The sequence below is a fragment of the Lissotriton vulgaris genome, chromosome 8 (genome assembly GCF_964263255.1).
Source record: "Lissotriton vulgaris chromosome 8, aLisVul1.2, whole genome shotgun sequence".
Classification (NCBI taxonomy): Eukaryota; Metazoa; Chordata; class Amphibia; order Caudata; family Salamandridae; genus Lissotriton; species Lissotriton vulgaris.
Window position 1 is genome coordinate 264,951,280 of NC_141696.1, and position 144,179 is coordinate 265,095,458.

A 144,179-nucleotide genomic window follows, 5' to 3' on the forward strand; every position below is an offset into this window, starting at 1 on the left:
GCTAGCCGGGCTGATGAGAGGTGTTACCTCGAAACCGGTCCGGTCCTCGGATGCTTGATTCCGTTCTGGGAAGGACATGGCTTTTGTAGTTCGGACTGGACTGTTCCCATCGGGCAACAGGGTCAGAGCTGATTTGCATATCGCCATTGTCTAACCCAGGGTGGTGTGGAGTGCAAAAAAACGATGGATTTGGGCCCAGATCTTTTGACTGGGGGAGTGTGTGACATTGATCCACATTCAGTCCATCACTTGTTGTTTTTGCAATTGCCGCCCTAAGTGCGCTGGGGATGCCCAGACGTGGGTCCCAGGCACTCCACACCACTTGGAGTCAAGCTAGCCGGGCTGATGAGAGGTGTTACCTCGAAACCGGTCCGGTCCTCGGATGCTTGATTCCGTTCTGGGAAGGACATGGCTTTTGTAGTTCGGACTGGACTGTTCCCATCAGGCAACAGGGTCAGAGCTGATTTGCATATCGCCATTGTCTAACCCAGGGTGGTGTGGAGTGCAAAAAAACGATGGATTTGAGCCCAGATCTTTTGACTGGGGGAGTGTGTGACATTGATCCACATTCAGTCCATCACTTGTTGTTTTTGCAATTGCCGCCCTAAGTGCGCTGGGGATGCCCAGACGTCGGTCTCAGGCACTCCACACCACTTGGAGTCAAGCTAGCCGGGCTGATGAGAGGTGTTACCTCGAAACCGGTCCGGTCCTCGGATGCTTGATTCCGTTCTGGGAAGGACATGGCTTTTGTAGTTCGGACTGGACTGTTCCCATCGGGCAACAGGGTCAGAGCTGATTTGCATATCGCCATTGTCTAACCCAGGGTGGTGTGGAGTGCAAAAAAACGATGGATTTGGGCCCAGATCTTTTGACTGGGGGAGTGTGTGACATTGATCCACATTCAGTCCATCACTTGTTGTTTTTGCAATTGCCGCCCTAAGTGCGCTGGGGATGCCCAGACGTGGGTCCCAGGCACTCCACACCACTTGGAGTCAAGCTAGCCGGGCTGATGAGAGGTGTTACCTCGAAACCGGTCCGGTCCTCGGATGCTTGATTCCGTTCTGGGAAGGACATGGCTTTTGTAGTTCGGACTGGACTGTTCCCATCGGGCAACAGGGTCAGAGCTGATTTGCATATCACCATTGTCTAACCCAGGGTGGTGTGGAGTGCAAAAAAACGATGGATTTGGGCCCAGATCTTTTGACTGGGGGAGTGTGTGACATTGATCCACATTCAGTCCATCACTTGTTGTTTTTGCAATTGCTGTCACTGTCTCCCTTCTTAATTAAAAAAAAACACATCGTACATGGGGTACAGTGCATACATCCCATGATCGCAGGGGTAGGCACCGTACCCCTGCGATCATGGGTTGTACGGAACGTACGGTGTGTATGTGTTTGTGTGCTTTTCCATAAAACTCACCTTACCTGACGTGGACCGTACGAATCACATCCTCATACCCCGGTCCGGTTTGTACTCGTCGGGTCGTACTGCATGTGTACGAGTCGTACGGTTCACTGTTTCAGCCTTGCAATACGTACGGATCGCGATGATTCGGACGGATTCACGGAATACGGATCGTACTAAGTGACTCGGAGGGACGGGTATGATTCGTACGGAGAGGGCTCCGGATACAAATCGTACAGACAGGTTTTTTTCCCGAATCGGAATCGACCCCCAAATGTATAGTTGATTGATTAGACGTGTTATCGCAAGGGCAGAGCTGTAGATCATTTGACCAGTTGTTAACACTTGGGAAACTTATCTGGTGGTGGAATATATTTAGCCTGAAACGCGTTAAGACAAATCTGTGCTGGACATTAAGAACATTAAAAAGGTAAGGTTGCATTGTAGAAGTGGTCAAAACCATTTAGTTATGTTGAACAGTAGTAAGTTTGGCCAGTCCCACACACAATCTGAGATCCTCCAATAAATGTAAACACTCAGGGGGTCATTAGGATGGCGGGCAGACTTTTCCTGCCCGCCATCTTCCCAGGGATTGGGACCGCCCACCATAAGGGCGGGGGTCTCGTGGGGGGAATTAGGATGCACCCGCCACAGTGGCTGGCACATCCTGCAATGTTATTATAATCCATGGCATGCATTTGCATATAGAAAGCGGCAGGCAAATCTGTGCTGGACATTAAGAACATTAAAAAGGTAAGGTTGCATTGTAGAAGTGGTCAAAACCATTTAGTTATGTTGAACAGTAGTAAGTTTGGCCAGTCCCACACACAATCTGAGATCCTCCAATAAATGTAAACACTCAGGGGGTCATTAGGATGGCGGGCAGACTTTTCCTGCCCGCCATCTTCCCAGGGATTGGGACCGCCCACCATAAGGGCGGGGGTCTCGTGGGGGGAATTAGGATGCACCCGCCACAGTGGCTGGCACATCCTGCAATGTTATTAATCCATGGCATGCATTTGCATATAGAAAGCGGCAGGCACCGCGTGGTGCCTGCTGCATTGTGTATGCAAATGCAGGGGGGTACCACAGGTATCCCCCATGTGCACCCCCACCTCGCCTTCACCATGAAGGCCCGCAGGTGGCCCATAAAGTAAAGACTGCCTGCCTTTCCGTGGCACCATTGCCGCCACAGAAAGGCATCTCCCAAAGCCCATCCTAATATGGCTGGCGGTGTCTGATAGACACCGCCACCACATAAACCCTTTTCCGCCCCGGCTGCAAGGTGACCTCGGCTGAAAAGCGGCGGACGGTGTTTCTGTCCGCTGCGGTCCCCCACCATAGTAATATGACAGGAGGGAAAAGGAGGCGGGCGGGCAAGGATGTCGGGCAGATCGCAACAGCCCGCATGGCGGTGGTGATCGGCCCAACATTCTAATGGGCTCCTCTGTCTTTAGTACTTTTCTCGAGATGTTTGTCAAAGATTCAGGTTGATCATAACATTCAGGACGTCCAATATCTGACATGAAATTCTTAATGTCCCTTAGCTTTTGCTAGTAGATTTCCACTCACTGTGAGGCTCGCATAGTTCCAGTGGGTCTGTGCGGGCTGAGTGTGAGGAGGATTGATTGCTGCGACTACAATTCCCCTTGGGCCTGTGCCCACACCCACCTTCCCAGCCATCCAAAACAGCCTACCTTTGACTCAGCTTTCCTGGGAGTGAGTGGAAAAGTAATGGCAAGATGTTTGACGCCGGTGCATGTTGTTTGGAGCACAAGGCTTTGGTGTGAGTTTGTGAGAAGTATGTACATGGTTAAAGTTTTGTGAATTTTCACTTTATTTGAAAGGTATATTTGTTATCAATCTGACATACGTATCACATATTCTTTGAAAATAGTCTATTTTCTATGTTAATGTTGTCATTTGTTTAACTGTATCCTTTACTGTAATGTCTCTAGGGGTGTAATTGGTAACTTTATTCGAATGTGCATTGAGTACCTACCAGTCTCTGGTGCTTCTGCGAGTCCATAGATGCTCTCCGGTAGAAGGATGGTATGCACCTTCTCCTCCCAGAAAGTGAAGTGGACAAGTTGTGCAGGAGTGCCACCACCAGTCTGCTGGCTTTAGGCCTATTCCCTGCCCAGCAGTTTCTTGACCCTCCTTCGCACATCGTAGTACCTGTTCCTTAAATCATCCATTGTGCAAATGCAAGGTGCTTGAGCCTTTACCTTGTTGACTATCCTCTCCCACATCCTATTTCTCTGGGACTGGGAGGGTTGTTGGACTTGGTTCCCAAATAACTGTGGCTCAACTCTAACAATTTCATCTACATGTACTTCCAACTCCTTATATGTAAACCGTGGCTGTTTCCTTTTGGCCATGGTGAGGGTGAAGTTGAAGGTGAGGGTGAGTGTGAATGTAAAAAGAGTGTGTGTCTGTGAGAATTTGTATAAAATAAAGTCTGTGCAAGTTGTGTGGTGTGTGATGTGTGAGTGTGTGAGGCAGAGAGGCAGAGTGCAGGGAATGTGTGGTGGACTTACACAGTCTGTCTTTACTCCAGATTAGCCAAGTTGCTTGGTAAATGTGACTTAGTGTTGCATTGCCATTGTGTTATCTTGTATGATGCAAGTGCAATGCAGCACTATGATAAATCCGGACCAATATGTAGAGCAAAATCTCTATGAGAAAATATAGACCCCATTTCAAATACTTGTTTAGTAACTTATTTGAGTGAGTAAGTATTGAGGCTGTCACTGTTTTGATTTATTCTGTATGTTACAAATGGATCTTTGCACAATTGTCAAAAGCATAAGAATAGTTACCTTAGGTGCCTCAAAACAGAATGCATTTCAGGCAGACCAATTGATAAAAAATACAGTGGACAACTCTCAGCAATATTTTCTGGGAAAATGTATGACTTTAAGGATATGACCTACAATCATAGACGTCAATTAGTAGTCGCTAGGGGTCATATCTATGACCCTAGGCCGCCCGCTGCAACCCCTGCCACTTTGTGAGGCCCCTGGCTGTTTGACAGCCTTCGCAAGCACTATGGTAGAATAAAATCAGCAGCAGTGTTAGTAGCGCTTAATTGCACTGCTGTGTTGAAGCTCTGCCTACAGAGACATCATGATGGCCTGCAAGCTGGACCTGGGTGGGGGATAGAACTTGTCCCAGTTGTTTCTTTGGTGACCCCGGGCTGGGCAAGCCAGCACAGGCCTGGATTTGATAGATTGTATGTATTTGCTGTGGGCCGGGACCAGGAAGCTGACCGAATGAACACTAAGCATGCACAGCATTGGTATTGGATATGTACCACTGTGTTTTAGGGACTGCCCACCACATCCCCAGGCCGTCAAAATGGTAACGTGTGAAAGTAATACCCATGATGACGGCCCTGCCAAAATGAAGGGCCTGCCCCCATGTAGCAGTAAAAGCTGCTGACGTGACGCATCCTTGGGGTCAAGCCGGATCAGTGCCTGCTGCATGGGTGCTGGGTGTCAACACTCCTCAGTGACTGAGAAGAATCAATGCAAGTTCATGACCGGGCCATGAGTGACTTGCTCCAATTAATTGTCACTTTCTGACTGAGCTGGACCGTCAGACCTCTGGCGGGCCGGAGGGCAGGTGAGGTTGTGTGAGAGTGAGACTGACTCAGTCGTCACATCAACTCTACTACAGTCTCAACTCTCTGACTCCCCCTGTGGTGGTGCCGGTTGTTGTGACTCCTGTGAGCTGCAGGCCTGCTCATCACGAACTCCTACGGTCGTCTTGCCACCGCGCCCCCTTGGCTAGGAAGATTGATGCTGCTCTTCTAAGGGCTCAGTTGGCGGGCTCGCACCTGACCTTAGTAAGTGCCCTTCACGACAATGTCACCACATTTCCGAGTTGGATTAGTGGTGCTGTCTCTGCCCTATTGGCCCCTGGTCCCTGTAAGTTGGGGAGAGAAACCCCCTCGAAGCCTTGGTTTACCTCGGAGTTGAGGGACCTCAAACACTCCTGCAAGGCTTTGGAAAGAGCATGGAGGGCCAGTAGCTACTGTCCTATGGCCAAACTGGTGCTTAGAGCCAAACAGAAATTGTATTACCTAGCCATCTCCTCGGCTAAAAGATTTCATTTTGCTGCTCGCATTGATAGGGCGAACAACAACGCGAAGGAAATCTTTGCCATTGTTCAGAGTTTTGTGGCGCCCAGAGCGCAGGATGTAGCTGCTACCCCCTCAGCCATTTGGCAAACACTCTGTCTAATCATTTTAGTGAGAAGATCAGGGATATTCAAGTCTCCTTCCCTAAAAATCCGGTGACGTCCCTGCCCATGCGAGGGTGTAGGCTAGAGAAGGACTTGGTTCACTCATTCTTTGCCTTTAGCTCTATCGATCTTTTGGCCTCCCGCAGAATCCTTGGAAAACTGAAATCTGGCTCCCCCAAAGGCCCCTGCGCGGCTCGACTCGTGGCTGAATTAGCCGACACGGTCAATCCGGAGGGTAATCTTTTGATTAACCAGTCGCTTCGCGAGGCGTATGTCCCGCATGTTTGGAAGCAGACACTCCTACTCCCCTTGCTCAAGAAGCCCACCCTGGATTGATCGCTCTCTGCCAATTACAGACCCATTTCTTTGCTGCCTAGTTTGGCCAAGGTCTGCGAAAAGGCGGTCACCTTGCAGCTTACTAACTTTGTGGCGAAGGCGGGCACGCTGCATCCTGCGCAATCGGGGTTTCGAGCCGCTAATAGCACGGAGTTGGCACTGTTAGAGTTGGTGGAGGCTATCAGGGACTGCTTGGATGCCGGCGGGAGAGCAGCTCTAGTGATGCTGGATCTTTCGGCGGCATTTAATATGGTCCCCCACTCTCTCCTCCTCGAGCGGCTGGATGCTATCGGTATTGCGGGCTCAGCCTAGAGCTGGCTTCGATCCTTTCTTGAGGATAGATCTCAGCAGGTCTGGCTGCCGCCATTTGCCTCGTCTCCATCCCCTCTCTAGACTTGTGTCCTGCAGGGCTCTTCGCTTAGCCCCCTTTTGTTTAACATCGATGTGTCTCCAATGGTTTTCCTCGCGGAGTCACTGGGGGCTAAGGTGATGGCCTATGCGGATGACACGCAGCTATTGTTCACCTGGAGAAGGGGCGAGGATTCAGTCAGTTCGGCTCAGTGTTGTCTCTCTGCTGTGTTTTATTGGCTGGCCAACGGGCAGCTCAAGTTTAACGAGGAGAAATCGGAGATGCTCCTGTTTAGAGCGTTTTCTGCGGATTTCAGAGCCAGACTGTGGCCTCCGGACTTTCCGCCCCCTCAATCTGACAAAGGTCTTGCAAAAAATTTGGGGGTCTGGTTTGAGGAAAATTTGAATTTTGCGATGCATGTCAAAAAACTTACTGGGACATGTGTTGGCATACTAAGAACGCTGCACAAATTTCTCCCCCTCCTGCCTGCAGAGGCTAAAGAAACGGTGGTCCGGGCGCTGATTCTTTCCAGGCTAGACTATTCCAACGCGCTTCTAGTGGGTTGTCCGGGCTATCAGATAAAAAAACTAAAGGTAGCCCAAAACGCGGCGGCGAGGCTCCTGCTGGGTTTTTCCTCCAGGCAGGGTATGCGGGTCTATTTCCGGCACCTTCACTGGCTCCCAGTTGAGGCCTGCTTGAAATTCAAAATGCTGGCCGTTGTTCAACGGGCCTTGTATGGACAGGGCCAACTCTATCTTCAGAAGCGCTTTGCTTTCTATACTCCATCTAGGCATTTGCCGTCATCGGATCAACTCCTCATACAGAATCTGCGGTTTCTGCGTCACAGCCTGGGGGGTTGCTCTTTCACTCGCAAAGCTGGCCTTGCCTGGAATGAGCTTCCCCTTGCGCTTAGGAGGGTTTCGGACCTGGTAGTCTTTAAGAAGAAATTGAAAACACTTTTGTTCTGACCCCTTTCCTTAGCCGGGCGGTGGGGGATTCAGTGTAGCAGTGCCGGGACACTTTGAGTAGCTGTGCGCTTTAGAAAAACAGTATAACATAACATACAGTATTACATACCAGGCCCTGTGTAAACGTCTAAAAGAAGAAGCATGTAAAGAAAAGTTAGATTATCTGTCATTGGTGTTGAAACAAGATTTTCTAATGCTCTGCAAAACTTCTGAAAATATTGTTAAAGAGCATACATTGCGGGTCCAACCCTTCTAGCAGTCTGGTTATCAATTAGGTAATGTGAATAACTCATTAATTGCTATTGTTTCATGTCAAACACTGCATCCGCTTAGCCACACAACTATTAGTGAGTGCTGATAGATGTGCCAAATAGACATTATCTGTTTTGAACACCACCAAGGCCGTAATCGGAAGATGGGCGAGTGCTTCGCTGAGAGGCTGGAAGGGTGAGGGGCAGGTTTTGTTAGAGGAGGCCAATTTTGTAGCAGTGCAGCAGTTTTAAATGCACTGCAAAGTTCCTTGTAAATTCTGCAGTTTTTGGGCAACAATAAAATTGTCAAGTTAACTCTGGTGATTTGTTAATATACCTGCTGGAAAGAGACAGGAGTTTTGTCAAGTGGCAGTTTTCACTTATCTGAGGTAGCGGAGAGGGTTGATATGACTGCTACAAAGAATGTGTACCCTGCATATTATAGAAAAACATTTTATGTGTATAGCTTAGTGGGTTACTGCTTTCTTTTATCACAGAGATGCTGTTGTTACTATGCAGTTCATAAGTTAAATTCATAATGTAGCACAGTGAGCTATGAACTACCATCTAGGAGCTGCATGTAAGCTGCATGGTACTGGTTACACAGGTTATGTTTTTCCCAGTGTTTCTATCGTGATTTTGGTAAGAAAGGTTTGTTTGGCTAAAAATCAATTCTTATTAATAAAGTCAACTCTAACCACTGTTTTATGTTCTTAATCCTGAGCTTGTGCTTCTCCAGACCAAGCACTCTTAAAAAGTGCCTACCAGTATGAATGACATGTAAATCCTACACCTTCTACTCTCCTTTGCCTTGTACAACATATTCTATATATTGATTTACACACATATGATTCATTGTCTCTGTATGTGTGTGTGATACATTTTGAAAATGTGGAACTTTTTGCTTCAGGTGCAGTGATTAATGGAGACATTTTTAAATGCGGACTGTAACATCTGCATTTGTAAAGCAAGCTTTCATGCTTTTGGGCAATCTGGCAATTAGATAAGATGTTTGTTGCTGCTAAGGTATGCTACTGCAAAACAAGCATATTATTGACCAACACAAATCGTGTACCAGTGAAGTGCATGTTTTCTGTATAAGAAATTAATGATAGTAAACCAGGGAAGGTTCAATGGCTCCTCTTCCATGTCATGGAAAGGAAGGATGCTGGGAGAACTTGACCTGCATTAAATACCATTTTTATCTACGTTCCATGGCTGAGAATTAATTAAATGGTACTCTTTGTTTCTAAAGCAAATTATAAAATTAATTTATTCTGAACATTGTAGGCCCATCAACCTTCCCATTTCATTTGTTATTTGATATTGATAATAGCTGATTTCAACTTTACTAGCGTATTTTCCATTGCTGTACACTATGTTATAGGTTCCTAATCAATGCTATATTATCTTGATTGTATATGTGAAAATACTACCCGAAACAATCTATGTAGCTGCATTTTCAATAGTATTTGAAGTATGTTTGTTTGTAGGGTACTTCTTTTGTATCTGTAGAGATTTGTTAGTCTCTGTGTCTGATGTAAGTAACCAACCATTAGATGCATCAATTCTTGTGATAGCAGCAAGACAAAGGTCAGGTAATGTCATTTCCTTTGATTTCATGGGGACCAAAAGGTCACTTCATAAAATAGGAAAGAATATGTGTTATTTAGTGTTCAGGCAGGCAAATGCTTTACTATTAATCAAAGCCCTACCACTGTTGGCAACCAACTCTCCAAAATGTTGAAAAAAAAATACTGGTGTGACACAGATGGCCAACCAAAGATGTTAGAAATTGTTGGTACTTCTAGATACGATCCACCTGTTAGATTTGTTTACACACCAACTCAAAGGATGTGATAAGCCGTTCTCAAGAGACAATTTCCCCTTAGTGACTGGTGACAATGTTTTAGGTTTTTTTTAAGCTGACAGTGGTATATGGCACAGGTAACTACCTAATACTACAAAAGTTTTGTGTAACTTTCTTTAGGTGCATCCCATCTTTTTTTTGAAAAAATTGGTACCTCTAAAAAAAAAAAGTGGTTGCTTTATTTGAAAGCAATCATAGACATGGTGGTCTGCTGACATAAGCAGGCCTGAAAGTAAGGGGATGATTGCAACCACATTTACCCCCTGACATATTACCATGGCGAGGGTTAACGTGGCGTACGGAAAGTCTGTCCGCCACTATTCCGCCAGTCGGCACTCATCACGATTGCCGGCTGGGTGGAACTCGGGCATAATATGGTGGCGGTTCCTGGAAGGCACCACCATCCACATTATGATGCCTGGTGGTTAAGGTCTTTCCATGGCGGCGATGCCGCCATGGAAAGTGTGGCGGGAATTGCTTTGGGGGCCCGTTGCGGGCCCCTGTGGGGGGGGGGGGGCTTCACTTGCGGGGTACTTTGCCATGCACAAGGTCGCAGTTACCGCGCGGTGCTTACCACCTTGTGCATGGCAATGCTCAGTATGCCTCTTTGGCATTGGGGTGGGTGCTGCTTACAGCAGCACCCACAGCAATGCTGGAGATGCGGGATGCGACCACCAGGGTGGTGGTCGCATCTTAATTGGCAGTGCGGGACTGCCGCACCGCTGGTGGCAGGTCCCAGCACCTCTTAATGAGGCTCTAAGTGTTTAAGGGGAGGTGTAAAAATTACGAATGAAGATTTTGTCACCAATGGTGTTTTTTCTAACTAATTTCTTGCTTTTTTATTTGATCAGTTTCTTTTGAAAAACTTTGGGGGTGTCTAAACACATTACTCCCTGCGAAAATCCGAATTTTGTCTACTTTGCAGTAATATCTAGCTTTCCGGGTTCACCAATGGGTTACACACCTGTTTCAGTAGTTGAAGCCACATACATTTTAAAACATAGTCTACTTCCTAGAAAAATGCAAAAGTGTGATCATGTTTTCGCATGTTACTGAATGCGGGGAAGATGGTGAACACACCATAACAAATTATTTGTTGTATTACCTTTTTAGAAAAAATAAACATATGCTTTCTTTCACAGTAAATGTTTTATTTTTCAACCTGTGAAAACACCATTTGGTTATATTTTAGCTATATTCTTAGCTTCCTCCATGAGAATCCACAAATCATGGGTATCTTTAAAATTCTTTAGATATGAGGATAAAGGACACAAATTTGGCCTGGGTACCTTATGTGTTATGAGAGAAAACCTATTAAGGCCTTATGGATGTTGAAGCATATGATATTGCAGAGCAGTTCAATTCTTCCCATGGACAGTATTTCGTGGTAAGCACAGATGTAGACCTAACAAATTATATATGCACTAGACAAATGCATTTTACACCAAAAATCATTAATTTGTTCAAGAAAAATGAATACGTATCATATAAAATAATGACCACATCCAGTGTCTTTTAGCTGTAATGCCAGGAACTTTTCTAATCATGTCTGCAGAAATATGGGAGCAGATTTACAAGAAAGTGATGCATTTGTAGAGATGAGTCACTTTCCCTGCGCCACCCTAAGAAACCCCTGTGCCACCATGGATGCGCTATATTTACAATACAGCGCACTATGGCGCAAGGATTGACAGATGCGTTAGAAATTCTCACGCATCTGTTGGCGCAAAAGTCACGCATTACTGGAGTCGTATCGCAAGCACGACGCAAGGCTAGCAGTGCATGGGGAGGCCATCCTCATTGTGCTGCGTCACTCCTTACGCCTGCTCCAAACAGGTGTATCGGTTTGATGCAGTGGCGTCCCGGAAGTGGCGCAGTGAAATGTGTAGATTTCACTGCGTCACTTCTATGAGGCTTTTTTGCGTTGGAACACCCACCCTGCATACATTATACCTGAAGCAGGTATAATGTGATGCAGGGCTTTACAACGTGACACGTCTTCTTGACTTTGTTAAATGTTATTATGATAGCAGTCTGTTATTTTTTCAGAAAAGTGAATTGGGAAGGCTTTCTTTAAGAAGCAATCCGGGCATGGTTGATGACTGTCCATCGCTATACGGCTCAGATGAGATTTTCTTACAGGCGCCCAGCAATGACAAACGCTGAGACAGTTTCAATCGCAGAGTTGTCTGGCGAAGTGATCATTTATAATGTACATGCTGACAGAAAAATGTGAAAAGTTCTCTCGAAGATGTGAGCACGTTGGCACCAACTAAAATGAGATAGATGACCAACATAAAGACACACAAACGTGTGAACTAATAATGAAAGGTTTTCTATGATGTTCTGAAACAATTCACCGCCAGTCAGCAATACGTGTTTTGAAGTTGGGTCCTTTAGACAAACAAATCCATTTGTCAGCTTTGAAGTACTATAGCCGAGAGAACAGTGCAGAAAGAGACACAAGTCGTACCTAGGTTTATTGGCATGGCTGTAAATGTAACTGCATGGTTTAGCAGGCTTCTGTGTGCAGGGACATCTTAGGGATTTTGGGGGCATTGGCCAAACGTACTTTAAGGGCCCCTGTTCTGAACATCTTTGGATTTCTGATCCAATTTCAGCTCTTTCAAGGTCTCTTTGGCCAGGTAACTGACAGTGCATAGGCACACTCATCCAAATTCCAAATGTATTTGCATCTAATATCCGTTGTTTTTAATATTGTAATACAAATATTGTAATTCAGCAGCAGCTTACTAAAATAACTGCAAATGATCGCAGTGATACCCAACAATTTCTCATATCTGAGGTTTGTTTTGATCTAAAAAAAAACATTTTTTATGGCTGTCGCATGAAACATATTGAAAACAATTTATTTAAGAATTGTATAAAGTCATCGGGGTAAGGATCTAAGCAGAACAGTGCTGGCTCTATCAGGGGGCTCCCTGAAATGCTGGGCCAGAGCCCACTTTGCCCATGCATTAAAACATCTCTGTCTGTGTCATCTGCAGATTATGACCATCGCAAAATGTGCATATTGCATAGGTATGATTCACGGGTGCCAAAGTGGCATAACAACTTTCAGTCCTGTTGTCCCGAATATGGAAGTCTCACACACTTGCCTATTAGACTCCTGCAAATAGACTTCCTCCCCGATTGTCAATAAGACTTTTCAAACTGTTTAGATGTGATTTTTTTTTAACAAAGTTGACCTGGTCAAACTTGAAAATTACTGTAATCGTTTTTTGTTTTCTTTAGCAATTCTTATTCTTTACTGATCACTGACATGACTACAGTCTAAAATGTATCTAGTTATTTGATAGTAGTTCAGACAAGCGGAATACATTATCAGGCTCATCACGATGGCGGGCGGAAAGCCTCCGTGGACAGCGTCTCAGACTCAGGACCCACTGACTGGTTTTGGACCACTGGATTACGATGGGACCGATTACTGTTTGGTCGGATTCCAATTGTTTCCTATGGGAGCTTGTGTTACGCACAAGAACCGGCCAAAACACTGGCTCTTAGGGGGAATAGGGGTGTGTCTGTAAAACCATGCACCCTTTCCCAGGCTGCCCATGGTGCCTACCACACAATGCAGGGTTTTACAGGAAAATTCAATAGGTATCTCTTTGGCCACCAACCATAGGCCTCAGGGGGCCTACCAAAGCCCCCCAAAGTCACTTTTCATCTGCCTTTCAGGAAAGCCGGCGCAGAACGACTGTTCGAAACCGACATAGTAATCTTGAATGCAGATACGCCATCTATAGGAGTTATGGTGCGGTTCCAACCAACCAGTCAGTCAAAACTGAGTCAGAATGACCAGATGGTTTACGTTCTGACCCCGAACGATTAATTGGGCAGTCAGAATGTAAACCAACTGAGTCGTGGGCAGGGCCACAACGCATTCGAAAAGCTTCTGACAGTCAGGCAGAGTCTTGTTGCCCAACATAGTAATAAGCCTCTAAATTGTTATTTCTTACTGAGGGCTCCACCAGCAGCTATGCAGTGTTTGGAGGGCGGTAACACTGCACTGTACCTGGCTATATCATTTGCAGGGCATTAAAGCTCACTACCCTTTGGTCCCAAAGTAATGGTGGAAAACACGTGTAAATCAGTGCTGCTGACTGATTTCCCATGCCAACCGATAATTACACTCTTTTAAATCAAAGGAGCAATGTATCCAGGTTTGACAACAAGGATAACTCCCTGAAGCTGGCATGGTATTACTGCTTGCAGTAGTGACGCTGTTCTCATTATAACTTTGGGTAGAAATAGTATGGAGGACACTCATAAGAAGACCTTGTATGTGTTCTTTTGTCAATCATGGTGATCCAGATATTTGTTAATAAACATGGCACCATACACACTCTGATGCATGACTCTACATATCCATAATGCTGTAACAGTGGTACTTTCTACTCTTGTTTTCTTACAAAATAAAATTAATTCCATCACTACTTATGAAATACTCAGTGTTACACCTAATCTTTTCTTGCAGCAAACCTGTTCAATCAGTAAATGTTCCCGCCAATTGGTGTTGCCAAAAAAACAGACATTATATAAATACCAGTCCAAGTGGCTCCCTGTTTAGCCTGTAGCATCGTTCCACCCATATGATACAATGTTGAGTTAGTTCAAATATCTCTGCTGGTTGGAGGGGTTTTATGAGGTGCCCTATCAGGGGAACAACAATAACAAACAGGTGGGTGGAGGGTCCTAGGGAATATTTAACAACCACACATTTACTACCCCCTACACATAATATGAAATAGAAAAAGAGTACCTGTGGGTCTACAATAAATCTATGTTTCAAAGATGACTTAGTGTCTACTGCAGATGTATTAGTAGAGCACACAACAGGATATCCCACTGTATGGGAAGATATCCATCAGTTACTCTTCCTATGCCGCCCTATTCATCATTTGAACCACTTCCCAAAGTGGAGAATCTTTGTTGTTGCCACCTCAGTTGTTATGAATGGGAGTGGCTGGTACTATAACGTGTGGGGCAAAAAGGACTGATATTAGTAACTGAAAGCAGTGCATGAAAAAGATGTGAAAAAGAAAAAGTGCTCTATTAAAATTGGAGAGTGAACGCAAACAACTTTATTCTGGTGCCGTCCACTTCCAATATTAAAAACAAATCAGTGCAAAAAAGTCAGTAGGTTCAACAAATAGCTACTGACCAGATGTATTGGTCGACATGTTTCTGCGGGTGTTTATAGATCCACAAGGTATCTACCGCTTCATCAGGACCTATGTATCTTGCTACTGCTTAGAAAGAAAATACAATAAAGTTGATACAGATATCAATTGTTCACTCCTGGTAGTCCTCCTATATGTGCAGGGGATTGCCAGGTACGCAAGTCATCAAGACACAGACAACATAGACAAAAACACATACAAAAACAAAAATAGAATAACAGTACTATAATTAGTATAAGTCATCTATTATCATGAACTTCGTTCAAGTTAATAGCTCACAGGCTGGGGTCGATTCACCCTTTTACCATGCCCTCTAGCTCACCTAAGGTTCAACAGGAACGTGCTTCTCCTCACCTGGTAACAGCTCAGGAAGATAGTGCACCGCTCTAAAATGTAGAAAAGATAAGTATATAGAGTCATAATTTCAAGACCCTCGCGAGAGCCAGACAGGAAAGCACTCCAATTTATACACAGATATGTTAGTCTATGGGTCTTCCATTCATGGTTCTTACATGCTAGCCCTCTTACACTCCATCATCATATCGCATTAATATATTGTCTCATTAGCTTCATCACTTTCGCGATCTCATCGAGTGTCATGAGATGCTCATTTATGCCCTGTTTGATCTATGTGAACTATCGACAATGTTTGTGCTTTGTCGCTAGTTCTACTATAAAGCGTGGGCATTTCTGTCTCGAGTTGTTATTGTTAACTCTTGTAATATTTCCAAATATATATTTTGTTAATTAATCCTCATATATCAGGGGAACCTCCTGGGCCCAACTCAGCGGAAGTAGGTTTCCCATAGGTAATTTTTTTAGCAGCATTGGAGATACAGCAATAACTTCCTCTCCAGCGGTGCCTTATCATAGATCATTAAAATGCTAATGTAATTTTTTGCTTATATATTCAGGTATGGTGTGGGAAGGAAGAGAAAATAAATTTGCAGGGAGCATGCCTCCATGCTTTTGTGTTCCCGCCTGGTTGATTAAGCCAAGCATTGTCATCTGCTGTCAGGTGTACCCAACAGATGTAGTACACCACTCCAAATAAACAGTAGTAAAGTGTTGCCAAATAGATCAAACAGAATTCACTTACAATAAAAAAAACTTAAAAAGCTGAAGAAAGACATCACCAATTTTAACAGACAAATAGTCTATCTGTACCTAAGATCATTTTTCTGTAACATCACGGATTAAGAGATCGTTATCAGATGATCGAGGGAGCATATCCTCCCTTTCTGTGTAAATCATCTTAAAATTGCAGCACGGAGAGAGATTCTTAAGCTGATTCTTCTACCATCTGGAACACTGTTCTACTAAGAATAAAGATAACATTACATCCTGTTCCGACGGGGTCAGGGTGAGGTCCAAAGTCAGGAGTCTACTGATAATTGACTTGATTAGTGATGGGTAGAGTATTATCGCGGATTCACAATTTGCAAACATGTTGCATGTCTCCAGGTAGACGTATAGTCTTAAAATGTGGTTTGTGTTCAGAATCTGATGAAGTTTAGATGTGAAAGCATCCTTTGATGTCAATATATTATGCACTCCTACTCCACAGGTCAAGTTTTTTTAAGCAGTGTATTTGTTTTCTGAATTTTTTGAACAGTGTCTCCATCCACCTGTTTCATCAATATTGTCCGAATTGTAAATAGCTTTATTTTTAAAGATGTAAATACATTTTGACTACCAAGTTATAGAAATAGTGACTAGGTGTATCCTTGCCCCAGTTGTGTTTAAGGACTGTTTTGTGGACAATGACAACAATGAACTTAAGAAGAAACAAAGAATGGGTCAGATATATACACAATGGGCCTGATTCACAAAGGTAAAGTTAGACGAAAGTCTAACTTTACGACTTTCAGTATTCACAAAGGAAATGTACTACTCGTAAATGCCCCATGTGAATACTGAAAGTCATAACGTTCGACTTTGGGTATTCACAAAGGGCATTTACGAGTAATAAATGTCCTTTGTGAATACCGAAAGTCGTAAAGATAGGCTTATGTCTAATTTTGCCTTTGTGAATCAGACCCAATATTTTCTGAAATGTCATAGATCGGAAGAGTTAATCAATGTGTTTCACAACTCACTAAATGCACATTTCCTTAACTACATTTACATAAGTAAAATAAGACATAAAATCAGGATTTTTTAATTACTGATTTTAAATGGAAAGACCACCTTGATTGCATTTTTTACGCATCATAGTCCAAAAGGAGACTGATTAGAACACTTTCTGTACTTAACATCTGGGACTCAAAAGTCTGCATAAATCACTATCCTTTAGCAATTGTTTCATAATTTGCAGAAACTGTTCTAAAAAAGTAAAATTTTCCCATACCTTATGCAATGATGTAGTGGAACATAGATATCCAAGGAAAGTGGTGAAACATGGCAGGTAATGTGCATGGCCCAATGAATGGAAAACTTTGTATGAAAAAAGAACTAAAGCTGCATCTCCTCTAATTGTGTGGGTCAGCCTATTTGAGCATAAATGTAGGTCTTCACCCGGTCAAGATTTCTACCTTTGCACTAAGGGCCTTATTACAAGTATTGGGGTCCATAGGTCCGTCGTACACGCGGTGGCTGGCCCACCTGCAGTATTACTAGTTGGGTGGTTGGACCGCCACACGACTGATGTGTGTGCCAGAGATCCAGGATCGAGCAGTGTTAGAGCACTAGTTAGGGAGCTGCAATATGCTAGTGCTGCCATTGTGGCACTGCCAAGCATATTATCAGTTACCTCCACCTCCCCTTACATGCCGATGAGCCTGCCATGAAAAGGGTGGTGAAGAGGCACCAAATGGGCCCTAAACAAGGCCCCCGGGCCATTCCTGTGCTTGGGGGTGTATGTATGGGACACATTTTGAGACCCCTGGAATTGAACCCCTATTTCTACGTGGGGTGGCATGCATGCCACTCAATTTAGGAACGTGCTGCTGGTACTGTCACGGTGGTGGGCTTCTACAAGATCGCTACCGCACCACCCGCTCAGCCACAATCAAACTTGTAATCTGGCAGGTAGGGGCACCACAGCTTTGGTGGTCCCTAGCACTTCAGGAAAAAGGAGGTTTCAGCTTTCTGTGTCCCTGTAGCAACATAAGAAGGTCTACTAATGAGCCCTTCGAGTCCACTTCTTAATCTTGGGAACAAGTGAGAGGAGGTACAGCACTTCCAGTATCCACACAGGTTGCACATAGCTGGCCAGTCTTCATCTGTTCTTCTGCAGGTCCAGAAATGTTCTGATGAGCTGTGAGTAAAGTGCTGACTTTATAGGGCCCAATTCCCAGAACTAACTTAAGACAAAATCCTAAACTTACTACTTTTGGTATTCACAGAATGCATTTAGTAGTAATAAAGTTAGGATTTTATCTTAAGTTTGACTTAAGACAAACAAGACAAACTTAAGACAGATTTGAGACAGACTTAAGACAAACTTAAGACAAACTTAAGACAGACTTCAGACAGACTTAAGATAGGATTTTATCTTAAGTTTGAAGTCAGACTTAAGTTTGTCTTAAGTTTGTCTTACGTCTGTCTTAAGTCTGTCTTTAGTCTGTCTTAAGTAAAAAATAAGACAAAATCCTAACTTTACTACTACTAAATGCCTTCTGTGAATACCAAAAGTAGTAAGTTTAGGATTTTGTCTCAAGTTAGTTCTGTGAATGGGCCCCTTAGGAACTACCCATGCACTATGAATTCACCCAGACACTAGCCATGCGCGTTTTAACTCACTCAGGCTCTACCCATGCACTCATCCATTCACTCGGGCACTATCCATGCTTTCATCCATTCACTCAGGTAGTACTCACAGGTTCACTAATAGAATATCGACCCCCAAAATATCACCATACACAAATATCGAGTGATAAATATCGATGTCAAAAATATCGAAATCCTATATTTATAATGGTAGGTATAAAAATATCAAAACAATATCAATGTAAAAAGTACAGTTGTACAAAATATTGATTTTAATATATATATAAAAAATTATATTACGTACATTAAATAATAAAAGTAATTTTAAAAAAATAATGTAGATTTATTACATATTAACAAATATGACAAATACATTTAATTCAAAAATTTACACATAACTATATAAAATGTAATATATATATATATATATATTGACTTTAAAATAATTAATAAACTATTACTTTTAGTTCATTTTATAAAATTGTGAATGTATAAAAATTTACAAATAAATATATATATTTATATACATACCCTTATAACATAAAATCTAATATAAATACATTATATTATAGATCAAAACATTAAACTATTTAAAACTCTTTGAACTTAAATTTTCGACTCCAGTGAGTGCAACAGTAGGGAAAGTGTTGAATCGCGATGGGGTAAAAATTACTATTCCCACTCCACTGAGTGCAACAGTAGGGAAAGTGTAGGATAGCGGGGAGGTGAAAATAACTATTCCCACTCCAGTGAGTGCAACATTAGGGAATCACTATTCCCACTAGAGTCAGTTCAAAATTAAAAACAAACAAAATATCAACATCAACACAAAAGATTTTAAAAAACAAAAAATAAAACATATATCAAAATATAAAAAATATTACAAAAGATAGAAACATATTATAATAGAAATACAAATACCTACAAAGATTATATTACAAAAATGTAAAAATAATTTACAAATAACTCTTTTTAAATCGAAATTATTTATAAACAAAAGCATTAAATATTAGATAAATGTAATCTTTTTTTATTTCCTACCCTATAACACAACACAATTCACAACACACATCTAAATTTAAAATAAATGTGCCTCCATAATTAATATAACTAATTATCAATTAAAGAAATAATATTAATTAAAAAACAAATTAAAACAGATAAAAATGAATTTCCTCTCCAAACATTACCCCTTTAAAACCAAAACCCACACACAAAATAGAAATAAACAATTACCCTAATTAATTATCAATTGATGAATTAATATTAATTATTATCTAATTATTAATTATTTAAACATAAATTACTTTTCCGCCTCTACCCCAATGAACACAACAACCCACACCAAAAAAATCATTACAAAATTTCCATATTTAATTTTAAATTAATATCAATTAACAACAACTTATTAATTAATTTAAAAGAAATTACTTCCCGCCCTTTACCACCACAAACCCCACAACTCACATCTAAAAATTCATTACACAATCGGCATATTTAAAATGTAATTAATTAATTAAAAATAAACATTTTTTTTGTTGTTGTCCTCATCCCACCAATAATCTTCTGCAGATCGTGAAAAGCTGTCATTTTCCAACTGGGCGCCCTTCGGCTAACTGCACTTGCTTAGGTTGTTCCGACTGGCCCCATTTGATGAGGATTTGGTGTAATCATAGGACCGCGGGCAGAGAGCCAGTTTGCTATATTATTCTCAGGTCTCTGCCCCAGCTCATAAGGGGATACCAGATGTTCATCGAGCTTTCCCTGGTACCATCCTGATCTAAGCGGGCCATAGCAAATGCAGCTTTAAGCCAGTCCTCGCTCTTCGGAGGCTGTGGGTCTTTCCACTTCATACAGATCTCTCTACGGGCAAGTAACACCAAGCATAGCAACAATCAATCTGTGATAGATTCAGACTGAACAGACCATCATTACCAAAAAACACTAATGCAAAGTTAACCTCAATGTTCACTTTAAAAATGCCACAGAGTATGTCTCCGACCCTCTTCCAAAAGGTTCATAATTCGGAGCATTCAAAAAAAGATATGGATGTCAATAGTGTTGGGAGTCATACACCTGGGGCATTTTGGGGTTGGGAGTGGGGAAAACTTGGCTATCTTGGCTGGTGTATAGTAGAGTCTGTTAATGATTCTTCTTTAGGCTGGCCGGTTTAATACATTTGTAGAGTAATTTCAGAGAAGGCTCAAACAGATCAACAATGTTGAGCTTGAAGGGGGATTGATTCCAAACCGAAGATTGCGGTGAGAGTTCCAGGTCTTCTGTGTCTAAAATCTTATTTTAACAAATAGAAATTTCTTTCTTTTTTGGGTGCACTGATTGAAGGAAGTGCTCCATATCCAAATCACCGCTTATGTCTCCCTTTTCTGCGTCAAACCAAGATACGAGTTGTAAGTACTTAAACCTGGAGAAACCAGTACCGATCTTGGCCCTTAATAACTCCCACGGATGGATTCCTTCTGCATCTAACAAATCAGACCAAATGGCAAGTCCTGCTCTCTTAATTGGTACATCCAAATTATCCTTAAGACATAGTGGTGTCCCGGGGGAATCCGATATAGCCTAAATAATTACCAATTGATTGATTCATATTAATCATCAACTAATTATTAATTATTTTAACATAAATTACTTTCCACCCTCTACCCCAATAAACACTACGACCCACACCAAAAAGCCATTACACAATTTCCATATTTAATTTTAAATTAATATCAATTAACAACAACTAATTAATTAATTTAAAAGACTTTACTTCCCACCCTTTACCACTACAAACCCCACAACTCACATCTGAAATAATTACACAATCGGCATATTTAAAATGTAATTAATTAATTAATAACAATTAATAATTAATTATTTATAAATTGCTTCCCAAAATTAACACAATGCAATTGGAATTAAAAAAATTAAAGTACTTCCCACCCTATTCCCCTATAAACACCATCCACTCATAAAAAAAGACACAATTAACATAACTACCAATTAATTAATTAATTAATAATATTTAACAACCAGATAATAAATACTTAATAATAAATTAATTCCCACAATTAACACTACAAAATATAAATTAAATAAATATTAATACATTAAAAAGAATAATAAGGGGTCGATTCCGATTAGGGATAAAAAACCGTCGTACGTTTCGTATTCATAGGTGTTCCAGTAGGAATTAAAAAAGAACATCTGAATTGCTTAGTACGATCCAAATCACGAAAATACGTCCGAATATCAGCGAACCGTATGAACCACAATCGAAGACCCGTACGAAATGTCATCGGAACCCAAAACGTACGAATTGTAAACATGCCGTACTAACAAGTACGATCCAGACCAGGGACCAAGTACGCGATTTGTACAGGCAAACGTAGACGTGCATGAAGCATGATTCGTACGGAAAACATTGCGTATAAGTGAGCCGTACCAACATATACAAACCGCACACCCCTCAATCAAGCGTACACAAACCCCCCCGCGGAAAAGGACCGTAACAGCCAGCAGCTCCAACAAATACGATCCGCACATCACTCAAGAAAGCATACGCGAACATTCCAAAAATGTCCCTTATGAGGCAGCAACAACAACAAAAACAAACTGCACACCCCCCACTAATAAAGCGCACACTAACCCCGAAACCAGCACAAGGAGGGTGCAAACGAGTCGCACAACACCACAAAACTTGTCTCCTGTGTACACACCATAGGAAAACTATGTCCTGGCCACATCCAAACAGGCAAACAGAGGGCCCAAGTCACACCCACCCCTTATAAAACACCCACCAAAAATCCTAAAAAAGCCACACCCACAAATGGACCAATAAAAGGGCCCACACATACAACCCATCATCCTTTGCAACTTTCCTATTTGCGCAAAGACACTGATAGCACACCAACAACTGCAGCCATACACCTTCACACATACACCCTATCTCATTCACACACACACCACCCCCTACACAATCAGACCCACACACCCTCATCCATACACACCATCACCGCCTCAATCACATACACCCCACACCATGACCACACCAAAGAATCCAAAGTTCACCAACCCAGAGATGGAGAGTTGAGCCACAGCTGTTTGGTCCATTGGTCAGACAGACCAGCATAGCTGAAAAAACACGCCTGTGGGAGAAGATCGTTGATAAGGCCAATGCTGTTGCAGCCATCAGGCGCACCAGGAAGGATTGCCAGGCCAGGTGGTACGATCTGCGGAGGATGGTCAAGCGCAAGATGGATGAGGACTACGCCAACGCTCATTACACTAGAGGTGGTGGTCCCCGCAGACCTGCACAATACCATCCCTGGGAGGAGAAAGTCATGGAAAGTCATGGCCCTGCTACCACCAGTGGGAGTACACGGAATCGAAGGAGCCGTGGAGCCTTATGAGTATATAAACAACTCATGTTACATGGGGGGACTACCAGCAGGGCCTAACTGTATGGGGTGGGTGGCCATGACTCCCATCAGTGCCTAACAGTATGGGGTGTGTGGCCATGACTCCCAGCAGTGCCTAACAGTATGTGGGTGGTGTTGCCATGACTCCCAGCAGTGCCTAACAGTACTGGTGGCCATGACTCCCAGCAGTGCCTAACAGTATGGGGGGTGGGGGGGGTGGCCATTACTCCCAGCAGTGCCTAAAAGTATGGGGGTGGTGTGGGGGTGTGTGGCTATAATTCCCAGCAGTGCCTAACAGTATGGGGGTGGGGGTGTGTGGCCATGACTCCCAGCAGTGCCTAACAGTATGGGGTGTGTTGCCATGGCTCCCAGCAGTGCCTAGCAGCATGGGGGTGGTGTGGGGGTGTGGCCATGACTCCCAGAAGTGCCTAATAGTATGGGGGTGGTGTGGGGGGGTGTTTCCATGACTCCCAGCAGTGCCTAACAGTATGGGGGGTGGCCATGACTCCCAGCAGTGCCTGACAGTTTGGGGGGGTGGGGGGTGTGGCCATGACTCCCAGCAGTGCCTAAAAGTATGGGGGTGGTGTGTGGCCATGACTCCCAGCTGTGCCTAACAGTATGGGCGGTGGGGTTGTGTGGCCATGACTCCCAGCAGTGCCTAACAGTATGGGGTGAGTTGCCATGACTCCCAGCAGTGCCTAACAGTATGGGGGTGGTGTGGGGGGGTGGCCATGACTCCCAGCAGTGCCTAACAGTATGGGGTGGTGTGGGGGGTGTTGCCATGACTCCCAGCAGTGCCTAACAGTATGGGCGGGGGTGGCCATGACTCCCATCAGTGCCTAACATTATGGGGTGTGTGGCCATGACTCCCAGCAGTGCCTAACAGTATTGGGGTGGTGTGGGGGTGTATGGCCATGACTCCCAGCAGTGCCTAACAGTATGGGGTGTGGCCATGACTCCCAGCAGTGCCTAACAGTATGGGGTGTGTGTTGCCATGACCCCCAGCAGTGCCATGGGGGTGGTGTGGGGGTGTTGCCATGACTCCCAGCAGTGCCTAACAGTATGGGGTGTGGGGGGGGGTGGCCATGACTCCCAGTAGTGCCTAACAGTATGGGTGTGGTGTGGGGGGTGTGGCCATGACTCCCAGCAGTGCCTAACAGTATGGGGGTGGGGGGTGTGGCCATGACTCCCAGCAGTGCCTAACAGAATGGAGGTGGTGTGGGGGGGGTGTTGCCATGACTCCCAGCAGAGCCTAACAGTATTGGGGGTGGTGGGGTGGTGTGGCCATGACACCCAGCAGTGCCTAACAGTATGGGGGGTGGGGGTGTGTGGCCATGACTCCCAGCAGTGCCTAACAGTATGGGAGGGGTGGCCATGAGTCCCAGCAGTGCCTAACAGAATGGGGGTCGTGTGGGGGGGTGTTGCCATGACTCCCAGCAGTGCTTACCAGTATTGGGGGGTGGGGGGTGGCCATGACTCCCAGCAGTGCCTAACAGTATGGGGTGTGTTGCCATGACTCCCATCAGTGCCTAACAGTATGGGAGTGGTGTGGGGGTGTGTTGATATGGCTCCCATCAGTGCCTAACAGTATGGGGTGTGTTGCCGTGACTCCCATCAGTGCCTAACAGTATGGGAGTGGTGTGGGTGTGTGTTGATATGGCTCCCAGCAGTGCCTAACAGTATGAGGAGTGTGGAGGGGTGTGGCCATGACTCACAGCAGTGCCTAACAGTATGGGGGGGGGTGTGGCTATGACTCCCAGCAGTGCCTAACAGAATGGAGGTGGTGTGGGGGGGTGTTGCCATGACTCCCAGCAGTGCCTAATAGTATGGGGCGTGTGGCCATGACTCCCAGCAGTGCCTAACAGTATTGGGGTGGTGTAGGGCTGTGTGGCCATGACTCCCAGCAGTGCCTAACAGTATGGGGTGTTGGGGGTGAGTGGCCATGACTCCCAGCAGTGCCTAACAGTATGGGGGTGTGGCCATGACTCCCAGCATGTCCTAACAGTATGGGGGGTGGGGGGGTGGCCATGACTCCCAGCAGTGCCTAACAGTATGGGGTGTGTTGCCATGACTCCCAGCAGTGCCTAACAGTATTGGGGTGGTGTGGGGCTGTGTGGCCATGACTCCCAGCAGTGCCTAACAGTATGGGGGGACGGGGTGAGTGGCCATGACTCCCAGCAGTGCCTAACAGTATGGGGGGGTGTGGCCATGACTCCCAGCATGTCCTAACAGTATGGGGGGTGGCCATGACTCCCAGCAGTGCCTAACAGTATGGGGTGTGTTGCCATAACTCCCAGCAGTGCCTAACAGTATGGGGGTGGTGTGGGGGTGTGTGGCCATGACTCCCAGCAGTGCCTAACAGTATGGGGGTGGTGTGGGGGGGTGTGGCCATGACTCCCAGCAGTGCCTACCAGTATGGTGGTTGGTGCAAGGGGAGTGCCAGAAGGCTGCAAGGGGGAGGTTGAGAGGGTGCAAGGTGTAGGGTAGGAGGCTGCACTCAACCCATATGGCCCAGGTACATGCACATGCACCATGCTCAAAGGACAGGGATTGTGAAATTACTGACAAGATAGCTGACACTGGGCCCTGGTGTAGGCAGGACAAGGACCTCCTGTGACCAGTGCAAGCACTAACACCAGGACAAGGTTAGATATCTTGCACAGGAACTCACAACCACTTTCATGGCAGCATGCTTCATGGGGGGACAGATACACCACGAAGGACGCCTACTTGCAAATCACACTCAAACTACTAGCATGGCGTGTGACACACACCCCTTACAGGAACGGAGCCCCTGGGGACAGGCAATGGAGTGCACCACTGTCACAATCGTCATGTAACACAACATAAAAAATACTGATCTGATGTCGCATCCAAGCAAAAAAAGCACAGTGCTGAATCACAAGTTCATTGTGCCACTCACACAATGCTGTTGCCACAGCTTTGGGACGCTGTGGATGCACTCAAGTAGCACCATGGAACTGGGTATTGACAAGGTAATGCATCTTGGAGAAGTGCCACGTTCTAAAGCCCTCTGCCAGAAGTAGGTGTACTGGTCCTGGGGGGTTGGCAGTGGGTGGCCGTCACGGCACAGCAACACCTCTCAAAAGTTGCTGAATGAAATCCGCAAAATTCCATTCAGTCTCCATCATAAACATGCTGCATTACAACCCTGTGCATGCTTGAACCAGGCATTAGGATTGACGCTGCATTGTGCAGATTGGGCCACACAGAGCACAGCTGGATCTGTGTGGTGCTGGCGACACAAGCCGCAGCAATGGCTGTGCCAGTCATCGTAAACAGTACCCAACATGACAAGCACCCCTGAACACATGTCAATCTCATCCCACAACATACCCATACATAGGTGAACAATTACAACAATCCAAAGCAGGTGGAACAGTGCTAACGACAATGGATATCAAAATTGGATGTTGCATGATAGTGCATTAACAGTGTTTGTCTCGCACACCCACATGGGAACATGTGGAAACTACCCCCAACCAGGGGGGAGATGGATCCCAGTCCCAGGATCAGCACGGCCCTGACCCCACTGACAGTGATGCCTCTCAACACACTGTGGATGACCCCAACCAACCTGGCCCCTCTGGTTCCCAAACCCGTGCAGCAGCTGGAACAGATTCATCGGAGCCCTGCCCATAATTCACAACAGAGCCAGTCTGACAATGAGGGCCAAGGTTCGCCGGGCACCCACGAGGTGGCAGATGACACCACCACTGCCAGCACTCTTGGGTCCCGTCGATCTGATGTGCCCGCAAACTCAGGCCGGGCTCATGTGGCCAGGGGTGGTGGGAGTGGCGCAAGGTGGAGGCAAGAACCTGACCAGCCAGCTGCAGGGCCCAGTATGTCAGAACTCAGAGACATCATGGATGTATACCAGCGGAACACCAGGGAGTTCAGCCTGGTAGTGGAGGCCCTCAACAAAATGACAAATCAGCAGGCCCAGCTACATGCCAGTCAAGAACAACACCAGGGACGGAAGGAGGCAGGACTGGATGAGCTCATGACGGTGCATAGGGAATTTAACCAATCACTCCGTCTGATCGCTGCCAACATGCAGCACCCTTCCTGTGTCACAAGGCCAGAAACATCTAGGCAAAGACCAACAACAGGCACAGGGAGGGAGGAGGAGAAATTGTCAGAAGGAGCATCCCATGCATCATCAAGGCCTGCACGTGAGGGTCCACCAAGGAAGGTGGGTCGTCCACGGACAAGACGTTGAGAGGCATAGGGCCATGCACAACTCCCAGGTCACCTGGTCTGGCATCTTGCCTTCGTGTGCAAGAGCATCACCTTATTGACTTTCTGACTCTCCCACATGGACTTGCTGGTTGCAGTGTGCCCAATGATGCCAAGCACTGTGGCCCTGTCTCTGTTGACTCAACCTGTAAGGCATCAAATCTCCAGCTGTGAACTTTGGATTCCCCTCCTTTTTATACAGTACCTACTCACTTTTCATGCACAAGATCAGAAAATAAATGTAAATAACATAATACGCAGTGGTCGAGACATTTTGTACCCAGATGCAAAAACATATGTGTGGGGACATGGAAAAAGTGCCAGAGTATTGAACAAACTGCAGCCATCCACATACTGGGATCTGAGTCCGGTTGAGGACACACATAGGTCACAATATTCCAACAACTACATACATGGATAGCAATACACACCTGTGATGGTTACAAAATGCAGAAGGGGGGGTTGGCTTGCAATACTGCAATTACAGACAGGTACAGAAGAGTCACTTGGAGGTGTACAGATCATGGGTAATATGTAGGTGTCCACGGAGGGAGTACCAGGATCTGTGTTCAGAGGTATGAGAACTCTCAGCCACATGCAGTTGTATTATGGATGTCATGAATGGTGCCCAGGCCAGGCACGGACTGTGGGCAACATGGTGTTGGATGGTAGACGTCCACATTAGTGTATTGGCCTGGACCTGTGGAGTGCCTACTGAGTGTGGCTGAGGATTATGAAGGTGAACCTGCAGTTGACTGTGGGACTATTGAAGGTATCTCAGGTGGACGGTCATGTGGCAGTAGCAGGAAATATTGAGGATGAGGTGTGTGCATGCACCCTGGAGTTGCACAAGTACTCCTGGAGTCTGGTACTTGTACCTGTGTAGAGGTTCTTGCTGTAGTTGGTCTGGCTGGTGTCGTTGACGGTGACCAGGCTGAACACCACCTCCTCAACAGACATCGCCAGAGCAATCCCAGAAGGCCATAAGATCTCCCGCACAAAACGCACCAACAGAGTGGGAGGAGGAATCGCCATCATCCACATGAACACTCCCAGAAGCACTACCAACACCAACAACACACTCCACACCGCCTAGCACATGCCCTTACGGATCCACACTGACGCCAACAACACCCTCAGAGGAACACTCATCGACAGACCACCTGGACCACGACCACAATCCATCTACTCCATCCCTGACCTCATCAGCACGCACGCCCTCGGCTACACGGATTACATCCTCCTTGGGGACATGAACTTCCAGCTTGAGAACAACAAGAACGCAAACTCCACTGCCATGATCGACAACCTCGTCAACCTCGGATTAAAACTACTCATGACAAAATCCACCCACACCGCTAGACACACACAGGACCCCATCTTCTTGGCAACTCAACACGTCTCCTTCAACCACACCACCGAACACCACTGGACAGACCACAGATGCCTCCACTTCATCTTCAGTAAACCCACCACACCACCCCGCACACAGTACTTGCCACGCCGCTGATGCTGCAAGGCCACCGTGGACTAACTGACCGTCACCATCGCCCTGGGACCACCCGCCGACCACACCTACTCCGACTCTGCTGCCATCAACCTCAAACAGTGGATAAACAACTGCGCAGACACCCTCGCCACACTCAAGGCCTCCGCCACCTATCACAACAACAAGATAGCCGCATGGTTCACCAAAGACCTCAGGACCTCCAAGTACACCTGTTGGAACGAAGCTGTAGAGGAGCTGGCTCCGCAACCAAACACCATACAGCTACACCACACACAAGAGCGCCACATGCAGACACCACCAACTCATCAGGACCGCCAACAGGACAGCCTAGACAGCAATGCACACAACAGCAAACAGCACATCAACATCGTGATTGAACACAACTCCCACCTACAACACCAATGACATAGCACCATCACAAGACCTGTGTGACTCACTGTCCACCTTCTGACACCGTAAGATCATCTACATCCACAACAGCTTCCACTCCGCTATCCCCACACACAAACGAGTCCACCCCCCCTTAGACCAACACCCACAAAAATAACCTGACCGCCCGGTACTACATCAGCGACGAAGACACCATCAGGACCATGGACTCCATCCACTCCGGATCCCCATCTGACACATGGCTTCTCAACATTTTCAACAAATCCAGCCAAGCCAGCACACCTCTTCTTCCAAAAAACAATCCACATCTCCTTCGAGACAGCTACCTTCAGTGGGAGCTGGGAGAATGCTGAGCTCAACGTCTTAGTGAATATACAAAAAGCGGACCACAAATACCTCAAGAACTTCAGGGCCTTCTCCCTTTCACAGAAAACGTCACATAGAATATCGTCAACAGACTGGTGACCCGCTACCTCGAAGACAACAACATCATGGGACCACCCCAGTCTGGATTCCGCTGCAGCCACAGAACAGACACCGCCCTCATCACCGCCAACACCGACATCAGCATCCTCATGGACAAAGGAGAAACAGCCGCCCTCATCCTTCTGGACCTATCACCAGCCTTCCACACGGTCTGTCAAGACACCCTAACAGCACGCATCCATGACGCCGGAATCCTAGAGATTGCCCTGGCCTGGGCCATATCCTTCCTCTCCTGCAGGGCCCAGAGTGTCTGCCTCCCACTCTTCCATTCCAAGACCACTGAGACCATCTGCAGCGTCCCACGGGGATCATCCCTCAGCCCGACGTTGACCAATATCCACATGGCACCACTCACCCATGTTGCACTACAACATAGCCTCAACATCATCTCCTACGCAAATTACACGCAGCTGATCATATCCCTCACCAAAGAACCACACACTGCCAAAGGAAACCTCCACAGAGGAATGAAGGCCATTGCCAAATGGATGAAGGACAGCAGGCTGAAGCACAATTCTTACTAAATGGAGGACCTTATCCACGGCCCCACCACCTCAGCCTGTGATGACTCCTGTTGGCCAACATCGCTAGGAACTGCCCCAAAACCCACCAACCACGCATGCAACCTGTTGGTCATCCTCAAATCCTCCCTCACCATGAACAAGCAGGACAACGCCATCTCATCTTCCTGCTTCAACACCCTCTGAATGCACCGCAGGATCTTGTAATGGATCACCTCAAACACGTGAGAAACAGTCATCTGGGCTCTCTCCACGAGCTCACTGGATTACAGGAATGCCCCCTATGCAGCTACAACAACCAAACACATGAGACGGCTGCAACGCATCCAGAACGCCTCGTCACGTATGACCTTCGATTTCCCTAACCCGGCCACATCACACCACACCTGAGAGGCCTGCACTGGCTCCCTGTCAAGAACAGGATCACCTCCAGACTCATCATCCACGCACACAAAGCTCCTAACCACGCCGGACCAGCACACCATAACAACCAACTCAACTTCTACACACCCACCCGCAGCCTCCGCTCTACAAACCTCGCACTTGCCAGTGACAGATCCTCCTCCTACCTTGCCTCAAAGACCTGGAACACACTCCCTACATGGCTACAACTGACCCAGGACCTGCTGGCCTTCAGAAGACTTCACCAAACCTGGATTATTGATCTGTAGCAGCCCCCCAAGCGCATTGAGACCCTCACGGGTAGGTAGGACGCTCAAAAATTGAATAGATTGATTGTTTGATAGATGGCTTAGCCAAATTGTGTGTGTAGGATTGGAGAGCTGTAGATGATAGTTACAATGACGGTAGTCAGGCTGTTGGTGTGATACCGGATGTGCAAATGTTTGACAATGCGGAGTGTGTCCTTGGTGTTGTAAGTGACTCTGAGGGTGTACCTCGTTAAGTTGGACCAATCATAATCCTGGTTTTGGTGTGTGGTCCCTGTGGATTTTGGACTATCTGTCTGTGATGGCTATGTAGAAGTGGTGTTCTGATGTTGCGTACTACCACTTTACAGTAATGAAGGCGATGTGTGGTGCTGTTGTGTTGATGAGGTAACACAGTACAATGTGGTGCTGCTGGAAATTGTGTGTGTGCTGTACGAGGCCCATAACCTGGTTGTACAAAGAAGCACTGTTATGTGGGGCTGCATCGTGTTGCCAGTATGAGTTGCACACACAGGATGAGAAGCTGTCATGGGTGTGTTTGTGGTAGCGTGAAACCAGGTGGATGATTGTCTGGTGTTCACTGTGTGGAGGGTGGCTGGAGCAAGAGTCTGTTGTGTCACATGAGTCAGGAAATGAGCTGAGCATCTTGCAGTGTGCTTGTTTCCGGTGCTGACGGACATGCCTTTGTCATGGAGGTTGTGCAACAGTGGCACAGACAAGCTGCGGCATGCTTTAAGAATAGATGGATGGAGGAGTATCTTGAAGGCGAGTGTGGTGCAGGATCTGGCCACTCGGTGCTGCATTGTGGCTGGGGATGCAGCAGCAGGAATGAGTGAACACATGACGGCAGAAGGGGTGTGACAACATGCTAAACAAGCCCACAAATCCAGGGATTCTAGCAGGGCACAAAGTGACATGTGTATGTGAAGGCTGGAGTGTCTGGTCACCCATGGCTGACCGCGAGCTAAATGTGTGAACAGTCGCCAAAGATCATGGGCCTGTGTTTGTGATTTCACACACAATGGCAACCCGTGGTATCCGCAATGTGTCAGGGTCAATGCTACCACACATTGATGCATTCACCAAAGTCATTACTCAACTACAGATGTCAAGAAAGGTGAGTGTCTTGTCATGGGAGTGGCGCAACATGAAATTTGAGACATGGTCATTTGACATGTATGTATGGGCCTACAACATGCGCATGAACAGTTTCAACACATTTAAAAACCATACCAACAATTAACTGCCTGTTTTGAATCCTTACCCAAACTGACATTTCCACATGTCCGTGCAGGGACCGCAGATTCATCCATTGTTGCTATCATCAAGAGGAATTGCAGGAGGACCAAGATGACACGAACAGACAACTGGCAGGGCAACCTGGAAAGGACAGGCACACAAGGGGTCACGTACATATATTAATTCAGACATGGTCATGTACAAAACACTAACAATGTAGTACACTTGAACATTCAAAGTTCACTCATTGCACTCATGTGTGTGGCATGACATCTGCACTTGTGTGACAATGCACCACAAACATCAAAGTGACATTGTAGACAGTCTGCTGGACACACAGTAAGCTACACATGTCACTCTATGGTAGTAGCATGAACACTATTTTACAGGTACTCACCGTTATGAGAAGAAGTTGCGTATGACCTGACTCCGGATATCATCATCATCCTCCTCATCGCTAGCATCCTGGCCAAGGCCTTCATCCTCAACGGGTGGATGTTCCTCAAAATCAGGATCCAGGATGAGTGGCACGTCCTTCTCCACTGCCATGTTGTGCAACATGCAGCACAGAATGAAGATGTTACGAACCTTTAGCGGGGCGTATGGTAGGGATCCGCCTGTCTTGTCGAGACACCTGAACAGGCTCTTCAGGAGTCCAAACGTACGCTCTATTACACGCCGGGTCTGCCCGTGTGCATTATTGTACCGCTGGTCTGCAGCAGTTCTGGGGTTGGGTAGTGGAGTCATGAGCCACGGCATGTTTGGATATCTGGCGTCTCCTACAACAATACATCATGGCAATGAGTGTGTAATGAGAAGCCGTGAGAGAGAAAAATTACATTGAGACATACATGAGAAACAGTGTTTACCCACCAACAAGACATGCCCGATGGTTGCGCAGCTGCAGCATCATCTGTGGTACCCTGCTCCGCCTCATGATGAATGCATCGTGGCACGATCCTGGAAAATGTGCACAAACATGGGAAATCATCATGTTAGCAAGATGCACCACCAGGGCATTTATGGAGTGACAATGTTTCCTGTTGCGGAAGGCCTGCTCCTGAGCCTGTGGTGGCACCAGTCCAACATGTGTCCCATCAATGGACCCAATTACATGTGGCATGTGTCCCATGGCATAGAATTCACCCTTGACATCGGTCAACTCTTCTGGAGTAGGGAACTTAATGAATTCATCAATGTGCTCCAACATAGCAGCTAAGACATCACGTAGTACACGGCTGAACATGGTCTGGGACATCCCCCCCACATCAGCTATGGTGAATTGGAACGTACCTGTGGCAAAGAAATGTAGGGCTGCCATCACCTTTACCTTGGGTGTCAGCGCAGTTGGATACCTGTGTCGCGGTTGGATATGTGGTTCCAGCCTGTCCGTCAACTTCTGAATCAACTCTCGAGTGAATCTGTAGCGGCGGATGCAATCACGCTCCCTCATGGCATCCAAGTCAGGCAACGGCCTTGGCAGAGGGGGTGCCCTGCATGACATGTTTGGGGAGAAAGGTGTACAACTATCAGCAAACAACAATTACGATGTACATAGCACAATCAACACTGCTTCAACACATAAAATGACAAATGATTCTGCTGTGGGCTATACATCATGGACATTTATGCCAGCTAGTTGGCACTCCTACAACAAAACTGATTCACCTGTTGTCTGTGAAACGGACATGACATGCACACAAATGTTCAGCTGGGCTGGTCTGAGTTAGCAGAACAATGTATCACGTCAGTGACACACGTCACGTGACCTGCATGAGAAGGTTGTCAACACATCCAGACAGCTGACTGCAAGGAACACACCCACGTCACATGTGCTATATATTTAAAATTTCTGTGATATTGTGCCTGAGTTGTTCATTTGAGTGTGACATCCCAGTGTTCATGTGAATAACAACAGGTTCATGATGTTACTCATGTGACAAGTTTCAAGGTAATGTGAACCACATAGTGGCCCATCACAAATGTCATGTCTCCACAGCCCATCACACATCAACTGTGCCACTAGATCACATGCCCTCTGCTATATAACTGTGTGCCACACCTAGGGCCTGCTCATGTAAGTATGCCACGCCAACACATACATGGACATCCTCATAATGAACCCACACCCACATCCCTGCCATGTGTTTTCCTGTTATCAATATAGTAATGGTGCCATGCGTGAGCTTGTTGAACGCACTGTACACATTCACTCACTAGAGCGTGTTAAAAGCCCAGTACCTAAATAGTATGTGCGTGTGTACGGGTCGTTTCACTATTGCATTCGAGCCATACGCGAGCAGAACATACCCCAATAGTACGTGCGTGTGTACGGGCCGTTTCACTATTGCATTCGAGCCATACGCGAGCAGAGCGTACCCCAATAGTACGTGCGTGTGTATGGGTCGTTTCACTATTGCATTGTAGCCATACGCGAGCAGAGCGTACCCCAATAGTACGTGCGTATGTATGGGTCATTTCACTATTGCATTCGAGCCATACGCGAGCAGAGCGTAGCCCAATAGTATGTTCATGTTTACGGGTCGTTTCACTATTGCATTCGAGCCATACGCGAGCAGAGCGTACCCCAATAGTACGTGCGTGTGTACGGGTCGTTTCACTATTGTATTCGAGCCATACGCGAGCAGAGCGTACCCAAATAGTACGTGCGTGTGTACGGGTCATTTCACTATTGCATTCGAGCTATACGCGAGCAGAGCCTACCCCAATAGTACATGCGTGTGTACAGGTCGTTTCACTATTGCATTCGAGCCATACGCGAGCAGAGCGTACCCCAATAGTACGTGTGTGTGTACGGGTCGTTTCACTATTGCATTCGAGCCATACACGAGCAGAGCGTACCCCAATAGTACGTGCGTGTGTACGGGTCGTTTCACTATTGCATTCGAGCCATACGTGAGGGAGCGTACCCAGTCATTGCATGTGTGTGTGTGTGCGGGACGTTTCACTATTGAATAAGTTGCATTCACGACGGAAAACGCACCATACTTGTGTGGGGATTCCAGAAAATACATAGAGAACATCTAGGGGATGAGTAGAATGCCCAGAATGCAGGCTAGTTGTCAAGGACATAGAGATTTGAGTGTGTTCTACAGGTGTTCAGGAAAATTCAGTTGGGCTAAACTATACAATGTTGCAAAATTTGTTGTGGTGCTCAAGCTCAGTTTTTAAACCATGCAAATGTGTGTCATGGCCTTATGTGTAATGGGATTGGATGAAACCTAGGATGCAAACTAATCTGGCCCAACACACTGTACTCCTTGGACTGACAGCCCCTCAGCAGCACTAATTTAAGGCTGCATGTGGCTGTGAGAGGGCACTTGCCTGCACAACATTGGAGTGGACAACACTGCTGCTGTCTCTGCATTCCCTGGACCCTGATTTTGCTGAGCATGGAGAGGGCACCTGCATTCTGTGAGGAGGAGAACAAGGCCTTGCTGGATGCCCTCCTGCCAAACTACAGCAAGCTGTATGGGAGACCAGGGGAGCAGGTTAGTGATGACTGCACTACCTTGGACTGTGCACCTGTTGTGTGTGTGACAATACAGCCATTGTGTATTTATGGAACTGAAATGCAATGTTGTTTGGAGTGAGTGCCGGGTGTGTACATTGTGGTATCTCCCATGCAGTGGATGATGTGGTGAACCTTGCATGTTTTTGTGGCATGATTTTTCTGAGGTGTAACAGTGTTCCCCCAAGAGTGACAGATGAATGTACTCACTGTTGATGATTGTTATTCATGACCTGTGTGGATGTTGGACAAATGCATGCTTTGAAGTCATGGACATTGAAGAGTGTGAATGTTCTTTGTCACCTGGCTAATTGTGTATGTGATGTTTAGCAACACTGATTCATGACGTGTGCCATAGCTGTACCCATCTGATGTGAAAAGTATGCAGTGCCGTGTGCATGACTTGGACAGTTAGCATGAGGCCTGTGTCACATCTTCCTAAAGTGTGACATGTGCAAAGTGATGTTGTATACACTGTTGACAATGACAAGCAAATGATCTGTGACAGGGTGTGCATGTGTGGTCTGCTGAGGGTTCTTAGGTGTAGTGGGATATGTGACAGCATGTCACGTGCTGTCCAACACCCTGAAGTAGCATATCTTGTTCAGTGTGTGCCATGCTCAGTTAGTGAATTGCAGCCCTTATGGCATCTGTAGCCTTTCAAAGGCATGTAGTGCATTGGTGTTTGCTCACAGGCCACATTCACATGGACAATGATGCAAGTACGGTCAGCATTCTATGCCCTGTTGTCATCGTCAATGTGGTGCAAGTGTGTGTCTTTGGGACATGGACCAGGTGTACTGATGTTGTTTCACTTTATCTTCCTAACAGGTATCTGCCTATGAGAAGGGGGAGATCTGGATAAACATAGCACGGGCTGTCAGGAGTGAGGGGGGCCCTCGCTGGAGGATCCGCATTATCAGGAAGAGGTGGCAGGACATCCGGTGCTGGACCCGCCATATCGCCCGGGTCCAGCTGAAGCTTGAAGCTCCACGCCGGCATGGCGGCACCCGTCACCCCACCCCCCACATGCTCCGGGTCCTGGAAGTGGTTTTCCAAGACCTCCATAGACAGTTGCAGGAGGGACAGAAGCAAGGAGGGGGTAGGTACATGTCTGTTTGTTGTCATGTGTGTCACCTGCTACCTGCAGTGCTCCGAGCCTGGTAACACTCCCACAGTTGGGGTGGTGTGGTCAGACAGGCACTGTATGCATTGTCATTTCAATGCCCCATATTCAGCAGATGCTCTTTTACATCCCTTCCCCTCCTCCAAATTTGACCCCTGCTTTGGGTCTTTCTTTTTTGCGCATGTCCTCCTAGGGTGCATATTGCTTATCACATCATCATGTTGGAGGGAGGTCTGTGACACGTGTTGGTACCTTACCTGTTGCACGACCTGTGCACTGTGTTTGCCCTTCATGATATTTTGGCACTGATCATGAGTCTCAACATGGAGTTCAGCACGGGTCTGCCTCAGTGGCCTTTGTCCCTGGTATACTTTGTAGTTCTCATGTGTTAGCTACATGTGCACACTGCCCATGTATACAAAATTAGGCTTGTGCATACTCACACTGGGCAGTGCGTGTGTGCATATTCACAAGAAATTTTGCCGGTTGTTTGGAACTACTATTGATGGGCAGCCACACAATGTGACCTTGGCTTACTTGATATGGCTGCCCAGTTATTGATACCCAGGTTATGAGTTTTCAGTACTTGAGCTGTATCACTCACATTGACAAAGTGATTGGGGTGTTGTGCATGGAAGGTGTGATGGGCCTGCCTCTTTGGCCTTGTTAGTGGTGTGCTGTGTATGTTATTTCTGATGTGAACTTGTCACTATGCACTTAGCCTGTGCTGCTGGACAATGCAGTCATTGTTGGATTTACAGGCGATGTTTTTGGCTTCCAGAGATTCAGCAATTGCACAGAGTTAGTGGTTGCGCGACCCATTTCCCTCCCTTGGACTGACCACCTACTCGTGCCTCTCACCTGGACTACATTTACGACACTCCCTCCTAGTCCCACCATAAGGAATGCTAGAATCTGGGCCAGACTACCAGTAGAATCTTGGTCTAGTAGACTTGCAGTTACCCAGCCCTCCTACAATGAGGACCCAGGGGTGGCCAATCAGGATTACGAAGAATGGATTACTCAATCCATCGAGGCCACCCTCCCCATTTGTAAAGCGACATTAAAACGCTCCCAAAAAACCGCTCCTTGGTACTCAGAGGTCCTTAGGGAAAAAAAACGCCACTGTAGGAAATTAGAAAGACGGTGGCGGATGGGCTACTCACCGGATGAGAAAACCCAATATAGAGAGGCAATTAAATCCTACAAGGTTGAGGTTAAAACTGCCCAGTCAATGTATTTCTCGGAACAAATCAAAGGAAAATTTTCAAATAGTGAAAAATTTCACTAAACTTCCTTCCCCTAGCACACATCCGGGTAAAACTACAGTGCACTGCAATAACTTGGCAGAATTCTTCCATCATAAAGTCAACCAAATGTACTCATCCTTTCTTCCCATTCCACCAGTAGCCTCAGCCCAGGGACAGATAAACTTTGGGAATATTTTGTCTCAGGCCCGATAACTCTGGATCATTTTCCACTGTTAGACCTCGAAACTCTGGAAGTAATAGCCCGCAAAGTAAAATCTGAGTCTCCATGTGATCCAGCACCCCCAGAAGTTATGATGATGGCATCTCAGGTCGTTCTACCTACCATCATGAACCTCCTGAATGCCTCCATTACCTCTGGCACCGTCCCTCCTGCCTGGAAGCGGACCATGGTCCGTGCCCTGCTAAAAAAAAACAATCTGGACCCCGGTGACTTTAGCAGTTACCGTCCGATTTCTTTACTCCCCTGGGTGAGCAAAATTCTCGAGAGATACATCAATAGCCATCTGGCGGAGTTTCTCGAGAATAACCAGCTGTTAGATGCCACCCAGACTGGTTTTCGACCGAGACATGGGACGGAAACCGCCATGCTGGCAGTCACCGAGGAAACCAGAAAGATCCTGGATCAAGGGGGATCAGTGGCAGTGATCCTCCTTGATCTAAGCGCGGCATTCGATACGGTCAGCCACGACACCTTGCTAAACCGTCTCTCGAATGTTGAACTAGCAGGAGTAGCATGGCTATGGCTCAAATCTTTTTTGAGCAATAGGTCCTTCCAAATTTTTGACGGAGATACGGTGTCCACGAGTAGGCCACTGAGGTGTGGAATCCCACAGGGGTCTTCCTTAAGCCCTGCGCTTTTTAACATCTACATGAGACCACTGGCTGAGGTGGTTGGCCCGTTTGGTATCAAAATCATCTCTTACACGGATGACACTCAGCTGTTGGTCTCCTTGGTGCAGGGGGATGGTCCCTCAGCCTCAGGTGAGCTGACGAAATGCCTGGAGGAGGTAAAGGGATGGATGACTTCCTCCTCCCTTAAACTTAACGGGGACAAAACAGAGCTAATGCTCCTGGGTTCCTCTGACCCTACCTTCTTCAACTCCCTGTGGCCCCCATGCCTTGGCACCCCCCCGACCCCCAAGGACAATATAAAGAGCCTAGGGGTCTGGCTGGACAAAGCTCTATCTTTTAATACCCAGGCCACAAAACTCTCGGCTACCTGCTTTGGTCTCCTGAGGGTGTTGAGGAAAGTTCTACCCCTCCTGCCTGTGGAGGCAAAGCAGGTGGCCATTCAGGGCCTGATTCAGTCCCGTCTGGACTTCAGTAATGTTCTCTATCTCGGGGCCCCTGAATACACACTGCGTAAGCTACAGATAGTGAAAAACTGCGCGGCACACGCTCTACTTGAGCTGCCGCGAAGACAGTCAGCCAAACCGGGACTGCATAGCCTACACTGGCTTCCAGTGCGAGAAAGAATTGTCTTTAAGGCTATGTGTATATCCCACCAAGCCTTTTGGGACACAGGACTGGCTATCATCCGGGATCTAATTACACAGTATCATCCTAGCAGAAACCTTCGTTCTAGCCAGGCATTTATGGCGACTGTCCCTAGAATAAAAAAGGCAGGAGCAGGCGGCAGGATGTTCACTCTTAATGCCGCAAAGCTATGGAATTCACTCCCCCTGCAACTTAGGTCCAACCCCAACCTCTCCTCCTTTCGGAAACAGCTTAAAACCTTTCTTTTTAAAAGCTTCACTGTAACTCTCTAGTTCTTTCTGTCTGTTAAGCAATTCATACCTGCTGCTAGCGCTTGGACGCCTCAGGGCAGCAATCGCGCTTTACAAATATACGTTTCATTTCATTTCATTTCAGAGAGGATTGTTCAACATCGTTTATTGCTACATGCATGGATTGGTGGTGCAACACAGTTTTTTCTTGGTATGCACACTACAATATTCACATTTCCCATGTGGTTGCGAGTGTGTCAAGAATGCATAATTGTTTTTCACATTCATAATTGTAGGCACATTAGCTTGGTCTTTTTCTGGAATTTAGACATGTGTGCCACTTCAATTGACAGCCAGTGTGTGTTCTGTGCTAGCAACTGTATGGTGTGGTGATAGTTGCCCCTGTGAGGAGTGTCACTACAGTGTGTGGTGATGGAGGGAGCCTCTGTACCAATCATATACTCACACCCAGTCAACAGGTCAGGGTTTTATCCATCACCTCTCTGTTGCCCACGCTGCCCCCCAAGTTCAAACATGGTCATGTGCAAATCTGTCTGTCCATGTGCCTCATGGGAACAGTCCAGCCATAATTGTCAAGCCATGCCTTCCCTGGACGGGGAACAAGGTTCCTGGAACCACTTTCTGGCATTACAGCGATCTTCAGCCATGCTTGTTTGTATACACATCTGTGTTTCACACAGGCCTGGCTGTAGACACCTTTGATGCCAGTGAGAGGTGATGGAAAACTTGTTTTAGGTCAAGGAATGGCATCACATGGCAGTTCGGGCAGGACTATTCCCATGTGGCACAGGGTCAAACAGATTTGAACATGACCATGTCTGGACTTAGGTGGCAGAATGGGCAACTGAACAGTGATTGATCAACACCTATCCTGTTGACAGGCAATGGCTCATCATTGTGACTCTCATACAAGTTGTGGCCTTGTCTGTTACTTATATCTTTGTATACAATGAGCGTTGTGTCTATTACAATTGCGCATTACTAGACTTATATATGTGCAGAGTTATGTCGCATGTGACTCATGATGCATGCCATGATTAGAAATGTCCCCAAATGATTTGTTGCTGATATGTCTGATGTGTACAGGTGACTGATATATTTTTCATTTTCTCCTTGCCAATAGCATCATCACCACAATCTGGAGGAGACACAGGCACAGACCGGACAGAGTGACGCAGCAACAGTGCCACCAGCTTTGATGAGTCGAGGGAGGCAGGGGCACAGAGGGTGAGGGGAGTCAGGCGGCCGGACCTCATGAGCACGACACACCCATACCATGCGGAAGGCTCGGATTCCGACTCCCAGGAGGAGGGGGAATATGCAGCTATAGCATCTACAACAACTATGCCTGTCCCCTCCTCCTCCGGAATTATCTCCACCCTTCCCGTTGTTAGGGTCCCTAGGGTCCGTGCGTCCCCCCGTGTCTCCTTTGTCCCCAGCACCGCAGCCCCTGCTTCCCATGCTGCCCTCAGTGCTGAGTCTGTGGACCTGCTCCGGCAGATCCAAGTTGGTCAGACATAAATGCTGACTGTCCTCCATGGCCCAACACACATCATGACACAGTTGTTGTCATACATGGAGGGCATGTCATCAGCCATGTCTAGCCAAAGTCGGAGTTTGGCAGCCATAGAGTCTTCACTGATGGCAGCACTGTCCCTCCTGCAGCGTCAGCCCCCCCCCACTATTTCAGACCCATCCACAGCACCCTCTCCCACACCTGTCCAACTTACACGCAGACGCCACAGGTCAGATACCATAACAGACACACCCAGCACACCCACACGGCAGTCGAAACGCAAATCTCCGCACACCCAATCTCAAGGGGGATGTAGGCACACCCACAGGGAGAGCGGACAGATGTCACACACGCATCCACAGACACACTACACCTGACTCACAGCCCTCTACCTCCACCCCATTGTATCCCCGGGTTCAGGTAGTAGTTTGTCTGAACTGGCAGCAGTGTGCAGCGCTGAATATTTGTCATCCTTTTGCGCTGCACCGGACACTGTGGAGGAATCCACCCCACCTGCCCTTCCCTCTCCTGTCCCTGCGGTGCCCGACAATAACCCCAATGATGTCCCCCATGTGTCCACAGACATCTGATCTCCATGTGCAGGCAAGTTTGGGTGTGACAACATCCACAACGCCACCACTGTTGAGGACATTTATTTGGACTGGCCATTGGCCTTCTGTGAGCCTGGCCTCATTATTTTCGTATTTTTGATTGTGGCGCTGAATAAAGCTTTTCATTTTTCATTCTGAACTTTTGCATTTCAGGAAATTGCTTTGACTGCTGTGTGCCTACGAGTTAGTGTAATGTTCATATTTGGGTATTGTAGCATATGCCTATTTCCTGATGGTAATGAGGTGGACCATGGTATGTTTGTGCTATCCCAATGTTGCAGCAAACTATCTAAATTGATGTGTCTGCAGTTTGCATGCAGACATTGTCCCAAAGAGTGTCCCTTCCTCAGTGACACATGTGATGTTCACTACGGACAGTTACAAAATTGTTGTGATGACGTTTCTGTTGATTCCCTATAGATTTGTACCTTCCCTTCGGCAATGGCCATGCCTGCTCACAAATGAATTCAGATAATTGGTCAGTGCTATCCATGCTACTCACTGTGCTTGGGTTTGTAGTATGTAGTAATGCCTTAGGGAGACCATCATACTTTATCAGACTATGCATGACAATGTTATCAGCCTTGACGTTATGATTCAGATTGTACATTTTTAATCTTTGGACACACAAAATACATTTTGTTTCTTTGTATCTAGGGGATTTCTACCCTGTTACATCCATGAGGGAGTACATGTTGCAACACCTGGACATTCACATCATGTCCAGGATGTACATGACACTTTATTAGTCCATTTGTGCTTCATCTGTTTGGTGGTCTGTTACATGACTACACACTATTGAGTCATGATGGAGGGGTGTGTGCCAGCGAACTAGACGGGTGGATATACATGTGGGATCTGACAATACACCCACATGTGGTTTGTCACCCAGTGTGTGACAGGATACCATTCTCCATGGAGTAGGTCACTGCTGTGTGTGATGTGTTGATATGCAACTATCATGAGTGTTCCCAGTTAGGGATGTACACATACAAGCATGTACTTGATGTATGATGTTGGACATGCACACCCCTATGACTGAGCAGTGCTGGGAGTCCTGTGCACCCACCCCCTATACTGTTGGGCACTGCTGGGCACTGCTGGGAGTCCTCTGTACCCACCCCTATACTGTTGGGCACTGCTGAGACTCCTATGCACCCACCCCCTATACTGTTGGGCACAGCTGGGCACTGCTGGGAGTCCTGTGCATCCACCCATATACTGTTGGGCACTGCTGGGTGTCCTGTGCACCCACCCCCCATACTGTTGGGCACTTCTGGGAGTCCTCTGCACCCACGCCTATACTGTTGGGCACTGCTGGGCACTGCTGGGAGTCCTGTGCACCCACCCCCTATACTGTTGGGCACTGCTGGGAGTCCTGTGCACCCACCCCCTATACACTTGGGCACTGCTCTGAGTCCTGTGCACCCACCCATATACTGTTGGGCACTGCTGGGAGTCCTCTGCACCCACCCCCTATACTGTTGGGCACTGCTGGGAGTCCTCAGCACCCACCCCCTATACTGTTGGGCACTGCTGGGAGTCCTGGGCACCCATCCCCAATACTGCTGGGCACTGCTGGGAGTACTCTGCACCCACCCCCTATACTGCTGGGCACTGCTGGGAGTCCTCTGCACCCACCCTCTATACTGTTGGGTATTGATGGGCACTGCCGGGCACTGCTGGGAGCCCTCTGCACCCACCCCCTATACTGTTGGGCACTGCTGGGAGTCCTCTGCACCCATCCTCTATACTATTGGGCACTGCTGGGCACTGCTTGGAGTCCTCTGCACCCACCCCCTATACTGTTGGGCACTGCTGGGAGTCCTCTGCACCCACCCCCTATACTGTTGGCCACTGCTGGGAGTCCTCTGCTCCCACCCCCTATACTGTTGGGCACTGCTGGGAGTCCTGGGCACCCACCCCCAATACTGCTGGGCACTGCTGGGAATACTCTGCACACACCCCCTATACTGCTGGGCACTGCTGGGAGTCCTCTGCACCCACCCTCTATACTGTTGGGTATTGATGGGCACTGCTGGGCACTGCTGGGAGCCCTCTGCACCCACCCCCTATACTGTTGGGCACTGCTGGGAGTCCTCTGCACCAATCCTCTATACTATTGGGCACTGCTGGGCACTGCTTGGAGTCCTCTGCACCCACCCCCTATACTGTTGGGCACCTCATTTAAGAATGTGCTGTTTCCGGAGGCGCAGCGGACGGGCGCAGCGGGCGCGCCGGCGGTGCGCCGAAGGCGCGCCAAAGGCAAGCCCGTCTGCGCCCGTCCGCGACCTGACGGGACCAGGGGCCACAACCCCTGCCCCCCACACCATCCAGGTCAGGACATACAGCTCATCCGCCATAAAAAAGATAAGACCTCCTATTATGGCGCAATGCCTGCACTCCTTCCCTCCAGCCGACCTCCCTATTCAATGCCCTGGCTGCAAACACTCCTTTGACACCAGCGAGGCACCAGCCACGCCACAGGACTACCAGATGTACCTGTTAAACTGCCGATCTCTTCCTCGGCATAGCATACAGATATGCCTACTCCTAGAGAATCACAACCCGGATGCCATCTTCTTGACGGAGACATGGCTCACGCCCCATTCAGAGCCAGACATAGTCACCGCCCTTCCCCCTGGGTTCCAAATCCATAGAATGGACCGGACCAAGGGAAGAGGGGGAGGCCTGGCTATCATTCTAAAAGAGAAATACTGCTGCCGCATTTCGACCGAAGCTATTCCCGAATGCGAAAGCATTGCATTCAGAATAGACTTCTCTGCGAACAGCTCCCTTTCTGGTACCCTGATATACCGCCCCCCAGATTCAGGAAAACTGTTCATTAGGTCTCTACCAGATATCATCGCGAATCGGCTTCTAACCCCGGCTAACTATACAGTTCTAGGAGATTTTAACTTCCACTTTAACTCCCCCACAGACCTTGTTGCTAGGGAATTAACAGAGGACCTGGCAGCTCTGCAACTGACTCAGTTGGTTAGGTCCCCCACCCATGAAAAGGGAAACCTGCTCGACCCAATCTTTAGTAACTGCACCGGATTAACGGTCGGGCAACCCACTCGCCTCCCATGGACAGATCATTTCCTCATCCCATTCACCTGGTCTACCATCAAACCTCCCTCACTGCCTCCCCGTCCTATAACTAGGAGGAATTGGAAAAAACTTTCCATAGAGCCCTGGACAATTATCCTTGAAGACTCCCGTCCACCTCCCTGTACAAACCCCAACCAAGCAAATAACAACTATGAGGGTTGGATCAGGAAATCACTGGACACGATCCTTCCTCTACGGAAATCCGCTCCCAAGAGATTACACAAGTCTGCTCCCTGGTTTTCAGAATCCCTGACCTGAAACGCCTCTGCAGGAAAAAGAGAGAGCCTGGAGAATAGATTTCCTTCCAGAAAACAAAAAACACTACAAAGAGGCTATTAAGGCCTACAGAAATGGGGTGAGAACAGCTCAGTCCGCCTACTTTGCAGACCAAATAATGGCAGCAAAATCAAAACCCAAGGAGATCTTCCATCTGGTCAAAAAATGCATTACTGTCAATACTGCCCCCCCAGTCCCGAAATCACTAGAGCAATGCAATGAACTTGCAGACTTTTTTCACAATAAAGTCACGCAGATGTATTCTGCTTTCCCGGTAACAGCAAACAATTCAACTAATCAAAGCCCCCTGAATAATTCCCCCCTGCAAGGACAACCTATGCTGGATCATTTTTCCCCACTAAACCTGGAGACACTGCAACAACTGGCAGTTCAAGTCAAATCTGGGTCTCCCCTCGACCCTGCCCCACCAGAAATACTGCTCCAGGCAGGCCAAGCCATCTTTCCAGTGGTGCTAGAGCTCCTTAACTCATCCATCTCCTCCTGCACAGTACCAACCGGGTGGAAGAGAGCCATGGTACGGGCTCTGCTAAAGAAACCCACCCTCAATCCAGAAGATCACTCTAGCTACCGTCCAATTTCATTACTCGCCTGGGTAAGTAAGGTGCTAGAGAAACACATAAATACCCAGTTGACACAATTTCTGGAAAGCCATGCACTCCTGGATCTATCCCAGACAGGTTTCAGGCTAAAACATGGTACTGAAACTGCTTTGCTGGCAGTCGTCGAAGAGTCTCGAAGGATACTGGATCAAGGGGGATCAGTGGCAGTGATCCTCCTTGATCTAAGTGCAGCCTTCGACACGGTCAGCCATGCCATTCTGCTGAACCGTCCGCATAACATCGGTGTCGGAGGCGACGCTCTAAAATGGCTGGAATCATTCCTGCATAACAGATCCTTCCAGATCTTCGATGGGGACATAACATCAGTCAGAAAACCCCTAGACTGTGGAGTACCACAGGGCTCCTCTCTGAGCCCTGTGCTCTTCAATGTTTATATGAAACCATTGGCTGGGCTCGTCGAACCATCAGGCAAAAAAATTGTATCATATGCCGACGATACCCAGCTAGTGGTTTCACTGACGCAGGAAAGCACCGGCCACACCTCAGGAAACCTGATGAACTGCCTAGAGGATATAAAAAAGTGGATGACAGGCTCTTCATTAAAGCTGAATGGAGACAAAACGGAGCTCATGCTCATGCTCTTAGGCACTGCTTCACCCACTTTACTCCCCTCCATGTGGCCTGGATGTTTGGGCACACCTCCCATCCCCAAAGAGAGTGTAAAAAGCCTGGGAGTATGGCTGGATAAAAACCTTTCCTTCTCCACCCAGGCCACTAAACTCTCCGCCATCTGTTTTGGCTTACTTGGAACACTAAGGAAGGTCCTCCCCCTCCTCCCAATGGAAGCAAAACAAGTGGCAGTTCAGGGCCTGATCCAGTCCCGGCTGGACTCAAATAACGCTCTGTATGTGGGGGCCCCAGAGCTGTCCATGCGAAAACTGCAGGTCGTCCAAAACTGCGCAGCCCGCACGTTGCTGCAGATTCCGAGGACGCAGTCTGCAAAACCCGCCCTGGTCGCCCTTCACTGGCTCCCAGTAAAGCAGAAAGTGGCATTTAAGGCACTATGCATCGCCCATCGAGCTTTCTGGGGGTCCGGTCCAAGGATCCTCAACAAACTGGTTACTCAATACCATCCTAACAGAAACCTCCGATCTACGGAAGCCTTTCTAGCCGTAGTCCCAAGAGTGCGGAGAGCCAGGACAGGAGGAAGGATGTTCTCCTTAAACGCCGCGAAGATGTGGAACACACTCCTGCTGCAAATCAGGTCCAATCCCAACTTACTCTCATTCCGAAAGCAGCTGAAAACTCACTTGTTTGCTAGATCCACCTAAGCTCGTTTCCATCACTCATCAGTTCTGTTTTTTATGCCTTAGCGCTTGGACGCCCATTGGGCAGCAATCGCGCTTTACAAATCACAATACAATACATACTGCTGGGAGTCCTCTGCACCCACCCCCTATACTGTTGGCCACTGCTGGGAGTCCTCTGCTCCCACCCCCTATACTGTTGGGCACTGCTGGGAGTCCTCTGCGCCTACCCCCTATACTGTTGGGCACTGCTGGGAGTCCTGTGCACCCACCGCCTATACTGTTGGACACTGCTGGGAGTCCTCTGCACCCACCCCCTATACTGTTGGCCACTGCTGGGAGTCCTCTGCTATCACCCCCTATACTGTTGGGCACTGCTGGGAGTCCTCTGCACCTACCCCCTATACTGTTGGGCACTGCTGGGAGTCCTCTGCTCCCACCCCCTATACTGTTGGGCACTGCTGGGAGTCCTCTGCACCCACCCCCTATACTGTTGGGCACTGCTGGGCACTGCTGGGAGTCCTCTGCACCCACCCCCTATACTGTTGGGCACTGCTGGGCACTGCTGGGAGTCCTGTACACCCACCCTCTATACTGTTGGGCACTGCTGGGAGTCCTCTGCACCCACCCCTATACTGTTGGGCACTGCTGGGAGTCCTCTGCACCCACCCGCTATACTGTTGGGCACTGCTGGGCACAGCTATGAGTCCTCTGCACCCATCCCCTATACTGTTGGGAACTGCTGGGAGTCCTCTGCACCCACCCCCTATACTGTTGGGCACTGCTGGGAGTCCTGTGCACCCACCCCCTTTACTGTTGGGCACTGCTGGGCACTGCTGGGAGTCCTCTGCACCCACCCCTATACTGTTGGGCACTGCTGGGAGTCCTCTGCACTCACCCCGTATACTGTTGGGCACTGCTTGGAGTCCTCTGCACCCACCCCCTATACTGTTGGGCACTGCTGGGCACTGCTGGGAGTCCTATGCACCCACCCCCTATACTGTTGGGCACTGATGGGCACTGCTGGGAGTCCTCTGCACCCACCCCTATACTGTTGGGCACTGCTGGGAGTCCTCTGCAATCACCCCTATACTGTTGGGCACTACTGGGAGTCCTCTGCACCCACCCCCTATACTGTTGAGCACTGCTGGGAGTCCTGTGCACCCACCCCCTATACTGTTGTGCACTGCTGGGCACTGCTGGGAGTCCTGTGCACCCACCCCACATACTGTTGGGCACTGCTGGGCACTACTGGGAGTCCTCTGCACCCACCCCCTGTACTGTTGGGCACTGCTGGGGGTCTTTACCACCCACCACTCATATGTGACGCACCGTACCCGACATTTCAGACGTGTGTGCGGCACATATCACTATTGCAATAGTGATATGCGCTAGCGTGTGGCGCACCATACCCCGACATTTCAGATGTGTGTGCGGCACATGTCACTATTGCAATAGTGAGATGCGCTAGGGTGTGGTGCACCTTACCCCGACGTTAATGGCGTATGTCTGGCACGTATTTCTGTAGCAATGGTGATATGCGCTAGCGTGTGGCGGACCGTACAGGTATACTTCCGTTGTTGCGATACATTGTTCTCACCGTCTGCGCCATCATCAGTTTCTATATACAAGGTTGTAGGCGTACAGGGCTGGGATGACACGCTCGAGGGGGTTCATGTCGTGTATGTCGCGTACCGGGGTGCAGTTCGGGCCGGACTTCGGTTTTACGGCTATTTACAGCTCTTGTAGCAAAAGGGCCGTACGGAGTGCCGTCAACACAGATCGCACTTCCTGGTCCGGAAATGGCTGCCTATTTACGTATGGACATAGCGCACAGTGTCACCCGGAGACAATCCGTATGTACTTTGAATTTGTATGGTGTTTGGTACGAGTCGTACGGAGTGGCGCTTTGGGTTGGAATCGTACTTGCTCATACGTACGGGGACGTTATAGGTGTACGAATCGTACGGGAAAAACGCTCCGTACAGCTAATCGGAGCGCTTTTTCCCGAATCAGAATCAACCCCTAAATGTATTATAATTAAATTACTTTCCACCCTATTACCTTATCAGCACATAACACACTCCTAAAAAAATGACACAATTAACATAACTACCAATTCATTAATTATAAATAATTAACAACCAATTATTAGCTTAGGGCTATTAGATGTCTCCACTTTTGTCTGCTCCACGATATTTCCAACTCAATATTCTGTCTGTACGCCATTTCACTAGTCAGAGGGTAGGGGGTGACTTCTAGACACTCCATACCAATTAGAAAACAATTCCCAGTTCTGAGGCTACTCCAACATGGCATGAATGTTTCTGTCACTGAAGGGAGTGTGTGTGCCATCCAGGGGATTATTTCAGGAAATAAAAAGTCCCCTTCTCCTCAGCTACACTAAGCTGGTTCTGGCATCAGCTCACCCTCCCATTGGACTCGTGCGAAACTGGTTACAGTGGGCCTGTAGTACAAAAGTACACTGTTCCCCAGATCTCCCTTTAACATCAATATGAATGAGCAAGCCTCAACCTGACCCCTGTCAAATGAATGATGTTTCTGATTTCTCCCCAGCTGCCCTTCTTCAGCTGTTATGTGTCACATACTTCATCTTCAAGATGTTTTTTGAAAAGGCCTGAGCCATTGATCTGACAGGTAGCAGTTTCACATGTCATTAAGGGGAAGCACTGACTGGGTCATCATGCTAATTTAGCCCACTGAGAGCTTAGACAGACAAAGGCTAACTTTTTAGAGGTCATTTTACCTAAATATTTATTACAAACTGACTTCACCATTGGCATGGATTTTCAATAAACTTTAAAATTAGTGTTTGAATTATTCCACTAGCTTGTCTCAAACCATAGATGGGATTATAATTAAATTTTTCTCATAGGAAATACACAGCCTTTTTCAGTGAAAATAGGTGTTGGAATCTTTTCACAGTTGGTACATGGCAACATTAAACTCTAGGCATCCTACCATTTGTGGCTACACGAATATTCAGTGGTGACTTATTTAACATTTACAAGTAGGATTCTTTTGTGTCAAAAAAGGGTTATTTCGACAAGTTGCCTGAATGCATTTATCCTTTGCCAGCCTTGTGGATGGCAGGGCACACGTGCTGCAGTCCACAGGTGATATTGAACGTTTCCATACCATTGGTGTATTTCCTGGACCATCTACAATGCTTTACTCGAAAGGCAAATATGTCAATGATTAGTTAGTTAGAGCATATGCAATAGGGACTGGCCAGCAGTGCCCCAGTGTGAGTTAAAAAGCCAGCAACATCAGTCTAAAACATACAATAGGGGTAATGATACAAAAAGAGGCATGTTTTTATACCAGACAGCTCATATACAATTGTTTTACATCCCACACATTTACACAAGTATACATATTAATTACCATACACAATTAAACTACCTGTGGCACAGGGAAATGAAGCATCAGGTCAGAATCAAACATATTTTACTCAAATAAATCTAAATAAGAACTGAATTATCTGGAACACTAAATGATCAACTATGCCACTGGACTAAAAGTCTATTTTAGAGCTGGGTGGCAACTAAGCCCACACCAAACGTGTGTAAGCTGCCTCAACCAAGCTCTCGGTTTCCCTGCACATTTAGAAGTGGGGCAACCTGCTGTGTTTTCCTAAGCAGAGTGTGAGGGCCTGATTCACAGCAATAAGCATTCACTTTTGTGTACGTGTGTGCTTGTTTGCTATTCACAAAGGGATTTATGTGTAGCATTCTTTAGGGCTGACCTTCCAACATCACAAATGGCTTTTCTTTTTATATGCCAAAGACCTCCATGTAAAGCAAAAGTTAATGCTGTCCTCCATGAACTTTGCAAAACCTAACATTGCATTTGTGGCATTGTCTATTTGTTTTTTTTTCTAATCTAACTCCCACTTCAAATTTGTGGCTTTTAGTAAGGAAAACAGATCCTGCATGCCCTTAATGCTGCCTTATAGTGGATGGTTACCCATATTTTTCAGAATCAATGAAAACCGTCCTGCCATCTCTGAGGAACCTCTTTTGATGGAAATTCTCGCCATGCCAATAGAATGTATAAATACATTGGGAGAACTACTGTTGTGCTGGCAGAGACAATGCCTTCGCTACATAAGCCATTTGGCAGTGCACTATCTGACCTCTAAATAAGGTTCAACATGTTCTCTTAGCTTGCTAACATTTATGTTTTATGTGTGAACAAATACATGATATTGAGGAAGACAAAGATGAGTATCACATCCCTAGCAAAACACTAATACAAAAAAATGTGTCCCATTTTTAAAATGTCAACATTTCTCTCAACTGCTTTCTTTAAAGCATTTGAACATTAAGTCAAAGTACAAGTAAAAATGAATTACTAGAAATACGAACACTAATATAATGCAATATATCTTGCCATCTCTATGGTTGCTTCTTTCTTAAATCCATTAGCCCAATTCATGAAGGTAATTTTAAAGGTGCTATTAACACAGGCATTTTCAGGTATGTAGTCCAATAATACTCTTTTATTTATGTTTGCATACATTTGTCAAGTGGCCCCAACAGGTTAAGCATAGCAATAAAATAGGAATAGTCTGCAAATATGCGTATGTAATTAGTATAAATAGAAAGGACATTATATCTCTGAACACTTACACGAATAGTGATTGGACATTTCGGTACAGGTTCAAAATGCTGTCTATGAGTGACTAAAAGAGTAACCATGCAGTACTGCTTCCTGTATTCATACATGCTTTCATGAATCTGCCCCTAAGTGTAAAGATCTAGTCATTTATAATTCTACTCATACATATTGGTAAATCTTCAGTTTTTGTTTTTTCCCCATTTCAGAGTGGAGATTTAGACCTAGGTTTCAACTTGATGTAGAGGTGGATACTCCTCTTCCCATTTAGTGGAGATGTTTGTTACCGGAGTGGAGATTTTTGTCACCTAGATGGAGACTTCCAAATGTAGGATACACATAGACTTCATACACGCACTCTAACTCACACTGTCAATTGTGATACTATTAATATTAACCAATGTTTACTCTTCCTTCCTCTCATACAGCCACCATTACAGTAATGTGGTTGCTTGAGCTGGGTCAGGAGTTTTTCTTATTGTGGCTGAGTGACACATGGGGCAGGCCTCCAAACCAAACCCTACAACAGACATGAATATTGCCTTATGCCGTCAATGTCACTAACTCATTATAGGGGATTTGTATTCCTTTGTGTTTTGGGCTATACCAGCTTGGGGACTGGGATTCTGTTTGATGAGCTACTTTGCTCAACTATATTGTACATTGTTATGTTTTTAAAACATATATTCTAATCCACTTCCTGCTTATCTGCTCTGAAGCGGTCGCTCCCCACGCTCCCTGACCTTCCTGACTCTGCAGCGCCACTCTCCTCCTTGCTGCCTGGTATCGTAGCGCTTGCTGCTGCTAATTAATTATTCATTCACTGAGCTCGCTTTGCCTGTAACATTTCATAGCGCCTGGTGTAGTAGCCTGTTATCGTAGCGCTCGCTGATAATTATTCTTTTTGATTTGTTCATTGGTGGTTATTGTCATTGTTGCACTGCTTGCATCGCCTGCAATATTATTTGTGCCTGATTGTGCCGCTACCACTGCCCAGATCATAGCGCTATTGAGGCTGTGCCCCTGTTTCGCTTGCTGTTTGTGCTGCCATTTTGTTGTTGTGATTCCTGGCCAGTCTCCCCGCTCCCGCCTCCCAGCTGACCCTCCCTCGCTCCGCCCCCCCACTATCCACTTATGTCAGATGTACTTGCGCGCAGCGTTCACGCGCTGCGGACACGCCCCAAAGGTGCGCCTAAGGTAAGCCCGTCTACGCCCATCCGCGCCTGGACCGCGCCCAGTGCCAGACCCCCTGGCCCCCACAAAACCCACTCCACCCACATAACGTACGACGCCGCAACCCTCTCAGCCCTTAACCCCAGCCGACCACCACACTGCTACCAAGCCGCCCCAGGACACACCCATGGACCCTTCACCTGCCACTCCTGCAAGTACGACTGCATCAAGACCAACACCAAATCCACAAACTCCAAACAGAGCTCCGACACTAACCACCTGAAGTGCATCCTGCTCAACACCCGCTCGGTCCACAGTTACGCCATTGAACTTTGGAACCTACTCGACACCACATCGCCGGACATCGCCTTTCTTACAGAAACCTGGATGAACGCCTCATCAACGCCCGACATCGCCATAGCCATTCCTGACGGCTACAAGATCATCCGAAAGGACCGCATCAACCAAACAGGAGGAGGCATCGCCATTGTTCATAAGAACACCATCCGCATCACAACCAGTTCAGACGACAATCTCACAGCCTCCGAACACCTCCACTTCCAGATCCACACCGACCCCAAGACTACACTCAGAGGCATCCTCATCTACAGACCACCAGGACCCCGCACACAATTCAGCGAAAACATCACTGACTTCATCAGCCCACACGCCATCCCCTCCGAGGACTACATTCTACTGGGAGACCTCAACTTCCACCTGGAAAAGAAAAACAACAGCAACACCACCACCCTTCTGGACAACCTCACCAATCTCGGACTCAAACAACTTGTAGACACCCCCACCCACTATGCCGGGCACACGCTCGACCCAATCTTCACCTCCAGCAAGCACATCTCCTTCAACCACACCACAACTCTCCATTGGACGGACCACAGCTGCGTTCACTTCAACTACAAAAAGACTACGACCCACAACCACCCACAACCAATACTCCGCAGAAACTGGAACAAAATCACCACCGACCAGCTCTTCACATCGCTACACCAAAACCCTCCTGCTACTTCATCGGACCCAAACCTTGCAGCCGCCAACCTCACACGATGACCTTAAGAAATCCAAGAAGATCGGTCGCACCCTCGAGAAAGCCTGGCGAAAAAACGCAACCACTGACAACCTGGCCACCTTCAAAAACGCCATCCGCAAACACCACCAACTGATCCGTTCCACCAAGAAATCAGCATTCAAGGATCGACTAGACAACAACGCCCACAAAAGCAAGGAACTATTCAACATCGTCAAAGAATTTACCAACCCCACCGCCGGCACCAACAACATCACTCCCTCCCAAGACCTCTGCGACTCCCTAGCCTCATTCTTCCACAACAAAATCGCTGACATACATAACAGCTTTGAAAACCAGCCCGGAGACCAATCCACCCCTCCCACATCCGAACCAAAACACCCCCCCAACAACCTTTGCGCCTGGAACCCAATCACCACTGAAGACACCATCCGCCTGATGAACTCCATCCACTCAGGATCACCAACCGACCCATGTCCCCACCACATTTTCAACAAAGCAAACTCCATTATCGCACCCCATCTCCGAGACGTCATCAACTGCTCCCTCAACTCCGCTACCTTCCCAGAAAGCTGGAAACACGCCGAACTCAGCGCCCTCCTGAAGAAACCCACAGCAGACCCCACTGAACTTAAGAACTACCGCCCCATCTCGCTCCTCCCATTCCCTGCCAAAGTCGTTGAAAAAGCCGTCAACAGTCAGCTCGCCACCTTCCTCGAATCCAACAAATCCCTCGACCCTTCACAGTCCGGCTTCCGAGCCAAACACAGCACCGAGACTGCCCTCATCGAGGCAACAGACGACATTCGAACACTACTGAACAACGGAGAAACAACTGCCCTCATCCTACTCGACCTCTCCGCAGCCTTCGACACAGTCTGTCATAACACCCTTATACAACGCCTCAGCAACGTCGGAATTCAAGGAAAAGCATTGGACTGGATCATCTCGTTCCTCGCCGAAAGAACCTAGAGAGTCCGCCTCCCCCCTTTTAGATCAGAGGCCACCGTAGTCATTTGCGGCGTACCACAAGGATCATCACTCAGCCCCACCCTCTTCAACGTATGCATGAGTCCCCTCGCATCCATCGCGCGCCAACACAACCTCAACATCAAATCCTACGCAGACGACACCCAGCTGATCCTCTCCCTCACCAAAGACCCAAACACCGCCAAAACCAACCTACACGAAGGGATGAAAGAAGTAGCCGAACGGATGAAGAACAGCCGTTTAAAACTGAACTCAGACAAAACGGAAGTCCTCATCTTAGCATCATCCCCCTCCGCCTGGGACGAATCTTGGTGTCCACCGGCCCTGGGAAACGCACCCACACCCACGGACCATGCACGTAACCTGGGCTTCATCCTGGACTCCTCCCTCTCGATGACCAGACAAGTCAACGCCGTCTCATCATCATGCTTCAACATCCTACGTATGCTCAAAAAAATCTTCCACTGGATCCCCACCGAAACAAGAAAGACGGGCACCCATGCACTGGTCACAAGCCGACTGGATTACGGAAACACCCTTTATGCCGGAACCACAGCCAAACTACAGAAAAAACTCCAACGCATCCAAAACGCCTCAGCCAGACTCATACTAGACATCCCCCGCCAAGACCAAATTTCCGGTCACCTGAAAGACCTCCACTGGCTCCCCGTCAACAAGAGAATAACATTCCGTCTCCTCACCCACGCACACAAAGCCCTCTACGACCTAGGACCCGAATGCCTCAACACGTGCCTGTCCTTCTACACCCCCACCCGCCAACTACGATCGTCCAATAGAGCCCTCGCCGCAATTCCACGCATCCATAGATCCACCATGGGAGGAAGATCCTTCTCCTACTTAGCGGCCAAAACCTGGAACTCTCTCCCCACCCACCTCCGCCTTACACAGAACCACCTCTCCTTCAGAAAACAACTAAAAACTTGGATATTCGATAAGTAAAGTACCCCCCCCCCCCGCCCCCCCCAGCGCCTTGAGACCCTCTGGGTGAGTAGTGCGCTATACAAATGCTAAACTTGAACTTTAACTTGAACTTAAGGGCCTGTGTTGTTGCCCCATCCACAGCTCGCCACCACCTCTACTTCTTCTCCTAGTGCTGCACCTAAACGAGGACTGGCTTTAATAATCAGTCTCTGGTAGAGACGGCTAAGTATACCATATGTCCTTTTGGGTTGGAGGAAAATATATATCTTTCTTCATAAGTGACAGGCTTAAGACAGGATAAGTGTATGTTAACTCTTACACATTCCCTTATCTGCCCAAGGTTCCATTTTATTTTATTATGGACTGTAATAGCATCTGTGACTATTTTTAATCCCTTTCTGTGGCCTTGCCCAAAAAAAAAGTATCCAGGAGAGGATCCTGTGTGTCAATTTTTCTGTGTATCCAACATGTCATCATACCATTAGAATTAATTCCCCTAGGTGTCTTATTTCTCTCTATAGGGCAAGGTTTTTTTGTTAGTAACAGTGAGACAACAGTCCCTGGAGTCCACATTTCATCCACTACCACAGATGACATCAGGGAACAGCCTGGAAGTAGAATGTTGTCCCTCTACCATTTATTTGTTATGGATTATTTTTTATCCTTCATGCATATCTCGCTGTGTTTGCATCATTTGAGTCACATACATTTTTATCCCCCTATTCCTAACTCTTTAATTCAGATTTCACAATAATTTTCCCTCGGCAACTGGATGAGGAAATACAATAACATCACAATTTAATAGGATGCTAGTAAATCAGCTGAAGTCAAGGGTTCATCCTAAAAGCAAGCATCTATAACTGGAGTAGGTGATTTGCCAATGCATTTACACATATTCTATGCAAGGGCCAACACGTACATTCATATGTCAAAGTACACTGTCACGTCAAGAAACTAATGTGTGGCTTTTTTCAGAAACCTGTTGTGAACAAGTCTGTATTGAGCACAGACTCTATTTAATGTTTTCAACTTTTATCAGCTTCCTGTAGCAGCTACTGAGACAGTGAAAGTGGCATTAATATTGCACTAACCTCAAGTGGAGGAAGGAGGGCATCCAAGCAATTATTTCAACTTTTTTAGACCTCTCTGCAGAAGATGAGAAGTCTTGGAGGACAAGAAGGAAGAGGAAAAGGGTGACATTGTTGACCCCACACCGAAACCATCAGCCAAAGCCACCTCACATATGGCCACCAGCCTTTCTCCAGTTTCCCATCTAAAGATTGCTAGTCCCCAGTCACCGGTTAAGCGGCCATAAATGCCTGTCACAGCCCAACAAGACTCACCTCTACATACTCCACAACTTACAGGTACCTCAGTTAACTTTGTTTCACACTCTTTCCATGCAGGTGTATTTCCAATCTTCACCGAGTCATCAGAGGAAGAGTACAACCCTGATGAGGATATGCTCCTCTCCCTTTACCAATTACCTCACAACCTCATACATAGCAACCCTCTACGTGATGGACAGCATGCTGGTCATGTCAATTATCAAGATTCTACTCAACTAAACACCATGGTTCCAACGTGAGAGTCCACCATCCACCTGAGGCTAACCCTCAGCACACAATGCACCATGGATTTTAGCAGGCGGCCTCTAGGGAAGGGAGTTAGAAGAAAAGGGTTCATTAACTTGTGGCTGCAGAAACCTCTGGGCACTCAACCCCTTGTTTGTTGGGTCTTTCAGTTTGTTCACTTTTCCTTTTAATTTCAATGCATAGATGTGGCTTCCTCTATTAAAGCAGAAATGGAATAAGGTGTGAGGATTATTTTTCTGAAGTTGTCTTCCCCTAGTGCAGTATTGGGGTCTGGAAAGAGATACTCTGACTGCAACACCCATAAACCAGTGTCCAGGGTTCACTTCACCTTTAGGTCTTGAGTCTTCACCAAAAAATCCCAACCTTATGGCTGTTACCAAGTGTTAGTATGTTAAAAGAACATTCAGTGCACTGATATTTTTTCTATGTTAGGCATGGTCAAGCTGTGTCCTGATCAGTGTAATTCTCTCTTTTCTTTTCTTGCTGGGTTGCAGTGATGGAGGGTGGAGTCCAGAAGAGCAGCTTGACAGAATGAAGATTGCCGCTGAAGACAGAAGATAGTGTTTGATGAAGCACTGATTGTGCTGAAATTAAAAAGGTAAGTTTCCCAGAGAGCCAAGACTGGAAATTTTCCAAGCAGGTGAAGTGGAAGCCAAGTAAAGCTATAGAGATGTGTGTAGTCTTTAAACTAGAAAACCTAAAATTAATGCCAAATCTTGCGAAGTTGCATGTCTTGCATGATATTGGGGCAAATATGAGTTGCAGCAGGAATTGGGGGTAGCAGGAAGAAGACCTTAGTAGGAATGGACAACTGCCACTATTGTCATGAAGGGAGCTAGAGGGGGTGAAGAGAAAGGCAGGCGGATGTGTATAAACACTGTACTTAAAATAAGTTGTGGATGGAAGGGCCTGGAGTCAACGAAGACTACTGCCAGATTGGGGAGGGATTTACATTTCCAACAGTGCCAGCAGAACAGAGAGCACAACAGCGCGAGTCGTGATAGAAAGATGACCACAAATGGGATAGTTGGCATGGTCAAATCCTGTCCTCTGAGAGGATCAGTTTTTCAACAGCAATGCACTGTGTTGAGGTTATGTGTAACAGGAGGGCAATTATGCATAAGCCTGTGTACCTCTTTAAGGACTCCCCCGGATGGCTGGAAAACAGACCCATGCCATAGAAAATGTTGTGAAATTTTAACAATTTTATGACGCAAAAGAGTGCAAAACAATATGCCACAAACATGAAAATAAGAGAGGTAATAACAATATTAAACACATGCCAATGTGCAGGGTGAAGTCATGTACAAAATTCACGTTAGGCACCACAACCTATGAGGCACACACCACAAGCAAATTCTGATGTTAATCCCCTTGCAGCACCCCCCAAATCATGCATCACCACCTTAAACCACACCATAAGCCCACAATTTCCAGATGCGCAAACAGTACTGCATAGCCAAAGGTGTGGACAACTCACCCCAGGGACATAGTAAAAACAAATCCCGATTCACTAGACTACTTTCTTAACACTGACTTAAGCACACATTTAGACTTATTATTGCATGAAACTTATTTACACACCCATAACAATTGCAACTCTGATGATATTTGCAAATAAAACTTTTTAATACCTAGCCTAAAGTAAAATAGATGTATATGTCTTTATTACCATAATAAGTGTTTGTGCTGGGAGTATGTATGAAGTGAAGATATGGGAGCATCTCTATACACTTTATAATCATGTCATACGGGGTGCCGCTCGTAGTCGAAGTCTTTTGCCGGGAATCACTCTTGCCTCCTGCCACACGGGGAACGTATCCCTCACCTGTTGTGCTGGACTTCAAGTCGAGCTAGGGCCAATACCAGACCGCGGGTCTGCGAGGACCAGTGTTCTTTGCGGCGAGTGACCGGCCGCACCTGGATCCTCTTTCCACCCCACCTCCCTGCAACTTCAAAATGACTAGCGCCCCCGCTTCGCGGGAGCCGCTCGTAGTCGGAGAGTTTTGCCGGGAATTACTCTTGCCTCCTGCCACACGGGAAACGTATTCCTCACCTGTTGTGCTGGACTTAAAGCTGAGCTGGGGCCAAAACCGGACCGCAGGACTGCGAGGACCAGTGACCGGCCGCACCTGGGTCCTCGTCCCGCCCCAACGCCCTTTTTAGTCACGCCCTTTTCCGCGTTCGCGGGATGCGCGCTGGTGCACGCCGGGCAAAGCCCGGGCCAAGGGCGGGCCCGTTTTAGCCCGTTCTAGACCGGGCAAGACCGGACCAGCCCACCCCCCTTGGTTCTGTTTCTTCGTCTACATTTCCACATTGCCTCGTAACCAGGAGCCCTTGCAAAACGAACACAGCCAATTTTACTGACGGCGTGTAAAATGTCAGGACAGGAGACGAGGGCTAAACGAACGATACCGGGTCGTGGAGTATCAGGTACACTGGACAATTTCCTATCTAGAGCCAGCTCTCACCTAACCCATGAAATAACTATCATTGAGCGGCCGCTGTCGCAGGAAATTGCTACTGCCAAAAGATCATCATTGGGCCACATAGTGAATGTAAATACCCCAGAGAGGGATTGTGTAATGAATGTTATCGAATTGTTTGAAAATGGTGGTGCTCCTACAAACATTTAGAGGGTGGGTCCAGGGGACCACGCACCCTTATCGGGTGACTCTGCTCTTCTACCAATACCCGAGTTGAATGTCCTACCCACCAGGATTGTTACTCCTGGTGGATAGTAGTGAAAGATTCACCACTCGACAGCTAAAGGAGAACAGGGAGGGGGCTGTCCCCCCAAAAAAAGGGGGGCCTTAATTGCATGCGGAAGAAAGTCTAAATATGCTAAACGCGCCACTGGATCAGACACAACAGGGCAGATGATACCGGGGGAGGATCCCATAGCTGTCATCGACATAGCCCCCTCCGTGGCAACCAGTGTATCCACACCTAACCTAGTAGCCCCGAGTGCCAGTACTGGAGATCCACTGGGGAACGACTCATTATTGATGAACCCAGAGGTCCCAAGTGCAAGCATCAGAGCTTTAATGGTGAATGACCTACGGCTGATGAACTTGGCCGGAGTCTTAAAATCTGTGCTGAAACCATTAGAAGCCAGACTTGCAAGCCTAGAATCAAGGCTGATTAATATAGAAAAAGCCATTGTAGAGAAACCAAACTGTGGAAAAAATAATAAGGCTATCCAGAGGGGGGTAAAGCCAGTGGCTGACCAAGGGGAAAAACCCGTTGCCAATATTCCCAGCCCACCTCCTTCCAACCACACAGGGCATTGTAGGCCACACCAAAACCCATTGCCCCTACCACCTGCTAAAAAATTAACAACAGTTAGCAAAGCCATTCCTAATTCAAAGATAGATGCACTTGAGGGCCGTACACAGAACAAGAAACTGGTATTAGATTTACCCCCTGAGGCGAGCCCCTACGTGGTAGTCCTAACAGGAGTCCCCCAGCTAGACGCTGCAGGATAGGAATCACTTAAGAACAAGGCAGCCGATTGGCTGAACAAAAACAGACCATTACCCGGTCGATTCCGCAGTGAGATCCTGATGGTTAGAAGAGTTCCCTGGGTGGGCAGCACTCTAAAAAATATTGGCAGAACTGTGTCCTGATAAACTTCAGGGACTCGAGGATCGTCTCTCACATATGTGCTTGGCCATACCAGGATCCTGAGAAAATCCATCAAGCCCGTTCCACTATCATTCTTCTACCCGCCCCTGCATCCCGTGCCAACATAGGGATGGAGGATGGTTGGACGAGGGTGGAGGCAAGAAGGGGGAGGAGGGCGAATAGGGGCACATCCTATAACATCCAATCGCCTACCCTCTACTTGAGCAACAACCAGTTCAGTTGTCTGGATGCGGTTGATTGACGCCAGCTGAAAGAGGGGGGCGGTAGGCGTCGAGGAGCCAATCCCAGATTCAAACACTACCCTGGTTATGATCCCAGGAAGTCCCCCAGGAAAACAACCACCTATGATACAGGGAGGTAGCCAATTAGTGGAAAGTCAGTCAAGGCCACTGGCTGGAGCACCTTTACCAAATATCAATCAGTCTATTATATCAGACGAATTAGAAATTGCTCCACCTACCCCAGTTAGCTTGATTGTTCACATAGGCACTGACCTACACACAGGCGAATGCACATCAAAAAACTGCACCCTGTCGATACTGTCCTGGAACCTGTCTGACTTGCCCAATAAAATGACGTGCCCAGATTGGAGATCGTTCATTGATAATAGCGACATATCCCTCTTCGAGGAAACCTGGGCCAGAGAGGTCCAAAAGCGCATTGGTTTTGCGTCTTTTAGTATTCCAGCCTGATGGGCGGGCAGGGGACGTCCTTCAGGAGGTCTAACAATATGGGTGCATGGCTAAATCCATGAACACAAGGTCCGAAGATGTACAATGTGTGATTCTGGAGTGGCCCAATGACTTCAAGTTAGCACTAGTCAATGTGTATTCCAGACCTGTAAACATAACCTCTAAGTCAAGAACAATCAAAGAACTATCTTTATTCTTAGATACCATTCCATCAGGTATCTCGATTGTAATAGGGGGTGACCTGAATTGTCAATTCAAACCGCTACCTGGTCTTACAGAAGGTGGGGAAACGGAAGAGGATAATTACTGGGCAATTCCACCAACTGCGACCCCCCCCCCCCGTCAGGGCATGGTCACCCCTGGGTGTCCAAATCATGGCGCTAAACCTTACCCACTCAATTTAGGGCCTTTAATGGCCGTGTGCAAGCAGACATTTCTGCACAATGAACATACAACAAACTTGGTCAGGAGTCACGGCTAGACTACATACAGGTCAAAACCCACTTATGGCCTAAGGTTGCTGATTTTAAGGTCATTCAAAGATCTGAGAGTGACCATAATGCGCTTAGTCTGGAGCTGACTCTCCCCTGCATGAATAAAGAACTCCATACTGGGAACGGAGGCCTTGCCTCAGGGCTGACCCTAACCAATAACAGACGGAGAGTCAGGTGGGAAAAACTAGAAGCACGCCCAGAGGCTCTGGCCAGGCTATATGCTCGGGTTGTCCCCGCACTAGAGGAGGTCAGCGCTATAATTATGCAACCTCACTCTACTGACCTCTACAAACAACTAGGGGCCTTGCATAGGGATCTGACTGGTAGTCTGGCGGAGGTACTGAATCCCCAGGTAAAGATCGAGCGGGCCGTAGGTAAAAGTCCCTCCTGGTTCAATGCTGCTTGCAGAAAAGCTAAGGCAGAGCTGGTCCTATCCTTGAAAAATAATGCCAATAAATATGAAATCCTAGCCCTGAGATCCAACTATAAGCGTCTAATATATTGGGCTAAAGTTGAATGGGATCAGGATAAATGGACGAACTTATCACTGACCCTGGAAACCAGAAATCCCAGAAAATTTTGAGCCACTGTTATCACAGGGTCAGGTGAGATGGTAGCGGCAGTTGAAGCTAATATAGCTGCCAACGTTTGGGAAGACCACTTCCGTGCGCTTTATGCAGCGGATACTAGTGAACCTGCAGTTGACCCAGGGAGGAGCATGCCGCACACTGATACGCATTCGGAGTGGGCGAATTTCACCAATTGAGAGGTTAGTGTTGCAATTTCGAAACTGTCAGCTGGAAAAGCCCCAAAGTTAGATAAACTCCGGGGGCACCTTTTCAAGCATGAACCAATGATATGGGCTCCATATCTAACGGTAATCTTCAATGCAGTCCTTAGAGGCATGGAGATACCCTGCACTTGGCTGGGAGCAGAGATTGTCCCTATCATCAAGAAGGGCTCTCCCTTGCTCCCAGCCAACTACAGGCCCATCAGCCTTATCGAAGTGCCCCAAAAATGTTTTGCGAGGTTGATCTTAGACCGCCTCCAGGACTGGATTGACGAAAACTCAGTCCTGAGTCCCTAACAGGCTGGGTTTAGAAAAAATACTTAAACGCTGGACCAAATTTTTCGCCTTACCATGATACATTGGAAAACCATCTGGGTGGAGGGTGGGACACTGTACACAGTCTTTGTTGACCTCCGTGTGGCGTTCGATCTAGTCCCACGGGGGAAAGTTTGGTCTGTACTTCTGGAGATGGGCATACCACCCCCTCTCCTAAATATAATAATGAGGCTCCACGAGGAGAACTACACACGGGTCAGGTGTGGATAGAATGGATTGTTGTCATCAAGATTCCCCGTTGGCAGAGGGGTAAGGCAGGGTTGTGTCCTGGCGCCGACCCTGTTCTGCCTCTTTGTCAACGGGGTAATCGCCCACCTGAACGGGGTTCTGGATAATGACGCACCCAAACTTGCAGCCAGCAGGGTGCCCGCGATCAAATTCGCGGATGACACCCTGCTGCTGTCCAGATCCCCAATGGGGATTCAACGCGTGCTAGAGGGCTTTGAGGCATTTTGCACAGATCGGGCCTAGAGATTAATGCCCTTAAGACCAAGTACATGATTTTTAACCCCCCAACCACCAAACGCCCAAATCCCTTTGTAGGTACCAGCAGATTGGAGAGGGTTGGCACCTTCGAATATCTGGGGGTAACTATAAACGAGTCGATGACCTGGGGTCCCCATCAAGTGAAAGCCCAACTTAAACTGGCCCAGTTGGCATGGGGAATCCTTAAGCTTGCAAAAAAATCAACCATTAAACCCATCGGCCCACCCTCAGAGATATACAAACTGCAGGCAAGGGGGGCAGTAACGTATGGCGGCGAACTCTGGGGCCATTCATACAGATCAGAGATCCGCTCCGCAGAAAACAAATTTTTGAGACAGCTGCTGACTCTGCCCTCTAGTACACCTCTGCTACCCCTGAGACTAGATCTGGGTATTAGGGCTATAGATGAGGAGTTGGGTCTAAAGCCAATAACATTTTGGCGAAGGCTTTGGACGACACCCGAGCTCCTAAATTACAGGCAGGAATTATTAGAAATCCTAAGCCTACCCAAGGTGGGGAGAATCCCATGGTTAAAGTATATAAAACAAACATGTGGGTCCCTAGGCTTACCGTCAATGTGGTCTGATCCCGAGTCTGCTTGTAAAGCAGTGTCACGAAAGCATTTGGCAAATATATACTATGACAACAAACTTTCAATCTCCATGCGCTCTTCACAAATCGGCACCTTAACCAAGTCTTTCCTTAAAGTGAAAGATTTTTACTCTTTTGAATATATTTTAAATGACATTTTTCCTATTTCAACCAGGAAGTTGTATCTACAATGAAGGTACGGCACCCTCCCAATTAGAGCTCTAACTAACAAATGGTCCCTGCACTCCCCAAAAACTGTCCTGGTTGTATATCAGAACTTGAGAATGACTTGCACATACTGTTTTTTTGCCCAGTGTATAGGAAACTCAGAGGGCACTGGCTCATACCGCTCTGTAAAAACCTGAGGCTAAACCAGTGTATGCAAGCCTATAGGATTTTTAACACCTTGGCTGCTAGGTGTTTTCCCCCCCTGTGCTGGAAATTGCTCTTAGTGTGCATTCATGACGAGCTCAGCTCGTCATCAGCACAGCTCAACTGTGCATCATGACGAGCTGAGCTCGTCATCAGCATCGAAAGGGTTAAAACGGATCTATCTACCTTGACTGTCTTTGCTGTATCAAAGTACTTGGAAGCAATGTGGCATAAGAGCAGGTTATTAGTGAAAAGTGAATAAATTGTATATATATATATGTGGTATAATTGATTTTCATGTGTGTACTGCAATTGCTATACTCACTTGGTTTTATATTTTTTAACTGTGTTACACTTTCTTGCTAGAATACTGTAAGAATAACCTACTGCTTTTGTACTTTGTACTTTGTATTTCTATTGTTGTGAATATCTTTTATGGCTTTGACTGGCCGAAATAAAGATCCAATGAATGAATGAATGAATGAATGAATGAATGAATAATCATGTCATACAATTACATAATCGTATAGTCGGAACTACTTACTCTAAAAATATATCAAAGTTTTCTTTCAAGTGTTAGATTTTTTTGTCTCAAAACAGTTGAATAAAAAATTACATAAAACTAAAGAAATCATCCCTTGGTATTGAACAAAATTACACGAAAATGGTGCTTCATTTAGAGGGGGGGTAAACTTGGTGGGACAGGTAATTTATAAACAGTAATGTATGGAACATCTGGGACAAAGTCCATTTACAACTGGTTATAAAAAAGGAAGCAATATAAAAATGAAATGCCAGACAAATAAGTTGAACATTGTGAAAAAGTTCTAAAATAAAGTCACATGTTTAATTGAAAGTCAATTGTCAAAATTGTAATTAAAGTCACTCTCATTAACCATATGGGGTATCAGAGCAAACAACAAATATCCTGGTTTGGGAGCAGAGTTCCTGGTCATTGCTTCTCACAAACACAACATTAACTTCCTCCCTCAAATAGAGGTATGTGATTTGCAATTGGAAGACCAGACATTCGCTGATAAAGATGGTGCAGAAGGCTAGAGGAGAAAACAATGTGACCAATTTACTTGGAGGTGTGACAACAACATATGGCATGGGTTGTGGAGACAGATGGGACAAAGGGGCAGATTTACAAGCCCCTTGCGGCTCTTTTGCGCCGCCGTTGCGGCGGCACAAAAGATGCGCCATGGTGCGGGCTATTTACTTGGTGACGCATCTGGTAGATGCGTCACGTTGTAAAGCCCTGCGCCTTAAGGAGGCGTTCCGGTGCAGGGGGGACATTCCGGCGCAGAAACGCCTCCTAAAAGTGGCTGAGTGAAATCTACAAGATTTCACTCAGCCACTTTTAGGCCAATGCTACATCAAAACCCTGCGCCTGCGCAGCATTAGTAGAATGGGCCCCCCAGAGCATTGCTGGAGCAATGCGACGCAACTCCAGCAATGCGACACCTTTACGGCACAGATGCGTGACGCATCTGTGCCGTTTTTGCCCGTGGTGCGCCGCATTGTAAATGCGGCGCATCATGGGTGGCGGAGGCATGGCGCACAATTACTGGTGCATCCCTGCTAATTTGCAGGGATGCGACAGTAATTGTAAATATGCTCTTAATGCCTGCAATCAAAGATGCATCACAAGAATGGCCTTCACAGACGCTAAGCAGCATAAACATGTGCACCCTAATGCTTCTCCAATTTAGGAAAGAGAGGAAGATGCACCTGTTTATAGAAAACTATAGGACATTGCTTTAACAGTCCACAAACCAGATATCTCTCTGATCTCTACAAAGCTTACCTTTGACCCTGTACAATGCTTCATTGCCTTCTGCTTCCTTGCCTTCTGGTTAGATTTGCATTCTAGAAATACCACATACATATATTCATAAATACAAATAGTTGATACAATTATTTTTCGTAATGTGCCTCATGAAATGTGGACGAACAACAGTTATTTGTGTTATAAATTACTTGTTGCCATTCCTCTTCCCTAGCTGTGTCTTCTCTACTGCTCAGCCAGGATGAGTCCTGGAATGTGTGATGATGTCACGGAATGTTTGGTTGCCTGGATATGTGTGGAGTGTCCATTGGTGGATGCAGGCCATTCTTGGTACATTGACAGTACTGAGGTATGAGGTAATCTTTGGATGACGTGTCTGGAAATCTTTTTTAAACTGCGAGAGTTATGAAAGTTTTTAACACTAGTAAACCTTGTCCGTGTTAATCTTCACTTCTGTTACTGTTGATTGTGCTAATCAAGGTAGAGTTAGGGATTTCATCAGAGAAACTTAAAGGCTGCGTGGAACACATTAAACATATTACTCAGTGTTGATCAAAGTCAGGGTACAGAACATACAAAGGTTTATTTATTAATTACAAGGCAACTGAGGCTACCTTTCAGTGGTGCAGTCGTTTTCTAATTAACTGCATGCAATCTGTTATATGTGTCCTTTCCAAATGAGTATTTATGTAAATGTTCTGTTTTTATTAGATTATTTGTTTGCCTACAAAATAGCCTTAAGTTATATAAATCCAGTTTTAGATAGAAAAACAATACTTTTATTGAATTGTAATACTTCTGGGTATGCAATGGTGCATTGAGTGAGATAATAATGTGTTGGTCAAGTTCATAGGGAGTACACTTTTTTCCAAACATGTTTAAAACCACAAACACCAAAAACAGTTGTTACTGTTCACTAATTGTCCTTAAAATATAAGATAATTATCCCCAGTGATTGTTCTTCGGAATATGATGTAGTTATATTTACAAACGAGTCATCATAGCAAAGTGTTATTGTAAGACATTTTCAAGATGAATGACATTCGCATACTATATTTATTTAGCAATATGATTTTATTGAAAGACACATTTAACACCACAAACAATGGACAGCTAACATGCAATTCGCAATGTATTCTGTACAACGCTGAAGTGGACTCTAATTACATTTTAACAATCAGTAGATAATTCATCATTGTTACGGGCTGAAAGAATGAATGAGGCAATCCATGAAATTTAAATGTGAAGGATTAACACTTCACATCTCTCATGCTAAAATACAGAATCAATTGTATTGTTTTTCCTATGTTTTTCTGAATATTAATTGTTTAGGAAGACATCACTTTCATGGCAAATGCATATTTCATCTAGAAGAAGGATGTAGGCAAATGATGTTCTTTAATGGGCGATAATTAGTTTAAACAAATACATGATTAGTTCATTATTTGAAACAATCGTTGTCAATTGGCTGCTGAACTGACACTGGAACTGCACCTGAACAAAACATAGAATCAATTCAAGCTAATAAGTGAAGGAAAAATGCAAGAAAAATCTTCCTCAAAGTTAATTTTTTGACATAGAAATACTTTGAAACCACTGTTTCAGAACTGTGTCTCCTTGTGGAAATATTGCTCAGGCAGTGTAATGATGCCAAGGTCAGTGTGCCTGCATTAATTATCTCCTCTTATCTGCTGTGGTGGATGTTAAATCTACCCAGGGGCAAAATTTAAGTTTCACACACGTATATATTTCAAAATCTTTCAATATGTATTCATAAATCAATGTCACTTGATCTTTAATGCCAGGTCTTTCTTTTTTATCTCCCTTATTTTTGAACTTTAGTCTCCCCTAGAGCTTAAGGTGCACCATAAAAGGAAGCCCAAATACGCAGTAAAATATGCACAATATCTTCAAAGTTGCATATAATCTAGCGTACTGAAACCAGATTCAGAAGAACTGAATTGTTCTCACTTTGTTCTTTTATTTTCTAGTGCAGTAATGTATGAAATAAAAGTCAGTAGGATGCGAGTTGCACAACACTTGTTCTAAAACATTTGAATGACAACAAAAAAGGGATCAAACTCACTCTCATTCCTCATACTACAAACTTTACATTATTGTCTTCAGTACACGGGCATTCAGCCACTACAGTTGGTACATATGGACCTTGGTTTGCAAATGACCGCTAGTGTTGAAATTACAGTTCGCTAGATGTGTGGAGAAAAGTCTCTTAATTGCAGTACAGGTTTCTTTAGCTGCCTCTGTGCAGACAGTTATTCCAGGTTTCACTATGGTGTTGGTCTCAGACAGGGACCCTACCCTACACTGTGCTGAATTCCACCCATAAGGAGGACTAAGTGATCAATGCTCACAAGAATGGCCTTCACAGACACCAAATGTTTGCTGGCTGGAGACCCTACCTAGGGCAGGTTTAGCGCTTGTGATGCCCGGTGCAACTATCTTTTTTGTTGCACCCCTAATACCTCTTTCTCCATGTATTTGCTCACTACCACCCTCCAACAATGCCCCTCGTCTCTCTATAGCCCCTCTCTCACATGCATTTAATTGTTTTTCAGTGTACACATACCAGTGTAGGGTGTCATAGCATTTTACATCACACATAAACTATACAGAGACAGTGATTCATATGTGTGGAAATCAGTCTATTGGAAATGTTACATAAAACAATAAGGATTACATGGTGTAGGAATCACATTTCATCCATACTGGTAGGCAGTATATTTAAAGTGTTTTGTCTCGGAGAAGCACAGACTCAGGATGTAAAATGTACCACCGTGATTAGGTTTGGCTTTACTAATAAAATGTATTTCTCTCCAAACAAACTCTATTTAGAAATATTAGGATAATGAAATATTGTGGAAATAAACATGATGTGCTAATCTATACGTTGGAGTTTGCATACATCTCTTTGATGGCAGTTCATAGGCCACTGTGTTGTATTAGGATTGTAACTTATGAACTGGATGTTACAAAGGATCTCTGTGGCACAGGCAGTAACCCACTGAGCTATCCACATAAAGGGCATATTATCAAGGCGGAAGATATGAGATTATTGCCACTTTTGCTGCCATTTTCGGCCGCAAAACGGCGATAATTTCATTGCCCTACTAGCAAGCTGCCGCTAACATCAGTTAGCGACAGCTTTTAGGTGATAGCCAGCGGTTTGGGGCCCGCTTTGCATGTCAGCGATATTTATCGCTAATGACATGCAAAGTGAGTGTACCTAACCTGTTAGCAACTGAAAGCAATCGCTAACATCACTATCGCCTATTATCAATGCAGGCGTAGCGATAAATTAAATTGCGCTAAGCTTGAATATCGCCAAAACCTAACGCCTGCTCAGACCACTTCTTAACCTGTATATCCATGGGAAGTGGATATTCAGGTTAAGACCCTATTAGCGATAATGCCTGATTATTGCTGGATTTCCAGCGATATTGACGCATTTCGCTGCTATCGCCAGATATTTTAGCGCATTTTAGATAAACGTTGCTAATTGCAATAAAACCCAGTGATGCACGGCAATAGAAACAATTTCGCTAAGCTTATTCAGCGATAAATATCACTAGTTGTTGACAATATACCCTACAGTTCTGTATGGTGCATGTTCTTTGCAGCAGCCATATGAACCTTCTGAGCTACTTTATAATCAGTAAAAACTGCTGCTAGACTACACTTTAATCCCTCCCCAGCAGGAACATTAATTATCAGAGTTAACTTCACATTTTTATTGTTGCATGAAAATTGATGGACACATGAAGATCTCTGGAATAGCTGCTTGTAACCCATATGTTTTTTCCCTAAAAACAGCCCCCCCCCTCCTGAGCTCTGTGCCAGTTGAATTTCTCAGTTTGGAGTTAGTGCTAGCTTTCAATATAATAATTGATTATATTGGTGCTAGCTGATGACACATTTGCTACATTGGTGGCTTTGCAGCTTACAGGAGAATGGTGTAACTTCCACCGTTTACAAACTGTAAAATATTTTACATACTTGATATTTTACATTCAATGTCATATAATTCCAAAAGGAATGAAATATGTCCTGTTATTCAACTTTACACTGCCACTACCAAAACCTACCTCTTGAGACAACATGTAATTTGTCAATCATTCATACCATCCTACATGCCAAGAGTTGCCACACAATAGTGCTTTCTTATGGAGAGTTAACTTTTAGAGGATAGAGATAGGTGGCTTTTCCCTACGACCCCTGTGTTGAAAAAGATGTTCAAGGGCACCCACTGTGTTCACATGGTGAATGGCAATGAAATCTTTGTAATAGTTTAGGAACTGGACAAAACAAATGCGTAAAATCAGTAAACCTCAAAGGTTCCTCTTCATTTTAATGCACAACACACTTCTGCAAATGTATCCTTAGATGTAGTAAAATCCCGAATGACAATACTTGTGGCTGATTACTGTGAAACCTGCGCAGTCTCTCTCAACTAAGCCATTTTCTAGTCTCTGACATTAACCAACACTTATCACCATGATGCATGAAATAAAAAAGGACACCTAAGCAGTGGTTGTCCATATTCATGTATTAATACTTCCTTAAATCACAACAGTAACCTCAAAAAAAAGCGTCAATAATAGTTCCCTTCTACAGTATCTGTAGTATCTAAAATCTAAATAAAGAGCTGGTTTGTAGTAGTTTCAACAAGTTTAACCAACAAATGAAGAGAAGGCTATGTCAATTAATGAGCGAGGTTACTTCTCATTGTGCTGATGGTGAGCTGCTGTTTGAGTGCTCCTTACACTTCATTCATAGACATAATTCATTCAATGTTTTGACAGAACTTTTTTGAGCACTAATTTGATGAAAACCCAGTGTTACTGGTATCAATAGTCATCCCTCCCTTTAATCAGTGTATATTCTATGTTCTCCTGGTTAGTTGTCTCAGATAAACTGTGGGGAATGCAGAGGTTGAGCTAATTTCCTAAAGCAGTATTTCTTCTCATTAACAAGGTTGAACAACCAAGCCTCATGACTGTGTTGCTCCCATCAAGCAAAGTCCCTGTAGAAGAGGTCACCTCTGACCCCTTAGGCCAGCACCACCCGGTACAGGCCCTTTGTTTACCAGATGTGCATACAGTTTTCTTCCTGGCCGGGAGCCCAGTGGAGGAGTTAAGAAGTGGAAATTGTGACCCCGGGAGGTGTGGGACACGCGGCGAAGTAAGAGCAGCGGGCGGCCTGGAGGCATCGTGGACGAGCGGGCAGCGGACGGCAGAGCCGCGAAGGAGAAGCATTTGAGTAGCCGGGGGCACCTCTGGACGTGGAGAGCTCTGTGGAGGGATCGGGGGAGGGCTCCTCCCATTGAGACTTGCTGCATTGCTACGATCGGTATGCTGTGACACCGGGGATCTGCCATTTTGGAAACGTGGGCGAACCGCGACATAGGTCGCTAGCAGAGGAAGGCCCCCAGAGTTGACTGGCGGGCAGTGGCCGGTGGATGGGGTGTTGCTGCACCCGGTGGTGTGATTGGTGGGAGCCCGGACTAAATAGGTGAGAAGGGGCTGCTTTTGCACATCGGCGGTGTGGCTGGACCAGGTCAGGCTGCGGGCGGCCAGGAGCGCTGGATGGTGCTCAAGTGATTGGAGTGAGGGAGGAACTGCTCCAGGACGTGGTGTGTAGTGGAGGGCCTGGCGAGGCTCTCCTGCCCCAGACTCTGCACGACTGCCTGTAAATGGGGAATTGAGAGTGGATCTGGATGCCAGATTGGGGGACTCCCTGCTCAGGAGACATTGTACTAGGGGACCGGCGGGGTGTGCATGCAGTGGCGGTTGTTGTGGCCCCTCCAGGAACTGATACATGATACTGATACCAAAATGGGGAAGCAGTGGTCTTGCAATTCATTGCTGCTACCGTCTCTAGGTAGAGAACGTGCCTGGGACCGGAGAGCCTGTTGGGACCCTGGGTCAGAGTAAAATGATGAAAGAGGCAGCAATAGAGCTAAGGTGAATGAGGGGTGGTAGTGACCACTATCTAATCAACACACAATGACAATCTCTGAGCATACTCTGATCCTCATCCTGACAGTGGAGTCCGAGCACTATGTCTGACGCCCGGTGGAGCTACTCTGTTCAGCTATTGAGGAGATCGGCCTTGGTTCATCCCCTGACCGTCACCTACCCAGCTGGAATTTGGGCACATTTTTTCTCCCCATCTCCCTGTCTTGCCCACCCCCATCGTATTTCTGAGACCCTGCTTTTTCCTTGTCTCCTATCTATCTGTTCCTATTCAGCATTCTTTGTTATTTGTCCACTTCCTTGCTCCTATCCCCTCTCACCTGAATCTTCCCCTTGCCCGCTTCATCGCCTAGCTCCCTAGATCCAGTATAGTAGGCCTTGGAGTCTCAGAGTCCCCTCTGGGAGAGTCCACTGCGCTTAGGGAGCCTCTCACAACAGTGATGGGGAAATTATACCACTCCCCCTGGGTTCACAATTTACTGGAATTTGGGTGCAGCTTTAACTCGCCTACCGGTTTGTGTCCCCGTCACCCTCCACCTCCTCTTGCCTTGCCTTGTCTCTAATCCTCCTCTCCTCTTTCCCTCCTCCACTCTCTGTATACTTCCCCTGCTTCTACCCCCATTCCCTGGAATATCTCCCCTTGCCTGCTTTCACCACCTCGCCCCCTGTCTTTTTGTGCCCTTTGACTAAGCACTCCTTCTCCCCTTTTTGGGGAAAGATCCCAGTTATATACACTGGAGTCTCAGCATACCCGCTGAGAGAGTCCACAGCGCCAAGGGAGCCACTGACAATTGAGGTATGGTATGGCACCCCTTGCCAAAGCACTCCCTCTCCCTTTTTTGGGGAAGGATCCAGTCAATAGGCTTTGGAGTCTCAGAGACCCCTTTGAGAGAGTCCACTGCGCTAAGGGAGCCTCTTGCAACAGAGATGAGGAAATGATACCACTCCCCCTGGGATCACAACTTCTGGAATATGGGCACAGTTTTGACTCGTCTACCGATTTATGTCCCTGTCACCCTCCCCCTCCTCTGGCAATTCCGTGTCTCTAATCCCTCGCCTCCTCTTTCCCTCCCTACTCTCTGTCTATTTCCACTGCTTTTACCCCCCACTCCCCAGAATATCTCCCCTTGCCAGCTTTTCCCTCCTTTTTGCTTGTCTCAACCTTACTTGTAACTAAAATTGCCATGATCTAATAACTGTGTAACCTTTGTAAAGCTGTAAACTGCAATTATAAAACCTTTTAAATAAATAAATAAATAAATAAATAAATACAAATAAATAAAGTGCCATATATCTACTTTTTTATCTTCATTTTAGGAACCTTCCATAATATTGTCAATTGTGGGTGTGCTCCCATTTGTTGGCCAGTAGTTGAGTACAGGGTTGATCACTAAAAGCTAACATTCAGTAATAACAGGACATTCATATACATGATGTAAGAATCCGAGATTCGTACAGGTGCTCCAAAATCAAGCTTTTGTTTAGGTACAGTTGTGCACTTTGTATTATATTAAGGATTAATCCAATAAATGCAGTCACTGTAAATTGTTAGGACCGTTTAATAAACCCCCTGACACATGCCATTAGGAGGCATTTTGTTGTTCCATTCACATATTTCTGTTCATTATTGATCACCTATATACCCACTTAACATCAATTTCCTTCCCTTCCCAATCTAAAATGTACATATAAGTGATTTGTTTGTGACATCCCTCTTCTCTTATCATTGATGGAAACTGCAGAGTAGAAGCCAGTTAATTCAGTTTGTTCTGAATTCACAATATAATCAATGGTTGCATTTGAACATCATCGTAGGTGATCTGCCTAATGCCTCCTCATTTACTTCAAGATTTTAAGTTTAGAGACATGACATACATTCTGAAACATTCTAATGCTGCTCCAACCCACAAAATGTCTCCAATGTGGATATAAAAATTCCTAATACAGTTTTTAGAATAACTGAGGTAAATCTGTATGTGCTACCTCCAGAGTCTACAACATCAATATCCAACCCATAGAAGCCCACTCCACTGGATTGGCGCAGTGGGCAAAAGAACGATAGATTTAACCCAGATCTTTTGACTGGGGGAGAATAGACAGTGGCTATGTCTTGTCAGCTCTATTCAACACATGACAGCGAAACTTTCAATAGCTAGAGAAATGGGCATTTCTGTAATCATCCAAGTGTAAGTGAGGTAACCCCTCTGTGGTGGGGCATGCCGAATTCCCAAATGCCTCAGTACTAGCTACAATAGGAGTATATGAAATTGGATTATTGGTTGAGTGGCTGGAAGGCCCACTCAGACATCAACCACAGTGCTTGACAGGGGAATAACAAAATACACTAAACAAACCTGTGCTTAATCCTCTGCTAGCTTGCCAGTTAGGGTTAGCATAGAGGCAAAGCGTGAAGTATTTATGCAGCACATAAACAAGAATAAAGTGAAACAAACACTGGCCAAATCCCAAACCAATTTAGAGAAATAAAGTAAATTTGAATAAAGAAAATGAGACCAAAAAGGCAAAATGACAAACTCCCTTACATTAGAACCAGGAACATGCCGTTTCAAAGTAGTTTAAGGAGAAGTAGCTCCTAAAGGTGCAAAGTGCCATTCAAGGTCATCAGGCCCTGCTAGACCGGGAAAAAGACAAGCACAGTCCAACCATGATGGAGCACGGGTCAGATACAGGGACCAGGTTTGTCACAGTGAAATAGTTGCCTTTGGATAGTCCGGCTCAAGAGTTCAATTGGCGGTGGAGGAGTCCGAGAGGAGCAGGGAGAGAATTGCAGATAGTTATTGCTGTAGCATGAAGAGCAGTCCTGGTGTTGTGAATGGTTGATGCTGTTGTACGAAGATCTGGTTGGGCATCATGAATTTGTCATTTATGGAGTTTCACATTAGCAGTCACTGCTGGCTATCATTTCTCTAGCATAAAGAGCCGATCTCGCATTGCTCTTCGCTGCTGGTGGTCGATGTAACATAAATAGTCAGCTTCATCTGACCTTTTCTTTAGCAATCATCACAGTCGGCAGATTCTTGGTGCAAACTGGCTCATTCGCAGTCACAAAGAGCCTAACACATCAGGATTTAACCTTCAGAAAAACAAAAAAGAGAGCAAGTTCAAATGCACAAAGACCATACTAAAACCATTAAAAAAAACATACAATTTTGCCTAAGGAATGATAAAAAATCGAGTTGGATGTTTTTCTATTTAAACAAATCATGATATATGATGCAGTTGATGGGTTGATTGTTCAATATGTAAGATGGGGAAGCTAAAACTTTATTGTTGGAACGTTGCAGGCCTCAATGATGAGGGTAAAAGAGCACAATTCAATAAGATCATTCAACAATGGTCATATGACGTGCTTTGTTTACAGGAAACCCACATCTCTGTAGGAGATAAAGAACAGTTGAAGATACCTGGTTATAACGTTCTTACTCTAACAAAACAAACAAACATTTAAGACACGAGGGGTGGATATCTTAGCAAAAACCGCTTTGGGTCGATCCAGACATAGACTGGCTGATCCCCACGGCAGGTGGGCAATAGCCCAACTGGAACTGGGCATTACCATCTGCTCACTGTATGGGTCAAACCAAGACGATCCTCAGATATTTCATGATCTTGAGTTAGAACTCGCGTCTTGGCCAGGCTCATCAGTGGTTTGTGGCGATTTTAATATAGCTCTTGGGCTATCACAGAATACATCCTTACACCAGACCTATAAGGGCCGTAAGACTAAAGTCAATAGGGCATTAATGCAACTTATGGATAGTTACAATCTAATCGATCTTTGGAACTTGAAAAATAAATATGATCCCGGATATACTTATTTTTCCTTTCCCCATAACAAATATGTCCGGATCGATTATATAATGACATCTATAGGGAACTCTATAACCTCTGCCATAACTAAATCCCCCAAAACATTGTCAGACCATAACGCACTTACTCTTACCCTTGACATTACCAACTATAAGAGGCCCTACTCTCAATGGTCATTTGACCGCAAGCTCTTGGTAAATCAAGAGTATATAACATACATAAGACTTTGGGCACAGGAATTTTTTGACTACAATCAGCCCCTTGACTGGTGGTCTGGGATTGCTTTAAAGCAGCCTTAAGGGGGGAGACTATTGCTTTTGTTGCCAAACGTAAGAAGGATCAGGATAATGCAAGAGAACAACTTAGCTCTGAATTAATAAATTTAGAAGAACAACATGCCACGCAAATACACCGTGGGGAGGATGGTAAGAGCACACTGCGTAAAATACTGGTTCTAAAAACAGAGATTAATAGCGGTTTGACACAAAAAGCCGCGGAAATTTTTCAGGTAAATCAAAACAGTGTTTACAAAAATGGAGAAAATGTGGGAAAACAGCTCGCCCTCCGTACACGCCAAAAACAATCTTATAGTACTATACAGTCTATTGACCTTGAAGGGCCGAAACATACATCACCTGTAGATATGACAGGTGCTTTCCAATGTTATTATCAAAGGCTTTATCAGAATGAGGACCAGACTCCAGTAGTAGCCATTAAAGATTTCCTAAGGGACTGGCTAGGCGATCCTGACTCACCTAAGAAGATTGATGAATCAACCAAGGAAGATCTGGTCAAAGAGATCTCATTTACCGAGCTCAAATTAGCACTCTCCGAGCTCGCTAACGGCAAAGTCGCCAGTCCAGATAAAAATCCTCTGGATCTATATAAAATACTTGGAAAGCAAATATTGCCATATTTACTAGACTTGTTTCTTGGTGTACAATGGCACGGCAATCCACCTGAATCGTGGAAATTTACAAATATAGCCATATTCCCAAAAAAAGGAAAACCCCCTGAGCTGCCATCTTCATATCGACCTATTTCTCTTATAAACTCCGATTCGAAACTCTATGCCAAGATTCTCGCTAATCGGCTCAGCAGGATTATCGAATACCTGGTCTCCCCGTGGCAACATGGCTTTATCCCTGGAAAAGGCACCACAGATCACACCCGTAGAGCCATTTCCCTTTTTGACATCATAGGAGTATCGGGGGGCCAGATGTCGATGATCCTGCTTGACGCCGAGAAGGCTTTCGATCGAGTCTCTTGGCAATTTCCATGGCAGGTTTTGGAATCAAACAACTTTGGACCGTGCTTCATTAAATCCATCAAAGCTTTATATTGATCCAAAGGCTAGGCTTGCCATAAAGGGCGTCGAATCGGAGTTTATTAATATTGAAAGAGGCACGAGACAGGGATGTCCGTGCTCCCCAATACTATTCGCCATTTACATCAACCCACTAATCTCAAAACTCCTTATTTCCAATCTAATTCAACCCATTACAGTTGGTATATTTCATACCAAAATTCTGGCTTATTCTGGCTTATGCCGATGACGTGGCGGTATTAACACCAAACCCTACTGAGGCAATCCAAGAGATAGAACAAATTACTCAGACTTTCGGCTCCTACTCAGGATACTCCCTCAATAGGGACAAGACAATGGTTCTATGCACAGATAACACCTCTTTTGAAAGTCCATATAGAGTTAATCAGGCCACTTATCTCAGTGTTTGTATTTCTCCTAAGGTGAAATATATTAACCAACTTAACAACGACCCACTGATAAAGAAAATTAAAAAGATCTTTCAAGAGTGAACAACCTCCATCTCTCAATCGTAGGTAGAGGGAATTTCCTCAAAATGAACGTTTTCCCGAAAATACTATATCTATTTCAGGCAATCCCGCTAATGGTTGATGACAAAATTATTAAAATCATGGACTCTTGTATGTCTAAATTTATATGGAGCTATGGGAAAATCAGGAGGGCAATGCCATATCTGAATTTACCACAATGTAGGGGAGGGCTAGCCATACCAAATCTGACTCTATACCTATGGGCGACTCTCCTTCAGCAAATGGTCCCTCTATTTAACATCATGCCAACAGCAGCTGCTTTATCAGAACATAATATACCATCAATATATGAATTGGCATTAGGGGACAAAGCCAGAGGGCTGTTGTTAAGACAAATAGAGCCTTCATACTTTAAAAAAATTAAATTTAAAATTATTACCGACTCATGGAGGATTTGGAAACGTGCATCGAAGCATCTAGTAATCTCAAAATATACCAACTACACTCCTCTCTGGCTTATTGATTCCACTTCTCGAAAATGGGAGAATTTAGGGATTGCTACGGTGGGCGACGTTCTTAAACAAGACTCTTTAGCATCATTTGGGGATATACAACCGAAATTCTGCATCCCTCCCGCTGACTATCTAAAATACATACAAGTACGCACTACCATTCGACAACTCTTACCCAATATACAATCAGAGACCATCCCTTTCTTTGAAATCATAGCTAGGCGGGCCACTAGGATAGGCAATATCTATGATCTTTTAATTAAGAGTCATTGTGATGATTTGGAGCGAGTTGAGAGAGGATGGGTAATAAAACTAGATGATGATTATTATCATCAGGTCCTGTTTACGGATTTGTGCCTAACCTGTCCTTACCAGGGGGACGAAATCACACAATACAAGTTGTTTCTTTTTGAAAGAAAGAATAAAGGATGGTGTGGCAGCTAGCCCATCCTGTTATCAGTATCTGGCCACACTCCTAGTCGTCTGGATCCCAGAGCTCCCGCCAGTGATCAGATTCAAGATTTCACGCCCAACCTGCCCTCACCGGGGGAAATCGGAAAAAGTAATACACAACAGGCATTATTTTTTTTGTTTTCTCATTGACATGGAGTGTAGGCCTGCCCATCCTGGCAAAGGCCTGCAACCCACACCCTGGTGCTCAATCAGTCTTTATGCCCCCCACAATCAAATTGATGGGTGTATCCCCTAATGCCCTCACCCAGGATGCAGGATTAAATACACCAGTGGCCATATTTTAAAATGTACCACTGGGTTTCACTTGGTGTTTGCATTTTGCGCCACACTCCCCTGCCTCTCCCTACTCCTTGTGCCCTGGTGCACTTTGGTATTACTGAGATAGCAGCAGATGCTTACCTGATCCCTTTTATTATTATACTGATTTTGTGAGTGCACTTCTTGCTCTAGCATGATTATGAGAGGGTTCCCATAATAAGGTTTGGCCCCATGCAATGGGAGAACACTGCGCAACCCAAAAATATTAAAGACACAGGTAAAAGACCTGCCAGGGATGTCACTGGCTGTGCACCAACGGCGAGTTAACTGTGTGCACTACTTGAACAATGTTTTAACTCTTTTGTAACAATGCTAGCTGTATTTGGCACAATGATAAACAATGTTAATACAGAAAAACAGCGAGGTCAAAAATGTAGGTCCAAGAATATTTTCATTGTTTCACGGAACACACACATTCCAAAACAATTTCAATCAAATTACACCATATATTCTAGTACACTTAATACATGGTACAAAAACATGAGAATGAAGTACAGTCTTCTTGTTTCTTGTTCCACACAATAGCGTTATGCCCTATGCATTTCCGGACCGATCTTCTCAACGACAAATTGGACCAAAGTTGCTTTTTATAAACACCTCAATGTAGCCTAATGTCCTTTGGTATCCTCTCCACTATTTTATGTGCCCAATCATTTCACGGAATTGGTATCTATTGTGTCCTAGTGATGGACACAAGCACTGACTGCGTGCTGATTTGAGAAGCAAACTTTATTAACAGAGAGGGGCAAGTGCGTTTGCAGCCATTCAATAATTATCATGCACTGGCGCGATGCAGCGCACAATCCCATCAGGCCCCACGGGGTCACGTGGGTTCTGACGTCAGGGGTGCAACACCAGAGTGCGACACCACATATCTCCCCCTTTTATCAATAAAAAGAGGATAACAAAACAGTCCACACATCTGAGGTAGTCCTGCCCCCTGGGCTGTGGGTGGTAGCTGGGGGAAAGTAGTTCAAGGGAGGGGAGAGGTTAGGATGGAAGATAGTGTCCAATACGGTAGAGTTACATTTCAAATTCTCTGTATTTAGTGGGACGTACTACTAACCTTCCTGTACGGGTGCGAGTGCCAGAATCCTGTCCTTTGTGTGCCTCTCCCCTTTTGGGTGTGATGCCTGTGTTGCTCAGTTCCCTTTGTTCGCTGCCTGGTCTGCTGGGGTGTACCGTGCTGAGTGTTGTCCATGCTAGCACTTGGCTCAGGGCAACCCCCTGTCCCCCCGTCAGAGCCAGGGCGATCTGACTTTACAGACGGGCATCTGTCCACTGTTTCCTCTACTTCCCCATTATAATCGGATCTGCCACAGTGCCATCCTTGCCCCATCGGAAGGAATTTGTTGCATTTCGCCATGCAGTAGTGTGACCAAATCTTGCCATCACCCAGGAGGGTGGAACGTGAATACAGTTCTTGAACTTGCAGTGGTTTGCTGTATTTGCTGTCTCCTTTCCTGCAGAGTTGGCCCAGCTTCACCCTGACCCAGTCCCCTGCAGCCAAGGAGACTTCTTGGTCATAGTGTTCTTTGTAGATTTTCTGAGCTTTGGCTATGTTGCTTCTGACCACCTCAGGGGACCACTTGCTTTGGAGCGGCATATTCATCCATGCGCGATTGTCCTTGGTGAAGGGTTCCCTTCTTCTTAGGATCTTGAATGGGATGTATCCCATTACTGTAGGCAGTATCCGGTATTCCCATATTGTGCTCTTGAGTTCTGTCTCCCAGTTCTTGCCTGCGTTGATTGCCGCTTGTATGGACCCCATGAAGACGCGGTTAAAGCATTCGGCAAGTCCATTGCCTGCTGGGTGATAAACCGGGGTATGTTGAATTTTGATCCCGTTTCTCTGAATGAAGTTGTTCCATTTGTCGGAGATGAATTGGGGTCCATTGTCGCAGGTGATTACCCTCAGGATGCCTTCGCGCAGGAAAACGCTGGTAAGGAAGGCGATGGATGATTTTGTTTGTGTCTGCCTTCTTGCAGATCTCCACTTCAGTCCATTTGGAGTACCTGTCTACGAGGACTATGACATACTTGGGTTCGCCCCATGTGTCAAGGACTGGGCCCAAGATGTCTACTGACAGCTCTTCCCACGGGTTGGCAGGAGAGGCTAATTCTCCCATCGGGGGTCATAATAGAGTGAGCGATTTGTCTGCATTGGAGCAGTGTTGACATGTCCTCACATGTTTTTCTACAGAGGAGTCGATGGCTGGCCACCAGTATGACTGCTTGATCCTCCTTTTGGACTTAACTATCCCTAAGTGGCCTTCATGAACTATGGTGAGGATGCGGTCATGTAGTGTCGCCGGAGGCACCACCTTGTCCCCTCGGAGCAGGAAGACAGATTCATCACTGAGGGATAGTTCATCCCGTACTTCTGAATACTTCTTTGTGTCTTCTGATATGTGCCTCTTCTCTGGCCACCTCATCGTGACAAAGGTTTTGACTTTCACCAGGTTGTGATCAGTGTCGCACGCAGATGTCCATTCCTGTGCACTAAAGCTGCTCTCGTGGCCCTCCAAGAATGCGACTTGGTAGTCGTCCCATTCACTCGGTGCAGGTGCTGGCTCCATGGCTGCCGAGCGACTGAGAATGTTGGTCACCTTGTTCTTTTGGCCAGGGAGGTATTCCACATCATACATGAAGTCAAGGAGGTTGAGGGACATCTTGGTGATGCGTGGGGTGGCTGTGGCATGACTGCTGGAGGTTAAGACCTTAATCAGTGGTTTATGGTCCATGTGGATGCTGAATCTGGAGACCCATAGGTATTGTCTAAATCTGTTCATGGCCCAGGTGACTGCTAGAATCTCCTTTTCGATCACGCTGCTTTTTTCTCCGTTGGGCGCCAGCGCTCATGATGCAAAGCCAATCGTAGTTTCTGTGCCTTCAGTGGAGCGTTGCGTCAAGTCCGCGGCCAATTCCTTGTCTCTTGTGTCTGTGGTCAGGATGCTGGGGGCTCTACTGTTGAAGCCCTGTAGCAGTATGGCAGCGTAAATGTCCAGTTTGATGGCTTCTAATTCTCTGTTGGATTCAGGTGCCCAACAGAAGTTGGCTTTATCTTTCAAGAGTTGTCGCAGTGAGTGGGTTTTCGTGGCAAAGTTGCGGACGAACTTGCTGTAAAACTCAGCAAGTCCAAGGAATAACCTGACGTCTTCTTTGTTGCATGGCTGGGGTGCTGCTGTGATTGGGGCCACATTAGATCAGTTAGGAGATATCCCTGTGTCACCTATTTCGTTTCCAAGGTATGTCATGGAGCGCAGTCCAAACTTGCATTTAGCGAGTTCAGCAGTGAGGCAGTTGGCAGACAAGGTGCGAAACACGTCTCGGAGGGTGGCATCATGATCTTCCTTGGACTTTCCCAAGAACAGGATATCGTCCTGGAAGTACAACACATTTTTGTGGGCCTTGAAGAGCTTGTGCATGAGTTTTTAGAACACCGACGAAGCTGACGCCAGTCCAAAAGGTAGGCAATGGAATCTGTAGCAGCCAAATGGTGTGATAAAAGAGGTCAGTTAACGACTGCATGGGTGAAGTAGGATCTGGTGGTACGCCACCGTGAGTTGTTGAGAACCATTTGATGTCTCTGGTTTGGGCCAGGAGTTCGCAGATGCGTGGCAGGGGAAACTTGTTTACGAGGATATTTTTGTTTAATTCTCGAAGGTCAATGCATAGGCGCACCTTCCCGTTGGGTTTCCGCGCCACCACCAGTGGCACCAACCATTTGGAGCTGTCTATGGGTTCAATGACTCCGCTCTCTTCGAAGCGTTGCAATCCTTGTTGCACCGCTTCCCAGCAGTTGAAAGGAATGTTGCGCAACTTGTGGCTGACAGGTTTAGCCCGATCTTTCAGAACAATCTTGTGCATAAATTGGGATAGTTGGCCTATGGTGCCTCCGAAGACGCTGAGAAATTCTTTTCGCAATGTGTCTTCTGCAAGGGCGGGCGGCTCGTCGGTCATGAGGACTTGAATGTCTCCACTGGGATTGAGTTGGATGCCCAGGGCGCCTTGGTCAGCCCATCCCAGGAGTGAGGGGCCTTACTCTGTGACATACAATTTGCCTGGGGCCACTCTGCCTTTGAACTCAAATGTGAGGGGCCTGAACCCCACCATGGGATCTTCTCGCCGGTGTAGGTGACCAGGTGTATGTCCGTAGGGTGGAGTTGGGGTCCTATGATGTGGGCAAATTCTGAATTTCAAGACAGCCTTTTTTTATATGATTAACGGGGAACCTTAGTCCACCACCATAGGTACCTGGACTCCTCCAATGGTCACTGTGCACAATGGTTTCTTCTTGGTGTTGCAGTCGATGCACCAATCCTGGTCGTCAATACATAGTATGCAGTCGTAATCCCGATGCCCTTCTCCTTCCTCGGATTCAGAGTCGTACCTGATGCATTTCACTGGCGTGTTGCTGGGTCTTCTCCCCCCTTTTGTACCGCAATGTTCGCCATGTTGCCAGGGTATGCTCAGACGTGAGTCCCTTGCTCACTTTGCCACTGGATTCAAGCAAGCCTGGCTGAAGACGGCTGTAATGCCAGAAACCAGTCCTAGGAAGCTTGTTTCCGGTCCAGGGAAGGCATGTCTTGGCAGTTCGGGCTGGACTGTTCCCATGAGGCACAGGGTCAGACTGATTTGGATATGTCCATGTCTGAACTGGGGTGGCAGAGTGGGCTAAAGAACGGTGATGGATTGAACCCAGATCTGTTGATTGGGTGTGAGTGTTTGATTGGTTCAGATGCTCCGTCCATCACCACCCCCGTTTGTACCGCCTGGGACTTCTCCTGCAGGCTTTGCCGAAATGTCCTACTACACCACAGAAGGAGCATTTGACGCGAAACGCCGGGCAACGTTTGTTACTGGCCATGAGGGCGGAACTGCTGCATCTATAGCATGAACTGTACTTATCCCCCTGTGGTTGTGTCTTGTGCCATCAGAGTACCAGTGATTTGCCTGGACTGGTGATAGGGTATGCAAGAAAGCAGGTTGTCACTTGACCCAGTGGAGTTGCTAACTTTGCAGATGGAAGGTTTTGGCTCCGCTTTTTTCTAGGCAGTGGCGGCACAGCGTTTTGAGAGTTCAGCCTTTGTGGCGATGGCTATGATCTCATGGAGAGATGCTTTTCCGCTCACCCACAACTTTTCCTGAATGTTGCTGCTTGTTGTGTGCATTATTATTTGGTCCCTTATTAAATCGTTGTGCAAGTGCCCAAATTTGTGGTTTATTGTTTATTTCTTGAGTGTGGCCACGTAATCTTCCACTGTTTCCGTGTCATTCTTTTTCTGCCGGACTGCCGGATTCTTTTTCTAACAGGACTTGGCATAAATCGCGCTCGCTCCTACAGCGAGCACGATTTATGCCACGTCCTGTTGGAAGATTCACGGAGCCACCAGTCTACTAATAAGAGACACAAAGGGGTTCCCTATACTGTCCCCTTTACCAGACGCCCGCACCGTGTATTCATTAACGGCTGCTGTTTGGGAATGGCTTTTTCCCCTACAATGACGTATGCATTGGAACAATGAGTCGTTTCACTTGATTGACCAATTTGGTTGGCACTCATCTGACTTTTGTTTTTGATAACCCTCCCCCCCCCCCCCCCCCCCCACCCCCGTCCTGAGGAAGACCCGCCGCTGAGGACCCCAATTACCCTTAAGCACCTGGGTCAAAACGTCGACGTCCCCGAATAGGTCTACACCTTACACCTGCCCCCCTCACACAAGATGCACAGATGATGTATACACTGTGACTAATAACAGTCTGAATAACGTTTTATATGCAACTGCGTTTTCCTGGGAGACTGCCCAAAAATTCTTGTTTGGCTCCCATTTGTGTGTAAAACATAAGAAAAAGGACTTTTTATGCTGCTACTCCTATTCTATTCTCTGGTTCATCCTTTTCACCTGAGCACTACTTTTTTCACGCTCTTTTTCTGTTGTGATACCTGTGTAACCATATGATTGCATTTTAGTAGTGAATCATAATGTATATTTAAAATAATACCAAATGGTTGAATAATTAAATTTGGTTTATCAACCTCTCTCGATCTTTGAAGTAATCCATTTCTCTATGTGCCTTTGATTCCATGTGCCGAAGACAAAAAGTTGTCTGAATTGTTATTTACATTAGTCTAGGACCACTGTTCTCTTGTACTAGTTAAAAATGGTCAGCTGGGCTGTTGCAGGATACGCCTCTTGTATTGTCCCTGTAGCTTACATAGTGAATCAGCGTTATGACTCTATGAGTCTATTTCTTTGTCTGGGGTCATGAGGCAGAGTAGGTCCAGGCTTCTAAGCTCCAATCGGGTCTCAGTTCAGTCCTCTTCTGTTCTTCTGCAGGTCCTGTAGTGTCATGAAGAGGTCACTGTTTATTTATTTGATCTTCAGAAAAAAATTGAAAACGCTCCCATTTCCAAAATAAAGTCCCTACCCTCTCTGCTCCCCTCCCCTCTGGATAATACAACCATTATAGCGCGGGATACCTTTGGGTCACCAGGCGATTTACAAATCGTTAAATAAATAATAAATAAATAAATATTTTATTTATTTATAACAGTTCTTAAGCGCACTGTTACCCGTAGGTGTCCTGGCGCTGTGTGACCCTTCCTAGGAACAAAATCAGAGTCAGTCTAATCCGTAAACAGCCAAGTCTTTAAGGCCTTCCGAAAAGCCAAAAGATTCGACATACCCCTTAGGTACAGGGGGAGCTGATTCCAGGCTTTGGCTGCACTAACCACTAAGCTTCTTCCGCCCCATGTAGCTTTTTTGCAAATGGCACATGAACCAATTTGGCATCCGATGAGCGTAGTGGTCTTTTTGAAGTGTACCAGTACAGTCGCTCTTTTAAATATGCTGGTCCAACTCCATAGAGTGCTTTATGCACATGACACAAAGCCTTGAACAGAGTACGCTTCTTAACTGGGAGCCAGTGCAACTTCTTTAACTCTTTCGCTATAGGGGCATATTTTTGGATGCCCAACACCAGTCTGGCAGCAGCATTCTGCAAAACTTGCAGCCTCTGCAATGGTCCTTCCTGCATGTTAAAATAGAGACTGTTGCAGTAGTCTAACCTCGACATGGTGAGGGTGGTGATAACAGTTTTTCGGCAATCTGTCTGTAGATAGGACAGGATTTTCTTGCAGGACCTGAGCACAAAGGACGTGGCCGAGGTCACTGCATTTATCTGGTCTTTGAAGTTAAGCTTCTGGTCCACCCATACACCTAGGTTTTCAACCTTCTGTTTGTTTGCAGGGAGTGGACCAAGAGTATCAGGCCGCCACTCGGGGTGTCCAAAAATTGCGGTCATTTCCGAAGCATAGCACCTCGGTCTTACTAGAGTTTAATTTAAGACAATTCTGTGCCATCCAGGACCCTACAGCAGTCATGCACTCATTAAAATGGTGGGCCACACTTTTTACCTCAGATGGAAGTAGCAACACCACAATTTGCGTGTCATCCGCATATGTGGTCAAACTTAAACCAAATGATCGAATAAGGGGTGCCAATGAAGATACATATACATTAAATATCATCGGACTCAGTGAGGACCCCTGCGGGACCCCACACGTTAGTGCAAATGGGTTGGATACAAATTCTTCCAGTGCCACCTGCTGACTCCTATTCATCAGGAATGATTTCAGCAAACTCCATGCTACTCCCCTTATACCGATCTACCGCAGTCGGTCCATCAACAAAACGTGATGGACCGTGTCAAACGCTGCAGAGAGATCTAGCATGATCAGAGCTGCCTTACCACCCTGACCTAAAATAGTCCTAACATCTTCAGAAGATTTTAAAAGTGCCGCTTTCGTACTGTGGCCCCTTCAGAACCCATACTGCGTTTGATCACGAGCATGTGTGGATTCCAGGAATTGGCTGAGCTGGATGTTGTAGTGCCTCGCTACAATTTCTGCTGGTATCGGAAGTCTAGATATGAGCATGAAATTATTAGGATCTTTAATATCCAGATTTGGTTTATTTAATAGGGGCAAGATGGAAGTTTTTTCCAGTCCAATGGATAATAGCCTTCTCTATACATCGCATTGAAAATAGGTGTCAAGGATCGAGCGACGGGCTCCGCTGCTAGCTTTAAGAGAGCAATCGGACAGGGATCCAATGGAGAGCCTGAATTCACCTGCATCAAAAGGCTAGTAGTTTCTATGGAGGTGAGTTGAGCAAACTCCTCCAGCAACCCTTTCTTTTCTGACTGCAGATTATCAGCATGGTCCGCCAAAGTTTTTGGGATTACTTTTGCAAAAGCGGAAAAGATGGTATTCACTTTCATATAAAAAAAGCTAGCTAGAGTTTCGCATAGTCCTTGACTGGCTGTAATTGAAATAGCCGCAGGGTTGGCCAGACTGGTGACTGTTTTGAATAGTTCCCTAGCTGAGTTACGAGCTTTATTAATCTTCAAAGCGAAAAATAGGCGCTTAGCCTGATCAATCTGCTGTTTATATAAGGCAAGAGTTTTTTATACTCCTCTTTATCACTAAGCTTGTACTCCATTCTCCATCTTCCCTCCAGATGTTTACAACTCACTTTGTGATCCCTCAGTTCCGGTGTATACCAAGGGGTGGACGGATGCCTTCTGTAGGAACCTCTAGCCAATTCTAAATTTGCTGGTTGCGAGGTTAAGGTCTTATTGAGAGTATCACACAGATCCTCAGCTACAACTCTCTTCCACTCTCTTCTCTCCAATTTCCTTTTGTTCACTGGTTTATACGGGTTGCGCTCAGGGATGTTAAGATGAAATGCCACGGCTTTTATGGTCCGACCATGGTAGAGGAATAATGTCCTTCATACATAAATATGGATTATTGGAAAAAATGCCATCCAATATGTGCCCAGCCTGGTGATTTGCACCTGTCACCCGTTGCTCTAAATTGCTACATTTCATCAAATCTAGCAATTTAGCTGTGTCTGGGTCTGCTGTAATTTCCAAGTGGGCATTAAAATCCCCTAATATAGTATAGGAGCTGGCCGTAATGCCTGTTTCCACAATTTTGCCCACCTTCTCAATGAAGCAAGCTCTGGGGCCTGGTGGTCTATAGACAAGTGAACCTTGGAAGGTATATTGGGGAGTCAAATGGAAGGAGAAGTCTAATGCCTCGCAGCCCTCCACCTCACCCGGACTAAAGGAGGAGATGATGGAAGCGTGATAAATCACGACTAATCCACTCCCTCGTCCCCTTGACCTATTCAAAGTATAGCTGTTGGTGCTGCATTTATACTTGTCACCAGCATGTTGGTGTGAGTGATTTCTAGCCCCTCCCTAATCAAAAGGGTAAAGGTCCTTGGGGAATCCACCTACCTATGTTTGCAGCAGTTCCTGTGTGCTGTGCCCTACAGCAAACATCCCTCCCTGCCTAATTCAAGATAGCACAACAATTATTTCCCATTTCAGAGTTTGTGTGCCCACCCCAGAGGTTCGGCAAGGGAATTGAGCAGTCCCTCCCTTGTGGTCATTCAAAGCCAATTCTGATGCAACTCATGTCCCTCTGTGATAGGATCCTTCCTGGCTGTCGGAACAAAGAAGGGCCCTGCCCAGGTGTCAGGTAAGTGACAGAGTAGTATGTCTTTGCAAATAATCAGAATCCTGAGCACAGCCCAAATGGTCATCTTACTAGAGGAACAGAAACGCCTCCCAGTAGTCTAGCCTTTGCCTCCTGCTCTGGAACAATTTTCACATCTGTTGGACCTGCCAGCCTTGGGGTGGTCTTCCCCTACCTTTTTGCCCTTTTGCCTCCCATTTCTACCTTACATTTTGTTGGACTTAGGACTCTGGGCGCCTCACCACTGCTAAACAGTGTTGAGGTGTAGGTGCTCTTCCCTAAAACCTTGTGATGCTGGCATATCTGCCACAAGCCCCTGCTACTGCAGTAAGGCTTAACTCTCCATAGGCTAGCATTGGGAACCACCCTGATGGGATAACTTCTGACTGGGACCTAATAAGTCAATCAAGTTTTGGTCTTGTTGGACTCAGGGCGGGGAACCGTTTCCAATTATATATGGGGTTTGGGCACTACCACGTTAGGGATCCCACTTTTTGAAAGTGGACCTTTTCCTGCCTACACTTAGATTGGGCACAGTAGCCTCCCCCCTCCACTCTGCATTCTGATAGCTGCCTGGGTTGAGAGGTGGGAGTGGTGATTCAAACCTTTTTCCCTGGAATGGGCTGTGATGTGACAGCCGGATCATTGAAGGCAGGGAACATCCTAGAACTCCCTGGACTCTTCCAGAAGCCCCTGCCCCCAGATCCTTCCAGAGACTTCTACCACTTTCTAGCCCCTAGACTGAAAGATATATAAGGGAGGGTCCTGGCCTCACTTTTTTGTTACACTCCTGGACCTGGAAGAACCCCTGCTGGAGTGAGGACTGCTGTGCAGGAGGATTGCCATTGGGAAGAAGGCTGACTGCTCCAAGGAACTGCTGCCCCATCACCTGCTGAGCTGCCCTACTGTCTGCTGATCCTGCCCTGCGAGGGAGACTGGAAATACCACCACCAGAGTGTCTCCACAACATCCCTAAGGAACTACTTTTCTTTTAACAACATTTAGAAGGACTGCCTTTTTGGGACTGCACCCTTCGTGATTTAGAGGACACGGCTTCTGCGCTTCTAGACCACTTCTGTGCTCCCGAACAGCCTCTACACCCTAAACACTGCCTCTGCAGCACTGGGCCTGGGAAGCCCTTTTCATCGGACACCCCTGGAATTGCTGTTGCCGCCCGGGGACCCTGAATGCGCTACGAGGCACTGTGGGGGAGAAGTGCCGTGCTGTGACTAAAAGCGCATACTGTAAAAGAGCGGTGTTTGCCCTGGACCTTTAATGTCTCAGAAGCGCTGTGAGCTTAAGCGCTGCGGGGACCAAAATCATCTCCACAAGCCGGGCCTGTGAACACGCTGTGTGCCCGTAACCCAAGCGCTGTGAAGGAAAAGCGCAGTGGGTAGATCTGCTGGAAACGCTCCCAAAATCACCCTGCAGCCAGGGGTCCTCAGGAACTCTGGGCACGTCATCTCTGACATCCGCTTTTGAGCCGCACTGGGATTGGCGGCTTCGCGGGCATTGCTTAGCAACCAAGGTGCTCCTCGCAGCCAGAGGAAGATGAGGATGGGAGCAGGAGGGGCTGCCCCGCTCCTCACCCGTGCAGCACCGGCGGAGATGGAAGGCCGGGTTGTAAGGATGCCTTTGGGCGTAAGAACGCATCGGAGCCAACGGGGGAATCTGCAGCAGGATGCCAGCCCAGTCTCACCAAGGTAACGCTCCAACCCGCTTTGTGGCACAACCGGGTGCGGGTTGAGAGCAAGAGCGGGAGCGAGGGGGGATGAAGTGCGCCGGTAGTCCTAGCGCCAGATCCCTAAGGCCCGAACCTGCTCCCTTTGATCATACCGGCATCCCCGCATTGACCAAGAGAATGACCACTGTTTCTTTCTGAAACCCTGCTGGTCAGAGCGTCTTACATCTCCCTGCTGCTCAAAGGTTACAGGGCATAATTCCCTTGGGACTCCCACTCGGAGGGGCCAGTGACCGCAAGGGAAGCGGAGAGGCCTCGGGGCACTGCTTAGCAGGGTGAAAGGGTCACAAGTTTACCCACGCTGCAATCAGGGCTTAATCATCATCCCTTGAGGGCTGATCTACTCTCACTACAAAGCGTCTCATGCTCATAGCCCCTGGGAGCCGTGTCTAATCCACCACCGCCTTTAGGAACTGTTTACCCCAAAAGGGACAGAGACTGGTTAACTCTGCCCTAAGTGGCTGAGGAACTGCTTTGCCCTAATGTGTGCCCATTGGAAGTCAGTCCCAACTCGGAACCTTGTACCAACCATACCCAAAAGTTATTTGACTGATGCCTATTGATTGTATATGGTGCATCCTCTCTAATCTTTGAATCCTGCATGATTTTTAGATAAAGAGATTCTTATTTGTATATAAAACTGGTGTGGTGTTCCTTTTGTGAGTATTTTTACTGTGTCACTATTGTTGTGTGTTGCACAAATACTTTATACATTGCCTCTGAAGTTACGCCCTTGCTGCTCTGCGCCAAGCTACCGGGTCAGAAGCGGTGGTCCCTACTTTGACTAGGGTGCATACCCCTGCCAACTAGAGAGCCCGGTTCTAAGAACATCTCACTTAGGGTTAAGCATTCAGAGGGCTGCATCTGGAGGCTAGTGCAAATTAGCCTCAAGAGGCTTTACACACAAACAATGTCAGATTGAACTGTACTTTTCTAGTAATATTAATTAAAAATATGACTTTCCCAGTGAATTGGGCTTTTAATGCATATTTAAAAGAATCTAAGAATTAATTTCCCAGGGGCTTCCTAACCAACAGTAACATAACTAAATGTAGTACTGCATTCCAATGCTTTCCTGTGGAACAGTCAGTTTTGCTACAGAGAAAATAGCTTTTGATGCAGTTTCACTGTAAGGCATGTGTAACATTACATTTCTACATGGCCTAATTTTTAAATACCATGTTTCCTGAATTATGGGCAGGAAGGCCTACTTAATGGTGACATAAATATTTAAAAGGAAGTTTTGAACCTGTCAAAGAATTAATTTTGTGTTGTGATCAAAAAGAGAGAGAGGAGAACTAGAGAGGCTAGTCTGTTTCCCCAGTTTATATGATAGTAATCAATGAGAACTAGCTCTGGTTTAAATTGTTTGTATGTCTGCGGGTGGAGGAAAACCATTAGGTTTTATGAAGGCCCTCACTCACCAACCTAGTTGGTGGCATGCTTCATCATCGGGCCCCACCCGAGTTACCGAGTGTACCTCAGATGTGCTTTGACGACAGATTACTATAGAGCAGGTTTTTTTGGTTCATGAGGATGCTGTGAGTGTGCTCTGAGTGAGGTTTAAAATACTGTCCTGGGTGTCCCAAAGACTGTTTTGATGGTTGGCCACAGGCAGTCAATAAAAACAAAGGCTATCAGACATACACGGTAGGCTTATTGCCTCCGACGTCCTGTGCGGTCAACTAGTTTCAGCCAGGCCTTTTCTTCTACTGGCTTTCATCAGGACCTTATATGTGTAGGGTGTTACAGGGGTTAGTATGAGTTTGTCAGTGCCCAGTGCCCTGTGTGTAAAGCACACGCTACTGTGCTTATATGTAGGACCTTCTATTTTAAAAAAGGAACTACATAGAAACAAAAATAATTGAGGTCCTTCAACTAACAGCGAACATGACAATCTAAAAGTCACATGTGCTAGTGATAGAATGAACGACAACGCTAACCCTGAAAAAAACGCTCTTTACCAAGACGTTCTGAATACCCGCAGCCAATTAAAAATGCTAATTCAAAAACTGAAAGCAGAGGGGGCTCTTGGACCAAACAGTCTTCCAACTGCAGTATTTAAAACCAACAAAGACTTTTGGGCAGAACACTTAACAGTGTTATTCAACCACATTTTTAAAAAGGGAAACATACCTGCTTCATGGAAAGGAAACATCATTCACCCAATTCACAAGAAAGGGGATCGAAAACATCCAGGGAACTACAGATTGATTTCCTTAATCAACGTCGAAGCCAAGCTTTATGCTTCGTGCCTATTGGAAGAGCGACAGCACTGGGTAAAATCTATCAACACAATCCCTAGGTTCCAAATTGGTTTTAGACAAGGGATTGGGACAACCACAAATCTGACTACCTTGGGCCTGTTAATGGAGAAAGCAAAAAAAAAAGAACCTACGACTATACAGGTGTTTTGTTGATATAAAATCAGCTTTCGACCACGTAAGTAGGCCAAGACTTTGGAGTAAGTTAAGAAAATGGGGGCTGCCACAATTTAACAAACCCAATCATCAGCCTGTACAGCGAAACATGGGCAAAGGTAAAACAAGGGAACGGGACCAGCCTAGCAAAAAAAATTGAGACCCATGACGGCTTAAAACAAGGCTGTGTCCTAGCCCCCAGCCTTTTTAACATATACCTAGCAGACATCAGATGCAATCTAGAAACAATCGAGAGTCACGCCCCGAAACTCGGCAACGTTCCAGTTCCAATTTTACAGTATGCAGACGACATAGTACTACTAAGCAAAACACCAATAGGTCTGCAACGCTTAGAAAATATGTTACTGTCTTCCTTAGCACAAGAAGATGTGAAGCTGAACAAGAAAAAACAAAAGTGCTTCGGCTAGTGGATGGGAAGAAATTGAATTTCAAATGGTCAATAAACAATTCAGTCCTAGAAGAACAGAACTCATACAAGTATTTGGGAATGACCCTTGAGCAAGGGAATACAAAAAGAGCACATTCTGGCACTAAAAGGGAAGGGGCAATCACTAATCTACGCGTACAGGCAACTGCAACAAAAAGTGGCCCGCCCAAATTATACCTATCTATTAAAAGTAATGGCCGCACAAATCATACCTACTTTGTCATATGGGTTAACTACGTGGCTAGGAGGGGAGGCAATAATTTTAAATAACCTACAAAATAAAATCTACAAAGTAGTGTTTAATCTGCTGCACTCAGCCTCGCCCGCCCAAGTCCGCCTCGAATTTGGCTTACAGAACCAAAGATTCTGGTCATTGTCCATGTTTGCAAAACTGTGTCACAAAATCCGTTCTGCCCCAAGCAAGTCAATGGATAACATCTGCTGGAAGGAAATAAATTATCAGGAAAACCAGCCCAACACCACTCTATGGGGAAGTTACCTTAGTACCAGTTTGACCACACTGGACCTACAAGAAGAATGGGAAAAAAAAACCAGACCAAGTGCACTTCTGTAAAGTAGCCAATGGGTCAACAAAAAAGATTTCCTTGTTAGAAGATAAAATAACTCTAACGAAATGGTGCCACGCCTGGACAGTAGTCAATACTTACACCCACCAAAAACCACAAGGATACTTAGCCTCACATTATAGTCAACACCTAAAAAAAGCTTTTGTAGCTTATAGAATGGGCATGCACCACTCAAAGGATTTAAGGCCCTCCTGGAAACATCAAGTCGAAGTTCCAACTGTAGACTGTGTGGATACCAGAAGGAAACTTTGATGCATTTGCTATGCGCATGTCCAGCTTTACTAGCTTTAAGAAGACGGCACCTACGGGCCATCTTCATTACAATAAAGATCCGCACCTGCCGGCAAGCAGTGACAAGCTAGCTAGGAGGAACTTCACCTATCTTGGCATGTCGGGGAGTCAAATTCATGACCAAGGTAACAAAACTGATACAAGAAATTGAACTGATAAAGGCATCTAACGCCCAGTAAAATAGTGGCCCAAGGAAAAAAGCCTGTGGTGGTAGAAAGGACCAATACTGAAAACTTTGTTAAGGAATTGTACGATACGTTTTAATGGAAGAAATACGACCAGAGTTGTCCCATTCTGGGACAGAACATTTAGTCTTTTTATTGTTTTAAAAATGTATAATTTGTTATCTTGTTAGACTATTGTAACGATTTTTATTAATCAAACAATAAAATGAAATTGAATTGAACATTTAAATTACTGGCATTTGGTATCAAACTCCTTGACTTAATAACTCTGCTCTGTGCTAGATTTATTATAATCTGCACCCAGAAGATACCTTAGAGGTGCACCCTAAAACCTATTAGCCCTCTAGTGTGCTGGCTGACTAGTAATGCACAGCCTGCTACCACAGACTGGTTTCTGACCACATGCAGGTGAGTCCCTAGGGTCTCTGAGGGAAGAAACAATGCCTGCTCCACAGTAAGGTGTTCTAACCTCCTCCAGCAGTGAGTTAGCATATCAAGGCCAAGAGCTTTAAAGCACCTGCCGCCTTTGATATGTGACCCCCGACTTCCCCCAGACCTGGGAAATGCCACCTCCAGCCCGTGGTACTTTTGGCACTAGAACAGGTGGGAAATTTACTATGTATTAGGAGTGTTGCACCACCAGGCTAGTCACCCCCTCCCCCTCTCACAAGGGGAGCTTCCTGATGTGCTCAGCAAAAGAATGGTTCCTTTAACTTGCCTTTGCTGAAATTAGGAATAGGGTTATGCCCATTCCCCACAGGAGAAGTGGTCAAATAGGGGGTGTCGTGACCCCACTGGTCAGCAGCCCATTGACTACTATTCTACACTACATTGAGTATTTAGGTGGCCCTTCAACAACAGGAACACAGATTCACCTGACTTAAGAAGAAGCACAAAGTAGTGCCAATCACTACCTGCCTGCTCCTGTCTCAACTAATGCAAAGACCAGACTTATCCTGTAGCTGTGCATCCTCAAAAAGCCTTGGAGGTCTGCCAGCACTTTTCACACTGGCCAGCATCTTCCTTGAAGTGAAAGAGCCACTTCCCTGCAGCCTGCAGGCACTGGCTGCATCAATCCGGTACCCTGATCTGCAGACCATCGGGTCCACCAATGCAGCAGCCAATCAGGAAGTGGTCATCATTCTCCAGGAGTCCGATCCATCTCCTTACCAAGTTTGGAGATGCCAGGACCCCGAGGAGTCACCCAGCATAAATACCAGGGGTAGTGGACACCTTGCAGAAGCCAAGACTTCTTCAGTGTCCAGCCTGGACACCAACACCGTCAAGAGCCTGGGACTCACGTCTGAGCATACCCAGCCCACTCGGGGTGAAAATTGCAAAAAACACAGTTGATGGACAGAATGCAGAACAATGTCTTACATTCACCCCAGTACAAAGATCTGGGCCTAAATCCATCTTTGTTTTGCATCCACACCACCCTAGGTCAGACAATGGCTACATGCAAATCAGCCTTGACCCTGTGCCTCATGGGAACAGTCCAGCCCGAACTACCAAGTCATGTCTTTCCTAGACCGGAATCAAGCATCCAAGGACCGGTTTCTGGCTATCAGCTTTCTTCAGCCTGGATAGCTTGACTCCAGTGATGTGGAGAGCCTGGGACTCACGTCTGAGCATACCCAGCCCACTCGGGGTGAAAATTGCAAAAAACACAGTTGATGGACAGAATGCAGAACAATGTCTTAAATTCACCCCAGTACAAAGATCTGGGCCTAAATCCATCGTTTTTTTGCACTCCACACCACCCTAGGTCAGACAATGGCTATATGCAAATCAGCCTTGACCCTGTGCCTCATGGGAACAGTCCAGTCCGAATTAACAAGCCCTGTCTTTCCTAGACCGGAATCAAGCATCCAAGGACCGGTTTCTGGCTATCAGCCTTCTTCAGCCTGGATAGCTTGACTCCAGTGATGTGGAGAGCCTGGGACTCACGTCTGAGCATGACATTGTTCTGCATTCTGTCCATCAACTGTGGCTTCTGCATTTGTCACCTCGAGTGGGATGGGTATGCTCAGACGTGAGTCCCATGCACTCCACAACACTAGATTAAAGCTAAGCATGGGCGAATTTTGAGAATTTGTGATCCGCGAATTTGCGGATTTGCGAATTCGCGATCCGCAAACTTCGCGAATTTGTGCGAATTTGCAGATTTTTGTTTTTTGCGCGTTCGCGGGGATTTTTGCGTGTTCGCAGGGTTTTTTGCGTGTTTGCGGGGATTTTTGCGTCTTCGCGAGGCGCTTGCATAGCGAAGTTACCCAGGCAGTTGTTTATGGGAGAGGGAGAGAGAGAGAGATAGATAGATAGATAGATAGATAGATAGATAGATAGATAGATAGATAGAGAGAGGGAAAGAGAGAGGGAGAGAGAGAACGAGAGAAAGAAAGAGAGGCCGGATCTCTGAAGTGCTAGATTCCTGAGTTGCCCCTACAGAACATACAACTTTTTATTTTTAGCAAAATGCATATGAAAATTGTGCTGTAAAGGTCTCTTTTAGTTTAACCCCTCCTGACAACTCAAAATGGGTGTATTTGCCATCCTCTCCCTTCTTCCTGTTTTTTATATCTGTAAGTGCTTCCTGATGAGGTTTAATTCCTTGGACAGGTGCCTCGTTGCCTACTTGTAACTATTCTTTGACCCTGCTTCAAGGGTCATAGCAGGGTCAGAGAATAGTTGCAAGTAGGCAACGAGGCGCCAGGAAGCAATTAGCAGCAGGTGTCCAAGTTGAAGTTAATTTGTTTGTAACCCTTTTATAAAAGGTTACAAAGAAATTAGGTTCAACATTTGCACCTGCTGCTGTAACCCTTGCTTGGCTGAAAATTCGTCCCAGCTGATTAGCGGATTTTACCGCGATTTCGTGAGATTCGCGGATCGCGAAGTCGGTGGAAATTCCGCAAATTCGCCTGCGAAACGGATTTTACGCCCACCCTTAATTAAAGCAAGCCGGGCTGAAGACGGCTGGAATGCCAGAAACCGGTCCTCGGAAGCTTGTTTCCGGTTCAGGGAAGGCATGGCTTGGCAGTTCGGGCTGGTCTGTTCCCATGAGGCACAGGGTCAGACTGATTTGCATATGGCCATGTTTGAACTGGGGTGGTGTGTAGTGCAAAAGAAACGATGGATTTGGGCCCAGATCTCTGTACTGTGGTGAATGTATGACATTGTTCTCCATTCTGTCCATCAACTGTGGTTTTTGCATTTGTCACCCCGAGTGGGATGGGTATGCTAAGACGTGAGTCCCATGCACTCCACACCACTGGATTCAAGCAAGCTGGGCTGAAGATGGCTGGAATGCCAGAAACCGGTCCTCGGAAGCTTGTTTCCCGTCCAGGGAAGGCATGGCTTTGCAGTTCGGGCTAGACTGTTCCCATGAGGCACAGGGTCAGACAGATTTGCATATGGCCATGCTTGAACTGGGGTGGTGTGTAGTGCAAAAAAAACAATGGATTTGGGCCCAGATCTCTGTACTGGGGTGAATGTATGACATTGTTATGCATTCTGTCCATCAACTGTGGTTTTTTAATTTGTCACCCCGAGTGGGATGGGTATGCTCAGACGTGAGTCCCATGCACTCGACACCAATGGATTCAAGCAAGCCAGGCTGAAGACGGCTGGAATGCCAGAAACCAGTCCTGGGAAGCTTGTTTCCGGTCCAGGGAAGGCATGGCTTGGCAGTTCGGGCTGGACTGTTCCCATGAGGCACAGGGTCAGACTGATTTGCATATGGCCATGTTTGAACTCGGGTGATGTGTAGTGCAAAAAACAATGGATTTGGGCCCAGATCTCTGTACTGGGGTGAATGTATGACATTGTTCTGCATTCTGTCTATCAACTGTGGTTTTTACTTTTAGAAGTTGGCATTTCTGTGTGCTATGTGTCTTTGCCTTCCTGATATGTATTGCATGTCTGGCTCAGGAGTGACGGGAACTGATGAGGTGTGTGGCTCCAGAGGTGCTGGGTGAGTCAGAGCTAGGCTGAATGGGCAGATCTGCATTTGGAGCAGTGGGAGGAGTATCCCCTGAACCTGAATAGGTCTGTGCCTGCCTTGTTTAATGCTGACTCTGCCCCCCTGTGGTGTGTCTGAGGACAGAGCCCAACCTGACAAAGGAGGGTGTGAGCACTGTACACAGGGACTTGTCTTTAGGGGCTGGATGGAGTGGTCATATATATATTTACTGAAAAATCCATAGGTTTCAGCCATGTTATAGTTAGGAATTAGCATTTAAAAAACCTTGCAAATTCACTGGAAAAACCATAGGTTTCACACATGTTATTGTTAGCTGGAGATTTCACTCATACAAAACCATAGAAATTCCCCCGTTATAGTTAGTTCAGCTAACTATTACTTGCGTTCCCGCAATGCACTGCTGATGATGTCACATACTACATCACTCATAACATGGTCAGTGACATCACTCATGGCATCACTGATGACATCTCAAATGACATCACTGATGACATCATCCTTGTGAAAGAGTTACAGACCTCCTCTCACCCTAATATACCCTTTGATACACACATTCAAAAAATGGAGATACCAATACCAGTTAGAACAACGTATTCAGTAAGTCCAAAATCTACATACACATCCACTCATTCACCAATAGTTCTATATAGTCACTCATACATGTACTCACCCATCATATGTACTCATACACCTATATATCCTGTTACACACCTACACCAAAAAGAAGTATATAGCCACAATTAACTAATATTTTATGAAATTCCATTTTTAATTGCCACCCCTTTCATATATACTGCAACAGTTTCCGAAGAAAGTTTATTTGTATATGCTTAATAAAAACTGTTTCAAACCTAGACTTAATTTTTTGCTGCACAACCACACCTCCCCATCAGGAAAGTAAACACCACATTATAAGTAAATAGTACTACTAAGAAGTATGTCAACTACAAACTTGATAAAAGAAAACACCGCAAGACACTGCAATTTTTCTGCCGTGATTTATACACCACACGGCAATTATATAAATGACCCTTGAAACATATAAAAAAAATAGTTTCCATCATAATTCCTCTCCACCACCTTCTGGGCACTGTACACAGTTAATAGAGTTCCTAACCTGCCCTCTACTGCTTTCTTTCCCCATACTCCTTTGGAAAATGCATCACAATATCACTGACAACAGTGAACCGTTCCCACCCAATAAGGAGCAAACTTGTGTTCGGAACACTTTAGCCAATAAAATGTCCATGTTGTTCCACAGACAAGCAAGGAATGACTGCTAATCCTTCTATTTTTAATACTTTACAGCCAATGAACATTAAACTTCGTGAAGTCCTGCTTGGAGCACGTTACCCCAATACTCCCTGAACAGGAAGGAATCCCTAACAAAACTTTTCCACGGACTTCTTCTATGACTAACGGTTCCTATGAAAAAAATAAATATAAATCTACAGTACAGTAACTATTTCAACTAGCAAAATATTGTGATGAACTTCTAACCTCCGTACTCACGCAATTGACCCAAGAACTGTTACTATGGTAACAGGTAAAAAGGTAGTGGCTGTACAAAAAATCTTTATATTTATCCTGGATACTCTACAATACAGAAACGAAACCAAAATACCACATTAACAACCGCTTTGCACAGTTTCTTTTAATAAAAAGAGGCCCCAGGGGGGGCTCTAGTAGAGGAGCCAACCCCACATACATATAGTTAAAGATCTGGGGGGTAGCGATCCCTGCTCAGGGGAGACCCTCTAGGCCCCCCATTATGAAAAACAAATTGCCCCAGGGATTTGGCCCTCCGGAGTCTAATTAACAATAAAGCGGCACAAAAAGATTCTATTTACTGTACATATTAGGGAAGACATTATCTGGGATAATCATGAAAATAGTTTTTTTAAACTTTAAAAAAGCATATATTACTTTTAAAATCAATTACGGAAATATCGGCCGTACGTCATAAGAGTAAAGATAGTTTGAAAACGTATACATTTTATAAAACAATATAGTACTGCACACTAAAGAAGAAAAGTCAACACAATTATTGAACCCTCTCCCAACATTTAAAAGCCCCTGGGGGAGACTGAATACGTTAGTAGAGCCTACTGTGCTTACGCTACCAGGAAAACACAACAAAAGTACAAAGCCCAAATTTCCATTACAGTGATTTCTTAGTTGCAGGTCTAGTTGTCAGATCGACACACACTCTCTCATGGCTGGTATTCACCCACACCACACTTATCCAGCACATCCGTCACCACACGTGACCCTATGTATAAAAAAGACAGGGCACAAATGTTCTACGCCATTATAGAGTTCTTCCCAAAGTACCGAACAAGGGGCCCACTACTACATGCATGGCCTCTTTGGTCACTGAGTTAGTGGTGCCCGAAGCACTGAGCGGGTGAACAACCTGCGATGATAATGATGGGAGCACGAGTATGTTGTTAGCCATATACATTTACCACCCATGATAAAGGCATAAGCATGATAATGGCTCTGTGGTGACGGACAAGCGTTGGAATGGCTGTGCCTTACGTGCTTCAAATTAGTTTTTAGGTATACGTGTGACCAAGTCTGATAACCTCGGAGGCCAAGGACAACACAGGAAATCTCACCGATCACAGTCAAGATAGGCGGAGGGTAAAATTAAAGTAACAGGTATAAAAGAAAGAACGGAGGAAAACTACTAAAATGGCGGAGGACGGAGTATGTAATCAACGTTTGGCGCCTCAGCAATATGATTAATAATATATTACAAAAGTATAGCAGCGGATGACACACACGGCCCGGGAAAAGAAAGCGGCAAATTTATTACCTGAAATGAAGACAGCTTTGCTTGGCGAACTTAAAGAAAAAGAAAGAAACATGGGTGTGGAATTGAGGCTGCTCATGCATAGAGATTACAACTGGTGCACAAAAAAAACGGAAAGTTTCACATACTATCATACAAATATAGCTCTTTTTTTCACCAGTAAAGTTAGTTCTCAAACAGAACAGTTTTTTTAGCCCCAATGCCCCCACGATCCTCCTCGCGTCCTTGGAGAGCCGGCATTGCTTTGTCAGAGAGAGCAGCTTACATGCTGCTCTCTCTATCGAAAACAAATCTGCTTTCCTACTTGAATGAGAGAGCAGATTAACTTGCTCTCTCTTTCAAATAGGAAGGCAGTTTGCTGTGGTAAAGTGGGAACAGCGACGCCTCTGCCCTACCATAGCAAATAGCAGTGTCCCGGGGGTAGGCACCCCGAGACACTGCAGGAGCCGGCCCAGGGAGGCGCTGGTCCCCATGTCCATCAAGGGCACCAGGAGGGGGGGCCACGCGACCCACTCCCAACATTAAAAAACCCCTGGGGGTGCAGGTCCCCGGGGCTGAAAGGTCATTTTACATGTTACTGCCCCAGGAAGGAGGCGGTCACCGGGGCGTGTACGGTGGGGAGCTGAAAACATACTTTTTTTTTTAAACCCGAGGGGGTGGCGGTCCCCAGGGCTGCGGGGGACCTTACAATCCCCCCTTTATGGATAAAAATTGCCACTGAGATTTGGCCCCCAGGAGGCTAATTAAGAATAAAACAGGCTACTAGTTTTTTTTACCTATACACGTACTCCGCGATTTCTCATTATTTTTTTTTAATTGGGGGCCTAAAGATCCATGTGGGACCCCCTGAGCAGGCCTAGAAGGTCATGATGTTTCTACACTGCCCCCTTTCCTTCTTTTTTCAACTTGGCTGTACTGTTTTCTTGTGACTCGGTTCTACCGTGGCACAAGATGGCTGCCAACACTTCCTGGTTTGGAGTGTTGACAGGCAGTTGACATCCAATCAGCATGCAGCTCGTGCTCGTAATAGTACAGATTTCGGTACGTGTGCAGTACTCCGTCTCTAGATATCACTATGATTTTACTTTTTTATTTTCTCAGGAACTACTGAACGGATTTACACCATTTAACAAAAAGCACAATCTGCGAACCAAACTCTACCTCTTTGGCAAATTTGGTGTAATTCCGTTCAGCCGTTTGGGCTGTAGCCCTGGCTAAAGGTCCCGATGGAAAATTGCATGGGGAAAACATGTTTTGAGACCCCCCTTTTTTCTCGGCCCCCACTTGACGAATCACCCCCAGAATATAAGGGAATGAGCGGAGCGGAGCAGGCCATTTTCTTGGAGAAATTCGCGAAGATTCATCCACCAGCGCCAAAGTTATTCCAAATAGAATGTTGTGGTTTTCCTATGGAAAGTAGATCCTAACTATAACTACCTACTGGCGCAACTATATCCTGTTGGGCTGTACCTGTTACCTGCGGGCCGGGCTTTGCTCCACTTTCCTGTTTGGCCGGGCTTGGCTCCACCGAGCCCCCCCCCTGTGTGACTGTACTTGCGGGCCGGGCTTTGCTCCGCTCTCCTGTTTGGCCGGGCTTGGCTCCACCGAGCCCCCCACCTGTGTGGCTGTACCTGTGGGCCGGGCTTCGCTCCGCTCTCCTGCTTGGCTGTACTTCACCTCCCAGCAGCCCCGTTAGTGGCAAGGACGCCGCATACATGATCTGGAAGCGCCAGGAGGTGCATAAAGGGCCGCTTGGATCCTCGTCCCACAGGACGCGCGCGGGAGTGTGCCGGGAGAAGCTCGGGACAAGCGCGGGACCGTCCTAGGCCGTCACATGCCGGAGGAGGTTAGGTCGGGCCACCCCCCCCAATGTGTGCCGCACCGTGTCCTGAACTTTCACAGGTGACCGGGACTATTATTACATCTTGTATTTTATTGCATGCATTAGGGTCTGCATTGTTCGATCAGTTTAAGACCTCACTAGTGATTATGGCCCATCTATTAGGAAAAGGGAGGAAGACAGCGCAAAGTATAACAGGGGGTAGCGTGACAGGGACTCTAGATAATTTTATTACAAGAGCGGCAGTAGTGTTAGAGCGTGAAATAGGTATCACAGAAAACCAGTTATCCCTGGAACTCCAGGTCTCAAAGCGGTCTTCTCTGGGTAAAATTAAAAACGCTATAACACCAGAAACATCCAACCCCACGAGAACAAGCGGATCTAGCCTGAGGAATATAAGCACAGGTTCAGATGGGTGTAATCTTATTACCTCTGTGAATAACACATTAGATAGTATTTCATCTCCTGAAGAACATCGACCCATTATAATAACCACCAAGAAAGCGCCTGCTGTTGATACTTCAAAAACAATAGCCTTGTGTCCCATTCAAACAGGGAAAAGGAAAAGGGGCGGAGGCCGACAAATGGGTAGAAGACCGAAAGTCCCCAAGACGATAAATACACCAGTTAAACTATTTCCCCCTAAAGAAAAAATGTCCAATAATACACCCTCCATCCCAATGAAAGTATTGCCAAATAAAACACCTAACGCCACATTACACTCTTCTGCATGCGTTACACCCGATCCTAGCGATGCAGCAGGATTCATATCCCAAATGGAACAGCTGCTCAAATTGTTTATGCTCCCACTTATAGAGAGACTGAAGATAATTAACCAGAATCTAGGGAAGTTACAACAGGCAACCTTAGAAAACACCCAAAAGCTGGAAAGTCTATCAGTCAGCTTTCAAATGGGGAGCTCATCGCCATACCCTAGCACACAAATCACAAATCCATCTTTACCATCAAGCCCGGCCCCTAATATATTAGAGGCTGAGGGAAGGACCACAACTAACAAGGAGCATGGGACAAATGAAGGAAGAACTGACACACCGGGGGTCATAAGTAATTCTTGTGCGGCAGGTGTAAGCATTAGCCACCCTAAAGACAATACCTTACCATCTTTTCAGGCCGTGGGAACAAGAAATTTAGAAGAAACATCTAGAAATAAGGTTAAACTTCCAGGTATCGATTTACCCCCGGAATCGACACAGTTGGGGCTGGTTTTGGGTAAGGCCCCATCCCTCCTCGAAGGAACCAAAGAGGACTTTAATCAATTGAAAAACAAGATTACCCATTGGTTGCACTGTAATACCAGGGAGGGGTACATGGCAAGGCATAATGTCATCATGGTTCGCTGTGTGTCCTGGATAGGCAGTTCGCAAAAATCTAGAAATGCCGATTGCATATTAGTGAAATTCAACAACCCAGTAACAGCAGAAAGGATTCTTAGAGATGTGGAGAAAGGAGGGGAGCCTAGGGGGCAGGAAATAGAGATACTACTCCTAGGCTTTTTCTACAGGGCAACTACCCAAACTCAACTTGACACTAGGAGTGGGGGATATTATGATAGGACACTCTACCTTAGAGGGCAACAGAGAACGGGCCTGTCATTGTTAAGACCATTAAAGGTGCCCACTTGGGGTGGACATGGGCTTCCTTCGCCATTTGAGGGTCCAAACTGTTTTGCCGTTCTTTCCGGTCTTAACGACTGTGACTGACACAATTTCCATATTAGTAACCCCCCATCTACATCCAGCTGCCCAGTAGACAACCCAGCGCTCGAGCCTGTATCCTCAGCGGGCATACCAGACAAATTTGCTTATACTTTAACTGAAGGGGTCAGGGTAGACAATTGCCCTGAAATAACATTGCCCGACCCACTATGTGAGGAGAATCATCAAGCTCATAACGTTCTCTCGTGGAACATCGCGGGGTTAGCAGGAAAAGTCACAGACCCCATATGGGCACAGTTTGTCAGCAAATTTACGCTAATCTGTCTTCAAGAAACGTGGCTTGTGAATTGCGATATTGCGCTGGTGGGGTACAGAGCTTTTTTTGTCCCAGCAACCCGAGCCACTAGTGGTAGAGCCAAGGGAGGTCTTGCAATCTTCGCATCGCTGGCCCTTCGTTGTAGTATTAGGACCATTCCCACGGACAATAGAAGCATACAGGCTATTTCCCTGGGACAAAAGGACAGTTCCCTTCTGGTGATACATTTCCATAATGCTACTAACAAAGAAGAAGGTTGTGGGATTGCTGAGTTGAACAGTTTTATCAAACATGAAGGTGGTTCTTATAAGAAGAACTTGCTCATCGTAGGAGATTTTAACATCCACCCGTGTGGCAACCCTAAGTTGAAAGCCCGGGTGACACTGGGATGCCCACTGATATCGGGTCTCCATTTCAAGCATACCATACAGGGTGGGGCACGGAATGACATGCTCAACGAGCAAGACCTATCCTCTGCAATGAGTTTTGCACCTCCACTTAGCAAACTAAGGGATCCCACGTTTAGGGGTAGAGGCTGTGGGACTTTTATAAATCATATATTATTACCCAGATCTATTCTACCCCTCATCCAGGGTTTTTCTATCATTCCAAGTTCACATAGTGATAATAACCCTGTCTGTGTGACCATAGGAGGGTGTATAATGAATGCCAAAGACAAAGTACACGGTAGTAACAATTTACAACCCATAGACGGAGGGCATCGGATTAAATGGAGTCATATAATTCTGTCCATCTTGCATGACTCAGTTAAGGTCGCTTGTGAGGCAGAATTCTCTTGTTGCCTTAATCATGATTCTTCACCCACAGTTATCTTAGAATCTTTCGAAGGGATCGCATCCAAAGTACGAGGCATATTACTTGCCCACGGGAGAACTAGCAGGCCCAGTGCACCTAAATGGTTCTGTTGCTTATGCTCTAAAGCTGAAGAGATTTAAAGGCTGGGCTGAAAATAATACCCAGGGATAGAGCTTTGATTTGTACCCTCAGGAAAAACTATAAAATTGCCCTGGCTAAACGCAAGGCAGAAGTGAAAGAAGTATTATGGAGGGAGCTCCTAGATCCAGTGACCCTATCCAGTAGCTCTAGATTTTGGAGTACCATCAACCGATCACCTTTCTTAGCGGAAGGGGTCAGAGAAGTGGGCTCTAACATTATGGAGGACGAATGGGTGTCCCATTTTATAGTTATATTTAAAAATACGTCCAGCCAGCCTGACCCATTCGTAAGGTTCACAGACAAAGAAACAGTGATGTTTTCTGAACACGAAATTGAGGAGGGTATTGATAACTTGAACAACAAAAAAACGCCAGGCCCAGACGGCATTCCCCCGGACCTTTTTAAATCAAACACATTGTTTTGGGCAGGGATCCTGACTGCCGTTGATAATGCTGCAGATTTGAGGATGCCCAGCATCCTGGGGTGTTTCAACAATCGTACCAGTATATAAAAAAGGGGATCGAAAATGTACGACGAACTACAGGCTAATCTCCTTGATTGACTCTGTTGTTAAGGTCATTGGGGGGTCATTTTAAAGAGATTGTGTACCTGGGCAGAGGAGAATAAGATCATCGCGGATATCCAGTACGGGTTCCGCCCAGGTCACTCAACTATGGCCAAGTGTTTAAATCTCTATTTGATCATAGGGAAGTACACCATGGCTCGATTTGGCTCCATCTTTATGGCCTTCATGGACCTTTCGCACGCCTTCGATTGCGTTAATCGGGGAGGGTTGTGGCGGTCCATGGAGGCCATGGGAGTGGAGCGTAACCTGGTAGACTTCCTGAGGGATCTCCTTAGAGATACTAAGGCCAATATCAGATACTCCAATGACCTGAAGGTATCTAGGAATTTTGACATTGAAAGGGGGGAAAGGCAGGGGTGTATACCTTCCTTTTTAACCTATACATCAATGATCTGGAAGGCTACTTCTTAGAAACAGGGGCCGATTATCCTTATGTGGGAAGGCGAGGACTGCCCATCCTGCTTTATGCGGATGATGCAGTCTTCTTGGCATGAAACCCAAAGGGGCTTCAAACCCTACTTGATGCATTTTACGGTTTTATGGACAAGCGTGACCTGTCCATAAACAAAACAAAATCTTACGTGATGCAGGTAGGGTCGGTCCAAAAAAAGACAGTACCCTTTTGTGGTGAATGGAGTGAGGGTGCCAAACTGTACAACATTTTCTTATCTGGGTGTTTTGCTAGATCACCGGCTTAACTGGGCTGCACTCTTAAACAAAAAAAGGGGCGAGGTTACCCGGGCAAAAGCGGCGCTATTTGGATTTGCATCTAAAATGGGTAACCGACCAGTGGCAGTTATGGAAGTGACTGTGGTCTTGAGGGTCTTCAGGTGACATAGAATAACTTTTTAAAGCAACTACTGAGCGTCCCAAAGAGGACCGCAAACCTGTCAGTTCATGAACAAACCGGTATGCCCTTCATAAGTGACATCTTGGCCTTACGTCCCCTTACTTTTTGGCTGCAATGTTGGCTTAATAAGCACCTAGGTCTCACCCACAGTATTTTAAGAGAGGCCCTGAGCCTAGACCATATGACGAACATTCCCTGGCTCAAATATTTAAAAACCTGTTTTAGTGAGTTGGGACGACCGGACTTGTTTTTAAAACCTTCACACAAACAAACAAAATGGCAAGAGTGGAGAAAGAATTGCTGAAATCTAGTGTGAGGACTCATTTGATGCTTAAAACCTCCCTAGAAATGGAGCTGTATTTATCATGGCCATTGCCAGCATGCAAGCGATTATTATTAACCAGGTTTAGATTTAACCTTTTTCACTTTTTATTGGCATTTCCAAGGGGCTGCCATAAAGGTGATAAGTACAGGCTTCAGCAAGGCCCATTAGAGCAAAGGGTTCGCCCTTCTGTGCACGAAGTCCTTAGACTATAGAAAGAAATTGGCATGGAAACTGAAAATACAAAAACATAGTTTAATAAACATTTAAAGGTGGTCCTACAACCTACACAACACTCTACAGCATTGTACAGGGTAGCACAAAGAACTCAAGCACATATCCCCCTTTTGTACACAAAGAAGGGGTTCATAAGTAGGCGGGTACAACTCAGAGTATGATTTACGACCATATATGGAAATTTCTGAACATGATCAATACATGGGTGGAGTTAACGGTTCTTGAGACCCCCGAAAAGCACATTCCTATCTACGCTGATCAAAGACAGATGTGACTCTTACTGAGCATGCACTAGACGCACAAAGGGCTAATTATAGACTGTTGCTGGGCAGATCTTAAGGGTGACTAGCGAAGAGGTAGGACTCATCACATGGCGGGCACATGGCAATATGTAGCATACAAAATGGAGGCCATAGAAACAAGATGGAGTCCGAACATTACGGGGTATGAGCGGGAAAACGCAACATGAGAATTACGATATCATGTCTTTAGCTAATGCTTAATTTATCGCTGTTTTATTTACAACAGACGACCTGCTCAGCATTAGCTGAAGACATTTGGTTTCCTAGGATAATCTAAAAACTCATCGTTAAGATCGATGCTCATCATTTCAGCTATCTCTCTAGTTATGCTTTTCTGGTGGACAGCCTCAGCGACAGCTCTTTTATTAGGTACACAGAATGAAACACATAGGGAACATATCATTGGACTACATCGGATACATACACAACATGTAAAAATATTTGCGACAATTATACAAAGGCCAGTAAGAACTTTCCAGCCCCATATAGAGATCAGAGTCTAGAACCAACTTGAAAATGACCAGGTTCCATTTTCGACGTGTATATAAGCAGCGATCTTATGTAATTTATTGATTGCTTTGTATACGGAAGGAGTGTGGTCAGGAATAAATACACAGCAGCTACTCCCAATAATTCTACAAGCACCACCTCTATCTGCTAAAATAACGTCCAAAACCATACGGTTTTGCAAAGCAACAATTATAGTAATTTGCAGTTCTTCAGTGAGATTTCCAAGAGCTGCAGCAGTTTGATTTATTACAGCTTCTACAACTCTAGTTAATCATCGTATCTTTCTACTATTCAGAGCAGCTCCAACAAAGAAAAATAAACCTAAATTAAAATCTATATATTGTTGCAAACTAGTGTCGGTTTGGTCTACATCATCAATAGACAAAGTTCATTTATATCTGTTCACAGTTACATTATTCAATAATTTCAAGTCTTTTTGATTTGATGCAGGTGCTAGGAACACAGGCGGCAGTAAAAATGCTACATAACCCACTCCAGACCATCCGGCTGGTAATCGGTAATAACCTCTATTACCACATACAAAATAGGTGTTGTGAGAAGCCAGAAATGTGCTATTATTCAAACCATCAATATTCAGTACGATATTACAGTCGCTAACACCTACAGGGATATAACCTACACTCTGAACACATAAATCTGCTTGTGCTTGGGCCACTGAAATCACAAATTTTTCATTTCCAACAATGTCTCTAGTGTTCGTGAAAAAGTAGGGCGTTGAATCATTGTCCGGTCGATACTCTTCCCACTCCCATATAGTTCCGTTGGCTTGTGGATAGATTTTTTTGTCCTGATGGCATTCTTTATTCAGTCTGAAAGTAATCTGCCCACTGTAGGCTTCCTCGTGGCAAAAAGCAAAGTGTACCATGCTCGACAAGAGCCATTATGAGAGAAACGGAGAGGTATGAACGGTGTTCCCCCCTTCTTCTGTTGTGCTGGCATCATACCACATATCCAACAGTTTGTAACATTAGTAGCAACATGGGTATGGTGCAACATCTGGATGAAAGTGTTATTCAAATATGACTGTCGATGCTTCAACTCTTGATGTGGCAGCTTGTAAAAGAAATGCTCATCTGGCACTGGAGTGGAAACAACATACAACTCATGGGCAGAAATTGCATCCTCGACAAACCACGTGATTGTAGCAAACACTGCTACAGCAGCAATGAACCCTACAGCACAGAAAACTTTCTTCTTCTCCATTCGAACAAATGTACAAGCAATATCTTCCTGAAACTAAAAAGGGTTGTCAGAACTCTTCCCCCTAGGCAGCCGTTGTTTTCTTCACCAGCGGGCCAAGACGGGTGTCACTACACTAATGCAGGACTGATCCCCACCTGCCTCAACGGCTCTCAGTTTCACTAACCTAGGGGCTGTCCTGACAACTTATCACACAACTGCAGGCTCTTTCCTCGGTCGTAGATTGTATCTCCTCGCTCCAGGAACTGTTGGGTCCGGGAAGAACTCCTCAGATTCGTCAGGTACCACAGCACGGCCTCTCTCCGCAGTCAGGATTTCTCGATGGTCGGTCAATACAGCAGGCTCCACCAGTCCGGGTTGCACCTTCCAACAGTGTACGGAATGGATCCAATTCTTCCGGTTGGTGACTCGGACGGCTGTTCTCGTCGCGAGGAGAACCTGCTCGGGACCACACCACCTTGGCTCCAGACTGCTTGACCTCTCGAATGATTTTATAAGAACGAAATCTCCGGGTCGGAGATTATGGCCTTCACCTGTGGACCGGTCAGGGAGTGCTTCTCTAACCTGTTGATGAATAGAAACCAAACTGTCAGTTAATTGTGCCAAATAGTCATTCATTAAAACACAAGGTACATCATACATTGTGGAGAATCTGAGCGCCAGTGGTAGAACTTCTCTCCCGGTGGTCCCCACTCAGGAGCTCTGCAATTCATTAAACTCCTTTTTCTTTGATAAAATCTGCACCATAAAACAAAGCATCCCCACTACTCAGTCCCCCCTCCTTCTGGCTGACACTTTTTATAATACTGCGACCCTGGAACTCTTTCCCCCCGTTGACAATGCCATTTTATCCAAACTCCTCGCCAAGGTTAAATCAGGCTCCCCTGATGACATCTGCCCCCCTCACATTCTGAAAGAAGTGGGAACCAGCATTCCCGCGGGTATACTTTCTATGCTGAATGGAACGCTCACTCAGGGCAAAGTCCCAGACAAATTTAAGAAGGCCCTTCTTATCCCCCTGATAAAAAAAGTACGAGCCAACCCGCTAGACCCGCAAAATTATAGGCCCATATCCTTGCTGCCTTACTGTGCCAAACTTCTGGAGGCTCATGTCTGTAACAGCATCTCCAAATTTTTGGAAGAATCAGAGTATATTGCACCTAACCAGGCTGGCTTCCACCCATGCCATTCTACTGAGGCGGTCATTCTTTCGGTGCAGAATACTTTGAGGCGGAATGCGGATGAAGGGATCCATCAGGCTCTGGTGCTACTGGACCTCTCTGCTGCGTTCGACACGGTCGACTATACCATCTTGGTCGACCGTGTCGAGCAGGCAGGTCTCAGGGGCCCTGCGCTGAGCTGGATTCGCTCATTTATCACTGGCCGTACTCAATCTGTTAGATTGGGACCCTTCACTGCCCCCACTATACCTACCACCTGCGGAGTTCCTCAGGGCTCCTCGTTATCACCTTTGCTTTTTAATGTGTATTTACGCCCCCTTTTGTACTCCCTTAGAAAAGCCAAAGTTACCATCTTCAACTATGCAGATGATCTGCAGCTCATTTTCCCTCTGAACACCGAGGACTCTGTGGTAGAATTCCAAAACACCATGTCCCACATTTTGAGCTGGATGAACTGCAATCATTTGAAACTTAACCCAGGCAAGACCGAACTGGTCTTGCCTGGACAGAGTGCACTCAGTTGGAACCCCAGCTTTTGGCCTTCAATTATGGGAGCCCCTCCATCCAAGTCTTCCTCGGTTAAGAGCCTGGGAATCTATATCAGCGAGGACCTCTCCCTAAAAAAACAGGTAGGAGCAGTTGTTTCAGCTAGCTTTTTCCAGCTGAAGAAAATCAAGAAAATCGCCTGCTTCTTCTCTCCGGCTGCCCTCATACAGATTGTCATCTCCCTGGTCTTGTTCAGATTAGATTTTTCCAACAGCCTTTATTTTGGGCTTCAAACTGGAGAGCTTAAACGCCTTCAGCTGGTTCAGAATCAGGCAGCTAGACTTCTCCTGAATCTCTCTAAGAGGCAGTCCGTTAGACTTGGCTTGAAACAGCTACACTGGCTGCCTGTGGAGCAGCGTGTGGCTTTTAAAACTGGGTGCATTTTATTCAAATCTTTGCATGACTCTGGCCCTCTATTAATTAGAGACATGTTTAAGAGATACATCCCTTCCCGCAATCTCCGGTCCATTCACAAATCCCTTCTGATCGTTCCCCCCTACAAGAGGAAACGTCTCGAAGGCAGCTGTTTTGACCATCTTGCAGCTGGCTTCTGGAACTCTCTCCCCCTTCATCTGAAACTGAATGACAACATTCTCCGTTTTAGACACTCCCTGAAAATCTGGCTCTTCTCTCAGGTGCATTGCTGAGCTGCTTACTTTCTACTGTGACCTATGCACTTCGCTCCTCTCTATAGTGCCATGAAGCCCCCGGGCGTACGAGCGCTTAACAAATACATACTAACATTAACATTAACATTAACTTGGCTTGGGCACTCCCCATATATTCATGGGATGCCTAAATACAATCTCATATGGAGTAAGACCTGTTCGAGAGTGTGGTACCGATCTGATAGGCAATAATGCCAAAGGCAAAGCATCTGGCCAAGTCAGAGAAGTAGAAGCTTGTATCTTTGCTATTTTAAGATTTAAAGTGCCATTGTACTTTTCCACCAAGCCTGCTGCCTGTGGGTGGAACACTGCATGGAATTTCTGTTTTATTCCCAATCCTTTCAAGACATACTTGACAACGTCCGCTATAAAATGAGGCCCGTTGTCACTCCACAACAATCTACAAACACTATATCGAGGAAAGAAGTCCTTCAATAGCACCTTTGCCGTAGTAATTGCAGTATTGTCTTTTGTAGGGTATGCTTTAATCCATTTGCTGAATGCACAAACCACAACTAAAACATATTTCAGATTATTGCAGCGTTCAAGCTAAATATATAATCAATTTGAAAAACTTCAAAAGGTGCAGTAGGTGTTGCAAATCCTCCTGCTGGAGTTCGTGTCCCTTTTCCTGGATTGTACTTAAGACAAATCATGCAGGTCTGTACTACTCTCTTAGCCATGCTAGCAATCTCTGGATGCTCCCAAACTTGCGTAAGCAATTTCACAATTGCTGACGCCCCAACATGTGCTAGCCCATGTGCCATCTGAACCATAGGTTGTACAAAAGCTATGAGTAACTTCCACTTATTCATCTGCTTATTTCTCCAACAACCTTCGTCATCCAATTCTCCATCCTTTGACCATTGCTCCCGCTCTTTATCAGAAGCGGTCCTCTGTATCTCTAGTACCTCCTTCCTAGCATCGTGCCATCACTCAGCTTGTGACTTCACAACGTACATTGAAGTGGAGTCAGGCTGCATCCCAGTTTCACGTGCTACTCGATCTTCAAAACCATTTCCTTCTCCCACTTTTTCTGTTACTTTCTTGTGTGCGTTGCACTTCACTATAGCTATCTTCTTTGGATACGTTAATGCAGTCAAAAGATTGTACTAATTCTCCGTACATTATCTGTGCTCCATGTGATGTCAAAAAGCCCCTTTCCTTCCAGAGCAGGCCGAAATCGTGCGCTACTCCAAAAGCATAGCAGCTGTCCGTGTAAACATTCACACATAACCCTGCACTAAGCTCACATGCTCGTGTCAATGCTATCAGTTCCGCTGCCCGAGCTGATTTCTGCGGTATGCGTGCAGTCTCCACTATTGTATGTAGCGTAGTAATTGCATATGCTGCTGAGGTAGTACCATTTGGTAACTTCAGGCAAGACCCATCCACCCACAGCTCTCCATCTACATCCATAAAGAGCGTGTCCTGCAAATCAATACAACCCTTTGTCTGTTCCTCAGTCACAAAAATGCAATCATATGCTTCTTGTGCCTCAGGCTGAGTCGCCGGAAATGGCAACAACGTGTCTGGGTTTAGTGTTGCACATCTCTTCAATGTAATATGAGGAGCCAACAGCGTCAGCTCATATCCTGTTTGACGAGCGCTAGTTAAATGCTGCGTCTTTGTCTGATTCAAAAGAGCATCAACAGCATGGGGGACCAACAACTTATGAGATAACACGATCCCCTCACTCAGGCATGTTGACACAGCTGTCGCTGCAACCAAGCGAAAACAACCAGGTAACGCTCGAGCAACAGGATCAAGTACTGCTGAGAAGTATGCGTAAGGGCGCTGCTTATCACCGTGCATCTGCACTAAAACTGATAATGCGCATCCATCTCTTTCATGTACATACAATGTAAAAGGCTTCGTGTAATCAGTGGTGCCTAACACTGGTGCTGAACAAAGGGCCTGTCATAATTGCTGGAAGGCATTCTCACACTCATCTGTCCAGGGAAGGGCAATTGGAGTGTCTTTTGTCAAAAGCGCTAACAGTGGTTTAACTATGTGTGAAAAACCCAGTATCCACTGCCTACAAAAAGAAGTAAGACCCAAAAATGGTCGAACATCTTTCTGGGTGGAAGGTGCTGGAGTGTTCAAAATTACTTGAATACGATCTGGTGTGAGTGCACGCCCCTCCTTAGACAAAAGGTGACCTAAGTAGGTTACCTTTGGTCTACAATATTGCAGTTTCTTCTTCGATACTTTGTGATTGTGTGATGCCAGAAAAGAAAGCAAAGACAATGTACACTTCTCACATTGCTCAGGGTTATCGGCCGCCAACAAGATGTCATCGACATATTGTATGAGCGCCACACCTTCAGGCAGAACAAAAGAATCCAATTATCGTTTCAACGCTTGACTGTAGATACTAGGACTCTCAGTACAGCCTTGAGGAACTCTTCAAAATCTATACGATCAATTATTCAAAGTTAAGCCGAAGAGATATCGGCTATCAGGATGAATAGGGATCGAAAAGAAAGCGTTCTTCAAGTCTATAATGGAGAACGTGGTCGCAGTTGGTGGAACCAGAGTAAGAAGTGTCGTAATGCCAGAAACCACTGGGTATTGAGGTATCACTATCTTATTCACCTCCCTCAGATCGATAATAAATCGATAAATCCTAGTGTCAGTGTCTTTCTTCAGAATCATTAGGATATGACTGTTACAAACATTGTCTACTATACCCACTTTAATGAGATCCTGCACAATCTGTGTAAGCGCCACCTCCCCCTCCTGTGAAATGCGATTTTGAGGTAGGCGTGGCAACACAGCTCCCTCCTTCACTCTAATGTGCACCGGGGATGACAATCTGTCCCACATCAGTATCTGAAGTAGCCCACAAAGTACGAGGTAAAGAGGCCAATGCAGTATCCTCTTTAATCATACACACCACTCCATTGTCGGATAGTTGTCGTTCAAAATAACACGAACTCCTTCAGGGGAGCAACGTATTGTGGCTCTGAAATGCTTGAGCATATCCAAACCCACAATGTTATCAGGCGTGTTTGGGGAAAGCAAAAATGGGCATGGTGCAACAAACTTATCTACATGAAATGCTAGAGGTTGTGACAATGGGCTAAGGGAAGATGTTCCATTGAACCCTATTGATGTAATCGTTAAGCCTGACAGGGGAGCCCTCGGAACCAATTGTTTAGACAAAGAGCTATGAGTAGCTCCTGCATCAACCAGAAACCGATCAGTAGAACTCAAAAGGACCCCTCTGATCTACTGGCACTTCAACTGATTCCTTACCCCATCCTACGCAATCCTATGCATACTGTGAAACATGATATTCAGGGCGTTTGTAATCAGATATTTGACACTGATTCCATCAATCAAAAACATTAGACTCATCTTGCGGTCGCATATTAGAATCAAACCTAGCACGATCATTCATGTTTCCCCTGGGGCCTGAAAAGCCCCTGCGATTTCTCATCGGTCCTTGACCACGTCCTTGCCGCTGTGAACGCATCAATGGACACTCCTTAGCCCAATGGCCCATCTGCTTACAATACGCACATTGCTCCCTAGCCAGATTCGGATGAACAAAGGAAGAACCATAAGATCCTTGACCACCCCTATCGGTACCCCTATGAGGCAGTCCGTACACTTGTGCTAACATAACCTTTGTTTTCAAATCTTTAGACTTCTTCTCTTCATTACCCTTCGCTTCTAATTCCTTGACGCTCAAAATACTGAGCCATCGTCAGGAGGGATGCCGGAGACGAAGTCGTCCACGAGCTTTCACTCGCTTTTAACCGAGCTGCCACTCCTGGTAATAAATTTGAAACATACTTATCAACAAAAAGATGTTGGCCCGTGTCGTCCGTAAGCGATTGACCACTAAAATAATGAAAAGTTTCCTCAAACCGCGTAAAGAAATCTGAAACTGATTCATCTACTTTTTGCTTACACGACGCTAACATAGTCCAATCAATCTTTTTAGGGGGATAATCATTTTTAATTTAGTCAAAATGGCAGCAGGAAGTTCTAAAATCAACTGGTGTGGCTTCTGCGCTGGTTTCCTTTCTCTATCCTCAAGATCCGCCCATTTTGCTTTAAAGGTTACAAGATCATCTACTTTCCGCACAGATCTCCACATATCACGGGGTAATATAAGCCCAAAAAATAAATCAATATCAACGAATGTCATAGTACAAGAATTTAGAGCCCCCTCAACTTCCTCGTAAAAGGCGGCAGGATTCTTTCGTGGATCGGGTAATGCAGCTTTTAATGCCATAACATCTGCTCTATTCCAGGGAGTGTAAACCCAATTATAAATGAAATACCCTTTAGCATCAGGAGAAGATTTATTCGAACTAGTACCCGCTCCTTTAGGAGGAACATACCAAGGCGCTGCCTCTCGCATAGGCTTAACATGCACTAGCTCGATCTTATCTGAGTGAAGGATAGATAACTGCTTCCTGCAGCTGCTCGTATTCGTTTGCTCCTCCTCCGCTTTCTTTTGGCGCACTTTATCTCGTAGCTGAAACATCTCGTCCCGCAACGCAAACAGCCGTCGAACCGCGTTGGGCACCTGGGAAGGAAGAAAAAGACCTTTACGCAATTCTTTAGAATCTGATACCACATCATCAAGTTCATGAACATCTGAATATTTCCGAAAAGATGTAATCACTTCATCAGAAAGAGATTCAGTAAAATATAATTTCTCCCTATCCTGCCATCCTTCAAGAGACTGCATTAACTCAGGAAGAGAAACAGTAGCCTTGAGTACTCGATGAGCGATCTTTCGAAGGTCAGCCATACGATCGTTCGACAACATAGACCGCGTGTCTATCTTGTCTTTGGGCGATCCAGAATCCTCTCCTCCTCCTCTCGGAGTGGATGGACCAGCGTACGGAGGCGGAGAGCCATCTAATAACAAAAAATCATCATCAGTTTTATTAAGGACAGGATAAAGAGGCTGTTGAACAGCATACTGGCCAGATATCTGCAATCTGCGTTCCTTTTCCTGTTTTTCTTCCAATTCCTTTGCTTCATGCTTTTTCGACTCTTGCGCTTTCTCACGCTCACTCTTTCGTTGTTCCTTCTCAATCAGCGCTTTCTCACGTTTCTCGCGCTCACGCACTTCTTTCACCCACATACGCACACATTCAAACATATCTTGCCTCGCTCGTCGCTTACACATATACTGTTCCACATACTCAATTTTACGCAAATCAAACGATCCATACAAAGGCCAACGTAACTCAGGATCCTTTTTCATGTATTTCCTCCACAATGTGCTGTACATTATAGGGAAAAGATCAAACTTCACATACATGTCCCTATTAGGCGTCCCCTCTGGGGGGAGCTGGCTGCGATTCCTCAAGTCCTAACCAGTTACTTCCAAAACAGCAGCACCACTTACGGAGTGCGCTAAAAGCAGGCATGTCAAAAATAATGCAAAATATGCAATATTATATTCAAAATGGCACTTAAAACATTGCGCCGCTAAAATCCAAGTTCAGGAGAAATATCTCGACAATGCCTATATGTGTTGCAAAGCATATAACCCAAATCCAAAACCAAATATGACTAGTCCCACAAAACCAAATAGCCACAGCAAGCGTATCCCAAAACTGCCTTGCCAATTCAGGCTTCCAAAAGCTTGCAGCAAGTACTGTACAACGGTTCTTACCAATCCAGAGTGTCCAGATTCCAACTGCCAAGTTCCGAATTCGCCCAAACGGCCACTGCATGGCAAACCCACAGAAGAGGTCTCAGTCGAGGAGATGGTAAGATCGGAAGGGAAGGAAGAAAGCCTCGGGATACCAGGACTAAAGACACTGCTGGTAGTGATCACGTCCCCGGCAAGGTTCCAATCCTTCGTCACGACCAGTCCTTCGAGCATCCGAGTCGCAGATGAGCCCTACGTTGGGCGCCAATTGATAAGTACAGGCTTCAGCAAGGCCCGTTAGTGCAAAGGGTTCGCCTTTCTGTGCACGACGTCCTTAGACTATAGAAAGAAATTATCACGGAAACTGAAAATACAAAAACATAGTTTAATAAACCTTTAAAGGTGGTCCTACAACCTACACAACACTCTACAGCATTGTACAGGGTAGCACAAAGACCTCAAGCACATAGCCCACTTTTATACACAAAGAAGGGGTTCATAAGTAGGCGGGTACAACTCAGAGCATGATTTACGACATTATGGACATTTGGACATTTATGAACATGATCAATACATGGGTGGAGTTAACGGTTCTTGAGACCCGCGAAAAGCACATTCCTATCTACGCTGATCAAAGACAGATGTGACTCTTACTGAGCATGCGCTAGACGCACAAAGGGCTAATTATAGACTGTTGCTGGGCAGATCTTAAGGGCGACTAGCGAAGAGGTAGGACTCGTCACATGGCGGGCACATGGCAATATGTAGCATACAAAATGGAGGACATAGAAACAAGATGGAGTCTGAACATTACGGGGTATGAGCGGGAAAACGCAACATGAGAATCACAATATCATGTCTTTAGCTAATGCTTAATTTATCGCTGTTTTATTTACAACAAAGGGAAGGTGCTAGCATCCTGTGGCTGCGACATTAAGTCTCCACAGGACTTGCTTCACTTTATGTTGTAAATACTATGCAATGCCCAGGACGCCTTATCTATAATTTCTTTTAAAAAAGCTAAACTTTGTGCAAGTACGTCCCGCTCTTTTTTATTTGCATTTACCTAAACCGGACTTATCCCTTTTGTGGCCGGGTTCCTGAAATGTGCAGTGAACTATATGAAATGTTTGGATTTTTAATGTTATAGTGTTCTATCGGCCCCATTAATGGTCACTCTAGACTCCCTCTTTCTTATGTGTTAATGTTGCTACTAAATCACCACTACTGTTTTTATCTAGGGTAATTTTGTATACTGCGTTTTTTAACTATTGAATGTGCTGTATTTTACATTGTAACTTTTATGGTTTCTATCAAAGAATACCGAATAAAGTATTTTTGAATTGAATTGAATAGTTAGCTGGACATTTCACTCATACAAAACCATTGAAATTTCTCCTATATAGTTAGTTGTACTAACTATATTTCGCGCACCCACAATCCACTGCTGATGATGTCACATATTACATAATTCATGACATGGTCAGTGACATCACTGATGTACTTTAATGATAGGACCTTAGATTTGGATAGGTAACCTATCATATGATTACGGATAATATTTGCACTATTATGCGACATTTTGCACATTGCAGATCTTTGCACAATTGCTATTTTTTGCACATTGGAAATTGCACTATTGCGAATTTTGCACATATAAGACCAAAATGCATTTGCACTTTATTATATTAGAATGTGTAATCAGTAAGCAGTAGAGAATGCTTTTATCTTGTACTTACTGTGGTAATATGGTATCTGTGACACCTTTTAAAATTTTGCATATCTCTGTATGAAGTCAATTCGATGTTGTTGATTTAATATTGATTTTATGTATATTATTGTGTATTTTGTATTTATGTCTTTTATGGTGAATTAACCGAATAAAGACTTCTTGAACTGAATACTGTACTGTATATACAAATGGGTATTTTACCATGATTTAATTTCTTCAGTCCAAAAAAGTTACTGGAAAAAGATTATGAATTTCATGCATTTATTTGGTGATAATCTTTGTTTGCGCCTAAATTTGAAAATAATGTACTTTCATTTTCAATCTGGTATTTTACCGTGATTTGTTTAAAACTGTGATTTACATCTGTTTTCCAATTACTTATATGTTGGGAGACTGAAAAGTATCTCTTCTATGTTTATTATGACACACTGCCCTCCCATGTGACGACCTTTATCCACTGGCATTATAAATTGGTGTTTCATGCAAATGAACATTGTCATGTGAACAAGGCTCTTGAGAGCCGAAACGTCATGAGGCTTTTTCTGCACCTTAATTAAAATTGGAGCACTTCAAATGGTCCGTGTCCGTTGGCTTTTTTCCTGGCTGGAGTTGGTCCAGAGCGCGAGGAAGGTGACGGTGTGTTCGATATATATATATATATATATATATATATATATATATATATGAACAGAACCCCTCCTGAGCAGAGAGCAGAGGCCACAACAGGGAAAACCTTTGGAAGCAGCTTTATTTTCTTATATTCTTTTCAAATGGCGAATGCATTTCGGCTGCTGAAACAGCCTTCCTCAGCGCCCAATAGCAGGAGGTTCTTGGCAAGCTGCTGGTAAGTCCTGCCTCCTTAGTTATAGTCTCAGGTTCACTCCGCCCCTTTGTGTGTCAGCTCACCTGGTGTGATTCCGGTATCCTTGTGGACTGCATTACCCAGAATCCAACATCTTGTTACCAGGTAGGTGACGTGAGGAGTATTTTGCAATTTAATCTTGGTATTGCACAAATTAATATATATATATATATATATATATATATATATATTAATTTGCAGAACTCGGACCAGTTTTAAGGTGATGACATTTTTATTCGCTAGTCGGTTCCATAACGTTTCGGCACCCCAGTGCCTTGCTCACATGAAATATATATATATCTTGAACCACAGAACTTCACTGTTGTTGTACCACTAAATCTCGTGCTATTGAACCGCAAAAAATGCAGGAATCTGAGACTTGTGCATCCAGCACCTATAAAGGAAAGCACTCACGAAGTATCTGATATACAACGTGCTTTATTCAGCAGACCCCCCATCCCCTAACAGATGCGTTTTGCCTCGCGGCTTTGTCAATGTTAAGTTTCCTGTGCAAACTTTTGACATTTCAAACCATGGCATGTCACATGACCATAATAAACAGTGATGATGGAATAAAGGCATTGTCGCGCCATTTTAGAACATGTTCATTCTAATACAGTGCAAAGAATGGTCGATTAAGAAATATATACATAAAGTGCTTGTACAATTGTGAGTTAAAAACACATCATTGGGAGAATAAAACTATATCATAGCCCATATGCATCTAGATCCAAAAGAAACATGTTCATATGCATCAATGAATCAGATATTTCAAAATTCATTACTTATTATCCATATATTTCGCATAGAGGTACTCTCCCAACTCATCCAGTTCTCTTTATTAAGCCTGAATGGGCTTATGTGTCAGTACTCATGAGAATTAATTAATCCAGTTGATATGACAATTGATTTCAGTTGTGTAGCCGGCTTATTATTCTGGAGTCCCCACTGGCAGACAACTATCTAGGCACACAGCCCCCCACAGCCCCGGGACTGCCACCTCCCTGGGGCTTTAATTAATCAAGGGCAGGGGGGCCACCTCTCCACGGATTTGTTAAACTTGGGTTGGGGCCCACCCTGGGGACCGCCACCTCCCCTGGGCTATAACTAAAAGTTAGTGTGGGGAGCTTGAGCCCCCCGACACTGTCCCAAGGACCACCACCTCTCCGGGGCACTAAATATTCAAGTGCGGGTGTCTGTTACAGACCCCTAGCCCTTGTGACCACCAACTCCCCAAGACTATGCAAATAAAGGGAGGGAGGCCACGCAATCCCCCTCCTGGAGCCCTCGATGGCCCTGGGGACCTCCACCACGCAGGGCCAGCTCCTGCAATGTGGGGGCAGGGCTCCCACCCTGCCATACCAAACTCTGCTTTGGTTTTTGGATGTGAGAGCAGGAAACCTACTGTTGCTTCCAAAAACCAAAGCAGATTGCTTTTGCACAAGAGTAGCTGCATGTCAGAAGCTGCCCTTGTGAAAAAGCAATGCCGGCTCCCGCAGGAGGTGAGGAACCAGCTAGGATTGTGGGGGCATTGGGGCTCCACCCACGGTCCCCAATGGTGAGGCAAGGCCCTGGGGGATGGGGTCCCTGGGGCCAGCAAGTGGCCTGGGAGGGGGCCACATAGCGCCCCTCCCCTGCAATAAATAAAATGGAAAGGCCAGCCCTAGAGGATGGGGTCCCTGGGCCCAGAATGGGCCTGAGGAGGAACTGTACAAAAGAAGGCTGGCCAGGCCCCAGGAGATCGGGTCCCTAAGGCCAGAATTGGCCTCTGGAGTAAGTATGGGCGGAAAATCCGTTCCGCTCGCGGATTTTGCGGATTTTCGGTAAATTCGCAATCCGCGAGATTCGCGAATTTCCCGCAAAATCCGCAAATCCTTGAGCAGCGGATTTTATGGCTTGCTCGCACTGTTCGCGTGAGTTCGCAGCTTCCCAGTTCAACTTCGCGCACCGCAAATAAGCGCTAAATTGCAGAAATACGATCTTAGCAAAACTGAAACTACTTACCAGGTTCAAAAGTTCAAGCTCATCATTAGTAACCATTTCCTGTAGTGCTTCCTGAGGGGCCCCTCCAGAGTTCAGTTGCCTACTTGCAACTATTATGTGACCCTGCTCTGACCCTCAGAATAGTTACACATATGCCACAAAGGTCCTGAATTACAGCTAAGGGAGACAAGCAGGAGCCAGGCTGGAAGTTCAAATCCAGTGACACATTAATCAGCCCCTAATTCATTATTGTCAGTTGGGGCAGGGCAGGTGTTGTAACTAATTTTGCAACAATGAAAGCACTTAGCAAGTGCAAAAGATCACTAATCAGGAAGCACTAAGGAAGCAGGTGCCAGCTAAAAAAATATTCTGTGACACATTAATCAGCCCCAAATTAATTCAGGTCACTTGAGGCAGGGAAGGTGTACTTTGCTTTGCCACAATAATGTACACTGGACAACCAGAGGGTGCTGTGATGAAACAGAGGGTGGCATGGGTGGGCCAGAGGGTGGCATGAGTAGTCAGAGAGTGGCAGTGGTGACAGAGGGTGGCAGTGATGAAGAAGAGTGTCCCAAACAGGCTGGACACGTAGAAACAACAAGTTCACAAAACTTGCGACCCGACAGGTAAGTTCGCGTTTGCGAAATTGTACAAAACCCTCGCGAACTGGCAGAAACCCGCGCAAACCCAAAAAAAAAAATCCGCAAATTCGCGAGAATTCGCGGATTTTTGCGGATTGCGAGTTCGCAAAATTCGCGAACGCGAGATTCGCAAAATTTGCCCATGCTTACTCTGGAGGGGGCCAGGCAGCCTCCTCCCCAAAATTTTAATAAAAAATAAGGCTGTCAGGCCCCTGAGGATGGGGCCCCTGGGGCCAAAAGTGGCCCAGTGAAGGGGGCCACGAATCCCCTTCCCATAAAATAAGAAAAAAAGAAAAAATAACCAGCAACTTGCCAGAGGCCCAGCCTCCTCCATGTACCACTCTGAAAATGCACCCCCTGGTGCATTCTAAGTTGGGGAATTAGGTCTCCTTAAATACTGTGAGTCCCTGGGAGCCAACTAGCCCACCAGGTCTCCCAGTATGTACCACACAGCTGGATTGCAGGAAGCCGGTTGAAGGTCCTGCCCCTTTTTTTTACACCACTCTCCAAATGCACCACTTGGCGTACTGCTGGTGGGGGGATGAGGTCCTCTTGTGCCCTGAGGATATCAGGAGGTACCTGGTGGGCTAGTTGGCCCCCAGGGACCCTCAGTATCAAGGGGATTTAATCCCCTAACTTAGAACACATGAGGGGGAGCGTTTGCAGAGTGCTAGAAAAAAGGGGGCATGACCTGTGTCCACCTCTCAGCAATCCCATTATGTGGATCTTACTTGAGATAAGAGGTAGGCTAGTCGGCCTCTAAAGGACCCCCAGCAGTGAGGGGGACTTCAATCCCCATCTAAGAGCTCACCAGGGAGCACATTTGCAGAGTGGTGGGCAAAGGGGGCATAGCCTGTTATGAGAACTTAGCAATCCTGCTGTTTGCTACTTACTGGAGGTTATAGGAGGGGTAGTTGGCCCCCAAGGATGTCCTTGAGGGCCAAGTACCCCTCTTGTTTCCTCTAGTAAGTCCCACACAGTGGGATTGCTAAAATGTCTTCGAAGTCTATGCCCCCATTCTCCACCATTATGCAAACGTGCCTCCTGGCAGACTACGGGATGTGGGATGAAGTCAACTTTACTCCTGAGGGACTATGGGGGCCAAGAAGCCCTTCTGGTACCTCCTGTAAATTCTACGCAGCGGAACTCCTGAGCGCTGATCGAAGGACCAGCACCCTTTCTCCACCACTCTGCAAACGCGACTACTAGTTAAAGAAGTGTTTGCAATGTAATAGGATTCACATTAACAAGAGTTTGAGCTATTGGTGTTGTAAATGTAAAAGTTTTTTACTAACTTTTTTGGAGTGGAGTGGATGTACATTGTGTTTAGTGGAATTATGTGATATGTTGTGCAGTGAAATTAGGTGGATAGAAGGTATGTGGTATTTAGTGTATAGGAATTATGTAGAATGGGGTTATGTGTTACGGAGAGTAATTATGTGGTGTGGTAGTCTGTGTGGTGGAGTGGTAACCTCAGGTTTAGTCTTCCTCATTTCCATAGAAGCTCAACTATGAACTCAGTGAGACAAAATAAGAAGGAATCAAAGAGAAGCCCCTGTGGTCCTAGTCAGAGGGATGAGCAGGGCCACTGGAATTATTTGACCGTTTGGCTGCACCGACTTTCAAACAATTGTCCATATCCTGCATTAGCCACATAATTCATCATGTGCTCTCTACTCTGCAGATATGAACAAAAAAAGCCTTGTTTCTAGCTTAAAAAGCTCAAACGTTACCAAAAATGCAGCAACAAATGTTAGAGCGTGGTGGAAGGACCTTTGCAAACCTAGAATTGTCACCTGTTACTTATTGCTAAATGTGGGTGTTAAATTGGTACTAATGGTGTGCAAACCACTCTTGCTTCCTTCTGTGCCTTTCTTGCCTCTTTCGGCATTTCTGTTGCTTCTTTCTGCACATTTATTTCTTTTTCTGCACTTCTCTCGCCTCTTTCAACAAATCTCTTCTACTTTCTGTACCTCTCTTCCCTGTTTCTGCACGTCTGTTGCCTCTTACTGCACCTCATTTGCTTCTTTCTGTACACCTCTTGCCTCTTTCTGCACCCTTCTCCCCTCTTTCTGCACCTCTTTTGCCTTCTTCTGTATTCCTCTTAAGTCTTTTTGCACCTTTTTGCTTCTTTCAGTACCATTGTTGCTTCTTTTTGCACTTCTCTTCCTTCTTTCTGCACCTCTCTTGCTTTTTTCTGCAGATCTCTTGCCTCTTTCTGCACCTCTCTTGCCTCTCTCAGCACCTCTGTTAATTCTTTCTGCACTGCTCTTGATTCTTTCTGCACCTCACTTGCCTCTTTCTGCCCTTCTCTTGCTTCTTTCAACACCTCTGTTGCTTCTTTCATCAAATCTCTTGCCTCTTTTTGCACTTTTTTCCTTTTTTCTGCACCCCTTCTGCCTCTTTTTGTACCTCTCTTGCCTCTTTGTGCACCCCCTACCTTTTTCTGTACCCCTCTTGACTTTTTTTACCTCTGTTAGTTCTTTCTGCACTGCTCTTGCTTCTTCCTGCACCACTCTTGCCTCTTTTTTCACCTCTGTTGGTTCTTTCTGCATTGCTCTTGCTTCTATCTGCACCTCGCTTGCCTCTTTCTGTACTTCTCTTGCTTCTTTCAAAACCTCTGTTGCTTCTTTCAGCAATTCTCTTGCCTCTTTCTGCACTTCTTTTGCTTGTTTCTGCACTTCTCTTGCATCTTTATGCACCTCTGTTCCCTCTTACTGCACTTCACTTGCTTATTTCTGCACCTCTCTTGCCTCTTTTGGCACTTCTGTTAATTCTTTCTGATCCCCTCCTGCCTCTTTCTGCATCCCTCTTCCTTCTTTGGTCATCTCTCTTGCCTCTTTCTACACCTCTGTTCCCTCTTTCTGCACCACTCTACCCTTTTTCTGTACCTCTGCTGCTACTTTCTGCACTTCTCTTTCCTCTTTCTGCACCAGTTGTGCCTCTTTTAGCAGCTCGGTTGTTTCTTTCTGAACTTCTCTTCCTTCTTTCTGCATCCCTTGTGACCTTTTCAGCACCTTTGTTGCTTCTTTCTGCATTCCCCCTCCTTCTTTCTGCACCTCTCTTGTCTCCTTCTGCACCTCTGTTGCCGTTTTCAGCACCTATGTTGGTTATTTCTGTACTGCTCTTGCTTCTTTATGCATCTCACTTGCCTCTTTCTGTACTTCTCTTGCTTCTTTCTACACCTCTGTTTCTTCTTTCAGCAATTCTCTTGCCTCTTTCTGCACTTTCCTTCCTTCTTTCTGCACCCCTCTTGCCTCTTTCTGTACTTCTCTTGCCTCTCTGTGTAAATTCAGTGCAGCGCCGTTAAGAATTTGGAGATTGAGGAATTGTCGTCACCCCAACGGAACAGCCTGGAGTTCAGGTGACTGGCTTATGAAAAATACAGGGACATAGGCTAGTTCTGTTATATTTTTTTTATTTAAAAAGCAAATTGACTGTTTGTAGACCATTCTACTGTTAGTGCAGATTGTTGGAGGTGTCTCCATATGCTTTGGTTAAAATGATAGTAACCGCCTTTCATGGGTGTGTGGGGATACATTTTTAAAATACTTTGAATTAAGTCTTACTCAAAGTCTATGGTTATTATTTGGGAGTAGTAGTTATTTTTTATGTTTAATGTGGTTTAGAGGTCATAGTAAGTGCTGTTGTGTTTATTTGGTAGTAGGGCATATATAAACAGGATATTTAAGTGTCGACATTCACCATGAATTGAGGGTATCTGAGTGACTGTTTGGGACTCATTTTCAAAGTCCCATTCATCCTCCAGGTTTGACATTGGCTCAGTTTTAGTAAAATTGCACCAAATAATATTATGACTTGTTTTCCTATTGTTTAGGTTATCATGTAAAACACATGTTTCCTCATTATATGGTATTGTTAAATGCTTAGGAATTTCTCTGCCTTAGTACCTTCAAGGGGCATGAGGAGTATCGCTGGTGTCTTTTTACTTTGTGCAATTAAAGATTTTAAAGCGGGTAAAGGCGTTAGCTGGCCTGTGATGTGTTTGGGGACTATGGGCCTGATTTACAAAGGTAAACTCAGACAAAAGTCTAACTTTATGACTTTCAGTATTCACAGTACTCACAAAGGGCATTTACAAGTAGTAAAGTAAGACTTTTGTCTCAGTTAAACTTAAGTTTTCCTCTTAAGTTTAATTGAGACCAGAACTGAGAGAAAAGTCCAACTTTACTACTCATAAATGCCCTTTGTGAATACCAAAAGTCGTAAAGTTAGACTTTGTATCAATTTATCTTTGTGAATTGGGCCCAGCATCTTTAGGGATTTTAGTTGTGGGTTCCCCTGGAACTAGTGTTTGTCTCTCTAATATTCTGCAATACCTCCCTTACTTCAAATGTTGTCACATTTGGGGGGTGGGTGTGCTCTCGCTTACAATAATAACAACATCATACTTTGCAGTTGCCTTCCCATATCATGCATTAGAGTCATATTTGGTACATTTCCAATTTATATTCTCTGTTGATGCACTTTCTTGGCTGTAGGTGTAGCCCATGTGATTTAGCAACTGATTTCCTTTCTGCGAGGTTATGTAGTTTGCTGCCTTTGTCATTGTATCTGAAAGGAGTCTGTTTAGATGTTTCACACTATTTAGCAGTTTTTCCATTGGGGGTATTCTAATGTAGAGCAGTTGCTTTCGTTTCTGTTGGATGAAACAAATGTTAGTTTCATTTTAAATGTTACTTTTCTGGTAGTTTGTTGAGGTTATTAGGTTTACTTTTACCTTTTATTTAGTTGGGGTAGTACTTTTTTATTAATTTATGGATACCTACTTTCTTATGGCTTTTCGCTGGATTCTGATAGTTATCTTTTTCTGGCAGTTTATCTGTTTTCCAACTTGTAGTATTTTCTTTAAGAAGTCTATGCAAAGAGATAGAAGTTGAAGAGTGTTTATTAATTAATTCCCATTGTTCAATTTTACGTTTATTAACAAGTAAGTTTTATTTTAAATATAAGTATTACATACTGGGTCCGTTAGTTGTTGAGGTGTATATATTTCTTCTTAATTGTCTGGCTAGAGAATAAGGCAGAGTTTCCTTATCTTGCAGCATTTGTTGTTTTTTAAGTATTAAGTTGATGAAATTAGTGTTCCTTTTATATTGCTGATTTCATTGTTTGTCTGTTTTTATTGGTTAAAATGGAGTTGTTTATACTTTGATTTTATTTGTTGGTTTAGTTTTAGTTTGAATTTTATTTATCATTTATGTCCTTCTATAGTAAAAACTAATCTACGTTTTATTTACAATGAATGATATACAGTTTTGAATTTAAATGTATTTATAGATGGATTTATTCATAGGTATTTTGCTGTCTAAGTCTTTGCTGTTAATGCTAACGTGTTTGGATTGTATTGTTATGATTGTAGTTATATATTGAATGGTAAATATTTTGGTGAGGTAATATATGTAAATTTCGTTTTTACACATGTATAAAATGTGTTGGGTTTATTGTTCTAATTGTTTCACGCAAAAAGTAATGTTTTCATATATATTAATAGTAATGTAATTCATTTGACAATAGTATTGTAGTAGATATTGTGAGAAACAATATCTGTGACATATTATATGTTTATTTAAAGGTGACAATATTATTGTGTCCGATTGTTGTGTTTTCTATGTTGGTTGAAGATCAATATGTTTAACACCGATATTTGTTTTTTCGATATTTGTTGTTTACTAGTTGAGTAGAGGGCGTCAATATTTTTTGGCATCAATAATTATTTTCTGATATTTTTGTGTTTTGATATTGTATGCATTGATATTATGTCAGTGATCCGCAAGGCAGCGACTTGCACTGCCTTGCATTACTTCAAATTTTCCAAAGTTGTATTACGTGGCTTGTTGAAACTTATTATAATTTTTTTGTCAGAATTGGTATCACTTGCATGCCACAAGGGCAACACAAAACAATTATAAATATGCCCCTTAGTTTCTCAATATACCAGAGATATATCTTCTCACATATCATTTTGCACAAGTAAAACCTATATGACTGACTTGATGTTTAAGAAGAATTGTCTTCATTTTTGGAGACTTTGGGAGCACTAAGGAATTAAGTTAATCTACATTTTGGGAACAATTTAATCTCTGTAGGGCCAGAAGAAGGTGTTGAAGCTGCCCAAACAAAGATGTTCTCTTGTTGGTTACACTTCCCTTGGATGTTTTTGTAAAGACTTTTACCCATAAACTTCAAAACTCTTGTGGGACCACAAAAAATATATTGTCATTGTTGTGGAGCTTTATTAGCAACAGCTGCCGATTTTTTTTTTACTTGGATGAAAGATGATCCCTTTCCCAAAATCACCGTACCTCAAAAGGTAGATAGGTGCCAGTGCTCCACAACTCGAACAGAGGGTATACAACAACCTATAGTCAACTTCTCTTCATCAATGTTAAAGTTTTGGGAGGTTGGTCGTGAGCAAATGCTTCTCATTTTTTAAAGGGGTCTATTCCCAAAGTAAAATCCACATATGAACAACTCTAAATGCATAAATGTACTCCTACACTTTGTAGAAACGTTATTAGTTTTACCTAGTCACCATATCCGAATGTGTGAAGTTCCTATAATGTGGAGATTTACATATCTCCACATCATGAATTCAGTGTGTGGAGCCTAATTTAAAAGTGTAAAGTTACTCCTATTAACTTTTCACATGTAGGTGCTGTACTCTGACACTGTGGCAGAGATCTCCCCATGGTACAGTATAAGATAAATTAAATTTAAAAAATAATAGAAACATATTTTAAGATAAATCCTAATGTAAATACAATTACGTTATATACTTTTTTAAATCGAATTGGCCAATGCACCTTCCTAAAAAAATCTACATAAACTTTGATTGTTCTCAGATTAATAAATGTATCACCACTGAATTGGGAAATAATACCAAATGTTATCAATCCCTTTGGTATCATACATTTTAAATAATGACTTCTCTTTGCTACATGCTGTTGGTTTACGATGTGAAAGTTATAATAATCAATGAGTTAAGCACTATCTATATTATTTTATGCAGCCAACTCATCTCATAAACATTTGTCGCATAGATCTCTGTCTTAAATTCAAGCTACAGGTTTCATTCCCAGAAAGAGAGCCTTGGATTAATGCTGCAGAAATATGCTTATACCGGGTCATCAGAAGACTGCAGTCCTAAATAGAGAGTGATTAATATGCCAGATTGTGAGATGTGTAATTTGAGGTACAATTGAGAAGTAGTAACAACTATATGGAAGGCAATACCAATACTTTTCAATACTAAGAAATACAATGGAAGCATGGATGCCGGTATCCCCTCCTACTCTCTCCTCACCCAAACATATTGGAAGATCAGCCTCCAAAAAGCCCTAAAAAAGAAACAATCACAAAGGACTATTGGATTTTTTAGTGATTCCTGAATACAGTCACAACAAAGGGAGGGGTATATACTTTACATTTAGACAGTGTGTACCCTCATGATTCATCCTTAAGCTGTTTACAAAACAAGAATAATCATAGTTTCCTCTAGGGATGGATGTACCTTGTAAAATTCTGCGTATCATAATCCTGCAGAATTACCCAAACATTCAGTGTTATTATGAGGAATTATGGGAGAAGAGTAATTTTGCATTATTCACTATTTCCCTAGCACAAAATGCACACCCTCACTACCATAATGGATGAGAGGATGCCTTGTATCCCTCAGAAAACAAAGGATAACAGCACTGATTAAAATCAGAAAGAATTCTAAGCACGGTTACTTAACAGTTGGGAATTTGTTAATGCTTTAAAGTTTACCTTGTTTTTTCACTTCCCTGATTTAAGACCAAAGCCAAAATGCTGATCATGAGATGACAAGAGACAGTACAAATATTTACAGGCACATAAAGGAGCCCTCCGGGGGTTGACCAGATACCCACACTATGTGCAGAAGGCCACCGCACTTGGTCAAGGCAGAAGCCATATTTGTTTTTAACATGCTCCACAAAGGACCACTTGAAAGATGATTAACAGGATTTTCATTGTTACCTGCCATCGGACTCTCTGCTGTGCCCCCAGTTTCCCGTTCAGCGGCCGGGCTTGGCTCCGCCCCCCCATTGCTGTGGACGATCGGCCGGGCTTGGCTCCGCCGGTCGGACGGTAGAGACTGCAATCCCCAGGATCCCACGGGGGAAATCCTTCACGCGACTAGCCAGCGCGCCAGGAGGCGCATAAAACAGCGTCAGGGGCTGAGTTCCCTGATTTTCATTGTTACCTGCCATCGGACTCTCTGCTGTGCCCCCAGTTTCCCGTTCAGCGGCCGGGCTTGGCTCCGCCCCCCCATTGCTGTGGACGACCGGCCGGGCTCCGCTCTGCCGGACGGACGGTAGAGACTGCAATCCCCAGGATCCCACGGGGGAAATCCTTCACGCGACTAGCCAGCGCACCAGGAGGCGCATAAAACAGCGTCAGGGGCTGAGTTCCCCGATTTTCATTGTTACCTGCCATCGGACTCTCTGCTGTGCCCCCAGTTTCCCGTTCAGCGGGTGGGCTTGGCTCCACCCCCCCATTGCTGTGGACGACCGGCAGGGCTTGGCTCCGCCGGTCGGACAGTAGAGACTGCAATCCCTAGGATCCCACGGGGGAAATCCTTCACGCGACTAGCCACCGTGCCAGGAGGCGCATAAAACAACGTCAGAGCCATCGTCCCGCGAGGACGCACGCGGGACGCGCCGGACGAAGCCCGGACAAAGGGCGGACAGTCTTAGACAGTCCGAGACTGTCCGCGACTGGACTGGGCCACACCCCCTGCATTTGAAGTAAGAATCTATCTATTAATTTGCTACTGCTATTGGAAGTCAAACTGAGCTTCGTATTATTATTTTTTTATTTTTTTTGTTGAATGTCCAATATGCCTAAAAAACTAGCCCCAATCGCCTCCAAAACAATGGATAACTATCTGGTCCAAGTGGTTACAAAAATAAACAGTAACAGGAGACAGTCACTGGGACTAAGCCAGTCTCCTGATCTCCAACTCCTGAGCCCAACTCCATTATCTTCACAGGCAGAAACTCCACTGTTGGATGCTCCCTTTGATCAGATAGTTAATAACACTTATATAGGTGATAATGATGACCAAAGTAATGCCCCGCTAGTTGCCCTGGAAAATCTTGCAGTAAATTATCCAGAGAAAAATATCAATTCTGATCGTGAGATGTGTGCCCAAATCACAGGTGATGACCTCTCTTCCTCCTCTGAAGAGGAAGTTCGACCTGTCAGAACCTCTAGAAGAACTCAGCCAAAACGATCAGGTCTACGATCAGGTCTAAGGAAGAAAAGGGCATCTCCTCCAGGGAAAACCAAGGCTAGAAGCACGGAGTATGGGGCTGACAGTGCCAAATGCATTATGGATGATGAACTGCTTCTCAAGATAGCTGATATGATTGATTCTAAAATTAAAACTATCATCAAGCCTCTGGTCGCCAAGATTGATAAACTAACCACTGAAATAAAAAAAATGGGCGCAACCCAGACTAAGGTAGTGGAGGAGGTTGATAAATTGGCAATGCTAGTGACAAAAGCAGCCCAGGCAACCGAAGAAAATCCTGGGAGTACAACAATGGAGGGGGGTGGTTGGATGCTATGTAACCACCTGGCTCAGGTCCAATTAAGCTCTAACAATCACCTTGATACAACTGATGGTGGTTCATTAATACCAAATATCACGCCTGCATTACGCCAAGAAATAGATCCTCTTCAATTTATAGAAGAAACCTCTCCTGTGGTACTGGTGTTGGCTAATGTCCCACCCTTGGCGACAGGCCAATTGGAAACTTCAGCTTCATTGACCAGTAAGGCGCTGCATTGGCTTACAGGGAACATGCAGATGGCGCCTGGAGGGAAACAGCAATTAGGGGGCGAAATTAAGACAGTGAAAAGTGTTACCTGGATTGGGAAAAGACCAAAAAGGTTTAAAGGAGACTGTGTAGCGGTGACTTTTTCCCATCCGGCTGTTCTACCTAATGTGTTGATCAATATACTTCCGCCACAAAGAAGAAGTGGGACTGTTGTTCCCCTCACTTTACATTTTTTTATGGCGAACAACAAAATGTAACATTTCCTAAGACCCCGGGGCCTGTATGGGATACTATAAGAAACAGACGAGGAATAATGGCTCCAGTTAACGAATGGGGGTTGCCTTTGGTAAACAGATATGAGACCCTATCAGGGCTGAATGAGTGTGATTGACTTAAGAGGGGACATAACACTGCATGCTTTATCCCACCATGTGAAAATCAAGTGGGAGTTGCTATAGTTCAGTTGAATACCTCGAAAAATGATAGCTCCACACTCCAGACAAACCTAATGAGTGAACAAAGTATTTTCAATGGTTCATACGGAAATAATGATCTCTATGATCCACCTGTATCTAATAACAATATTAATGAAAATGTTAAAACATCTTTTAACTTGGTGGTAAATGAGAATTGCATGAATGAAAACATTCCATCTCAAAACCCTAGGGTTAGCTAAATTACCCGCATGGAAGAACCTAATGTCAATGTTGTTGCTCATTTTACCTTGGTGTCATGGAACGTTGCAGGTCTGAAAAGTAAAATTAAATCTCTGGACTGGCTAGCTTTTCTGGATACAAAGGATATAATCCTCCTCCAGGAAACTTGGCAGGAAACCCCAGAACCAAAGCAAGATTACCTAAATTTTTATATCTCGGCAACTCGGAGTTTACGGGGGGGACTGGTGACATGGGTAAAACAAAATAGTTTGTACTATGTCTTCCAGTTGGTTACAAATACCCCTGACATTTTGCTAGTCAAACTCCAGCGACATCAGTGTAAAGATCTTTATATCTTTATCAACTATTCAAGGGGCCTACAAGGCGGGAAAGCCACTGAGGCAATTGATCAACTAGATATCCTTTTTCAACAATATTGTTTGAACGGCAACGCTATTGTTGCAGGCGATTTTAACTGCTGTTTTGAACCTCTAGATAATTATGATATAGATCTTACGTTGGAAGTGGACTGTACTTGGAAAATCCCTCAGCTGTCCCTACCACCTATAAAAAAGTGGTCAGAGGCCGCATTGCAAACAAAAGTTTTATGTGTGGCGCATGGGTTGCGGGCCACTAATGGAAGAACTGGTTCAGATACACTGGGTGCCCCTACCTTTAATAACGGCATATCACATAGTTGCATTGACTACATTGTTATCAACAAGGAGAATTGGTCTAGTCTTATCGATATGTGGATAGAGCCGCGGGCCGAAAGTGATCACGACCCACTAGTTCTGTTATTTAGGCCGTTTGATCTATCTAATAGCGAAGTACAAAGGGATAATGTGCAAATTTCCCTTTCAAATGATTACAGACGTATTAGATGGTCAAACTGTGTTACAAATGAAGAGAGTGTTGTAGCTATGAGGGACTTAACTATCCAGGCTATTACAGACCTAAGGAGTAACTCCGCTGTTGAGGCTCCGGTATCTAACGTTAGCAAGATCCACGACGTGTTTTTTAGCAAACTGAGATCCTTCTTTGTAAAAAAGGCCACTAAGAAACAGAGTAGGCCAGCAAGGAAGGAGGATTAATGGTATGACAAATCCTGCAGGGTTGCCTACAGGGCCTTGTCAGAGGCAGTAAAGACAAAAGATATAGTGAAGATAAAGGATGCCTGTGTCATGTACAAAAAAACACAAATCAGGGCAAAAACTGAATGGGATGATGGCTATTGGAATGACCTCATGAGAGCCAGCAAAGAAAGATCCATGTCCACTTTCTGGGATATTGTTAAGTGGTGAAGGGGGGTCAAAAGAGGAGAACCCACGAATCATGTGTCACCAAATGCTTGGGTTTCCCACTATGCGTCCAAGTTTGCTTTGGAGGACATCGAAGAAGATGGTTGCGAAGTACCTTTGGATATAAATGTGAGTACTAGCTATCTATCTTTCACTAAAACTGATGTCCTAAAAACTTTGAACAACATCCCAAAAGCGAGGGCCCCAGGCCTGGATTCGGTCCCTGCTGATCTATTTATGTACGACAAGGACCTTTGGGCTACCTATATCCAGCTGCTAGCCAATGGCATTGCAAGGGGCTCACCTATCCCTGAGACCTGGAAGGGAGCCGAGATTATCCCAATCTTTAAAAAAGGGGAAAGCTCGGATCCAGGAAATGATAGGCCTATTAGCCTTATTGCATGCATTCAAAAGGTGATGGCGAGGCTTGTACTGCAATGTATCCATGCTTGGATAGACGAGCAAGATATTTTGTCACCATTACAGGCAGGGTTTCGATGTCATACTAGTACCAATGACCACGTTTTTAGATTTGTCTTAATATACTGGAGGGTAGTGTTACTTGGGGGGGGTATGCTGTTTGCAGCCTTTGTTGATCTTAAATCAGCATTTGACTTGGTCCCTCGTGCTAAGTTGTAGAAAGCTTTACAGGAACAGGGCATCCCAATTGAAATTCTATCTCTTTTAATTAGACTGCACAAGAATGATTTTGCCCAAGTCCGATGGAACCAGCAGGGCAGCGTAACCGACAAATTTCCCATTGCAAGGGGAGTACGCCAAGGCTGTGTACTAGCCCCAACCCTCTTTTCGCTATACATCAACAGGGTGATCAGGTATTTTGAACAACAACCGACCGACGCACCTAAGTTGGCCGGAAAACTGATCCCCCTGTTGATGTTTGCGGATGATACCCTGTTAATATCAAAGACACAACAGGGGCTCCAGAAGGCTATTGTAGTCTTTGAAGTGTTTTGTGCAGATCATGGCCTTGTTATTAATACAGCTAAAACAAAATTCATGGTTCTGCACAAACAGCAATATGTCAGAGGGAAGGTGGTCATGGATGGAGTCCAACTTGTACAGACCCAAGTCTTTAATTACTTGGGCATCACCCTGTCTTCTAAATTAGATTGGAAACAGCACACCAATCAGCTGGTTACGAGGATGGCACAATTGGCAGGAGCACTCACCAAGGAATTTTATTCATCACATACTAGGCCTATCACTCCTGTTTTAAAGATTCACAATGCTAAGGTGGGAGCAGCAGTCCTTTATGGGGCAGAACTCTGGGGGACCAGCAACCTCACTAAGTTGACGGTTGCCCAAAACAATTTTTTTCGTAATATCACTGGTTTACCAGTATCCACTCCTTTTGATACCTCTCCATTACGATCTGGGAGCTCATAGCTTCGAGGATATGGCAAAATATAGATCAGTTGCCTACTGGAGGAGATTATGGGTAACCCCGGGAACTCCTGCAGTATGCCCAGGGCTTCCTCGAGGTTAGAGACTCGGATAAGTCTCACATAATCCAGTGGATGCGGGAGGTTAAAACAACTTATATGGCTATGGGCCTTTCTGCCTTATGGGATGACCCTGTGGGGAATGTCTTCCCACCCAAGAAAATACTTTGTGATCTATATTGAAACATGGTTGAGGCTAAGACATTTGGACGTCATATTGAATTATCATTTACTACCGACTTCTTAGAGCTCAAGCATGCACCGGTCCTAGAAGCCTACTGGGACTGGATTACCATTCCAGGGGACCGGAAGAAGTATCACCAAATGAGGGTGGGGACACTACCACTAAATACTTTTACTGCAAAATGGCGTGAGAACCAAAGTTCGGTGTGCCCCTTTTGCCCTGACCAAAGGGAAAATAAAGGGCATGTATTGTTTGCCTGCCCTGAATACAATGTACCAAGAAAGTCATGGCTTTAACCAATTTGTGTTCAGTTAGGCCTCAAAACTGCTAGTGAGGCAATTAGGATTTTAAGAACTGATACTTCTCAGCCAGTTGTTATAGCCATGTCGAAATTCTTACACTGGATGTAGATAATTCGTGCACGTAAAATGAGTTTGAAATAACCACAAGGCCAGTTGTCATATACTGTTATCCGATTTTGTAAATTGTATTGAGAAATCGATATACTTAGCACTGAATGAATTACCTTTTTAATACTGTTTTAACTTTTTTAATGTGATATTTAATCTTTTGTAATCATGTATGAGCTAGCAAGCTCTTTTTAGATATACTTGTAACGATTAACTAAATGTGGATCTTATTATCGAAGGGGTGGGGGATGAATTTGTATTTGTAAATGTCTTTCAGGATTGAAAAATATCGAATAAAGACTATTTTGATTTGATTTGAGTCACAGGACCACTTCAAGTGCCCCCTCACATTATGTAGTTCGATGGCTTCTCAATTAACCTTGCCATTGCAGTCCTGGTATCTTATGCTTTTGGCATACCCTTTGGATAAGAAAACCATTTGTTAGTTTGTACCATTGTCTCTAAAATGGATATGAAGATACGTTTTGCACTAAGCGAATAGCACTAAATGCAACAGAACATAAACAGCAGCATGAGCTGCGGCTCACACTCGCTGATTGTGCTCTTGCAGTAGGGTTTTTTCCTCAAATTAACTCTTAATTAGGCGAGTGGGCATAATCAAGTTATTATCAGTAATTGCATATCAAAGATTAACATTGAATTACTGAAAATGCGCTGATTACTCCAGCCTAATTGAAATTTGGCTCAGTCCTGACTAAAATCATAAACTCATTTGCTATCCCTGTGCAAATGTATACCACATTTAAGATCACCAAAACAGAAGCCAGCAAATTAGATATATTCATTGTTTAGGCAAGGCTTGAGAATGAAAAAGACCAATATATGCGGATGCCAAATGCCAGTACTGTTGTCAATGAAATGGAAATATAACCAACTAATTAATTAAAGGCTGTAATAACTGCACAAAACCATGATTCATGTTTTATTTCTATATACTCTGTAATGTATTCACTTCTCAGTAATAGGAGAATTACATTACTAGAATGCAGTAATAAGCTATTAGTTGAATGAGGTGAAAGCACCAGTAAAATAATTAGAACCAAATTAACCTGTGCTTAACCCTCTGGTAGTTTGGCACAAAGCAGTCAGGCTAAACTCAGAGGCAATGTATGAAGTATTTATGCAGCACACAAACAGTACTAAAGGTAAAAAAGATAGCTCAAGAAAATAATCTAATACTAATGTGGAAAAATAGATTTAATAAATAAAATTACACCAAATCGAACAAAATCCAGTCAGTAGGACAGGAGATATAAGTTGTAAATGTTTTTGGTAAAAAATAGAGACAAGAAGCAGAAAGGGCCACTTGCAGGTATCTGGTTACACTAGACCAGGGGAAAGTCACAAGTTCAGGCCGACCACAATGGATCACAGGTCAGACAGGGACGAGTTAGTCCTGCTGAAGAGTTACCGTCTCAAGTCTGGCATGAAGAGTTTAGTTTGCGTTGGAGGAGGCATTTGTCATTAAGAGCAGGTCGAGCATCACAGATGACTATTGTTGTAGTACGAAGAGCAGGTCCCACTGGAACTTCATGTTGACAGTTGTTGCAGGCTATCGATTCTCAGGATGAAGAAGTCACTTTGCGGTCAAGAGGAACCCACATTTTTAGATTTCACCTTTTTCTTGGGGAAGAGTTCTCCCTGATCCCAGCCAAGAGTCCAGGAACTGGGAGACACCACTTGGGAATGAGAACTTAATTAATAAGAGGCCAGCAGCAAGTTGAGGCAGGTCCATTTGGTGCTGGTCTGCTGGGCAGTTGCACAATTGTCTCTGGTACTTTGTTGTGACCCTGTAGCTCACACAGGAAGTCAACCAACTGACCTTCAGAGTCACTCTGGATAGCCTGGGATCAATAAAAGTTGGTCCAATCTTCCTTCCGCAGTTAACATGACAGTCCTTTAAGCAGCACGGTAGTACTTCTGGCATGAGGGCAGTCTTTCATCTAAATCTTCTGCAGGTCCAGGAGTATTCTGATGAGAGGTTCTGAAACTCCAACTCTTATACCTGGTACCAGCCTTTGAGTGGGGGAATTCCCTGACCTACCCCTTAAACTGCTTCTGGTCAGTTCTTATCCATCCCTTAAGTATGGCTGCAACTTGCCTAGAGTGACAGGCCTGGTAACAGGTTCCTTTGTCAGTGTTGCAGGCAGGCCCATTTGAAATGTAGTCAGAGCAGGGAACAGATACTCACCAGCCATCCTTTCGGGAAGACCATCTCCCCTCACAACTAGGCTCCATTTGTCTCACTTTCTAGAAGCAAAGCACAAACCCAACACCCAGGGGCATCTTCAGAATTTTGGGGGACCTGGGCCAAACATATTTTGGGGGCCACTGTTCGAAACAGCTTTCAATTTAAGATTACATTTCAACTCTTTCATGCCCTCTTTGACCAGGACTGTGTTTACATCTAATATTCAGGGATAGTGATGTGTTCTTTCAATATTGCATCACAGCAGCAGCTCACCAATATTACTACAAATAATCTCTGTGGTGCCTTCCCATTTCTCACATGTGAGGTCCTATTGTGTTCTAAAATAACCTTCTTATGGATGTAGCATGAAATATAAAAACTTCATTTCTCAGCAAAATGTCTGTAATTTACTCTCCCATAACACCCACTTTAAAAATAAATGATAGCAAAATGGTATTTAGAACAATCTGTTTGAGAATTATTCAAGATTATCAGGGCAAGATTCTCTGAAGAACAGAGCCAGATTTATCAGGGGACCCAGGTTTCAGGGGTATCAGGGGAACCCACTTTGCTCATGCTTTGAAATGTCATTCACAGTCATGTGACCTAGGACAGTAGCAGAAAGGCAACATTGTAAGGGCAAGAACATGCCAATTTTCTACCAGTGGCATTTTCAAAATTGTAGCTTAAATTCTGACTACACAATTAAAAAGGATTTTAATTTGCGAATCATTTGAGTGTAAGCATCTTTTCTCTAAACATTTATTGGATGAGATAACGTAACCCAGTGTTAATCTACAGGAGAGATAGTGTTAGCATTAGATTCACCTTCCCCAAAACCTTTTTCATTTCTTCCACCATTTTTGTTAATCTCATTTTTGCATTCATAAGTACTTTGCACACTTTACCACTGCTAACCAGTGATAACGTTAATGTGCTTACTCCTAAAAACATGGTCATATCATTCCATTGACCTTAGGGAGGCCCACATGAAAACGATGTTGGACTGGTATCTTTACCCAGCCCGGTTGAAAAAGATCTTTCCCTCTACGTCGGATAGATGTTGGCGAGGTTGTGGTCTCTTGGGGGATTTTCGCCATATTTGGTGGGACTGCCCTGTCATTCGCCCCTACTGGGAGGAGATACCGTCCCAAATCAAGGATGTGCTGGGTTACCCGGTTCCTGACTCGATAGGCTTCGTTCTCTTGGGTCTCCGTGATCCGCTCCTGGAGCATCAGACCAAAGCGGATAAACAAATCCTTTGGCTCTGCATGGGTGCGGCCAAGCTGACCTTGGCGGTGGCTTGGAAAAAGAAGGAGGCCCCTGCACTTTCCCTCTGGTATGTTAGGTTGTGGAAACTTCTGAGTATGGAACGTATGGTGGATGTTTTCAGAGGAGATTTAAAAAACTTCATCTTTAGATGGGGTCCGCTAGTCCGCTTCCTTTCTCAAGGCTTACCGTCAGCGGTCTGCCCGCCCACTATACGTGCACTCCATTTGTTCCAAGTGTGAGAGAATGTTCGGATGTGTGCCTGTTACTTGGCTGCCACCACTGGGGGGGGGGGCTGGAGGGTTAAAGGAGTTTGGGGGGAGGGTGTTTTGTTCTGTCTATCTCTGTGGGTGGTGGGTCTTTGTGTTTCATCTCGCTGCATTGTTTTCTTATGGCCGAGAAACGAGGAGGCGCAAATTAGACTGATCGACTGAGCCCCAGGCTTGGGCGGCTTTTGCCTGGCGCCACTGTGAACCGATGCCTTTCTATGGACTCCCCGCTGGGAGCAACATTGTTGGTTGGCGGACTTTGAGAATCATCCTGGCTAGGGTGGCAGCGTTGTCCAATCTTCAGCAATATTAAACTCCTACGCCATGTAGAGTGAGCTCCTGCGAGGGCTCTTGTCGCATTTACTGTGTTTCTATCCTTCTCTTCCCTTTCTCTTCCTTCTTGTACTTTCAATAAAAATATCTTTAACAAAAACATGGTCATATTGGTTAATACCCAATTGCCATATTTAATTTACCTGTAAGTCCTTAGTAAAGTGGCACGGCATGTGCCCTGGGCCTGTAAAGGAAATGCTACCAGTGGGCCTGCAGCACTGATTGTGCCACCCACTTAGGTAGCCCTTAAGACGTTTCTCAGGCCAGCCATTGCTACCTGTATGTGAAGTTTAAAGATGAGTCTAGTTTTCTAACTCTGTAGTGAAGCTCACTATTTGTGTGTTTTCACTGTGTTACTGTTTGAATTGTTTGGGCCTAACTTACAGGTGACTTATAAGTATAAAAAAGAATGGTTTCGGCAAAGGGCGTGGCTTGCTTGGCTCAAAGATGGCCGTAGCCTGAGTGAGCTTCTGGCAGCTGCCCGCAATATCCTGCATTGAGTTGCACCATCGAGGCATCGATGGCTTAATCCTGGTTGGTAGCTGCTGCCGGACTGTTCGTGCAGCATCGCCTGAAGTTTGGAGTCTCTGGGTGCCCCACAGCCAGAGATCTGCAGTGCAGCATCATCTGGCCTGTTGGAGGCAGACTTAGGCCATTCAGGGTGGCCCGCGGTGCGAGTTCGTGCCCACGTCGATCTGTGGCCTCCCGCTTTCTTGCCGGCTGCTAACGTCACATTTGCTTCTGTTGGTGGCCCAATTTGATTTCCGAGCGGCAACGCCAGTCTTGGCTGACAGAGCCGCTGTGTGATTTGGAGTCTGTGGACTTGGGCCTACGAGCCCCAGCCGAAGCTTGGTGAGCTGCGGGGACCCGGGGTGCTTAGCGCCTTCTGCCTATGGTACAGCCCTGCCCTGGGGTGTGTAATCTACTGGGACAAGATTGGTATGACCAACGACCCTGTCCTGAGACCACCTGAGAACTGGCTGCACCCCAATAGGTGAGGATGGAGGGTGTTGCCTAGCTTGCTGTGGTGTGTCTGATACCGGAATCTTTAGCTGCGCTGTGGACCACATTGGGGCAAGACAGGCAGGAGTTGCTGCAATGCCCTCATCCCCTGTATCGGAGTGCTGCTTTTAATTCCGGCTTACACGTGGCACGCTCCTCCGGTGGGTCTGCTCGGCCTTTCGTTATCTGGCTCTGTACCTATGTGGATTCTGGGCCCCATACTTTATTCCATGAGAGGCAGTGGCTGGGATAGACTTTGCCCTCTCCCCAGCCCCCGTGGAGTTGTGCTAGACATTGGCTACTGGAGTCATGGGGAAAACTGACAAGACACAGACGAAGCTTCAGTTTGATCAGTTCAAGTATGCCAGGCATAGAGATGACGACTCTGACCCTGATGGGGCAGATTGCTTAATTGCCCCTCTGAACCTAATGGGGATATTAGGCAAATGCTGGGGATAATACAGCGTCGTATTACCTCTATCAATGCTAAAATGGACTTCCTGTCATACCGTATAGACAGGATGTCCGAAAGGGTGGACAAGCATGTTGAGCAGATAGACCTAACCGAGCGCAGGATCTCTGATGCAGAGGACACCCAGACGGAGATAGGGGCAGCTCAAAAATAGTTGGAGAAACTCATGGCAGCGATGAAAGACAATGCCAAAGACCTGGAAGTATGCTCCACGCACAACAATGTGCGCGTTTTGGGTCTGGCAGAGACTACCTTCCCGGGCCAAATGGTAACATTAGTCGAGCAGCTCCTGGTACAATTGTTAGGCCGTGACACATTCGGTGATGTCTTCATCATTGAGCGGGCTCATCACTCGCTGGGCCGGCAGCCCATTCCGCGTTCTCCGCCACGTCCAGTGATAATTCGACTACTTAATTACCAGGACAGGGTTGCTGCTTTGAAGCACACAAGAGAATAGAAAACTCTCCAATATGAAGGTTCTGAGTTCTCCCTTTTCCTGGACTTCAAACCACTGGTCTAGGAGGCCCGTAAGAGGTTTTGCCCTGTCAAGCGTAAGTTGAGAGAGCTTAAATTGGATCATGCAATGTTGTGCCCGGCCCGTTTGAAGGTCAACTTTGATGGCAAATCCAAAATGTACGCTGATCCGAATGTGCTGCAGAATGATCTAAAGAAATACAAAGCGAAGAGGGCAAATAGGTCTCCCCACTTGTCGGCAGAGGTTGGTGCCTCATCGGAGGGCACAGAGACAGATGGTTCACAGAGGGCGGTTTTTCCGACCCCCTCCTCGTCATAACTGTAAAATTTCTCTTTTAGGGAAGAATGACCTTAGCCGCTGCCTTCCCTTTAGATACTGTTTAGTTGGTTCAGTTCATATGCTATACAGATATATTTTCAGTGTGGTAGCACTACCACTGCATAGTATTGCAGGAAAATAACAAGATGCCTCGTGGGAACTATTCAGGTTGGGTGGTGTTGGCCTACTCCGTAACACCTTGGGTCTGGCGGACATTGCCTCTGTGTGTATAACACCTGGGTACTTTTTTGGGGAATTCTGCTCTGTTGGTAGGAAGTATAATTCAGGGGGGTTGGGGAGGGTGGGGGGAACTGGGGAAGCCGTATCTAGTTTTTTGGATGTAGTGTGGGTTTGTGGGGGGATGTTCTATGTTGCATTTCAGACAGTGTATCTTTCCCTACAGGGGTATTGCATTCTCACAGGAGGAATTGAGTGCAGTTTGTGTTTAAGTTTAGAATGTATAGTTAACTT